The sequence below is a fragment of the Vipera berus genome (genome assembly GCF_964194415.1).
Source record: "Vipera berus genome assembly, chromosome: 2".
NCBI classification, from domain to species: domain Eukaryota; kingdom Metazoa; phylum Chordata; class Lepidosauria; order Squamata; family Viperidae; genus Vipera; species Vipera berus.
The window spans coordinates 228,951,829-229,096,007 of NC_138203.1; the positions used below are offsets into that span (position 1 = coordinate 228,951,829).

At 39.4% G+C, this 144,179-nt stretch overlaps 2 protein-coding genes across 4 annotated transcripts; one reads left to right on the forward strand and one right to left on the reverse strand.

The window, feature by feature from the left end:
• Positions 1 to 26,361: 26,361 nt before the first annotated feature.
• Positions 26,362 to 85,971, reverse strand: WNT7A (Wnt family member 7A; the record flags this gene model as incomplete). The annotated part of the gene is made up of 4 exons (XM_081321270.1): positions 26,362 to 26,841; positions 50,085 to 50,356; positions 83,712 to 83,938; positions 85,901 to 85,971. The coding sequence occupies 4 exons, from the start codon at positions 85,969 to 85,971 to the stop codon at positions 26,362 to 26,364; spliced, it is 1,050 nt and encodes a 349-aa protein (XP_081177396.1).
• A 35,065-nt stretch (positions 85,972 to 121,036) lies between these two features.
• Positions 121,037 to 133,958, forward strand: FBXW12 (F-box and WD repeat domain containing 12). Of its 3 annotated transcripts, none has more exons than XM_081317725.1 (10): positions 121,037 to 121,486; positions 122,718 to 122,755; positions 123,918 to 124,078; positions 124,920 to 125,041; positions 128,016 to 128,225; positions 128,970 to 129,131; positions 130,417 to 130,621; positions 132,246 to 132,418; positions 132,552 to 132,676; positions 133,486 to 133,958. In XM_081317725.1, the coding sequence occupies exons 1-10, from the start codon at positions 121,394 to 121,396 to the stop codon at positions 133,583 to 133,585; spliced, it is 1,389 nt and encodes a 462-aa protein (XP_081173851.1). In that variant the 5' UTR covers positions 121,037 to 121,393; the 3' UTR covers positions 133,586 to 133,958. The 3 variants fall into 3 exon arrangements, with proteins under 3 accessions (XP_081173851.1, XP_081173850.1, XP_081173852.1); XM_081317724.1 differs by having other exon boundaries at positions 121,045 to 121,486; positions 132,246 to 132,421; XM_081317726.1 differs by lacking the exons at positions 128,016 to 128,225; positions 128,970 to 129,131 and having other exon boundaries at positions 121,048 to 121,486; positions 132,246 to 132,421.
• Positions 133,959 to 144,179: the final 10,221 nt, after the last annotated feature.

Here is a 144,179-nt window from a genome sequence, read left to right on the forward strand (position 1 = left end):
ATCATTTCCTTAACTTTTTTCTTGTTTTTTATATGTTGAAAGAAGCTTTTTTTTTTTTGCTATTCTTGACTTTGGTCGCAAGCCTTAGTTCATTTTGAGCCTTAGCTTCCCTCACTTCATCTTTGCAGGCACGGGCTATTTGCTGATATTCTGCCTTAGTTATGTGCCCCTCTTTCCACTTCTTATACTTGTCCTTTTTATCTTTCAATTTATCAGAGAGTTCTTTATGCAGCCATGCTGGTTTATTTTGAGAGCTATTATTTTTCTTCTTTGTTGGTATTGTGCTAGACTGGGCCTTTATTATGTCACTTTTCAAAATTTCCCAAGCTTCTTGACTTGTTTTCCCCTTTAGGATTCTCATCCATGGAATTCTTCCCAAGGTCTCTCTAAGTTTATTGAAATTAGCTCTTTTAAAGTCCAAGACTCTAGTTTAGCTGTGTTCTATTGCTTGTTCTTCCAGAATGTTGAATTCCAATATTGTATGATCACTTCCCCCCAAGGTTCCCGTGGCTTCGACACTTTCTATCATTTCATCTCTGTTAGTGAGAATTAAATCCAATATGGCTAATTCCCTAGTTCCCTTCTCTACTTTTTGGGAGAGAAAGTTGTCTGCTAGGTTTGTCAGGAATCTGTTTGATCTTCCACTTGGTGCAGAGTTTATCTCCCAGTTGATATCAGGGTAATTAAAGTCCCCCATTACTATTGTGATGTGCTTCCTACATACCTTAGTTAGCTGACTAGCAAAAAGTTCATCTATTTCCTCTGCTTGGTTGGGCGGCCTATAGTATACCTATGGCAATGTCATTTTTCCCCCTTTTATATTGACCCAAATGCATTCAGGTTTACAGTTTTCATCATTGTTGTGCTCTATTTCTGTAGAGATAAAGTTATTTCTTATATATAGAGCAACTCCACCTCCTCTTTTGTTTAGTCTGTTTCTTTTAAATAATTTAAATCCCTCTAGCTGTGTGTTCCATTTGTGGGTTTCATCCCACCATGGCAACAATATCATATCTGCCCTCACTTACCTGAATTTCTAGTTCACCCTGTTTACTGTTCATACTCTGTATGATGGGACACAATATGACAAAATGTACATATAACATCTGTAAATTTTCTGGTAAACCATCTTTCGTTCATCTACATTGTACTTAAATATCTTTCAATTGTATCCTGATATAGGTGCTAGTAAGAAGTCTTTATGTTATCAACTAATCAATTGATAGTCATCTCAGCGTTCCTCCTTATCTCTAACCAATTGTACAATTTTTTCCAAATTTCATAATTTGGATAACCAAGGAGAGATTCTTAAGGAGAGAATGCACTGTTGCCTCTTTCAAGGAATGATAGAAATGTTCCCTCTCCCAAAGAGGCATTGACCGTAATCCCTGTGCCACCTTGAAGAAGCCAAGAGGAACATAGATCAAGCCAACATGTGGCAGAAAGTATACTAGAAAGCAACCTTCCCAAATTTGGTTAAAAACTCCCAGTTAATATTACAAGGCACTGTTTTAAATTGTACATCAAATTCTGCTCATGTAGAGTTAAAATTACAGGAAGGCTGAGTAACTTCATCTGCTAAAAGTTCTGCTACTTGCTCCCAGCAGCTAGGTGTAGTTCTTTTTGCTAAACATTTCTTAACAGAGAATAGAAAATTAAACAAGGTCACTGGAAAGCAACATGCTGATGAAAAAGAGTGCAAAAGTAAGCACGTTTTAATAATACCATTCTTGCACATTGATGTATTTACTATTTGAACATTTCCAGCATTCACTTTTGAAGAAGAAACAAGAACATTGGAATTGGGTATAGAATATAATGTTGGTTCAAGGAATAATTACTGTAGATTTGGGTGGGAAATGTAACTTTAAGTGCTAAGCATAACACTTAAGTGGTTCACTTGAGATGACTGACCAGGTATAGTAACAGACATTTCATTTGAGATTCAGTATTAACAAAACCAGACATACTCTGCATGCAACATAAATTGTTGTCTACCATCTATTTCCAGTCTCAACAGGTAAAGGAAAAAAAAACCATTAAAATAACGTTATTGTTTATTTTATTGAAAAATAAATAAAAATATATATATTTGCTTATAAATGTAGCTATCAGTCTTGTTCCTGGCAGATTAAGATTTTCCCCACAGCTGGTTATACTGACAAATATTGTACTACTTGCTTTAAAATAGAAAATACATTTTAATATTCATTGCAGATGACATCTGCCATTCATACAAACCACAGAAAATACTTCCTATGTCATTTATTTATTCAACAATTTGGAAAAAACCTCGATCATATAAGTAACTCTAGACAGCTTACACAATAGGGTTAAAATGAGTAAAAATAACAAGAGAAATACAATCAACACAGTAGCTCTATTGCTTCTCTGCAGATTCACTGCTCTTAAATATGTCTATTTTGGTCCCTTATGTGCTGACACTGGCACATTATTGTTTAAAGTCTTCATTGGGAATAACAGTGGAGCAAATGCTGTGCCTACTTGTTTAGCATTTTCCTTTCTACAATGAGTGTCATTCATACATTTTTGTCTCTGTATTTTATATCAAACTAGGCAACCTGTGATCTCTCAGATCATCATTTCAGAGATATTTCCTTATCCGATTCCTCAACGTCTTCAGCAATGACAGAGCTTGTAATGTACTGCCTTCACTGGAAAAATTCTTAAAACTTCAGAGATGCATCTGCCTTAAAAGCAACCCACACTGACCACTATAACACAGTCAAAGATCATCAGTTGATCACAGGAAATGTTTTGTGACATTTTGTATTGTGGTATAGAAATGCTTTATGATAATGTTTATGTTATAAAATGTTTTATAAAATTTTCCAATTTCCAATTCCATGAAAAGTCATGGATCGTAAATTTTAATGTGTATGAGGATGGGCTCCAACACAAGCCTGAAAGCTCAGAAGACTAAAATACACACACACACACACACACACACACACACACACACACACACACACACACACATATATATATATATATATATATATATATATATATATATATATATATATATATATATATATATATATATATATATATATATATATGTATGTATGTATGTATGTTAAGTATTTGTCAAGGCATATATATATATGACAAATGCTTGTTAACTATTTTTTAGATTACCTTGCTAGGCCCCAAACATGGGACAAATCTTTATTTCCTGTGTCAGCCTATCCTGAAGGCCATCAACAGGCAGTAGTCACACCGGTGACAGCTCATATTTGTGTAATTTTTGGCTTGCTAACAAAGAATAAAGGGAGACAGATATGATCATTTCAAAATACTTAACAAACATTACACACACACACACACACACACACACACACACACACACACACACACACACATATATATATATATATATATATATATATATATATATATATATATAGTCACAAACAAGCAATATTCAGTGTAAATAGGTCAACTTCATTAGTCTCTTTCTGCATCCGTTTCTACTGGATACCTGTAATGGCACCACTCTAGCCTAGCCATTTTATACCATTCTGAGTGGCAAGTGTACAGAATCCGTAGATTGTTTTCTCAAATTGCAGGCAACTTCTGTTTTGGTGATAGCAATATACTGCCATGTCCTGTCTTATGACAAAACACAGTATTTGCCTTTCTGTGTCCCTTTGGCAGATTTGTGGATGAAGCTTTCAAAATTAGCCATAATTAGGAATTTTCAAGCAAGCTGGTTTGGTGTGTTGGTTAAAAACAGCAGGCTAGAAACTAGGAGACCCTGAGTTTTAATCCCACAATGGGTACAAAGCCAACTAATGGACCTTGAGTCAGTCACTATCTCTCAGACCTATGGAGAAGGCAGTGGCATACTATTTCTGAAAAACCTTATCAAGAAAACTGCAGGGATTAGTCCAAGCAACAGGAGTCAACACAACACAGGCAACAAAATAAATAAATAGGAACCTGTAGAACTTGTGGGAGAAAAAGGTACTGCATTCAAGTGAGAATACTATAAATTAAGTCAGGAAGCATGTCTGAATAGATTCACAGACCAGTTGGCTTTTTAAAATAATTTGTAATCTCTCTCCAAACTTCACAAGCATTTTTAACTGTATTTCTGGAATCTAGAATAGAATAGAGCTGGAAGGGACCATGGAGTCTTCTAGACCAGCCCCCTGCTGAAGCAGGAGAACCATTTCAGATAAGCGACTGTCTAGTGACTCTAGTCTCTTCTTAAAAACCTCCAGTGATTGAGCGCCCATAATTTCTGAAGGCAATGTGTTCTACTGGTTAATTGTCCTCACTGTTAGGATTGCTTCTCTCTTTGATTAGTTTCCAACCATTGTTTCTTGTCCTGCCTTGGAGAATAACGTGACCCCCTCTTCTTTGTAGCAGCCCCTCAAATACTGGAATACTGCTATCATGCAACCCTTATTTCTTCTTTTCTTTAGACTAGCCAACCCAAATCCTGAAGCTGTTCTCAATACATTTTAGTCTCCAGGCCTTTGATCATCTTAACTGCTCTTGTCTGAACTTTTTCCAAGGTCTCAACATCTTTTTTGTAGTATGGTGACCAAAATTGGCTGCAGTATTCCAGGTATGGTCTTACTAAGGTTTTATTAAAGCAGCATTAATATTCCACGTAATCTTGATTCTATGCCTTTGTTTATACAACCCAGGATTGTATTAGCTCTTCTGGCTGCTGCTGCACACTAGTGGTTCATAGGTCCCTCTCACAGTTACTCTTTTTGAGCCAGGTCTTGCCTAATTTGCACTTGTACCTTTGATTTTTCCTGCCTAAATGTAAAACTTTGCTCTTCTCCACATTAAATTTCATTTTGTTGGATAGGACCCATTGTTCAAGTTTGTAAAGATCTTTTTGGATCCTGAGCTTGTCTTCTGAGATGTTGGCTATTCCTGCCAGTTTAGTTCATATGTAAATTTGATGAATTCCCCTTCTATTCACTCATCTAAGTCATTTATGAAGATATTGAAGAGGATGGACCTAGGATGGACCTAGGATGGAGCCTCATGGTACCCCACTGCTTGCTTCTCTCCATGTGGATACAGTACCATTAATAGTTGAGTGTGGTTTGTCAAATCCATCTGGTGGTGATGTTGTCTATTCCACATTTTTCTAGCTTACCAAGAAGTAGACTGTGGTCTACTTTGTCAAATGTCTTACTGAAATGTAAGTATACTATGTCTACAGCATTTCGCTGGTCTACTAATTTAGTCACTTTATCAAAGAATCTAAACTTCTTCATTTTAGATGTTAAGTGCAACTCAACCTGTAACAATACCAATTTCAGAATACAACTTGTATATGTTAAACTAGGCTACTTAAGCTTCTTTTTCTTGTCAAACTGCAAAAGAAGCAGTACACTTGTTTCACACACACACCCCCAAAAAGCACAACAAATAACGTTCTTCCTGTGTCAACTCAGAAAGCTCAGACTGCCCAAGGAGCTGCTGATACAGTTTTACAAAAGGATTGTTGAGTCTGTCATATGCACCTCTATAACTGTCTGGTTTGGATCTGCAACCAAGCAAGACACACGTAGACTTCAACGAATAGTTAGAACTGCAGAAAAAACAATTGCTACCAGCCTGCCTTCCATTGAGGACCTGTATATTGCACAAATAAAAAAGAGGGCTGTGAAAATATATATAGACCCCTCAAGACAACACTATAGGACATCGCACACCAGAACAACTAGACATAAGGACAGTTTTTCCCCTGTACCATCACTTTGCTTAACAACATTGTCAAACTACTTAGTAAAGTTGTATTACTATGATTCTACACATCTTTCCTATTACCTATCCTTATCTTCTTATGGCTATAACTTTGTTGCTTGTATCTTACAAATTATATTGTTTTTAGTTCCTAGTATGATTTATGTTGTTTGCTTAGCTAGTATTCTATGACTATCACTAAGTGTTGCATCTTATGATTTATGATGAATTGTTGTATTTTATGAGTTATGATTAATGTATTTTATGTTATTTATTATCATAATTTATCACTATTACTTGTTTGTACACTGAGAGCTTATGCACCAGAGACAAATTCCTTGTGTGTCCAATCACACTTGGCCAATAAAGAATTCTATAAAATGCTGCTATTCTCCAGCTACCTCAGCAGTGCATCTTTCATTGGTTTGCCTTAGTGGAGGGCTAGACTGGTTTGAATTGGATATTTAGCTGGATCAGCCATAATTCCTTTCAGACACCTCCAAAGGCCACTGGCTTTAAGGGGATGGAATGGCCTATTTTCTTGGTTACCACAGATTAAATCTATAATGGTCATATGGACCCCTTTCATTCAGGATTCAAGTTTAGGCATGGGATGGAAACAGCATTCATTTTTGGATGATCTCTGATTGAAGTGGGATGGGTACTGTAGTGCATTCATCTTGGCTCTATTTGACCTCCTGATGGGTTTCAGTACCATCAACAATTTTATTCTTGTAGGTCAGGGATTAAAAATGGGTGGCAGAGTACTGTGCTGGTTGTCTTCCTTTTTCAGGGACCAATATCAGTTAGTGTAGCTGGGAGTAAGAGATTCTCCCTTTGGCCTCTATTATGTGGAGTACTTCAGTATGTGGTGCTCTCCCCACTCCTGTTTAACATCTACATGAAACTGCTGGGGAGATCATCCTTCATCATGAGGTGAGACATCATCAGTATGTGGATGATACTCAGTTATATCTTTCTACCCCAGGTGAATTAAGCACCTCTGTGAATATTGTGACACCTGGAAGAGTCTGGATGGAGAACAATAGGCTCTAACTTAACTCTGGCAGGACTGAGTGACTTGGGTTTTAGGACCTTCTGGATTTGGGACTTTACTGTCTTTGATACAGACAGAGCTGGGTCATAATCTGGAGGTCCTTCTGGCTGCATAATCCTGCTTGAGGAGTATTTGGCAGTCACAGCCAGGAGAGCCTTTGTGCAACTTTGTGTTATGCGCCACTTGCATATGTTCCTGGATCCTGAGGCTCTGCTCATAGTTACTCATGTCCCAGTCATCTCGTATGGACTATTTAATGCTCTCTGCCCTCGAGGGTTATCTGAAAATGAAACTGGTGCAAAATGCAGCAGCACAAAAGTTAAGGGTGCCCCTAAAAGGACACACATTATACCCTGATTCGTGAGATGCATTGGTTGCCAGTTTGACTCTCTCCCATTCAAGATACAAAATTTAATCTTATAGCACTATATGGGATGGAGCCAGGTTGTCTGAGGAACCACTCTCCCAGGTTACAGGTCTATCTGTAAATGCACGATGTAGGTCCTTTCTGCAAAAGAGATCTATCTGACGAGGAAAGCCTTTTCTGCCATAGCACAGTTTCTTTGGAACATCATCCCTCCCATGGAGAAGTTAGCAGCAACCCTCATTGCCTCCCAGAAAACCATTAAATGTATTTTTTTTTTGGCAAGCCTGCTGATCCTCTGCTAATAAGAAAACCACATATTGGCTGCATTACATGTAATGTTTTTACCTCTCATTGTCTTGTTTGCATTGATGCTTACTGTTTTAATTGATTTTAATTTTCTAGTAATTTTTAATAATAGGTTCAAATTCTACACCAAGATGGGTGGCCATATAAATTTGGCAAATAAATAAATAAATAAATAAATAAATTTACTTTTCACATGACAATTATTTAGAACACAAATCACTGTCATGGGTCTTCAATGCATTTAGGCTTGTCAGTTACAACATTATTCAAAGAATGCATGAACTTTCTCTGAAAGTTAACATTTAATCTTTCTAAAATGCTATAATTTTAATTCTCTGTCTCTCATCCTCTGCTCTGTCTCTGTCTCTGTCTCTCACACACACACGCACAAACACACAAATGCATATTTGAGATCTACGTTTAGGACTAGTCTTTCTGGAAGGCTTTTAGGTATACTATCACATAACCAGCTCAGTTACTACTGTGGATTTACCAGTTCCTTTATTGATAATTAAATAATACAGCAACAACTGTACTAGTTATTCCACCTTCTCTGCCATGTCCCATTAATAAATCCTGGAAACAATTCTGTAGGGAATGTTTTATAGAGCTAATGCTGCTTGCTTGATAGCTTCCTGGCTGACGCATACAGAAGAAACCTTCTCATGAAACATGCAGAATAAGTCGGCTATGGAACTGCAACTCTAAGTATAAAATAGCTGTAGAACACGCTAATGAAAGCCATTGTATGGTCTTTGGTTGTGAAAGGGATTTCAGTGTGGTGAGAATCTGAAGAGTTTATATTGGATCATTAGTGAAAGAAGCAAACATAAGCACAAACCTATGCAATGTTGCTCATAAGGCCCACATTTTTCATAGCGTTTGGAGAAGTGCAACCTTGGTAACAGACTCCCTCATCCACTGAGAACAATGAGTCATGAAAACAAACTATTCACAAAGATATTTCAACTTTGGTTCCTGAGGGCAGTTCTGAATGAGGACCTCAGAAGGGAATATGCAAAAATATTTGCACTATAAATGGCACTTTATAATGCATAAAAACGACTCCCAAGTTCATTAAGCTCAGATTCTTTGGGGGGGGGCTTTCCTTTGTTTAATAAGGTAACAACCTAGAGATATAAAAAAAAATCTGCAGTATCAAATCAACTAAAAATGACAGCAAGTTCAACATTTCTAGTCCTTGAAAACAGAGCAGAAAAACAGAGTCTAAAATACTTTATGCTGACTGACAAAAGAAAATAGGGACAAATAAAACGATACTACAATTTGATTTGGCAGGACTATTTTTCTAAATGATTTTTTTTCTGAGAGCTTTTCATACTCACATTCTACAGCTATCGTATCTTAGCTAACCTTTGGATATTATACCAAGGCCACTCAGATCCCAAGGAGGTAGCCCTATACATTTCTCCATATCCCTTCAGGCCTTATTTAGAGAACTCTAAAACTTTTTCCAAGAATTCTTAGGAATAGGGGAAAGCCAATGTGAGCCATGTTTTTTCTCTATTACTACACCCATGATGCTTGAAAGTTATCAGCTAGGATTAAAGGGATTAACCCTTGTTGGAAGACGCTGAACTTAAGACAGTAATAGATTATTCTTAACCAGGCTCTGGATTCAGGACATGTGACTACTTGATTTTTCTTAAGAACTTAGATGGTAAGGTCTCTATTGCTACTGTTTTGTTCTCTAAATCAAATTCTATGCCATAAAGGCAGGTATGCAGTTAACAGTTTAACTGCAGCTGCTATATACTGAGTTCCAGCTACATGAAAAATAGGGTAAGATGGCCACATGCTTCCTTGTACTTTCAGGGGAAGAAGGAAACTACCTAAAATTGAAAGTTTTCATAGGTTCAAAAAAAAAAATCATCCCCAAGGAATTGAAACATGCCATCTATGCAAAAAAATTTCCATTAATCATCCAAGTCTGAATTCTTTTGCAAAACTTATATTAATCTTGTCATAATTCATCGTAAATGTTGCTCCTTGTAGAAAGGTATTCAAGATCATAGAGCCCACTATAGCCCTTGTTATGTACTGGGCTTTTGGAATATCACCACATGCACCGCTGGAGAACCAACGGTTCTCCAGCATCTCAGACAGGACGGCACCAGTCCTGCTATTGGTCAGCTTTGGGTGGCAAGTATAGCTTCAATCCGATTGGTTAATACCATAGGGCCTGGCTATATATATTGAGGCAGGGTGACTCAAATCTCTCAGTACACTTTCTGCTTAAATAAAGTATGTGTTCATCTGTACTCCTCTGCATGTTCTTGTTCCTGCTAATCCGAGCCCACGACATAATAGTGGTGATGAGGATGGGATCCTGCTTCTCCGCCTAAGGGCTGAAGTCACGAGGGGATGGCATTACTCGCTGGAGAGAAGAGGCATCTTCCCCCCACCTCTAGCCGGCTAGTAAACTACACTAGCGGCCGCGTGCTCAGAGGAAGCGTTCCCTGAGACTTGAAGCAGGATCCAACAGCAGAGCAGGAATTGAGGAAAAATGCCAAAAGTTGGCAAACTCAGAGAATTCGACATCAAACATCCAGAAGATTGGCCGTCTTACCTCTCACAGGTACCAAATTACCTATGAGCTAACCAGATAGCAGAGGAAGGCCTAAAAGCTGCGACATTGCTGTGTGTATGTGGGCCAGCAACTTTCGATTTAGGTGAGAACCTCTTCGCGCCAATGCCCATCAAAGCAGTATCTTTTGCTGACCAGAAGAAGAAGCTGACTGGGCATTTCCAGCCAAAAATGTCGGAGATGGCCTGGTGGTTTAAATTTGACCAATGAGTGCAGCTTCCCGGTGAGACAGCATCCGAGTTTATCTCAGGCCTAAGACAGGCCGCACGTCTCTGCAAATTTTCGAATTTGGAGGAGCTTTTGAGAGACCGACTCGTCTGCGGACTAAGAGACAGAACTTTGCAGCAGAGACTATTTGCCAGACCAAACCTCACGTTCGCTGAAGCACAAGACGAGATCATGGCTGACGAAGCAAACTGTACAGCCCACCAAAACCCCAAAGACAGAAGTTTCCATCCACCATGAGGTCGCCATTGGCACCGGAGAATCGTCAGAAGAAGAGGAACCGAAATCAACAAACTCCAGAGACAGCCAAGCAAGCAAAACCACCGAAATCAACAAAGAAAGAACAATTACAAGGAAGTTCTCTTACTGAGATGTAAAGGGTGTGGAGGCAACCACTCCCACGCAGACTGCAGATTCCGTTCGGCCACGTGCAGGGCTTGCGGTAGGACTGGGCACATCACGGTGGTATGCAGGGCTCGCCAGAGAGACAGGCCACCCAAGCACCAGTCGGAGGAAGTGACTAGGAAAGGTACTGGGGCCTTGGGTCCAGTCAGTGTGGGGTTCTTCAGGAGTCAGAGAAGCGTTTGTTGCACTGGGGCTCATCGTCCCCTTAAGCCTAAACTTAAGCTCTCAGTAGGCTACAAGGAATGCCATGCAAAATGGAATTGGACTCCAGCTCGGCGGTCTCAATTATTTCACAGGACACATTCAACCTTGTTTGCAGACACAGCAACCAGTGGGCTACATTAAGACCGTCAGACAGATTTTCAGAATGCTCAGGTTAAAGTTAAGGGTGAAGCCACTGTATTGGTGAAATTTAAAGGGTTTTTAGGGCACCTGGATGTCATAGTAGTAGAGGGCCATAGAACAAGTCTTATAGGACTTGATTGGTTTGAGGCTTTGGGCATTCAAATAATGGGCATTAACCAGACACAGACAGCAGATCTCAAGGCTGTTTGTGAGGAATTTGCGGATGTGTTCGAGTCAAAACTAGGAACTTATACTGGGCCACCCATATCTTTTAAGTTAGATCCTAATGTTGTTTCAATAAGAGTCAAACCTCGCAGAGTTCCTTTTGCCTTAAAACATAAAATCGATACTGAAATCGATAAGTTAGTAGAGCAAGGTGTATTGCAGCCTGTTGATGGGGGGGAGTGGAAAACTCCTATTGTCACCCCACTAAAGCCCAACAGAGAGATTTGCATTTGCGCAGACTACAAATGCACGATAAATAAAGCTTTAAAGCAACATGCATACCCGGTCCCAATAGTCAGCCATATTCTAGCCTCTTTGCAAGGGGGCACCATTTTTGCTAAACTCGATTTAGCACAGGCATATCAGCAGCTGCCGGTAGACGAGGCCACAGCCGTGGCTCAAACTATAGTGACTCATAGAGGAGCATTCAAAGTCAAACGCTTGCAGTTTGGGGTTAGCGTTGCACTGGGCATCTTCCAAGGAATTATGGAGCGCACACTTAAAGGAATTCAGGGTGTCTGTCCTTATTTTGATGATGTTCTCATTGCCGGGGAATCCCCAGAAGTATTGGCCAACAGACTCAGGGCTGTGTTACAAAGACTACATGATGCGGGCCTCAAGTTAAAGAAAAACAAATGTAGTATTGGGGTTTCTTCAATGGAATTCTTAGGTTTCTGTATTGATGCTAGTGGGATTCACCCCACTGAGTCAAAAGTTAAGGCCATCAAAATGGCTCCTAGGCCACAATCAAAGGCAGAACTGCAAGCATTTTTGGGCCTCCTGAATTTTTATCACACATTTCTACCTCATAAGGCTGCAATAGCTGAGCCCCTCCACAGGTTACTTGATAAAAAAGCCCCTTGGAAGTGGACTGAATTACATGAAAAAAGTTTCCAGGATCTAAAGGCCCTCCTTTCAGAAAAGTCCACTGTCATTCATTACATTGAGTCCAAACCTGTTTGCCTTGCATGTGATGCATCTCCCTACAGGGTGGGGGCAGTCTTAAGCCACATTGAGAAGAATGGGGAACAAGTTCTTATTGCATTCTATTCTAGAACCTTATCTGTTGCTGAGCATAATTATGCACAGATCGATAAAGAAGCATTCATTCCAGTGCTGTAGCAATGCTTAGATACTAAAGCTTCACTAGCAAGTGTATCATTTGTGTCTGGCTTGACCTTGAACTTGGCAAAAGCTACTTAGTACAAATACAAATTTAAAGAAATGCAAACCAAGATAAAACCACTTTAAGTAGTAAATTAGATTGTTAACATGAGATTGCAGCTTCTTGTACTCTTGCATTTTTCCTTGTCTTTTCCATGGGTTCATGGACAACTTGCATTTAATGCTAGCTGATGGTTGATATAAACCTTTGGGTCTGAATGCTGGGAGACAAAGCACCTCATTATTTCAAGTCTGTGTACAAGGAGACTGGTTTGATGACCCAAAAACAAGGACATGGAAGCTGACTTGGCAAAGGAAAAAAGCCAGAATAAGACTCAAGAAAAATGGAGTTTCGTCCATCTTATTGAAATCTAAAACAGAATGTACTTAAATAAATAAGATGTGCATGTTGAACACAAGACATTGTTATGAACTGAGTAAAAGAAAAAATGGTCATTAAAATTTAGCAGTATAAATACTAATAGCTAATTTGAATATTGATTTGTGCATAAAGGTCATGTAAAGGTGAATAATGTAGATAAGCTAAAAACGTATTGTTGAAAGTAATAAATAGGTCTATATGGAACGTTAAAAATGAAAATTATTAGTTTAAGCAAGAGACAACAAATATAAAGAGGAAGAGAGAAGAAGTATTAAATACTGAAATAAAAAGAAATTTAGATTACTACTTTAAAAAAACTGAAAACTAGTAAAAAGGAAGGATATCATATTGTATCCTTAATTTGTTGACATAGAGGGTGATAGGTTAAGTAGATGGGATGTGTATTTTGAATATTAGATTTTGGGAGGAATGGTGAGTATATTAAAAATCTTGGGAATGATAAATATCAAATGTTAAATTTAAATGTTAGTGGAAATTAAAACTGAAAAATCTGTTAGGTCGTTGATTGCCTAAAAGATTGCATGTTAAAACAACTAAAATATTTGTAAACTAAAAACTATGGATATATGTAAGAAAGTTATTTTCTATGTGATTGATAAGATAAAACTTGTCTTTTAATTTACAAATAGACAGTATATATGAAGGGAAAAAGAGAGGAAATGTTTATGGTACCAATCTGAAATCTGTACTAATGATATCTGTATGTAATTGAATTACTACTACTCAGCCACCACTTTGCTTTTCAAATATGTGAATGTAATATTAGAAAATCAATAAAATATGTTAAAAAAAAGTTATATGAAGTATGAAGAAGCATTCTAAGAGAAATTAGGCATGGTTTTAAATTCTACAAAACTTTTTAAAATGGTTTCATCCTAACTTACTTGGTTCAATGTAATGTTGTTTAAAGGAGTCTAAACAAAAAGTTGAATTTACCAGCTATTTTAAATCTAAATGTATCCCATAATGTAAGTTTTTCATTATATATCATGTAGCAAAAAACTTAGAATATGGTTTTGAAGAAATTGTCATTATCATAATCAAGTGTATTAGTGTCCAAAGTAAAATATAAAAATCTACAAGTAGCAATTTTTTAAAAAAGTAGGCAGCAGCAGGCAAAAAAGTGCAAGAAAAATGCAAAGAAGGTGTGAATAACAAGAAAATTAGAGACATGAAAATGATGACAAGATGGGAGAAAGTTTAAGAACAGACTGAGCAATGAGAAAGGAAAAACTCGACCAAAAGATGAGAAAGCTTAATGAGAAAAAAAGAGTGATGTGAATGGAGAAGACAAACAAGAGAAGAACTAGAGGCTGAGTCAAAGCTAGAGGAAGAGACTTACAAGAGGATTCAACTCAGGAGGAGGTCGGTATTATACGGGTGGTGGTGGTGGTAAGAAACCACTGGAGTAATTACCCCAGATGAAAATAGTTATGCAATAGCTTCCTATTCATTTCGTTATTTCAAGAAGTTAAAGAATTCAACAGAAATTTTTTAACCATTATTTTTATCCTATTTGTTAAAGAACTTGATAGAAGCAACAATGCAATTAGACTGATTTAGCTAATTGTTTTCATAAAATAGCTAGAGTAGGATAAATAGTACACCAGTTAGGTGCACAACGAGGAGGTAGTTCTTTACCGATTTTGTTGAATTTCCCAGGGAGAGATGGAAAGAAATATATTCCTATTTTTGCTTTGTTTTTCTTTTTTGCAAAGCCTTGATTCTAGAATTGGAAAAGGACCAGCTCCTTGGAAGAAAGCAGCTCCTGAACCCAGGAAGTCCTCATATCAGCAGAAGGATTACATGTTTATGGGAAAAATGTTTGCACGTCTTTTGATGTCTTGTATGTTTTGATTAAGAGACCTCCCACTGCAGACAAGACAAGCTCCAATTTATTCTTTAAAAATACCCAGCTTTTGTGGAAATGCTACAAGACAAAAAAAAAGGTCCTGCCCTGAATATTTCTTAAAATTCTTCTTTGCCATGTATTTCATTTAGATACATTTTCTCTCGTTAATTCTACAAGGGCGATCTTAGTCAGCATCTCCTGTTTCAAAGCACTTTTACTATATAGGACAATTATACTTTGAAGTTTAAAAAGATTCTCCGGTATGATGTTTGACGTGACATCTCCCTCCCTCCAAATTATACGAGTCAGCCATATGTTGTACCAAGACTTTCAGATTTGGTCCTTCATTGTAACCGATCATTGTTTGGGAGGCTGTAGAGACTGTGGAACTCGCCTGTCCTTCCGATCCACAAAAGACAAGGCTTGTTCAGTTGCTGGCACCACATCATTTGCTCTGCATGGTCTTTGTCAAGGTGCAAATCTGAAAATTGTTAATTGTTGTGGGGAGGGAGAGAAAGGCTTATGAGTGAAAGAGTACAAAAACAAGCTTCCAGTAAAAATGGAGGGCAGCTTCCATGGCGTGCTGCAGATAACAAGCTGTTTCTTTGGAACATTTGTTTGTTCTTTCTGTTTTAATCTCTTTATTTCTTTTCTCTTCTCTTCTGACCTTACTAATGAATACGGGAGGGGGGGGATTTTTGAATCATGGTGATATCATGGGTTAACACCCCCTTTCTTCCTTTTACTTTTTGAATGTAAATTCTTTTCGGACATTCTTACTTTTTGCCCAGCATTGACTCTGTTTTTTTCACACAACACAAGCCAATGCTCTTTGGTTATGCATAGTTAACATTTTGCTAATGGGAAGCCAAGATTCTCTCAGCAGCTCAACAACATTTTCAAATGCACCCTGGCGTTGTTGTAGCAACTGGTGGCTGATCTGTGAATAAAGCAGATGTCATTGTGGCCGGTTAAAGAGAGAACAATCCATCACCCAGATACTGCCACTCCTCCTGCCCAAACAAGTCATCAAAATGACAACGTTAGTGCCGCCACTGCCATCAATTAGGGTCTGCAGATCACCTTTACTCCTCTCCTTATGAAATAAATTGGTGTTATGCTACTAATGTTAAGAATGTGTCAGTCGCTGCCAGTATCTTTCCCATGGGGAAGACCAAGAGCTCGCTGAGACACTGACTCTTTGCCAGCTTCCTTTAGTCTGTGATTGATTTTGCACTTTCTTGCAAAAGGGTCTGGCCTAAATAAACACAATATCTATTCTAAGAAGTTTCCTTCTCCAGCCTTAAATCTGAATTCAGTTCATTAAACATTCAATTAGACATGGGCAGGCATTAGAATAATCTGTCCAATGCCCATACTTTATACAAAAGCAGTGAGAGAGTTAAATAAATTGTCTTTCTAACTTTGAACAAAAATGGGGGGTAAAAAGGGGGCTCCTTCTATTTGGCCTTTCTCTTCTTCTGAGAATCTCACCAGAGCTATTCACCCGGGTTGAATCAGCCCATTTTACCATTTGCATACTGTGGCAATGCAGTAGCAGAATGTATTTAATAGTGCTGTGTAACATTATTTGCATGGACCATTTCCCAAATGGTTTAATTGTTGCTCCTACACAAAGCATTCATCACACAACCATTTGCCTCATTCATGGAATTTTATAGAGGTCCGGATGATTTAGCTGTCCTTTCATAATTATTCCATGTTTTCCCTTCTGTCAAATACATTAAGATGAATAAGATGGAATAATCACACAATACTTTTTGATTGATACTGCTAAGAGTCCTCCATATGGTAGCAACTAAAGAATAGAAAGAGTGAGGGAGAGAGAGAGATTAGTATTCCAAGAAGAAAGTAAAAAGATCCAGTGTAGAACATAAATGGTAGCTTGGAGACGTCACCCAACAAATCATTTATTTTGGCTTCCTGATTCTTTTTTTATTTATGCAATAGAAATCCTTCATTAAAATGAAACAAATTGGGCATAAATTTGAAAAGTTAAATGCATTTCTCCTCCTGTATTCATTGTCTTAACTGGTAAATTAAGTCAAGCGTTTAATTCCTATTTGATTAAAAAGAATGCATATGACTTTCTAAATTTATTTGTAACTTGTTTTAATAAATGAACGTGGCATTCATCACAAAAGTTAACACTACCTTATCACTGAAGGAAATAAATGGGTAGGTTTTGTGAGTTTGAATACAGATTGGCTTTTTTAAAAAAAATCCTAAAATCAACAAAATGGTATAAATGTTATAAGGGCTGATGAATGTAAGGTACAATATCAAGAATAAGCATTGGGCAAGGATGGGGATTTGGCTGGGAGGGGTGTTTGGTTGGCATCTGGGGCTGTCAACATTGTTTTTAATAATGTTTTATGGATTGTTGTGAGCTGCCTAGAGTCATTGTATGAAATAGGCAGCCACATAAGTCCATTAATAAATAAATAAATATGATTACTTTGATTGATCTTGAGTGCTGCTCAGTGGGCATTTTCTATAACAAAGAAGGGGGGAAATCAGGGCTCCCACACTAGCACCTTTATTACTGTACATTTTTAGTTGCCTTCCACCTATTCCTAACAGAAAATTTCAGTTTAGAGCTTCTGTTCCAAGTGAGGTTAAAGATTGCCTGCCTAGAACTACTGATGAGAAAGGAGATGACGAAGCTACCATGTTTGTACTCATTTCCTTCCTTCCTTCCAGGTGATGATTTTCAATGAAAATTGAAATATAAACTTAGTCCAGGCTACCAATTATTGGCTTTTTACTAGTCCTTAAACCTAGCATGGCAATTATTGGAAAATATTAAACTGTAACTTTATATATTGTTGCCATCATATCATTATGGTGACAAGAAATGGATTTCAAATCCTAGTTTGTATTTGTGATAAATCCTTCATAAAACGTTTTCCACTGCAGGCACAGAGAACATTTAACAATTCTGCCTATGAAAATGTAATGTTATTCAGAAGGTCTGAAATATTTAATCCAGCAATGAGGAATCTGGAGCTTTCTAAATGGGGCTTCCATCACTCTGGCCTTTAGCCAACCTGTTTGGAACTGGTAAGAATTCTATATGTGCATACTCTAACCCAGGGCTCTTCAAACTTGGCCCTTTTATGACTTGTGGACTTCAACTCCCACGCTGGCTGAGGAATTCTGGGAGTTGAAGTCCACAAGTCATAAAAGGGCCAAGTTTGAAGACCCCTGCTCTAACCCTTTATTTAGTCAATTAATAAATTATGTTTAAGTCTAAGATTGGATACAAAGGAGTTTTAATTAATTAGACAAAATTGCTAAGAATGAACATTTCCTCTTCCAAAATATAAGTTTAGGAAGATAGGAATAAATTATTATGTATTACTTACAGTTAATGGGCACAATAAGATAAAGCAATCTGTTTCTACAAAATCTAATTTTAATGATAAATGTAAGCTGTGATGCCATTTTGATAAGAAATTGTTACTATACAGATCTTGTGTAGGTAATAGTTACGGTTTATATACATGTAGGTTCTTTATATCATACAATTACTGGTATACATAGGGTTTGTTTAATTGTATAATGTTCCATTAATTTTGTTACCGTTAAAAGGAAAAAAAAGACACCAGACTGGGGAACAATTTCAGGCCCATGAGCTAAATCCAGTTCCAGCTCCCCTAACATAAGCAAGGTCTCATCAAACTCCCAGATTCCTAAAGATGCTTGGAATTAGCATTTCCCACAGAATCCCTCTTCCTCTTTTCCTAGCTTTTGTTGTGGGGAGAAGGTAGGAAAGCCATGACAGAGCCAGGTTTGGAGGATTCCAAATAGCTTGGTCTCTTCTTCCTTTGGGTTGCACCCTCTGAGTGGGTCAGCCAGGCAGCTTCCTAATTTATGGGTTGTATAACATTGTGTCAGATTGCAATCAGAAGGACAGCAGCATTTTCTCAAGTCTTTGAGCCAAAAGGATTGGGAGTTACTCCCTAATACAAAAGGGAGGGTACTTGTGATGCTGAGGGGAAAATCCTATCGCATTCATTGATAAAAATCCATTCCGACAACATAGGAGGGATTTTACATCCATTATAATGCTAGACATCCTAGGGAGAAGACAGTCTGGCCGGCTTCAGCTCTCACTTTATTCTCTGTAAAGCTCGATTTGTAGAACAGCATTTCACCACTTGGGCTGATCTCAAAAATCTAAAGCAATTGGGACTTGCTAAGTCCTTGGATGCAAGATCACCAGGAGATTCCAGGCTGTAGGCTTGACTGGCAAGTTGAAAACCATTGCTGAGATGGGCGGTGGCCCATCTGCACTCTTGCTGCGAAAGCTACACTGCTCCATCTAAATAGCCAGCAGGAGTCAAGCTCTGCCTCTGAGAGAATACTTGCCTCTGTGCATATATATATATATATATATTAGCACTCATTTTATTTCCCAAACTGTAATTTGTGCTGAATTCTGCTGTACGCTGCCCAGAGATGGGCGGTTTAGAAATATGACATATACATATATAAATTTACCTGGCAATAGTTTTCCCAATAGAGTCTTGGGCTCTAAAAAGTAAAGAAGAGGCTAACTTCCTTTTCGGTGTCTCTTCCAGGAGCACACAGCGTACAGAAATTCCTGTGGTGTTGTTGTTGTTTTTTTCTCTCTCTCTTCAAGTGAAACGTTTTTCAGCACCAGGCATAAACTTTTTAGGATAAGAGCAGTGTGAGAAAATTGGCTGTGCATGGCTTTGGCACGTTTTCTAGAGCACACAAGACCCCCTCCCCACCCCCAACTCTCTTTGAGATAAACAAACTATGCCTTATTTACACTGGCACTAATTTTCTACATAATTGTTAATGTTTGTTCTAGGATGTTCTGATTCTTTTTACTTTGATACTATTTTCATTTAATACAAAGAACTTCCAGATTACTCCCTTAGTAACCAATTGGGGATTTCTTTGTGTCAAAAATTGAGAACAGGAGATTGGGAGAGAGAAAGAGATCAAATCCTTCAGACTGGCTCTGAGCTAAGTGGGTCGTGACATTTGATACAACCCAAGTAGTATGTTAAATACTGTGAGCTACCTATTGGCATGTGCTGCATATCAATGCTTGTTGGCAAAACTGTGACCAGCAAGAAGAGGAGTGGGTTGAGTCTGCCTAAACTTCATGTTTTTATATATTTTTTCTAATTAGCTTGCTTCTAAGAGCAACCAATTTAGAATACTGTTCAATGAAAATTCATTGCTGCATTTGAGAGTTCACACATTCTTTAGATGCACTTTCTTGCAAAATCACAATGTCACATTAAATCATGTAAAAAGTCTTTACATTAAAGTAATTAAATTATTTGTTTCAGATCTGAAATGTATAGTCTTGAGAGACATATTAATTAAAGATTATATAGCTACTGCTAATAAACATTGGGATAAATAATTTTAACTTATCAAAAATAGGGTTTCTGATTATTTTGATTTCAGATAATGGTATTTGTGTTGAGAAGATATTCTGATATCCTTTCTTTCTTCCTTCCTTCCTTCCTTCCTTCCTTCCTTTCTTTCTTTCTCTCTGTTTGTTTCTTTCTTTCACCCATTACACAAGAAGGGACTCTGTGGTTTACAATAATATTGTAATATGATTGTTGCTAATTATGTTTATTTTAAGCTGCTACTTCCCTTGTAGGACATAAAATAAGCTGGGCAGATCCTCCTCAAGCATCAGTAGTTCATTTTATGCTGAGGCTGTTTTTCCCAGGTATAGTGAAATTTGCAATAGCAGTAAGAAAATTGTGGAAATAAAATAGTTTGTGTGTTGAGCTTCTTCTATTTTGTGTTGGTTTTATCAATGGACTGAAACAAGACATGACATTATTCTTATGTTTATGAAAAGGTTTACATTGATCTTTCCTGGAAAGAGTGGCATTGCCATTCCATTTTTTAAAAAATAGCTAAATCTATATGGCATCACAGCTAGATTTGGGACATTAAAGAGGTACCATCAGAGGCTCCATCAGTGCAATTCTTTGGGAAGGAAAGCACAAGGCTCACAAATACTTCCAGAAACATTATATCGGACAGGCACTTTTAGATGTATGGGTTAGAATAAAAAAAATGCAATTATATGGAAATCCCTAATTGGTTATCCAGATTGGAGATGTTCATACACCCAAATTTCATGAAATTAGGAAAGGTGACCATATACAAAAACATCTTAGACGAAGGAGAATTAAAATTGAGGAGAAAGTTATTAGAAGAAGGGATAGAACTTGAATGGTGGGCATACCTCCAAATACAATTGTGATATATGAAGGATAAAAAAGAATGGGGAATAAAACTAGAACATACAGAATTAGATAAAATTTTATTAGGAATGGAGGAAAAAGAGATAAAAAGGATATATCAATATTTATTGGAACATGGTATGTTGGAAGAGCAAGTAAAAGATACAATGTTAATTTGGAATAAAAATTTTGCTTATGATATTGATTTAGATAACTGGCAAGAATTATGGGAAAGGAATAGGAAGCTCACATTAGCTACTGTGTACAAAGAAAATTTATATAAGATGTTCTAGAGGTGGCACCTCCCCCCTGTGAGATTAGCTAAAATGGATAAAAAGACCTCGCCAAAATGTTGGAAATGCAAAGAATCGCTAGCTAGGGACCTACTACCATATGTGGTGGGAATGCTCAAAAGCACAAAAATTTTGACATTTGATAAAACAGCGGTTAGAAGAGATACTAATGCAGAACATCGAGTTAAAGCCAGAACTTTTTCTGCTGGGTATTACCAAGGATAAATACAATAAAGGATCCCTATATCTATTACTACACATGCTAACAGCAGCAAGATTAATCTTTGCACAGAGATGGAAAGATAATGAGACACCCTCAGAAGAAGAGGTAATAAATAAGATTTATCCTGTGCTGAAATGGACAGGTTGACTCAAGGATAAGAGTGAAACAGATTATTCTGAAATCTGGAACAAATTGTATAATTGGTTGGGGGAAAATAGATGGAAAAACTCTCTGATTCAGCAAAACACAGTGATCAAGAAAGATACTGGTCAAAGGAATAATATTAAAGTGAAAATTAAGAATATAGATGATGGGATCTACCAGAGTGAACATTTTAAAAAGAAACATTTGTTTGAATATGTGGATTATGGATTATAGAAACCAATTGTTAATGATTTCTCTTTACAAATGTAAACCCAGCAAACACACTGTTAACGAACTATTATGTGATTTATGTTTTTAAAAAATCAATAAAACTTTATTGAAAAAAACCATCCCTAACATCCTTTTGGTGTGAATTAGCAATTGGGTTATAGTATTCCAGGTACTCTACACCTATTGGGATGCCTGTTCAAATATACATAAAAATGATGGTGTGGAACAAACATTTCTATGGTACTTTTTAAGATTGTCTCGATTATGTCATTTTAACATTAAATCCATATGACATCAGTGAGTGAAATATACATCACAAATGTGGAACAGGGCACCATCAATGTATTTTATCAGATTCCTATGAAACTCTGGAAAAATTAATCTAGAGCCTGTGATAAATAATAGACAGAATGAAGACAAATACATTGAGATTAAATTGAGATCTGAGATTAAATTCAGATCAGAATACCATTGCAGACACATCACTCTCCTATGGGATTAAGTTGTAAGTGGCCTTTTTGGATGGAATTTCACTTCCTCTTAAAGGTCAGAATTCAGACATTCAAATCAAAATCAAATTATTATAGCCATAGTCCCAGTATAGGACTTCAGACACTAGATTTGGGTGTTTAGTGATCACACTTATATTTTAATTTTAGCCTTTTTCTGGGTAGGAAAGGTTGGCTACAAAAGTAGGCGTCTTGCTAATGATCCATTTACATGTGTAGTATTTTGTATATGCCTGAGGTACTCTTTTGTAAATTACAGTTAATTCAAAATGTGGCAGCTTAAAATGGATCAAGCTAGTGCAGAATAACTCATCTTTTTAAAACAGTGCACTGCCTACAATGGTCAGTTGACAAGTTCCAATTAAAGTCTTGGAGCTTCATTTAAAGTCTTAAGAATATTTGAAACACTAAGGATCCTCCTTCTTCCAAAGTGCAACTATTAGAATTCTTAATGAAGACCTTTCTTAGTGCTCCAGCCTCTCCCCTAAAATTGTCTAGCATAGCTTCAAAGAATTTTACATTTTTAATGCTGATTATCTGCAGCAGACAGAGTAGCAGACAGACTACAGGAAGATGAAGATGAAGATGAAGGAGGAGGAGGAGGAGTGGGGGAGGAGGAGGAGGAGGAGGAGGAGGAGGAGGAGGAGGAGGAGGAAGAAGAGGAGAAGAAGAAGAAGAAGAAGAAGAAGAAGAAGAAGAAGAAGAAGAAGAAGAAGAAGAAGAAGAAGAAGAAGAAGAAGAAGAAGAAGAAGAAGGAATTTCCATTTCTCATTTCTTTATGATGGCTCCATGCTTTATTTTTCCTCAATGATAATATTCTGAAAAGAATAGGCCTTCTGTCTCTGAGGGACTCTTTTCTTTGCTCTCTAACACCTTAATAAGAGTAGCTGCTTTTGGAAAATTTTATGTTCCATGGAGTTTTAGGTGGTCAATGACCCTGTTCCTTTGAGAGTAAAAGTCAAAATTTAACATGACCAGTAGGCTTACATCCCCCCCAAAATGAAATTGTATGATTTCTGCCCTGATTTATATAATATATTATTTGTATCATATAAAATGCAACTTCTGCAGTTTAGAAAATTTAAAAATGTCAAGGAAACAATTTCTAGAAATGGCCTATGTCACAATGGCCTGTAAATGATTTGCTTTTTGCCATTGTGCTGATTTTCAGTTAGGGTTTGAAATTCTTTGTAATTCATTATTTTATTTAGTGTCTCTAGATAAACTATTAGATTCATATTTTGTTAGCAGTTTATGGAACAGACTGACATCCCAACTTGGTAAGTAGGCCATTTCTGTCCTGGACCATTATTTAGAAGTTTATTTAAACTAAACGTACCTTTGTAATTGGAATAATGGGTTTAGGTATTTGCCTTGTTTTAAATGCAGAAAACTCTGATACAACTATCTGTATGCAATTTCTTTTAAAACTTGACCTCAGTTCTAAAATCCCGTCAATTCAATATATCAATATATATCAAAATCAGTCTGGGATGTAAAGAGCCTTACCTGGGACCTTTTGGGAAAACAGCATTCAGGAAAATGAGAGAGTTTAGCAGAATGGCTTTTACATGGTTTAAGGGGTTACCTCCAGAAAAGGGAAAGCACAGTCAATACAGGTACAAACAAAGAGGTCATCTCAGGCACTCAATTCCCTAAAATCAGAAGGATGCCCCCCCACCACAATGTTCTTGCTTTTCACTCTATGATTGCACAAAACTACATTAGCAGAAGACTTCATGTCACTATGCAAAACACACTGCAGATATATGGAACAGATTCTCTATTTTTTTATTTCATTTGTTATGTTTCTTGTGTATCCCGCTGTTAAATACCCAAAAGAAAAAGTCCAAAACATTTAGTTTGTCTCCTAAGTGGTGATAACCTGGAAGTTGGTTCTATTACTTTTATTTTGGCATCAGTTTGCCAGAGAGACAAAAATACTAATAAATTATAAAGTTGGGGATCAAATGCTAATGGGTCCTGGCAGAATGATCACAATGATGCCACAAAAGCAAACTATTTAATTGAGCATAATTGCGCTAGAAAATCTTAGGGATAAGAAAGGAAATGCCAAAGTGTAAAAGCCAAACAGTACAAAAGAAGCAAGTGGGTGGGAGAAATGGATGGGTAATTGAAAGCTTTTCTAAATATGACTTGAGAATATTTGTGAGGCAGGGGGAGGGAAGAGGAAGGGAAATGCCAAAAACCAGTTGGACAAAACCTGTAAGCTTTTTGCCTTATCTATGAGAATCAGATAATGTGTGTGTCATGCTAGTTTTTATAGTCATCGCCCACAGTCTCACCCTGATAAAATCAAATTTGACAGTAGCACAATATAGAGGTTTAACTGACAGCACACACAGCACATTTGCTAGTCATAATGCCACAGTTTAATGACTGACGCATCTGGGAAGCTAATTCAGATTTTTCTCTCTCTCTCTCTCTTTTTGAATAGGATAAAGGAGCATCCAGTTAATTCCAACCATGAATTCAAGCCTTGTGACAAAACTGATGCTACATACTCTTGTTCTTGTTCTGCATATTCTGCAAATTGAAGTACAGGAAAAGAGCCACTTTGTACATACATCCGGAGAGAAAATTCATTTTGTATTTTGTATATACAACCAGCTTGTTACTTTTTATGTCAACAAAGTAACTGGCCTTAATTGTTAAATAGGCTATGAATTACAAATAGTGTGCCTGTTTTGAGAAAAATTACAGGTTACAGAATTTTACAAGCAGATATAGTATAAATAAAATATTCATATAAAAATAGTCTCTTACAAAATATATTCTTTTATCCTATGGTTCATTTTCCAAAGGTGGAAACTTGCCTGGCGTTTTGCATTTATATGTCATTTGTTATTTCCAACTGGATTTTGAAATGATCCTTTTAAACAAAAAATTGGGAAAATTGTGTACTGTGATATATAGAGAAGATGAATAGCAATTTGAGATTCCAGACAACTAGCAGCATACAGCTCAAAATTATAAAAGATGCCTGCTTTTGTACTTAATACCTGCAGAAACTATCCTGCATTTGCAACTAGTAGAAATACCTAAGTAAACAATAATATATACACCTCAAGGGTTTCCCCTCTACTGAATCTACAAAAATGATTCCACAAAAAAGCAGGCTATCTACTTTAATTGCAGAATGCTCCCAAAAAAAATTGGTGGTAGAGGGTTTTTAATTAAATAAATTAATATTAGTTTTATCTGCAAAAGTGACTAAATATTGCTATAATTATTATGCCAAGTTTTCCCAACACGCTGTGCTAAAATCAGCAGCAGAGCAGAAAAGCAGCTAAACCAGTGTTTATATGGGAAGCACCCATTGGTCTACTTGCATTAGCACAGGCAGAACAATGGGAATACAAGGAACAGCCAACAAGGAACAATCAACAGAAGTTTTTTTTTTCTTTTCACAAATGTAGAAATCCCTACAACTGCATAATCCACACTCTTTCAATGGAAACTCACACAGGCGCATTGTCACCCAATTGTGGACAAAGCCCCTCTTAAAATATGACTTTTTTTTCCTCAGCTCACACTTTAGGCACGTTGCATGGTCTTTTGATCACTTTCATCTGGCCTCATAAGTGCCTCCTCCAAGGAAATTCAACTTTTCCCACAATTTTAAAGGCAGTCCGTAATGTTTGGATGGCCCAGATTATTTGGGTATTTCTCCAATTTATTTTATTTATGTAGTTTAGGTTATCTGAAGTTTTGCATTCGGCAAAATAGTTTGTTTCTGGGTTCCTTTTAAAAAGTCTGGGTGTAGTTTTTGGGCTATTCCCAAAAGTCTTTGACCATTATCCACTATAAACACTGTTAAAAGGGGAGGAAAACGGGATTATTTTGCTGGATTTTCTTTTGGAAACCATTTGGGCCTTTGCTACAGTATTTTTTAGATACACTGAACTTATGTGCAAAAAAGGTGTGTACTCCAAGGCTTTAGGTTCCCCTGCCAAAGCCATGCTTTCATTTACAGGTGTAGACTTCTGTTCGTTCACTGCATGTGTTACATTTGACATAACAGCACCAGTGAAATTTGCAGTTGCACTGCCAGACTCTGGAATATTGATGAGTGTTATAACCTCGTCCACAACACATCAGGTCACAGCCATTGGTCTGCTGGGCTGTTTTGTTGCACATTCTGCCCTGTGTACCCACACTGCCAGTCACAGGATCCTCTTCACAGTAGTTGGGCGATTTCTCTATGTAGACTAAGTCTGTATCCATCGGTTTACGATACGAGAGTGGTTTCTTTATCTTCAGAAAAGTGGGGCGCTTATTACGACTTGCCCGCACAGGTTCAACCTGAACAGCTTCATTGTATTTCTCCTTAAGGATGTAGCCCAGCTCCCTGAATTTAGGAAGAGTTGTCCAGCATGTTTTAGTAGTGCATGATCCTGACACTCCATGGCACTTGCACTCCAACTTCATGTTCTCTTCAAGGATCTGGAGTGAAAAGAAAAGAAGACATGATGTTCCATTCAAATGGCTAAATGCCAGGAAATATTCTTTATTTTTGCAAACAAACAAAAAAAATAATATTAAAAACAGAACAAATAGGATGGTGAAAACCCCTACAATTTAGAAATCAAATGTTCTGCAGAACTTTCAGAATATTCCATTTGCTCCCTCCCTCCAGACCATCCCAACTTTTTCTAGGTCGAGCCATTTTGAAAACGACTCAGCAATTTTAGAAGTAAATCCCCCAAACAGAAAGTAAGTTGAGGTGTTACTTTATCCCAGAACACTATCTTCAAGATATCTCAAAATGCTTCTAATGCGGACGATGCTTTCCCAGAAGCCACCAAAGCACTTTGAAAAAGTGTGGATTAGAAGAGTTTCAATATGTTCCTGAGATGGAATAGAATGTTTCAGAATTTTTTTAGAATATTCCAAGCCCAGATTAATCAGTTTTCCTCTTTCCTAACAACAATCAATACTGTACTGTATATGTTCCAATTTTGTCTTCCAATTAATGGTTCATGGAAACAAAGTTGGAATATTATATCTTTAACTGCTGCCTGATCAATCTCATTTTATATCCAGAAATGCTATTATCCTGTTTTTACATTTATTTTCAGAGCAAGAGAAATTCAAAGTTCTAAGGCCCTTCCAAATCATTTCTGAAATATGTACAGCATGAAAAAACAGCATTATAGCAAGGCAAAAGTAGGGTCTATCAGAAGAAAGTCCAGTGCATAGAATCTAATCTAGTACTAGTAACTATAGGCAATCTAAATAATGATTCTTAAATAAGTTTTCCAGTTTACCCTCCACTGAATAAATTGCATGATCAGAAGCACCAAACATACCTTGAGGTGTACAAAGGATTTTATATTGGGATAGCAACCATTCAATGGTGCTGTTTTATGAGTTATGTTTTTTTCTTTATGTAGACCCTAGTGCATAGAGTCTAATCAAACTCTAATTTTATAAATTATGCTTCGAGCTTTGCTACAACCTTCACGTTTCCATTTGCACATACCGAAAAGGTGACAAGGGCAATAACCTAATCTGCATTCATTTTAAAATCCCATAGTTCTGTACTGTGATTAAGCTGGCAGCTTTGATGAAAGTAGACTACACTTTTTTACAGTGTCCAAGTTCCACTTCAGTCCATAGATAGACAGAGACATGACTACAGAGGGAATCAACGGCTCCATTTGAAAGAGCTGAGTAAGCTGCTGCAGAGGATCAACTGCTAAAAAGTCTCATGACATATGTTGAGCTTGCTGTTCTCCGGATTGCATCTTGATGCCAGCTGGAAATATTTCCTCCCAATTTCACTAGCTCCCAACCTCCACTTAGAAGAAAACATTCATTTCCTTTTTTGGAGAATTTTGACACTTTAGACACAGATAAATGTATACCACTGGTAGGGATTTGCACTGACAATAAGTTTTGGGTCAGGCACAAATTTGTTTTCTTGTGAAATAACAAAGTTTAACTTAGGAAAAGTCAGAGACTACCTGATTTGATCCAGGATCCAAATCTAATGTGAGTTGCCCCTTTTCCATTGACTCTGATGAATAGGCAAAGTGTTTTTTACTGCTTTTGTGAGGTGCTCTACTTCAACTAGCCTCTCAGTCTCAATGTGTTATGGTGTTCTGTGTTCCCAAAACATTGTGGCAGAATTGAGCTATATTGATTGCAGGTAGTCTTTGACTTACCACCACAACTGGTACCAGAATTTTCATTGCTAAGCAATAAGTGAGTTGCACCTGGTTTTACAACCTATTTTGCCACAGTTGTTAACCAAGTTACTGCAGTTATTAAGTGAATCATACAATCATTAAGATAATCTGCTTCCCCCATTGACTTTGCTTGTTGGAAGCCAGTTGGGAAGATGGCAATCACATGACTCTGGGATATTGCAATTGTTGTAAACACATGCCAATTGCCAAGTGCCTGAATTTTGATCGTGTGAGTGTGGTGATGCTGCAAGGATAGAATAGAATAGAATAGAATAGAATAGAATAGAATAGAATAGAATAGAATAGAATAGAATAGAATAGAATAGAATAGAACAGAACAGAACAGAACAGAACAGAACAGAATAGAATAGAATAGAATAGAATAGAATAGAATAGAATAGAATAGAATAGGAGTTGGAAGGGAGGTCCTTAGAGTTCTTCTAGTCCAACCCCCTACTTAGGCAGGAAACCCTATACCCAGGGCTTTTTTTCTCATAGAATGCTCAGAACGGAATTCCGGCACCTTTTTTGGATGGAACCTTGTAGGGTAGGCAAGGTGGGTTGTATGACATGTGTGAGTTCCGGCACCTTTTTCTTTTACAAAAAAAGCACTGCCTGTACCATTTCAGACAAATGGTTGTTCAATGTCTTCTTTAAAACTTCCAGTGTTGGAAGTTGCTCCACTGATTAATTGTTCTGTCAGGAAATTTTTTCTTATTTCTAGGATGCTTCTCTCCTTGATTAGTTTTCATCCATGGTTTCTTGTCCTGCCTTCAGGTGCTTTGGAGAATAGCTTGACTCCCTCTTCTTTGTGGCAACCCCTGAGATATTGGAACACTGATATCATGTCACTCCAGTCATTCTTTTCATACCCAATTCCAGCAACCATTCTTTACATGTTTTAGCCTCCAGTCCCCTGATCATCTTTGTTGCTCTTCTTTGCACTCTTTCTAGAGTCTCAACATCTTTTTTACATTGTAGTGGCCAAAACTGGATGCAGTATTCCAAGTGTGGCCTTACCAAAGTGTTTTAAAGTGGTATCAACCACATGATTCTATCACTCTGTTAATACAGCCTAGCACCGTGTTCACTTTTTTTGGCAGCTGCAGCACACTGTTGGCTCATATTTAAGTGATTGTCCATTAGGACTCCAAGATCCCTCTCACAGTTACTACTATTGAGCAAGATACCTCCTATACTGTACCTGTGCATTTGGTTTTTCTTGCCTAAATGTAGGGCCTTACTATTTTCACCACTGAATTTCATTTTGTTTGATGTTCCCAATGTTCAAGTCTGTCAAGATCCTTCTGTATCTTAAGCCTATCATCTGGAATGTTGGTTATTGTAAATGTGAGGACTGATTGTAAGTCAATTTTTATAGTGCCAGTGTAATTTAAGCTGGTCACTAAATGAATGGTTGTAAGTCAAGGACTACCTATATGTGTACATTGCCTCAGTGTTATAGGATAGCTGAAAATAAGCAGCTTCCTTGAAGCATTTCAAAAAAGATACTTGGCACAAAGTTTCATGAAAGCAATGCATACTTTTAAAATTCCACATGTCACTATAACCTTTTAACTTTTTTATAGAATGGAATTAAATGTTCAGATATTTTAAATGCTCCTGAGTGGAATCTTTTGCCCGGTTTCTGAAGAATAGTAGCAGTGGTTTTGGAGCTAAGCTCCATGTAATTAAACCAGAAAGTTCCTGTAACTGTTGGTTCTGAAATGTGTTTAAACACGATAAATTAGTCTCTGTTTCTTAGTGAAAAATTTCTATGAAAATTGAAGTTATTGTAGAGGGCCCCTGTTGTCAGAGACCTCCTTAATTTAAGATAGATTAAGAGATTTCAGTGTTTAAATTGTGATTTTTTCTAAAAGGAATATAAGTGCTTTTAACTTCATTGAAACTTGGCCAAAATTATATAATATTTGCTATATGGGAACTCCTTAATAGTGTGAGATTCTGTTAGGTTCAAAAAAGTGAATTCCTACTTCTCACTGTGTATACAAGATCATTCCTAAATCAACTAATGTTCCCTAGACAACCTCCGAATTTCACAAATGGTTCGTAGCTTTACTCCTTGTTCTATCTGCTTTCCCTCTGCACATTCTGTAGATGTATTTGCCTTCCACACTGCTCAGACAGCAGAACTTCCAACAGTCCCAATTCTGTTCATTCAAAGCCAGGTCAAAGCTACTTCTATGAGCTAAGACTGTTCCCCTACAGACAAGAGGCTATGCAACATCTTATGACCTCTTACAACTTTCCTGTCTGTGAGGATCTTAAGACAGGCCTTATCACTCCTGACCCAGGAAAATTCTGATGTTTTTTATATTTATGTGTTGTTATCAGATCAGTATGATTCAGTCTCCCCGGAGGTAGTCAAATATTGTTATACTGTTATATTGTTATATTGTTGTAAAATTAGAAAGACATTGAATGAGGATTAAAAGGGAAATATAAATTATGAGTGTTTGCTGATGAGTTGCTGATAGTTACAGAAAGATTAAAGAATTTTGGTGAATTAGCTGGATTTAAAATTAATAATGAGAAGATGAAGATGTTCACAAAAAACGAAGATGGAGGAGCAAAAATAGTGGTTTTAAGATCGAGGAAAAAATGAAATACTTGAGTATTTCTATGACAATTATGAATTGTATGTTATTTCAGAACAATTATGTTGAGACAGAATGAAGAAGGCTGAGAGGAATTACAAGCGTCATTGGTACGTGGAATATCTGTGATAAAAATGAATGTATGATGTATAATCACTGTTTTGCTTTGAACAATACCTATTTTGAACAATACTTATTTTGATAACTGCTACATCATTTAATGGCAGAAAAATATATCTAGGTTTGTACAGCAAGCGAAGAAGCAAAAGGTTAAATATAAAATCCTTCACTATGGGAAAAAATGGGGAGGACTGGGACTGCCTGACTTGAAATTGTATTTTGTAGCCTGCTACTTGATTTGGATGAAGGTGCGGATGCTGCTGACAAATAAAAAAAATGGAAGAACTAGACAAGCACAGCCTGAGGTTTGGATGACTTTCTATGGTACAATAAAGTTAAGGTTAATATAGTTTTTAAAAATCATGACACTAGACATACCATATTGAGAATATGAAATAGATATAAACCCAGATTATATCTGAAAAAGCCTGCATGGGTCTCAGCACAAGAAGCATTTTATAAAAAAGAAACAGAAGGCAAAGAGAGGTAGTTAATCGACTGAGAATTGTTAAACAAGAGAATGGAGAATATAAAATGAAATTAAGAGATCAATTGACTGCAGAAGGACTTAGTTTCCATAGCTTTCGTATGCAAAGATTTAAGGTAGATAACAGGACATTTGGAATTGAACAGCACAAGACAGAATTTGAAATTGAATTATGTAGAACAACATGTAATTGCTAAAATGTATAAGTTTTTGCTGAAATTTCATACAGAACAAGTAAAACAATATGATAAAATGGGAAAATATCTGACTGCAAGAACTGAATTGTACATTATAATACAAAAGAGAATGTTTATAAAATGATGAATGTTTATAAAAGGACTAGACCTCCAAGGTTCCTTTCAACTCGATGATGATGATGATGATGATGATGATGATGATGATGATGGTGATGATGGTGATGGTGATGTACCTTTGGTACCTGATTCCAGAAAAAATATCTAGAATGTATAAAAATACTTCAAATATATACTGGAAATGTGAAAAACATAGAGGGTCATTTTATTATGGCTGGTGAACTTGTAAAAATGTCAGAACATTTTGTATTCAAATACATAAATGGATACAAAGAATTTAAAAAGTCTTCTTGAATATTCAGTTGAAACCAGAACTCTTCTTGTTGGGACTACAGTAATGGATAAATAATTAGAAAAGAATTATGGAATATTGTTTTTTATAAATGATGACTGCTGCAAATTATTGTTGTTGTTGTTAGTTGCGAAGTCGTGTCCGACCCATCGCGACCCTATGGACAATGTTCCTCCAGGCCTTCCTGTCCTCTACCATCTTCTGGAGTCCATTTAAGCTCACGCCTACTGCTTCAGTGACTCCATCCAGCCACCTCATTCTCTGTCGTCCCCTTCTTCTATTGCCCTCAATCTTTCCCAGCATTAGGCTCTTCTCCAGTGAGTCCTTCCTCCTCATTAGGTGGCCAAAGTATTTGAGTTTTAGCTTCAGGATCTGGCCTTCTAAAGAGCAGTCAGGGTTGATCTCCTCTAGGACTGACCGGTTTGATCGCCTTGCAGTCCAAGGGACTCGCAGGAGTCTTCTCCAGCACCAGAGTTCAAAGGCCTCAATTCTTTTGCGCTCAGCCTTTCTTATGGTCCAACTTTCACTGCCATACATTGCAAGCAAATTATTATATGCATAAAAATGGAAAAACTGAAATAACCATAAAGAGGAACAAATGGTAAAGATGGCAAAATTAACAAAGATGACAAAATTGACTTGCTGGATTAGAGAAAGGGCAATAGCTACATTTATTACTGACTGGACACTCCTTATGAACTTTTTGCTGAAAAAGCTGAATTGGGTGTTTAAAAGATTGGACTGGAAGAACTGGAGAAGACTGGAAGAAAATTTTGAACTAACTGATTGAACTAAAAATCTGAAAGTACTTTTATTTCAGATGAACATATATTTGGGGTATTGATCAAATACAAGATATCTAGGAAGTGACCTTATTCAGAAAATGACCAAATTTAAATCCTCCTTTCCTCCCAATTTTATTTGGGGCCAAATTCAAAACAACTTTCCAACTTTGGAAAGACATATGCTTTCCTCTTTTTTTAAAAAAAAATCTGATTTTTCACTAAAACATGATTGTGGCCTGGGTTTTGTAAATAATAGGTCCTTAAAAGATGTCACTTGTAAGAAAGCTGCAGAATTACAGAAGAATATATCTATGGGTTTTTACATTTGAGCATCACCAACATGATCTGTTTCAGAATGGAAGAAAGCAATAATGAATCCTTTTTCCCACCCAGTGGTGTGGGAGGTACCAGGTCCTGCAGAAATAAATGTATGATGTTAGGTTATTTGGGGATATGAGTTCCATAAGATACCTATGTGCAAAAATTCTCATCCATTTAATTTGTGATTTGTGTTAGTATCTTGTAGTCCAATATTTGCTCTGCTTCATGTCTTTGATCACCATCTGCTTCAAGAAGAAGAAGAGAAAAGAGCCTGAGAAGGATATCAGTACACCCTTTGTCCTGCTATGCCAGTCTGTTTTAATCCGAGTCACTTGACATTTGCAACTTTAAAGGATGGACTGGTTGTGGTTCACTCAGTGAAAAAGCAGACATTTGTGTCCATTATTCTAACTTTTTTCTCCTGCTTTTTTTTGTAGTATAGGCAAAGAATCCCTGGGATCTCTTGCCAGCTCAAGGTAGTCCCATCACAACTTCTGTCTTTTCTGTGCTGATCCAGAAATTCTGCCTTAATTCTAGGAATTCACCATCCTTACTGAAGGGAGGAGAGCATTAAATGAGGCATCTGGACCATTAGTGGATATATATATATAAAATGCTTGTTAACTATTTAGATTACCTTGCTAGGCCCCAAACAAGGGGCAAATCTTTATTTCCTGTTTCAGCCTAACCGAAGGCCATCGACAGGCAGTAGTCACAACAGTGACAGCTCATATTTGTGCAAATTTTTTATAAAAAAATTTGCACACACACACACACACACACACACACACACACACACACACACACATATATATATATATATATATATATATATATATATATATATATATATATATATATATATATATATATATATATATATATATATATATATATATATATATATATCCTTGTGTTAATCCTTTACACACAATTACACACCATCCAAAAGAAACAATAGAAAAGCTAAGAAGGAAACAAAAAAGACCAGAATACATCCTCTCCAGCAGCCTATACCCAGATAAGTACCAGATAAACATCCAAATTAAACAAATAAACACTCAGATTAACACCTTTCTTTTTCCATTTTTCCCCTTCTCTGTCATATCTTTCTTACACATGTTTATCATGCTCCAAGCTTTCTGGGTTACAGCTTTCAACAAGGTGCAAAGAAGAACAACAAAGATGAGAAGAGATTTGAAATGTAAATTGTATGGTGAACAGCTAAGCGAACCAGTTATGTTTATCCTAACAAAAGGAAAGTTTAGGGGAGACAAGATAGGAATCTTAAAATACTTGAAGGGCTGTCATAGGGAAGAGGGCATCAATTTATCTTCCAAAGCATCTGAGGGCAGGTCAAGATGTAATGAGTAGAAGCTTGTCAGAGAGAGAGAGAGAGAGAGAGAGAGAGAGAGAGAGAGAGAGAGAGAGAGAGAGAGAGAGAGAGAGAGAGAGAGAGAGATCCAATCTCAGAATAAGGAAGAATTTCCCGAGAGTGAGAATAATTAATCAGTGGAACAGCTTTCCTCCTAAAGTTGTGGGTAGTCTATTGTAGGAGGCTTTCAAGAAATTATTTGTTCTGGATGGTATATAATGACTCTGGCCTTGAGCAGTGGGTTGGACTAGAAGACTTCCAAGGTCCATTCTAACTCTATGATTCTATGATTCAAGGACCCACAATGCCCCAATCAAGGAACTACCAACTCAGACAAATAAACAGTAAATAGCCTCATCGAGGAACTAACAAGAACACTGTCACCAACGCTTGTCTATAAACAGAGAGCAAACCCCACTTCCTTCTAGAACTGATGATGTTATGTAGTTGGGCAATGAACTGTCTGCAAGAAAGCAACCAAGTTCAGAGAGCACCAAGGATCCCAATCTATAATCACCATCTTCAATCTCCATTCCAAAGAGAGGGAGGCAAAGGTCACTGGGAATAAGTTGACAATTTTATTGTGAGAATTTTTGCTGTTCTTCTGAGTAGTTACTCTGCATCAGTTTGACAAAATCAAATCAAATAGAACAAATTAAAATTATATGTTATTATTTTTACTTATAGGTTGGAAAGTGGAAGTTAAATATTTTAAGGAGGAGTTTGGTCTCATTTCATTCCGAAATAAGCATTCAGATTCTGGGAATGTATGTATGATTGTGTCTATGAATATATAGACGTTTTATGCAACATTTATATTACAACTTTTCTAGGAAGCTTTCAAAGGTAGCTCTATTTTATTAACTACTTTTTAAACTTGATTTGCCTTTAATGTGCTTTCTACAATTAAAATTATGTTTTCCCAATCTTATCGTTGAACACCACCAATGCTAATCTGTCTTGCTGTCTTTGACTTCTCACTTATTATTAACCCTTTTGATGATGGCAACTGCTAAACAAGAATAATGCTTGACATGAAGAATTGTTGTCTGCCATTTAACCATTATTATCAGAAGGAAAAACAAAAATCAATCGGTGATTCAAATTCATTTTTTTATCAAAATAGACAAGCTAGTGAAACAAAATTCTAATGGAAGTTAATTAGAAACATAGGATGTAGTAAAAGTCAGGGGGAAAAATGGCAAACTTTTTTGCCTAAGGTACACAACAATGGGAGAAGTTGTGATATAAAAAAAATGAAAAACTAATTTAAAAGTTAATATAACCCCTTGCCCTCAAAATGAACAGCCAAGAAAAACTATTACAGCTCTCAGATATATACTTGATCCAATTCTGGCAGCGAACTAGGCCATCAAGCCTCAGTAGCACAATGACAGAGGCTTCAGGTATTTTATAAGAGCATCATAGGATCCACAGTTATATTTTTTTAAGAAGAGATTGAACAATCATTTGTCTGAAATGGTACAGAGTTTCCTTCCTGAGCAGGGGATTGGACTAGAAGACCCCCCTTTCTACTCTGTCATTCTGTTATGGACCCTGTATTGCCACCTCTACATCATAAAGATGCCTTCTCAATCCTATACACACTTAGAAACAAATTCTACTGTAATCAATGGGATTAACTTTTAAATAAAATTGATTGAAAGCAAGGATACATATAATATTTAGATTGTTTAATAAAAACATAACATTAGAATTCCTTCTTTGTGTAGCATCTTTTAAAATCACAAAGGTCAGAAAGCTATATGTGTACAGTAGTAGAGTAATAACTATACTACATCCAAGAGCATCTTCAACCTTAGGCTTGTGTCTTCAGTAATACAAGAGGCTGCATGGAAGATTTCATATCAACATCTAGCTGCACAAACAGTTCTCCCACACATACACAGACACCTCACTCTGTTGGATAGTGGCCAAAAACATGAAGGCTTTAAAGCAAAGATCAGCAATGTTAAACAACAGCAAAGTCAGAAAATGGCTTTTAAATGGCATGATTAACACCTGAGCTTCAAGGCCTAGGTGGCTTTGTGGCTGATACCATAATATCACTTGATTCCAGAGGTATCTGAGCAACCTCCATCATTTTTTTAATTATTCAATAGGAGGATGTTCTTCTAGACTTCCTGGAGTCTATGGCAATTTTCAAACGTTCCAAACACATGAGGGCATTTAAAGCTTTTTCTGCTGGCATGACTTGAGATAGCTGACTGCTACAGCACATATTTTTGGTTTCCATACTAGTACAGCAGATTTTCTGTCTTCAAAGATATCTGACTTAAGGGCCAGACTAAGACTGGCATGTACATTTAATAAAATTTTGTAATTAAAAAAAAGAGTGGGGGAGGGGGTTTTTTCCTTTGTGATGTTATCTCCATGAACCTATTTTAGTATGGAGACCAAGCTTTGTTAGCATGTATTCTTTGTTCAACCACTCCTTGTTTACAATTTTTTCCCCTATGGTTAAAATGGTAGCTTATGGCCCTCTCGAGCAATTTGTATTAGTAATTGGAAGCATGACAAGAGAAGAGTAGGAAGACAATTAAAAATGGTCATCATCAGTTCTATACAGGGAATCCATGGAGGAAGACAATTATATTAAAATGCAGCTGTTAACTGGGTGATCAAAGTCCAGCCCCTTTTTAACATGTATGATACATCCATTAAAAGACCAGAGCCTTCAATTGTCCAGGTGCATCTGGCATTTTGACGTTGTTCACATATAGAGACACACGTAGACAGCCCTGGTTCTATTGGAAATGTTGCAATGACAGGAAAGAAAAGGCTTACTGGTATTTTTTTTTAAAAAAAAAAGCTAAGCTAGGTATCTGTGAAACCAACAACATTATTCAGATTTAGGAATGCAATATGTAAATGCGGGAAGTTATTGCTCATTTGAACAAACTTTCAGTAGATTCCTTGAATGTTTTATCTTTAAATTTTAGATTTAACTTCAGGTTTCTTTTTCTTTCCTCATTCATTCATTCTTCTGCTATTAAAGTTTATGTGGTCAAAATGATAAGAGCCTTGGTCCCTTCTTTTAGAGTCTAGATTGACATAACCTATTTTACAAAACACTCTCAGATTGTAATTCAAGATAATAGTCAGTTGGCAGGTATTTGGGCTAAATTTGTTGAAAGAAGAAACATTGCTCAAAGTAAGAGTTGTCAGGGATTATATATATATTAGCAATTTGAATAATTTACACAAAATAATGAGCTGTCATAAATTGACTATAAGTTGGATAAGCCTTGAGTCAGGGCAAAGCAGGAAAGAAAGAGTTAATTAGCAAGGTGCATTCAAAAAGCCTTGACAAATTCTTAACACATATTCCCCTTGCCTTCTAGCTAATAAAAGAGAGAAAAGAACCTGTGGCTCAGGAAGTTAAAACAACTGCCTAATATATAATCAGCCCAGGTTCGAATCTCAGATAAAGGGTATTACTGACTGATGAGAACATAATAAGTTCGAAATGATCATCTCAGCCTCCCAAATTCTTTATTAACAATTTGAATAATTTACACAAAATAATGAGCTGTCATAAGTTGACTATATCCTGTGGATAAACCTTGAGTCAGGCCAAAGCAGGAAAGAAAGAGTTAATTAGCAAGGTGCATTCAAAAAGCCTTGACAAATTCTTTATATATATATATATATATATATATATATATATATATATATATATATATATGTATGTATGTATGTATGTATGTATGTATGTATGTATGTATGTATGTATGTGTATGTGTATGTGTATATGTGTATATGTGTATATGTGTATATATATGTTAAATGCTTGTTAACTATTTAGATTACCTTGCTAGGCCCCAAACATGGGACAAATCTTTATTTCCTGTTTCAGCCTAACCGATGTGTGTGTGTGTGTGTGTGTGTGTGTGTGTGTGTGTGTGTGTGTGTGAAAATATTTGTCAAGTCATTTGAATATGCCTTGCTAATTAACTCTTTCTTTCCTGTTTTGGCCTAACTCAAGGCTATCCACAGGGTATAGTCACAACTTATGAAAGCTCATTATTTGTGTAAATTATTCAAATTGCTAATAAAGAATTTTAGGGAGGCTGAAATGATCATTTCGAACTTCTTATGTTCTCATCAGTCAGTCATACCCTTTTTATCTGAGATTCGAACCTGGGCTGATTATATATTAGGCAGTTGCTTTAACTTCCTGAGCCATATATACGTTAAATGTTTGTTAAGCATTCAGAATACACTTGCTTAGTCCCAGACACGGGACAAATCTTATTTCCTGTTTCAGCCTAGCTCAAGGCCATCTACAGGCAGTAGCCACAGCAGTGGCAGCTCATATTTGTGTGGATTTTTTTGGCTTGCTAACATTCTTTGTCATATATATGACTTCAAATGACTTGACAAATATTTAACACATATATCTCCCTTGCTTCCTAGCTAATAGAGGAAGAACCTGTGGCTCAGGAAGTTAAAGCAACTGCCTAATATATAATCAGCCCAGGTTTGAATCTCAGATAAAAAGGGTATGACTGACTGATGAGAACATAAGAAGTTTGAAATGATCATTTCAGCCTCCCTAAAATTCTTTATTAGCAATTTGAATAATTTACACAAATAATGAGCTGTCATAAATTGTGACTATATCCTGTGGATAGCCTTGAGTTAGGCCAAAAAAACAGGAAAGAAAGAGTTAATTAGCAAGGCATATTCAAATGACTTGACAAATATTTAACACAGAGAGACACACATACATACATACATACATACATACATACATACATACATACATACATACATATATATATATATAATTTCATTTCTTAGATTTTATGCTTTACTGGAGAAAAAAACTGGCATAAAATGTAGGGGAAAGACTGTGGCTTTGGGGCAGAGCACGTGCACAGAAGGAATATCTTGTTCAATCCCTCAGGCTTTTAGGCATGGCTGTAAAGAATCCAAATTCAGTCCTAGAAAGCCATTAATAGTAAGAATGCTCCTGAGCTACATGGAGAAACAAACCACCTCATTATAACTCAGTTTGTTGTTGTTGTTAGTTGCGAAGTCGTGTCCGACCCATCGCGACCCTATGGACAATGTTCCTCCAGGCCTTCCTGTCCTCTACCATCTTCTGGAGTCCATCTAGGCTCACACATACTGCTTCAGTGACTCCATCCAGCCACCTCATTCTCTGTCGTCCCCTTCTTCTATTGCCCTCAATCTTTCCCAGCATTAGGCTCTTCTCCAGTGAGTCCTTCCTTCTCATTAAGTGGCCAAAGTATTTGAGTTTTAGCTTCAGGATCTGGCCTTCTAAAGAGCAGTCAGGGTTGATCTCCTCTAGGACTGACCGGTTTGATCGCCTTGCAGTCCAAGGGACTCGCAGGAGTCTTCTCCAGCACCATAGTTCAAAGGCCTCAATTCTTTGGCGCTCAGCCTTTCTGATGGTCCAACTTTCACTGCCATACATTGCAACTGGGAAGACCATAGCCTTGACTATACGCACTTTTGTTGGCAGGGTGATGTCTCTGCTTTTTAGTGTGCTGTCTAGATTTGCCATGGCTTTCCTCCCCAGGAGCAAGCGTCTTTTAATTTCTTGGCTACAGTCCCCATCTGCAGTGATCTTGGAGCCCAGGAAAATAAAATCTGTCACTACCTCCATTTCTTCCCCATCTATTTGCCAGGAGTTGAGAGGGCCGGATGCCATGATCTTGGTTTTCTTAATGTTTAGTTTCAACCCAAGTTTTGCACTCTCCTTCTTCACCTGCAACAAGAGGCTCTTTAGTTCTTCTTCACTTTCTGCCATTAGAGTGGTATGATGTGCTCTGCATATAAGTTAAATAGGCAAGGCGACAGTATACAGCCTTGCCGGACTCCTTTCCCAATTTTGAACCAATCAGTGGTTCCGTGTCCAGTTCTCACTGATGCTTCTTGACCCGCATATAGATTTCTCAAGAGACAAATAAGATGGTCTGGTATGCCCATCTCTTTAAGGACTTGCCAGAGTTTGTTATGATCCACACAATCAAAGGCTTTAGCATAGTCAATGAAGCAGAAGTAGATGTTTTTCTGGAACTCTCTAGCTTTCTCCATGATCCAGCGTATGTTAGCAATTTGATCTCTAGTTCCTCTGCCTCTTCGAAATCCTGCCTGTACTTCTGGTAGTTCTCGATCCACATACTGCTGGAGTCTAGCTTGTAGAATTTTAAGCATAACTTTACTAGCATGAGAAATGAGTGCAATGGTGCGATAGTTTGAACATTCTTTGGCACTGCCTTTCTTTGGAATTGGAATGTAAACTGATCTTTTCCAATCCTGTGGCCACTGTTGAGTTTTCCAAATTTGCTGGCAAATTGAGTGTAGCACTTTTACTGCATCGTCTTTTAAGATTTTGAATAGCTCAGCTGGAATACTGTCACCCCCACTAGCTTTGTTGTTGCTCAGCTTTTCTAAGGCCCACTTCACTTCACATTCTAGGATGTCTGGCTCGAGGTCAGTGACCACCTCATTGTGATTATCAGGGACGTTAAGCTCATTCTTGTATAGTTCTTCTGTGTAATTTTGCCACCTCTTCTTAATCTCTTCTGCCTCTGTTAGGTCCCTGCCATTTTGGTCCTTTATCATGCCCATTTTTGCATGAAACGTTCCTTTCATCTCTCCAATTTTCTTGAAAAGATCTCTGGTCCTCCCTATTCTATTGTTTTCTTCTATTTCTTTGCATTGTTCATTTAAGAAGGCATTCTTATCTCTTCTAGCTATTCTTTGGAATTCTGCATTTAATTGGGCGTATCTTTCTTTTTCTCCCTTGCCTTTCGCTTCCCTCCTTTCCTCAGCTATTTGCAAAGCTTCCTCAGACAGCCATTTTGCTTTCTTGCATTTCTTTTTCTTTGGGATGGTTTTGGTTGCTACCTGTTGTACAATGTCGCGAACCTCTGTCCATAGTTCTTCAGGCACTCTGTCTATCAGATCTAATTCCTTAAATCTATTTGTCACCTCTACTGTATATTCAACAGGGATATGATTTAATTCATACCTGACTGGCCTAGCGCTTTTCCCTACTTTCTTTAATTTAAGCCTAAACTTTGCAACAAGAAGCTCATGGTCTGAGCCACAGTCAGCTCCTGGTCTTGTTTTTACTGACTGTATAGAGCTTCTCCATCTTTGGCTGCAGAGCATATAGTCAATCTGATTTCTGTGTTGACCGTCTGGTGATGTCCATGTGTAAAGCCGTCTCTTGGGTTGTTGGAAAAGAGTGTTTGCTATCACCATCGTATTCTCTTGACAAAATTCTATCAGCCTGTGCCCTGCTTCATTTTGTACTCCAAGGCCAAACTTGCCTGTTATTCCCGTTATCTTTTGGCTTCCTACTTTAGCATTCCAATCCCCCATGATGATAAGGACATCATTTTTGGGTGTTAGTTCTATAAGGTGCTGTAGGGCTTCATAGAACCGGTCAATTTCATCCTCTTCAGCACTGGTGGTTGGGGCATAGACTTGGACTACTGTGATATTGAATGGTTTGCCTTGGATTCGAACTGAGATCATTCTGTCATTTTGAGGATTGTATCCCAGTACTGCTTTTCCTATTTTTTTATTGACTATGAAGGCTACTCCATTTCTTCTGAGGGATTCTTGCCCGCAGTAGTATACCTGATGGTCATCTGAATTAAATTCACCCATTCCTGTCCATTTTAGTTCGCTGATACCTAAGATGTCAATGTTTAGTCTTGTCATCTCTTGTTTGACCACGTCCAGCTTTCCTTGATTCGTGGATCTTACATTCCAGGTTCCTATGGAGAAAAAATCTTTACAGCATCGGACTTTCCTTTCACCACCAGACATATCCACAGCTGAGCGTCCTTTCGGCTTTGGCCCAGTCGCTTCATTCTTTCTGGCGCTACTAGTACTAGTCCTCTGCTCTTCCCCAGTAGCATATTGGACGCCTTCCGACCTGAGGGGCTCATCTTCCAGCATCATATCGTTTTGCCTTTTAGTACTGTCCATAGGGTTTTCATGGCAAAGATACTGGAGTGGTTTGCCATTTCCTTCTCCAGTGGATCACGTTTTGTCAGAACTCTCTGCTATGACCTTTCCGTCTTGGGTGGCCCTGCACGGCATAGCTCATAGCTTCATTGAATTACGCAAGCCCCTTCGCCACGACAAGGCAGTAATCCATGAAGGGGATAACTCAGTTACCAATATCCAAAATTGTTCATCGCTACATAACACTTGAAAAACTCTGGGTAGTTAAATTGCTCTTAACTTTTCCATCTCCTTTAGAATAAACTGGTATTTCTGTGTAAGTTATGACCTCATCTTTGATAACTGCACGTTGCATTGTTCTTTGTTGCATTTGCTTTCAACTGTTTGATGCCTCAAATTTCAATTCGAGCGCTGAAGGAAATACAAAGTGCTCCAAGCACACGACATGATAGGATTACTAACTCAGCTCACCTACTGTAAGTCCTGCAATGAAGAGGCACATCAAATAAAAAGCCACCTTGATAAGTCCTTGGTTACAGGAGTCTTCTAATGCAGCCTGGGTCGTAATTTATCACAATGACTCATAATGTGGCGTTCTATGTAATATGATGTAATGCTGATGCAAAATTCCATTCATTGAATTTCAAGGTCACAAAAGAGAAAACAAGAGAAAGAAAGAGTGCAGTTTCTTTTTAGTTGCAACAAAATGTTTTCTCTTGAAAAGGCTTTGACTCTTTCTTACACACCCTCTTATTGTGCAAAATTCCTGCTTGAAAATGCTCTTCTGTTTTCTCTAGTATATCCATTAAATAACAGGCTTCTTCTGCTATTCTCACAAGACCTTGATTAAAAAGGAAGTTAACTTTGATAAAAGTCAAGGCTTGAGCATTTCTTAACCACAAAGTGATTTTCAAGCAGCCACCTTGTGGCAGACATCTGCACTGGAACTGATTTAGCTCACAACTTGCTGCTTTATTGCCACAGTAACTACTGTTAAGTTCCAGTGGCCAAAATGAGGTAACATGCAGAACTATTCAAAGATCTCTTTCTGAGAGCTAGAAAAATATTTAAAACAACAACCGTTATGTTGGTGAATGCCTCCATTTTAACACTTTAAACAGATTATACCGCAAAAGTATAAAAGCCGCAAGAACATGGGAAGTATCTACTGAATTGCATAAAAGCGTACTTAAAAATGATGGAGGCGTCCTGTGGTCCCAATTTAAGATTCACAGTTTATGGGGTGACCCCATAACAACAAATAGAACACAGAGGATGGGAACATCAATAAAACCCAAAGCTACCATGGCCAAGCTAATCAATAGCAGCTCATGTTGGTCCAACCAAGAATATGGCTACAGATGGTTTAATTTTTTAACTTTAAAAAGATATTATTTTTTTCTACAAAAAGATGGGACTTATTGCAAGGTAAATATGTTTACCAAATCCCATTGTATTTTTAAAATTACGGTATCACCATATTCCTGAGATTTATCAATACTGATGAGATTTATCAATACTGACAATTGAGTTGTATGTGGATTATACACCACATTATGTACTAGATGCAGGATCATGATACACAGAGAAAAAAAAGTTAATTGTGTATCTTAGTGTTGTGATAATGATCATAGTTCTTTAAAAGGGTCCTATCCATAATACTTTTTTGTACAGGATCAATATTAGCTGGCTAAACCATTGACCTCTTGCTTTTAGGTGATTAGTTAATTCTGCTGAGATTCAAATTGTTGAAACCAAGAGACTAGTGTATATCATCCTTCAATGAAGCTGAATGTTGGTAGATTCATGATCAACAAGTTGGTGCCCATAGTTCTTCATTATACTACAATAATCAGTAGATTGAATAGCTCTGAATAATTGGCAAAGAACAAGAAGATATTACCTTCATATCCTTTTTGAGGTTTTCAATGACAGCTATTGGGCACTAAACTAGGATAAAGAACAATAACTTTCTTGAGCTGATCTGATAAAGTTCCCCTTAGATTATTTTACTATACACAATAAAGTAATAGATGGCATAATTAACTCAGAAAATGTTGTTATTGTTGATGTAACTCTTACTGGAATGTAGCAAGAAAAGAACTCTGAAATAAAGGATATTCCCAAAAAATCCATTGACCACAATACAGAGAATATTCCTCACACATTCCCTTCCATGACCTTGTAATCAAATAATCAGATGAACCTCACATCAACTGATGATATTTCATCAAAAATATTCAAAGTAGATTATCTATCCAATTGAAATAAGGTGGGTTGAGAAGTAGAGGGAGAGAGGGAGGGAGAGAGGGAGAGAGGAGAGAGAGAGAGAGAGAGAGAGAGAGAGAGAGAGAGAGAGAGAGAGAGAGAGAGAGAGAGAGAGAGAGAGAGAGAGAGAGAGAGAGAGAGAGTTTTCAAAACATCACTAATTAAAACACAGCCTGAAAAAGAAGACAGCCTAATGACTTGGACATTGTGTCACATGATGACCTTTATATGTTTACGTTTACGTTTTATTTAATTTATATACCGCCCTTCTCCCTGGGGACTCAGGGCGGTTCACAGGGCATATAAATAAAAATACAGTACTATACAAAAGTTAAAACAAAGATTAAATCAGTGCCCAATTAAAAACAATAATGCAATCTAAAATGACAATTTAAAACCCAACTCCCCCATCAGGCCAGACCGGCCAATTCAAACAAATGGGTCTTCAGGCCACGACGGAAAGTTCGGAGGTCCGATGTCGTCCGGAGCTCCACCGGCAGTTGGTTCCACAAAGCCGGGGCACCCACAGAGAAGGCTCTCCCCCTGGGGGCCGCCAGTCGGCATTCCCTGACCGGAGGCACCCTGAGGAGGCCCTCTCTGTGGGAACGCACAGGGCGGAGGGGAGTTGAAGCCGGCAGCAGGTGGTCCCCGAGGTACCCCGGACCCATGCCATGTAGGGACTTAAAGATCATAACCAAAACCTTGAACCTCACCTGGAAGACAACTGGTAACCAATGCAGCTCGCGGAGCAGAGGTGTAACATGGGAGTACCGGGAAACTCCCAAGACAACTCTCGCGGCCGCATTCTGTACCAGTTGGAGCCTCCGATAATTGCTTGATCTTTCTCTGCTCATCAAATACTTTTTTCTCCTCACTATCATGACCAGTTCTTTCTTAATGGAAAGAGTTGGTTAAGATACCATTATCCCCAAATGAGTAAAGATATCCCAGTATCTTTAAATGAGCAAACTATGCATTGTACTGAAATGGAAATCACTAATTAACTATCATCACTAAATAATGATTAATGTAATTATATTAAAACTGCACTAATGGAATTTGATTGTAGAGTATTCTAATAAGCAATTCTCCAAATCTCAGTGATAACTATGGTATGCCTTAACAACAACAAAAGAACTCTTTGGCACATAACCATATTCCAAATCAAATACTCTGAGAAAAGTCAAATGGTATAGCAATACTAAATACTAAATATTTTATTACCATAAAGTAAATTCTACATTTAAAAATGCCATTTCACCAAACTTTATATTTTGTGAACCTTTATTTAAATGGCAGAAATGAGCATCAAAGTTACTAAGTTTCATAGATGAACTTATCTGGATTTTTTAAATAATGTTAACCAGTCTTGTGCTGGATTATAGAAGCAAGAAATTTCCAATAACTCCAAAATCAATTCAATAGCTCCAACATTGGGAAAATATAATAGCTTTAAATTTGTGGGGAAAATATTAGAAGGCCAAAGTCAGCGCAGATGCAATTTTCCCTATTATGCCTTCTACAAAGTGAAAGTTGTGATGCTCATATTATTAGTATTAAATGCAATTTAAGTATCTACCAGCCAGTTTTGCATTACAGTCCGTATATCTGAATGCTAGTATGAATCTTTTATATATATATATATATATATATATATATATATATGGGTTGGCCATGCAATACTGTGAGCGTACTTTATCAATGATCTGATCCCCCCATTAGAAGGCATTGGAATTTTTCGACTTATCAATGATCTGATCCCCCCATTAGAAGGCATTGGAATTTTTCGACCAACAATCTGGGACTGCAATGCTCTATGGAAACTTGCATGAATACATCAAAGAATACATGACATTCAACAAATGTCATGTGTTCACATGACATTCAACAAATGTTTAACATGTGAAGATTCACTATACACATTAGGACTATGCAATGCTTTGAATTCAGTTTCAAACACATGCTTCACAGCATGAACAGATCTGTCAATGAGTGAAGTTGTTTCCTCTATTATTCAGTCAGAATCTGCTTTCCTGTCTCTTTCTCCACATGACATAGCTTGAGATTCTTGAGATATAGTATGCTATCATATCTTCACTTAGTCTTCTAACTATTTCTTCTCATAGACATAAATAGGTTTAGCTATGACACAGTATTTTCTTTCCTTTCTAATAATATGTATTATTACGACTGTGTGTGTGTGTGTATGTGTGTTTATACACACACACAATTCCTGCAGCTCACAGAAAAGCACATAGAACACGCTGTATGTGCAGTTCACACATACACAATTGTGCCACTCTAAAAGCTGTCTGCAAGGGAAGTAAGGTGGCAAACATTGTGACACAAATTCCTTACATACTGTATTTACTGGCTAAGTTGACTCAGCCTTCCATCCTTCGAGGTTGGTAAAATGAGGACCCAGATTGTTGGGGGCAAGATGCTGACTCTAAACTGCTTAGAGAGGGCTGTAAAGCACTGTGAAGTGGTATATATGTCTAAATGCTATTGCTATTGCTAACAGGTCATGTGACAGAAATCAATGACTTCTGGAGAACCATTCTGACCAAACATCAAATTATGGAATTATTCTGGGGGTTCTTAATTTGTAAAGCTAAACTATTTTGGATATAGCACACTAAAAAATGTGTGCACACTAAAACATTCAAAATGTTCCATCTCTTTCTATGGGGGATGAGTTTTTACCCCCCGTGGATAGGGCTTGCAACTTGGGAGTCCTCCTAGATTCACGGCTTACTTTGGAAGATCACATAGTAGCCGTGACTAGGGGGGCTTTCGCTCAGGTTTGCCTGGTGCGTCAGTTGCGGCCCTATCTGGACCGGGATGCCCTGTGTACGGTCACTCATGCGCTTGTGACCTCTCGTCTGGACTACTGCAATGCTCTTTACATGGGGCTTCCCTTGAAGACCACTCGGAGGCTCCAACTGGTACAGAATGCGGCCACGAGAGTTGTCTTGGGAGTTTCCCGGTACTCCCATGTTACACCTTTGCTCCGCGAGCTGCATTGGTTACCAGTTGTCTTCCAGGTGAGGTTCAAGGTCTTGGTGATGGTCTTTAAGTCCTTACATGGCATGGGTCCGGAATACCTCGGGGACCACCTGCTGCCGGCGTCGACTTCCCTCCGCCCTGTGCGTTCCCACAGAGAGGGCCTCCTCAGGGTGCCTCCGGTCAGAGAATGCCGGCTGGTGGCCCCCAGGGGGAGGGCCTTCTCTGTGGGCGCCCCGGCTTTATGGAACCAACTGCTGGTTGAGCTCCGGACGGCACCGGATCTTCGCTCCTTCCGGCGTGGGCTAAAGACCCATTTATTTGAACAAGCTGGCCTGGCCTGATGGGGGAACGTTAGGGTTTTAATGGGTTTTATATTGTGATTGTTTTAATTGGGCAATTATTTAATCCTTTTTTAACTTTTGTATTTCTATTTATATGCCCTGTTCACCGCCCTGAGTCCTCTGGGAGAAGGGCGGTATATAAATTTAATAAATAAAATAAATAAATAAATAAATAAAATAAAAAGCAAAGACATCACCCTGTCAACAAAAGTGCATATAGTCAAGGCTATGGTCTTCCCAGTTGCAATGTATGGCAGTGAAAGCTGGACCATAAGAAAGGCTGAGCGCCAAAGAATTGAGGCCTTTGAACTATGGTGCTGGAGAAGACTCCTGCGAGTCCCTTGGACTGCAAGGCGATCAAACCGGTCAGTCCTAGAGGAGATCAACCCTGACTGCTCTTTAGAAGGCCAGATCCTGAAGCTAAAACTCAAATACTTTGGCCACCTAATGAGAAGGAAGGACTCACTGGAGAAGAGCCTAATGCTGGGAAAGGTTGAGGGCAATAGAAGAAGGGGACGACAGAGAATGAGGTGGCTGGATGGAGTCACTGAAGCAGTAGGCGTGAGCTTAAATGGACTCCAGTAGATGGTAGAGGACAGGAAGGCCTGGAGGAATGTTGTCCATAGGGTCGCGATGGGTCGGACACGACTTCGCAGCTAACAACAACAACAAAATTTTGGATATATAACAAACAAGTTTTCATTCCCATCTTGCCAATTTCCCAGTTATATATACAGAATTAGAAAAGTTGCAATTCAGGTCTCATTCATTATCTATATTCACAACTGTCTTGTAGTGGCAGAGCTTTCTCACCTGTCCCTACTCCCTAGGAAGGCAACCAATAATGGGACAGAATAGCAATAGCACTTAAACATATATACCAGTTCAGAGTGCTTCACAGCACTCTCTAAGGGGTTTTACAGAGTCAGCATATTGCCCCCAACAATCTGGTTCCTCAGGATGGAAGAGTGAGTCAACCTTGAACTCATTAGGCTCGAACTCCAGACTGTGGGAAGAGTTAGCCTGCAATACTGCATTCAAACCATTGCTCCACCAGGGCTCTTATTCATGTATGGTATTCTTTAGCTACCAATGCTAAATCAAGCCAATATCAACCTGTACAAACTGTAATGTAATGATCAGAGGAAAAGTTTTGTAAAGTGCATTCTAACCACGAGATCTGTTCCCTGCCTTGAGTTGTTCCAAACAAAATTATTATTTAAAACCAAGAGGTTGGTACTACCTTTTTAATCTTACCATCTTACACATATATGACCCACTCATTACTTCACCAGTAATAAATAAGTCATAAGTAAGACAGAAGAAAAAGATCTGATCACTGAGCTACATGCATGATTAATGTCAAAACATTATTTCATTATGAATATGTTTTTCTTCTGGTTGCTTCCTGCTTCATTATTATAACATGTCAACCTTGGTGCGAATAATTTCCTGAGTCAGTTCCATTGATATGCAAATTCACATCCTAGTTAAATGGGAAGTGACATTACCTTCATAGCACATGCACATACATAATACAAAATAATTTGCTTGGCCACATTAGGAGCTTAGCAAAGGTGCCTACCTTTCGCCCAGCCTCATTGTTGTGCAAATTCATGAGAGTCCTTGCATTTTGCTTAATCTCCCTGGCATCCACAAACACTTTGGAGAATCCTATTCCATATCGGATGTCTGCAGAGCAGCCTCCCCATTTCCATCCTTCATCTTTGTGGTACTGTCCTTGCTTTTCCTTGTCACAACCACAATTGCTCAAGTTCCCTTGGGTGCAGGCAGCAGTAATGGCGTGGGCTACTCCGGCAGCAATGATGGCATAGGTGAATGCTGCTTCTCTACTACCTGAAATTAGGATGCAAGTTTCAGGAAAAGATAGAATATTTGGAAGAAAAACAGCAACGGTAATAACAATAAAAACACACAGTATGCAAGTCTATGCAGTGAAAAGGCTGCAAGGCTATTATTAGACATGCTGTAAATTTGCAGGCATAAGCATTTCTTGTCATATCCGAGTACTCTTCTTTTGTTGATGCTCAGACACACCCCAAAGAATCATGCTTTAGTAGAGACAGCATATTTTTAGCACTTCCCAAAAATGTCAAATTAGAAAATACTTAATAATACAAGCAAGGTTGCTTTTTCAGATTGCAACCTGTAATTCAATGGGCTTTTTAAATACTCAGCTGAAGCACTTTAGATCAGAGAAATGTTTCACCATGTGACTTAACAATGTACAGTGTGTTTTAGACTCAGCATAATAATAGGAATATCATCCCATAGAAACGCAGAAGGCATCCCACACAAAGGCAGAAGGAATACACAAACTTTATTACACTTACTAGTTACTTGCTGTAACTGACACAAACATAGCGATTGGAAAATGACATCTTCAAAGTACATGGCACGCTTGCTGTATTTATAGTCAAAGCACTTTTTTCTGAATAGTTGTTGAGCTATGCAAGCTCTGGTATCTATAATATGTCATAAAATAATTTGTAGCATTGCTAAGTATAATTAGCTGATGCCCTTCCTGGATCAATATGAAACACAAAGAACTGTGGCATATGTAGCTTTGTCCACAAAACAATGATTTTAGACTACATCAAATGCCACGTGGGTTTTAGAATTTAGGGAGAGAGAGAGAGAGAGAGAGAGAGAGAGAGAGAGAGAGAGAGAGAGAGAGAGAGAGAGAGAGAGAGAGAGAGAGAGAGAGAGAGAGAGAGAGAGAGAGAGAGAGAGAGAGAGAGAGAGAGAGAGAGAGAGAGAGGTTTACTTTCCAGTTGCATGGCCACACAAAAAGAGTCTATGTATGTGTGTCACGTACCTGTCACCCTGTTTGGATTTAGCACTGCCCATTATCCCAAGGCAGGAAGATTGGGGTGGCTGTTTTGATTTGGGAAGATCACAACATCGTTGTTATCCCCCATTCAGTCATGTTCAACCCTTACCCATTCTATGGATCAGCAGTCTCCATGCCCCTCTGTCTCGCTCTTCAGATCTGCCATGGTCATCCAGAGTCATTCTTTATAGTATCCAGCCAGCAGATACTAGGGCAGCCCCTTCTTTTTCCACTGATCACTCCCAGTTCTTTGAGGCAGTTCCAGAGCTTTTCACGGTCAACACAGTCAAAAGCTTTTGTGTAGCCAATGAAGCACACGTAGAGGACTTTTTGGTATTCCTTTGCTTTATCCATTATCCAACATAGATTGGCAATATGCTAACACGTTCCTCTTCCTTTCTGAAATCCTGCTTGTATATCAGGCTGTTCTCTGTCAGTGTTTGGACAGAGAACTGCCTGATTAAATGGCTGATTAAATGACTAAGCAACCACAGGCACAGATAACCCAGTATGAGACCATATTTCTGAAGCTAGATTTTAGATGCAAGTTGAAATCGTTGCTGTTGTACACTCTCTCTGCTGTACAGTTGGGAGTGGGAGGAGAGAAATCCTGATTCTTAAATCAAATCCCAAAGTTCCTGGAAAAGCCAGGCCTTAGTGGCTTTCCTAAATGCCAACAGACTTTATCTGGCCAACAAGCATGATTCCATCTCCAGTAGTGTTGGAGGAGCATAGAGTAATGTTTCCGGTTAATTTTAACTTGTCTTATTGAGGGAGGAATAGAGGCCATTCAGGAATTTGTGACCACTATGACAACCATGTGCTTGTCCCCAGTTCATCAGAGACTTGATTCATGACACTGACCCCATTCAATCTGGGTTTTGTCTCTGAGAAATGTAATCTGAGTTGGAGGACATTAAGATTTGTTATGGGGAGAACTCAGTGGTAAGGTTCAGCCAGTTTGTACCAGTTCGGCAGTACAAGTAGCTAATTTTTTGTTGCCCTAGCCCAGAATGGACTTCCAGAAGCAGTATCCACACAGAGAACTGGTTGTTCACATAGTTGAATCCCATCACTGGGAGAACTGCATATGATAGGTCCTCATGTCCATCAATTCAAGGAAGTTCTTTATTGAGCAGCTCAAGGAGATGCTGAAGCAAAGAAGATCCTACAGCATAACAGGTAAAAGAGTGAGCCTATCCAAACGTGAGAAAGAGGTTCATATTTATACTGTGGAACTAAAGAATAGTGAAACAGAAGTATTTCTGTACCCATATTATCATTCAATGGCCCTTTTAAAAGTGACTGAGATCCTTCTGAATAAGGATAGGACAAAAGAGCAGTTATATGAGCACATTCAGTAGAGGTGGTAGAAGCCTCATCTTATGAGCTTATCTGAATGGAATTTGAGCCTGTTGCTCTTAAGGAAGTGAACAAGATTCTTCGTGACATTGGCTCTGCTACCTGGGATTGGATACCTGCCATTTCTGGTTGATGAAAGCCTCAAAAGCTGCTATGGGAAGCTTGAATAGGGCAGTGATGAATGCTTCTTTGAGGGAGGAGTGTGGTTTTTCTGGCCTTTAAGAGGTGGTGGAGCACCTAATCCTCAAGAAATCATAGTTGAGCTCTCTTAAAAAGTACAAACCAATTTCCATGCTTCTCTTTTGGTGGAATATTGTGAAGAAGACAATTGTGGAAAATTGCACATTTGGAGGTTCTGAGATAAAATGTATTGTCTGGATCCTTTTTAGTCTGGTCTCAGAATGCAATATGCAAATTTCTTGGATAATATGCTAGTGCAGGAGCTGCATCGATTGCCAGTGGGCTTCTGGTGATTGGTGCAGATGAAGATGCTTTAAATCCACACATAACTCTAGACCAGGATATCTTGGAGACTGCCTGCTTTCAGTGGCACCTGTCCATCCAACAACTTCTTAAAGGAACAACTCCCTTCAGCCCCCACTCAAAAAGACTCATCAGGAGATTTCATCAATTGCCATGAAAGCAGGTCTTTCCAAAAACCACCTTCCCTTTGTAGAACATTGTTCCCTCTCACCCACAGAGTAAAATCTGTTGGCATTTACAAAAGCCACGGAGGCCTGGCTTTTCCAGGAAGTGGAATTGATTTGATTTAAGAATAGGGATTTCTCAGCCCCACCCCCACCCCCAATAAGCGATAGTTAATTATTTTGGAATGGAATAATTCAATTATGTATTGTTTTGTTGTGCAATATTGGGCATGTGTTTAAACCTTTTTATTGGTTCTGAGTAGACACTGCAAATTTGTGACTGAAGTGGCATGTAAGAGGGAGGAGAAAGATGGACAGACAGAAATGTTTCCTAATATTGAAGGAACCAAACATAATAAAAATAATAGTCAAAAGCCACTCAAAGAAAAATGTCAACGTTTGAAATTAAACCTGTTTTTAAAGCTCTCACTTTGGCTATGATTGTATTTGCCTCTTTTGCTGTGCATCATAGCCACTTCTTGAATGGCTCTGTTTATAATATATATAAAAAACAGAAAACACACAAGTCAGTGCAAAATGATATTTGTCTATTCAAAACTAAGCCTCACAGAGTTCATTTGGTCTTCTGTAGGGGCTGGGAATGTTGGGTCTTTCAGTCCCCATACCTCTGGAAGGTATCATATTGGAAGGGCAATCTCACATTCTTTATTCTCGGCAGAATTGTTCTCCATGGGTGATCTATATATTAATTCTGGCCTCTAAAAGGTCAGAAAATATTTATTTCCTTGTTATTTGCCACAGATAACTGGCAGTATAATGGATTCAAGCTTTAACATCAATAAAAGCTGTTAAGAGAAACTTTGTGGGTTTATCCATATTCCTTTTTATGTTTAGTTTTTATTGCATGTGTAGATGGAAGAATGTTGTGCTTTTAGACTTCTTAAATTCCTAAGAAATGTAAAACTATCCAAGGAGTATCTCTGACATAAGCATAATTTAAGTATGATTTAGATTAGACTAAGAGAACAAGCTATATATGTATGCTTTTTTATTGGCATATTTCATCTCAGGAGGATGTTTCACAGACTTTGCAAATGATTTAGGAGAAGGTGAACATCTTACCATTTACATGGGTTTTGATGTTAACTCATTCGCAACAACATAAATAAATATCAATATTGTTCTATTTGGGAAAACATAATGCTCAGAAGGTGATTGAAATGTATACTTTAAAAATAAAACTAGGAATCCTTCATTTTTCTTGTCTGTCTATACAGTTTGAAGAAGGTCAACACAACTTGGCAGCACTTAATAAAAATCAGGAATCCTCCCATCAATGTCCTGAACTTCACCCCTGAAAGGCCAGATGTGTCCAGTTCTCTTCCCTGTTCAGTATTTATATTCTTGTTATCTATTTTCTAACATTATTTTGTGTGTATGTGTAGACAGACAGAGAGAGAGTGTATGTGTGTAGTGGTTAAGGCATCGGGCTAGAAACCAGAAGACTGTGACTTCTAATCTCAAGGTCGCCAGCTTGGTGACATTGGGCCAGTCACTTTCTTTCACCCCTAGGAAGGAGGCAATGGCAAACCACTTCTGACAAACTTTGCCAAGAAAATGGTAGGGATTATTCAGGCAGTCTCCAAGAATCAGACACAATTGTACTGTGTGTGTGTGTGTGTGTGTGTGTGTGTGTGTGTGTGTTTTCTGAGGTTTTCGCGGGTGTTTGTATGTAGATCTTTGGTCATTCGGGTTTTTCCCCACGAAGAATTGGAGGTATCAGGGCAACGTTTTGATGAAATCTCATCCGTCATCCTCAGGCTGGTGACTTCAGCTTCGTTCTTCTGGGAGAAGTGTGTGATAGTGGCTGTTTTTTCTTCTTTTTTAAACTGCCAGAGGGGGTGTGTTATGTGGGTGGAGGCTTGGCTGTGTTCTGATGGGGTGGAGGCGTGCTCTGATTGGGTGGGGGCTTAGCTGTGTGTTCTGATTGGGTGGGAGTGTGTTTTGAATGGGGGCTGTGTTCTGATTGGGTGGGGATGTGTTTTGAGTCGATGGGCTGGTCTCAGCTGCCAGCCTTAGACCTGAACTGGTGAGTTGTGCTGCTTTTGTTCGGCTCCGTGTTTGTGGTGGTGCCATGTTTTTATAGTGGGTGTCAGTTTGCTTATTGTGTGGTTTGAAGGGTTTTAAAGTGGCTAATGTTGCAGCTGTAGTTAGGTTTCTGTTTTGTGGTTGTGTGTCGTTATCGTTGTGGGTTCGGCTTTGCTTTTTGAATGGTTGTGTGGTGGTGATGTCATGTGATGTTATCATGAGTTTGGGTCTGGTATCATTCATATGACCAAATGACCAAAGATCAATAGCATTTTGTTATGCTATTGGATTGAGGAATTAATATAATGTCAATTTTACCAGTACTTCTGCAAAATTGAGTATGTTGTTATCACTCACAATCTTTTTTAACGTATCATGTGATGCAAATATAACTATAACTTGATGGTTTCTCAGGTAGGACAAATTGTAGCCAACTTAGGTAGACAGATGGACAGATACATCAGTAGACAAATTTCAACGGAAAGAATAAGTTCAAACATATTTTCTCCCAAATATTTTTATACAGTATTTCTTGCTGTCTGACTGAAATCCCCTTCAATGGATAAGGGCTATTTTCAGATGGATTTTAACAATATTTCTGCTATTTTAAAAAGTACATTTGATTCCATGATACATTCAATTATCTTTGAAGGTACTTGACTGAACACAATAGAATTTGCCTCTGAGCATATAGCATATCCCCTTCATGGATTACTGCCTTGTTGTGGCGAAGGGGCTTGCATAATTCAATGAAGCTATGAGTTATGCCATGCAGGGCCACCCAAGACGGACAGGTCATAGCAGAGAGTTCTGACAAAATGTGATCCACTGGAGAAGGAAATGGCAACCCACTCCAGTATCTTTGCCATGAAAACCCTATGGACAGTACCAAAAGGCAAAACGATATGACGCTGGAAGATGAGGCCCTCAGGTCGGAAGGCGTCCAATATGCTACTGGGGAAGAGCAGAGGGCTAGTACTAGTGGCGCCAGAAAGAATGAAGTGACTGGGCCAAAGCTGAAAGGTCGCTCAGCTGTGGATGTGTCTGGTGGTGAAAGGAAAGTCCGATGCTGTAAAGATTTTTTCTCCATAGGAACCTGGAATGTCAGATCCATGAATCAAGGAAAGCTGGACGTGGTCAAACAAGAGATGACAAGACTGAACATTGACATCTTAGGAATCAGTGAACTAAAATGGACAGGAATGGGTAAGTTTAATTCAGATGACCATCAGGTATACTACTGCAGGCAAGAATCCCTCAGAAGAAATGAAGTAGCCTTCATAGTCAATAAAAGAGTAGGAAAAGCAATACTGGGATACAATCCTCAAAATGACAGAATGATCTCAGTTTGAATCCAAGGCAAACCATTCAATATCACAGTAGTCCAAGTCTATGCCCCAACCACCAGTGCTGAAGAGGATGAAATTGACTGGTTCTATGAAGCCCTACAGCATCTTATAGAACTAACACCAAAAAATGATGTCCTTATCATCATGGGGGATTGGAATGCTAAAGTAGGAAGCCAAAAGATAACCGGAATAACAGGCAAGTTTGGCCTTGGAGTAAAAAATGAAGCAGGGCACAGGCTGATAGAATTTTGTCAAGAGAATATGATGGTCATAGCAAACACTCTTTTCCAACAACCCAAGAGACGGCTCTACACATGGACATCACCAGACGGTCAACAAAGAAATCAGATTGACTCTTTGACTCTGCAGCCAAAGATGGAGAAGCTCTATACAGTCAGTAAAAACAAGACCAGGAGCTCACTGTGGCTCAGACCATGAGCTTCTCATTGCAAAGTTTAGGCTTAAACTGAAGAAAGTAGGGGAAAGCACTAGGCCTCTCAGGTATGAATTAAATCATATCCCTGACGAATATACAATAGAGGTGACAAATAGATTTAAGGAATTGGATCTGATAGAGTGCCTGAAGAACTATGGACGGAGGTTCACAACATTGTACAAGAGGTAGCAACTAAAACCATCCCAAAGAAAAAGAAATGCAAGAAAGCAAAATGGCTGTCTGAGGAAGCTTTGCAAATAGCTGAGGAAAGGACGGAAGCAAAAGGCAAGGGAGAAAAAGAAAGATACGCCCAATTGAATGCAAAATTCCAGAGAAAAGCTAGAAGAGAGAAGAATGCCTTCTTAAATGAACAGTGCAAAGAAATAGAAGAAAACAATAGAATAGGGAGGACCAGAGATCTTTTCAAGAAAATTGGAGAGATGAAAGGAATGTTTCATGCAAAAATGGGCCTGATAAAGGACCAAAATGGCAGGGACCTAACAGAGGCAGAAGAGATTAAGAAATAGAAGAAAACAATAGAATAGAGAGGACCAGAGATGTCCTCAAGAAAATTGGAGAGATGAAGGGAACGTTTCATGCAAAAATGGGCATGATAGAGAACCTAACAGAGGCAGAAGAGATTAAGAAGAGGTGGAAAAATTACACAGAAAAACTATACAAGAATGAGCTTAACATCCCTGATAACCACGATGAGGTGGTCACTGACCTCGGGCCAGACATCCTAGAATGTGAAGTGAAGTGGGCCTTAGGAAAGCTGACCAACAACAAAGCTAGTGGAGGTGACAGTATTCCAGCTGAGCTATTCAAAATCTTAAAAGACAATGCAGTAAAAATGCTACACTCAATTTGCCAGCAAATTTGGAAAACTCAACAGTGGCCACAGGACTGGAAAAGATCAGTTTATATTCCAATTCCAAAGAAAGGCAGTGCCAAAGAATGTTCAAACTACCGCACCATTGCACTCATTTCACATGCTAGTAAAGTTATGCTTAAAATCCTACAAGGTAGACTCCATCAGTATGTGGATCAAAACACAGGAGCTAGAGATCAAATTGTCAACATACGCTGGATCATGGAGAAAGCTAGGGAGTTCCAGAAAAACATCTACTTCTGCTTCATTGACTATGCTAAAGCATTTGATTGTGTGGATCACAATATACTGTGGCAAGTTCTTAAAGAGATGGGAGTACCAGACCATCTTATTTGTCTCTTAAGAAACCTATATGTGGGTCAAGAAGCAACAGTGAGAACTGGACACGGAACCACTGATTGGTTCAAAATTGGGAAAGGAGTCCGGCAAGGCTGTATACTGTCGCCCTGCCTATTTAACTTATATGCAGAGCACATCATGAGAAAGGGAGGGCTAGATGAATCAAAAGTTAGAATTAAGATTGCCAGGAGAAATATCAACAACCTAAGATATGCAGATAATACCACTCTAATGGCAGAAAGTGAAAAAGAACTAAAGAGCCTCTTGTTGCAGGTGAAGAAGGAGAGTGCAAAAGTTGGGTTGAGACTTAACATTAAGAAAATGAAGATCATGGCAATTCCTGGCAAATAGATGGGGAAGAAATGGAGGTAGTGACAGATTTTATTTTCCTGGGCTCCAAGATGGGGACTGTAACCAAGAAATTAAAAGACGCTTGCTCCTGGGGAGGAAAGCCATGGCAAATCTAGACAGCACACTAAAAAGCAGAGACATCACCCTGTCAACAAAAGTGCATATAGTCAAGGCTATGGTCTTCCCAATTGCAATGTATGGCTGTGAAAGTTGGACCATAAGAAAAGCTGAGCACCAAAGAATTGAGGCCTTTGAACTATGGTGCTGGAGAAGACTCCTGCAAGTCCCTTGGACTGCAAGGCGATCAAACTGGTCAATCCTAGAGGAGATCAACCCTGACTGCTCTTTAGAAGGCCAGATCCTGAAGTTGAAACTCAAATACTTTGGCCACCTAATGAGAAGGAAGGACTCACTGGAGAAGAGCCTAATGCTGGGAAAGGTTGAGGGCAAGAGAAGAAAGGGACGACAGAGAATGAGGTGGCTGGATGGAGTCACTGAAGCAGTAGGCGTAAGCTTAAATGGACTCCAGAAGATGGTAGAGGACAGGAAGGCCTGGAGGAACGTTGTCCATGGGGTTGCGATGGGTCGGACACGACTTCGCAACTAACAACAACAATATAGCATATAGGGTTAAGAATTAAATCTTCTACCCAATTATCTATTGATGATATGAATGCTCTATTAAGCTCATCTGACCTTTCCAAATATTCTGTTTATTGTTTTTCATCCCAGATCATGACTTCAGTTCTTCTGTTGCCTCATAATAGTCCAATTTGGTTACCAAAAATGTTATCTGAAAAGCTGTGTTTTATGTCTGCAGTAAGAAAGAAAAATACCTTTGTGATTAGATATTTCTGGCTACCTCATATCAAATAGAGCAAGAAGTGAGACCTGAAGTTAAGAACAGTGTTAATTAAAGAATAATAATGAACTATTATGTATGTCAGCACATAAGGAATGGTGGTTTTGTTGTTATTTTCACAAATCTCTATAATACAAGGCTAGAGCTTTATTTGTGAGGCTTTCCATCAACACGTGACAGACTTCAGTGTTACCATTCACTCCTTTGAAATTATGACCTATGATCCATGCCCCACTTGCTCTAGAGTTGTTTCATCCAGCGTATCAATGAATGTATCTTGCTTTAAGATACTTATCTCTCTAATTGCACAATATGAGGGCTGAGAAAAAAGATTCCTTTCAGAGATTCTCTTTGAAGACAAGTCAAATCAAATCTTCTTGGATGAGGAACTCAAATCTAATCACACAGTTCCCAGTTGATCTGGATGATTCAGACACATCTGCCCATGCGTAGAAATGGCTTTTAGTAAACTGACTTACTGAATAGATTTGAGAATCCAGTTCAGACAGTTTTCAACACTAATCTGAATAAACAAATCAAATCAATTTTCTAAGCTGAAAAAGCTTGTTTTTTCCTTTACCTGGGATATTTTTGTATTTAGATTTAATTTGTCTTAATACTGGCTACCTTATGTGAAATTATTTTCAAGGTTGCTTTCTAGTCATAACATTGCAGTATAAGAAGGGGGTCCCCAACCCCCAGGTCGTGGCCCACTACTGGACCGTGGCCTATTTGGAATTGGGCCATGCACACCAGCCTGCCATTTGTGCAAGTTGAGCTGAGCATTTGCGCCAGCCTGTCACTCACACAGTCCAATTCCGCCCCCCCCCCCAGCTGGGCCACCAAGCAGCAAAGGTTGGGGACCACTGGAATAAGATACCAAGGCCTGGGCAAAGAAAGAAAACAAAGTATTCTCTAATGGAATCAGTTTTGGTGTAAAATCATATGAGAAAGGAAAGCTGTGTGCCCGTATTTGTTTGCAAATCAGTAACTGCCACATATGAAATAGACATCATCTGGAACAAGTTTCCATTTAGAGCTTTCAGATTCATGAATCCACTAGTAGAGTATAATGGGATGCTGGTTTTGCCCAGCTGTTTGTTTCAAATTTCCTCTTTGACATATGGTCTCTAATGGAGCCTATATAGTCTTTCAGATTCAGCCAGGAAAAGGGTACTTCAGAGGAGAGAAGACCAATATATAACATACTGTAAGCCTGAAATTCTTTACTGCACTTTTTCCTGAGGCCATGCAACTGTCCTTCAAAGAAAGCTACTCTCAAGGCAGTTTTCTGAAGTTGCCTCTTAGTTCTAGGAGGAGACATGGCTGCTTTAAAGAATTACTGATTGGGGCAATGCTCTAAAACAGCTTTTTGGAATTGACTCTCAGGGGCTACATTGCTTTACTATTTACAATATTATAAAATTCATACAATTCTTACAAATGTGTAATTGGCCTCAATATTAATTAAATTGCCTATAAACCAGACATGTCAAACACAAGGCCCAGGGGCCAGATCCGGCCCGCGAAGTGGTTTCATGTGGCCCGCAAAGCCATCCTGGAAACAGTGAGGGAACAGCCCCTGCTGCCTTGGCCCTGGCCCAGAGACCTTCCTTCTGCCAGAGACCCTCAGATCTGTCCCACTCCTGCCCAGGCCCCCATAGGACCCTTGATGCGAACGATGTAGAGCTGGCCATGTCCACCCAGTAGGCCATACGCACTCTAGCCACGCCCACCCAGTAGGCCACGCCCACCCAGACCATACCCACCTGGCCCCCTGAGGGCAACTGCAATGCTGATGCGGCCCTCAATGAAATTGAGTTTGACACCCCTACTTTAAACCAATGTAATGGTGGTGCAGAGGTTAGAATGCAGTATTGCAGGCTAATTCTGCTGACTGTCAGGCATTCGATCCTCACCAGCTCAAGGTTAACTCAGCCTTCCATCCTTCCGAGGTTGGTAAAATGAGGACCCAGATTGTTCAGGACAATAGGCTGACTCTGTAAACTGCTTAGAGAGGGCTGTAAAGCACTGTGAAGCAGTGTATAAGTCGAAGTCTAAGACAGCCTGGTCCTTTTTAAAAGCTTTGAATGTCAACACCTTCCGCCATGGGCAACATAGTCAATGACAAGCGCTTGCTGAACCCTAGTCCAAAACATACAGAAAGTGTAAGTTGCCTACCCCTTAGTGTGTTAAACAGCTGTCTCTCTCTTCTTTCTTAGCTTCCTGTTTAAATTTAGATTTGCTTGTGAAAACTCTCCAGTTTTAAAGGACAGAAACAAGGACATATTGGGTAAGGATCCAAAGCTATTTGCTATCCCAGAGTTATAAAAAGCTTGGTACCTTATTGATTAGAAATCACACCCATGCTTCATTAAATTTGAAAACTCTTGCGGTTTTTACTGATGATGCATGAGCTATAACATCAAAGCATTTCTTCCTTAGAATGTAAAACAAGTAGAAAATAGGCTAAAGGTAAAAGGTAAAGGTTCCCCCGCACATGCGTGCTAGTCGTTTCCGACTCTAGGGGCCGGTGCTCATCTCCGTTTCAAAAGCCGAAGAGCCAGCGCTTGTCCGAGGACATCTCCGTGGTCATGTGGCCGGCATGACTAGACGCCAAAGGCGCACGGAACGCTGTTACCTTCCCACCGGAGTGGTCCCTATTTTTCTACTTGCATTTTTACGTGCTTTCGAACTGCTAGGTTGGCAGATTTGCTTGTGAAAACTCTCCAGTTTTAAAGGACAGAAACAAGGACATATTGGGTAAGGATCCAAAGCTATTTGCTATCCCAGAGTTATAAAAAGCTTGGTACCTTATTGATTAGAAATCACACCCATGCTTCATTAAATTTGAAAACTCTTGCGGTTTTTACTGATGATGCATGAGCTATAACATCAAAGCATTTCTTCCTTAGAATGTAAAACAAGTAGAAAATAGGCTAGCTTTCTTTAAACCTGGGTTTCTAATTTTAAGTTGCTGTTGCATCCAAAAGTGTATGGTTACTGTTTTTAGAAAGTTTTTTTTTTACTCTGAAAATAAGAAAGATCCATCTTTGCAGGTAAAGGAGAGAGTAAGAAGGAAGAGGTTCCAGTGGGAGAAATTCTGCTGAAGAAAACATTGGTCATACCATTCACTTAGCAAAAATAAACAAAAACCACCACCCTTAAAAAGCTATATCCAGTTAACAATTGAACTCAAAATGATAAATATACCAAAGAAAATTATGTATAAGAAATTCCCACCCTAAGCTATTTTAGACAGTATGAAGCATAAATCAAATAATACTGTTTTCAGAGGGGGGGGGCGGGGAATCTTGTTCAAGAAACAGCTCCAAGAATAATTACAAGTCTTGCTGATGACTAGGGATGCTCCTAGCCAAGGTTTTTATCATGCCTCCTTCTCAACATTTTATGGGGAGTCTACATAGCCTAATACCATCTTTCTTTGGTACCCTCCTCTGCTTTCCCACCATTCTGTCGTTTTTCTTTCCACAAAAATATCTATCACAGAGGTGGAATAGCTGGAAAATGCTTTTCCAATTTTTAATATTAGTTGCTTCTTCTAGGAAACATGCCAAACATACTGGGTAGCAATACATTCAGAATTGTCAAAACAAAACAATTCTTTGTTACGTACAATATAACGTATACTGCAAAGGGCAAAGGTAGACATTTCTTGTCACAGGAAATTGAGATTACAGGCCACTGTAATATGGTTGCTAATTATTGCTTTTAGGTTCTGCTAGTGAGTTTATTCAAGATGGCCACTGGGAAAACAAAATATTCAGGGGTAAGCAATCAGATGCCTTCCCCATTGGATTTCTAGTTTGGCTCTCTGGACTGAAAATTCTCAGCCAGCAAGGACAATTGCTATTGATTATCGGAGTTGCAGTTCAAAATATCTCAAGAGCTTCAGGTCACCAACCCACATAGGCCTTTGGTTTATTTGTGATATTTACAGTTGTAATCATGTTTCCTATTTTCTCCAGATGTGCGAACTAATTGTGAGGGTATAATCCATAAAAATTATACTGAAAAAGAGAGGGTTTCACCACTGAGAAGAATTATGCATCATTCAAAACCTTTGTAACATTATTTGAAACAATATTTAAATAATATTGCAATACATTTTATTTCCATTTGCAGATATATAGCTCTAGGCATTTTTATTCAGAAGACTGTTCAAACCAGCATGGATATAATTGCAGTCACAATTACCTGAATTTATCATATTTATTCAAATTTGTGTGATTTGAAGAATGGTTTTTAAAAAGTGGATAATGTGATGGCACATAATCAACCAAAGTAATGTTCAGAATGATCGCAGGGGAATGATTTGCGGCATTTGCTGCATTCTGCTGAAATTCAAACAAATACCATTTTTAAGGAATTTCTTCTGTTAACTTCCTTTTCTTAGAGAAATTATCAGTTTCACCCTAGCTGCTTCACCTGTTATTAAAAAGTTTATATCCCATTTTATCTGAATGCTGTGCAAGGCAGTTCACAGATAAAATATTTAAACATTGTGTTTATGTTGAAGAGAAACAACATAATTCATATAGTGGGAGTTCCAAAGCTGCAATCTAAAAGACGCTTTTGGGAAATATCAGAAATGGCAGCAGGGCAACTAATTACCAATTTATTAAATTTCTATAATCAGCTGCTCTTCAGATACAAATCCCTTCAGCACTGAACTCTGCATCAGGCTTTACAAAATGGTAAATATGAAACTATTAGTATTGAAAGACAATACAGTTAGTCCCTGACTTACGACCAGTCCATAAACTCCAATGGATCTACCTGGGGGAATATTTACAATCCGGATTTGAAGTTCTAGCAGCTTTCCCCCCCTCCCTCCCCAGAAACCAAGCTTAGAAACCAGACTACATTTATGGCATTTTGCTGTGTCCCGTGGTCACATGAACATGTTTTATTATGGCTTTGCTGCAAACCAGGTTGACTTCCAGTTTTCAGCAAAACCAGCCCATAGTGAACCCTGGGTACGTGTAACAACTAATAGCATTTGTTTAACAACCATTAACTGTGCCATTTGCTTAACAACCACTGCAAAGAAGGTTGCAAAATCAGGTTGCTCACAAAACCATCACAACTTACCGCCCTAATGGGCAGGCTGCATTACGGTCACAACATATACATCTCCCTTGGAATATATGTTGTGATTGTGAATCAACACAATCAAAGAAGGGGGAAGGAGGAGGAGGGAGAGAGAGAAAGAGAAGAAATTAATTTAGCACACAGAAGAAGAAATGAAGAAGCTTCTTGGATGAGAAGCTAAATGTCTTCAAGGAAAAAACAAAGTCCAGTTGCTTTTTGGAAAAGCACCTTTGGGTCACTCATGACCTGGGTGACTGAGAATCTCCATGGATATTTAATTTAGCACAAAAAGCTAAATTACAATAATAAGCTTTAATAAATTATTAACATTTAAAGAAGAGGTTGCACCTGCTGAGGTATCAATCAGAGAATGTAATTTAAGTCACTGGAAACTTAAATCAGGTTGATAAACAGTTCACTAATTCTAGAGGCCAGGGAACCAGTAGAAATACATGGCAAGTTCATATCATATTCAAAATGTAAAGCAGAAAGACCCCCTCATTTGATGGGCTATACATTTTGGTAGAATTGTAGATCACCATCAAGGACTCATACACGTATATTAAAGTATGTCAAAGCACAAAGACTGGATCCCTCTACTGATACCTTTTTCAATGAGTAGATTGTTGGAAAAGTGGGAAGTTCCTACAAGCATATCCTGAATTAATGTCTTGAAACCAGACTGCAAAGGCCTAACAAACCCTTTGAGATGGATAGATGGTGATTTAGAGCTGCTGCAACTCCTGACATAATTCCGAATATTATTCCTGAATAATTTTTTTCAAACCACTGGATAATTTTTCAGACTCTCTTTTTGCAACTCTGATTAATTTGTTGAATGGGAGATTATTCGAACAGTTGACCCATGCATTCCCAAACAGCTTTTATCATCAAATAAAAGGTATGTTTTCTGTCTTCAAATAAAATCCAGGATTTCAATTTTCTGAGAAATGCTGCCTTTCCTTTAATAGGAAACATGACTAATCTCAGTTTATTTGCCTAGTGCACTTCTAGTCTGTTTGCCTTGAGACTAAATTCAATAGTCCATATCCAATATTACTTTCTTGCTAAATCAGCTTACTGAGATAATATAAAGGACTCTAGAGGATTTGGAGGTGTGAAGCAAGCATCCAAAATAGGAGTACAGGTGACTTGTGGTACCATAGACTAAATGTCTCTGAAGATAGGCAAAATTTTGATGATGATGATCATGACTGTTTCAAATCAGTTAAGAAGAGTTAAAATATAGAAGCAAAAGGGACAGTGACAATGTCTTCATTTTTCAATGAATCACCATATGTTCAACAAGTTGCAGAAAGTAACAGAAGATCAAACTATTTAAGAAAATAAAATGAGAAGAGTGCCATGTAACACAATTGAATAGTTTATTTACCCAAGTGTGATTAGACACACAAGGAATTTGTCTCCAGTGCAGAAGCTGGAGGAGGAGGAGGAGGAAGAGGAGGAGGAGGAGGAGGATAAATAATAATATTACAGCCATATTACATGGGTAAAATATGCATAGAGTCTTGTAGACTTGAAAATATTTTATGCTATCAAGGCAGCTGTGTCATAAATTAGGTATTCTGGAAAATAAAAAAAGACAAATTTCTATTTGTCTCACTGTAAAACATATGTTACATTTTCTGCTATTTAAAGTCAAGGGTCAGGGAGGGAGTTATCTGAAGAGACATGTGCTGAATTATACAACGATTGTGAAAATATAAAGATGGAAAGTACAGCAGAGCTTGCCAATTATGTGCCATGAACTACATTATTTCACATCTCTATAGAAGTCATAATTCACAAACAGCAAATTGGAGATGAGAAACCATCTTTTCCCTGACTATCTAAATCTACCTCCTTCAATTCCATTACCGGGCATAGATATGACCATTAAACAAAACCTGTGGCGGCCGCAAAGGCAATATCAAATGCCCACTTCTCCGATAAACAGTCAAATCTTGCAAGGTGCAGAACAGCTCCCACATTTCCTGGATCTCCCTGGACTGCAGGAGGGTGGGGAGCCTGTCCTGAGTCTCAAGGTATCAAGTTGAAAAATAGCTCCAAAAGAAAGACCGCTGCCTTTTAAATATGCTAGCAATGCAGCAGTTGCTAGCTATATACACTGGAATGCATGAATGAGATTTTTGCCCATTTCATAATGATGCAGACAGAAGAACAAAGTGTAAATGTCTGGCAGAACCTAGCACAGTGTTATATATGCTTACAGTAAATCCATTCATTTCATTCAACTTTAAAAGGGAATTGATCCAACTCAAGTCAGCGGAGCTGCTGAGTACAGACAGGTACAGCAGTCCTCGATTTACAACAGTTCATTTAGTGACCATTCCAAGTTACAACCACACTGAAAAAAGTGACTTATGACCATTTTTCACACTTATGATGGTTGCAGTATCCCCAGGGTCACATGATCAAAATTTGGATGCTTGGCAACTGGTTCGTGTTTATGATGGTCGCAGCATCCCAGGGTCACGTGATCCCCTTTTGCGACCTTCTGACATGCAAAGTCAATGGGGGAGCCAGATTCACTTAACAACCGTGTTGCTAACTTAACAGCTGCAGTGGTTCACTTAACAAATGTGTCAAGAAAGGTCACAAAATGGGACAAAATTCACTTAACAAATGTTAAGCAGCAGAAATTTTGGGCTCAGTTGTGGTCATAAGTCGAGGACTACTTGTACTTTGCACAGTTTTCTCCATGTGCTGGACCAACTACGGGTCTCATAATACCCACCCAGCATCATCATTTCAAACTAACTGGCAGGAAGAAGAACAATACAGGCAAAGATTGTAGAGCAAACGTACTATATTACTGCCCACTGACTTCATTTTAAAGTCTTCTTGTAGGTATTTTCACAGAAAAGTCACTATTTAATTACAAAATCATCCTGACTTGATATATAGCTTCTCAAGGATACTATTCAACTTATCTACGCCATTCGGGCATCAGAATGCATTTTGTGCAATTGTGTTTTCTTTTGGATAAAACTCTTAGCAGAACTTTAATCAGCCTTAGAGAACCTAACTCTTCTAACACACAGTAATGCAATCTTTTGTTTCTCTAAAACATGTACTCACAAGATACATCTGAAGGCAGGTATGAAATTAAAATTCCTGTAAAAGTGACCTTGGGGCAATGTTTTTATCTGCCTATGACAGTCACTGCCTAGAAGATTGACTCTTTGGCAAAAAGTATCGTGTTAATTTTTAGATACTCCATGCCAAATTTCCAACTTGGCTTCTGTTTTTTTGGTTGTTGTTTTTTTTTGAGAAAACCTTTTTGGATGCCAAAACAAAACAAAAAAGCCCACAAACATACCAACATCATCTTATGCCTCTCCCCACCCCCATGTCATATATACACAAACATACAAACACCATCTTATGCCTCTCAGCTCCCCCGTCATATATACACATTATTTACATGCCTATCTTGTTCTTGCTGAAATCAAAGTAAAGTTATTTTTATTTCCTGACAGTCATTACTTCATTATTCTCTGTGCAGGTGTTGCAAGTCAGAAGGAAAATCATTCAGGTAAAAATGTATATTAAATGTTTTAATTTTCAGTTTTGCAAATGTGTAAAATATGGTTTTTTCTGTGTTTCTTGTTTTTGTAAAATCTATCTTGTTCACTGAAATTTATTTTTTTTAAGAAAAAAAAAACACAAGAAATTCCACTAAGATGTGTCTTTGCAATTTTCCTTAGTCTATTTAGGATTTACGAGCAATTTTGCTAAAATAATATTTTTTTTACAAATATTTCCCCATTGGGTTCTTCATATTCTCTGAGCTTCATTGTTTTCCTGCAGACATTTCATTACCAGCTTACATAACGGCATCGGTGCACTGAACAGTCTGTAGTAAAACCAATAAGGGAGCACTAATAACCCAAGAAAGGGACGTGGTGGCTCAGTGGGTTAGGACACTGAGCTTGTCGATCAGAAGGTCGGCAGTTTGGTGGGTCGAATCCTGAGTGCCGCATAACAGAGTGAGCGCCTGTTACTCATCCCAGCTTCTGCCAACCTAGCAGTTCGACAGCACATAAAAATGCAAGTAGAAAAATAGGGACCACTATGGTGGGAAGGTAACAGCGTTCCATGAGCCTTTGGCATCTCGTCATGCCGGCCACATGACCACAGAGACATCCTCGGACAAGTGCTGGCTCTTCGGCTTTGAAACGGAGATGAGCACCGGCCCCTAGAGTTGGAAATGACTAGCACGCATGTGAGGGGGAACCTTTACCTTTACCTTAATAACCCAAGGCAGTAGTCCTAGAAATGTGTTCATTTGTTTAGTGACCATTTGAAGTTACAACAGAGCCGGAAAAAAGTGACTCACCACTGGCTCCCAGTCTTACAACCATCGCAGCATCCCTACGGTCACATGATCAAACTTTGAGCGTTTGGCAACTGGCATCTACTTATGATTGATTGAAGGGTCACATGATCACCATTTCTGACTTTCTTAGCCAGCTACTGACAAGCAAAGTCAATGGAGGGAGCCAGATTTGCTTAACAAACATATGGCTCACATAATGACCACTGTGATTTACTTAACAACTGCAGCAAAAGAGGTTGTAAATTTGGGCGCAACTCCCTTTTACAAGTACCTTATTTAGCAGTGGAAGTTCCAATCACAATTGTGGTCATAAGTTGAGGACTACCTGCAGCTCAACAATATATTCTCTACTATTAGAATTATTTAATTATCTTGAGTGCTTTGGGATGGGAAGATGGGGAATGAACTGAAAATGGTGATATATTTACCCTCCAATTTTTATTATATTAATAAAAAAACTTCCTGATAGATAACCTCAGTGCATATAAATATTTTAAACTCTTGTATTTCTCCTTAATGGTACAAGTCTATTTCTGTACATTTCCAAACAAGTGTCCTAGAATGTTTCATGTTCTTTATTATCCCACCTGACTTCTTATAATGAGTTCTGTGGTCAGCTTCAAACTAAATGTTTTTTAAGACAGCACTGCTGCCTCAGCTTTTTTTACATTTATCAGTCTTCTCCTTTATCTTCAGATTAGACACCAACAACTTATGCCTTTGATTAATTACACCTTAGTTTTGTAATTAAAAGTGTTAATATAAAATGCAGTCAAATTGCACTAAGACAACCGAATGATTATAGGTTAAGAGCTTTTGCGGATGACTAGGTTGTGACATTATCTCAACCGACTCAATCGGTTATAGACTTGATGGAAATTATAACTCAATATGGGAAAGTTTCTGGTTTTAAGGTAAATAATATAAGACTAAAATATTATCTAAAAATATGACTATGAATGAAAAGGAAACGTTAGTAAAATTGACAGGTTATGAAATAGTGAAAAGGTTAAATATTTGAGAGTATATATTACAGCCTCTAATGTGAAATTATATAAGAATAATTATGAGACATTATGGCTAAAAGTACAAAAGGACTTAAATAATAGGAAAAAACTACAATTATCTTTGCTGGGGAAAATTGCAGCTGTTAAAATGAATGTTTTACCAAAGTTTCTCTTTTTGTTTCAAATGATACCTATATTGAAAAAGGATGCTAATCTGGATGAATGGCAGAAGGGTATTAATAAATTTATCTGGGCAGGAAAAAAACCAACAGTTAAACTTAAGATTTTACAAGATGCACAGGAAAGAGGAGGACTAAAGGTGCTTAATTTGAAATTATACTATGATGTGGTGGTTTTAACACTGGTTAGTGATTGGCTTAATTTAACAAATAAAAGAATACTTTATCTTGAGGGATGGGACTTATTATATGGGTGGCATGCATATTTAATTTATGATTAAAAATTTGACAAGGCTTTTAAATCTCATATTTTAAGAAGTGCTTTATTGCGTGTCTGGAAAAAGTATTATTATAAGTTAAATTATGAAATACCAATTTGGGGGATTCCTGGACACGCGATAAAGGGTGTATCTATGGGTGTGAGTTTGGATATGATTTCTTATAAGGAATTACTTAGATTGGTAGGGAATGATTGGCAATTAAAGTCGTTAGGTGAGTTAAAACAAGAAAATATTGTACAGTCCTGGTTCCAGTATACTCAATTGCAAGCTAGGTGGAAGTTTGATCAGAAGGTTGGCATTACATTAACGGATGAAAATTTGATAAAACAGATTAAAGATCAAAATTGAGCAAATATAAAGAGAATTTACAATGCTTTAATAGAATTGGATTCAGAAATGGAATTAGTTAAAGATTGTATGGTAAAGTGGGCTCAAAATATTCAAGAACCGATCCCATTGGATATATGGGAGGTAATTTGGGTTAGAAATGTAAAATTTACCCAGGCCCAAAATTTAAGAGAAAATTTTTATAAAATGTTTTATAGATGGCATTTGGATCCTAAAAAGTTGTCTTGTATGTATCCTAATTTACAGCCCAAATGTTGGAGATGTGGCAGTTTGGATGCTACTTATTTTCATATGTGGTGGACTTGTAGAAATAGAAAAGCTTTTTGGATTAATATTTGGTGGAATATTCAAAAGATTTTTAAGAAAAAGATAAAGTTTACTCCACAACTATTTTTATTGGATGTTATTACAGATTGTGATACTAAGGAAATTAACTTGATGTTGAACTTGATAACAGCTGCAAGGTTATTGGTAGGGCAATATTGGAAGAAGGCTAGTTTGCCTACTATAGAAGAATGAACGTTTAAAGTGTCAAATTTAGCAGAAATGGCTAAGATTTCTGCTTATCTGAAGGATCATTCACAAGAAAGATACATTTCGGTCTGGAGAAGATGGATAGATTATATTCAGAATAAATATGGGACTAAAAAGTTCCATCTAGCCTATGAATACACTTTAGATTGTTATTATTACTAGTAGTTTATTATAGTGGAATTTTTATTAATTTTAATTATATGGTATTATTATTTTAGTATTAGTATTGTTTAATAACTTGAATATTAATTTGTTTATGTTTTTATTATTATTATGTCTACTTTTATTTTGTTTGTATTTATGTTAAAGGGGAGTTAAAGTGCATTATGAACTTGGTTATCTATATAGTTGGTTAATGTTAGTTAGATTATGATTATTATATTTGTAACCCTGTACTCAGCTCTGGGAAGTGGGGGAGGGAGAGGGGGTGGTTTTGGGTGGGTTGGTTTTGGGAATTATATTGTAACTTTTATAAAACTTTTTAATAAAAAAACTGCACTAAGACAAGAGGTTAACAAGAAGACAAAGATCATCTAAAACAGGGATTGATAATAATCATTTAAAAATACCTCTACTTTAAAAAGTGTATTATTATTATATCAAAGAAAAGGGACATGGCCTAATGTAGTTGGGAATGCGGATATTCAGTATAGTGTAATCGTACTGTAAATATAGAAGACTTTTATACATATTGTTGTGGTTCCCATAATCCTGGGAAATGTAGCTTGGTAAAATTCTAATTCAAAATTGTTGCAAGTATATTTCTCAATCTTGTCCCAGAGAAAAAAATAATAATAGTGCAGAGATGCCCAAATTACTGAGTTCGGTTTTCCAGAATTGTTTCCTGTAATTGTAAAGATAATCACCACTGATTTTCTTAAATGAATAAGGTTTAATACAGCGATGACTGAAAATAAACATTGGGGATAGGAACACTCAATGTCCATCCACCTCAGTGGACTGGTGAAGATTGTTCTAGGGTGATTTTATGCTTTCTCTTATGGCAAGCATCACATTGATATGTCAGGTGCTGTTACAATACATTCATCATATGTACATGTCTTATTAAGAATAAAATAATTGATGAAACCAGAGCAATTTAAATTGTTGTATCCCAAGAGCCTATCTCTTTACATTCATTCATGCAGATGTATGAATATCTAAATTTTGAGAGTGTCCTTGGCCATGCTATTGCAATATACCAAACAGGATATTGGGATATTATGTGTATCCATTTGATTTAATATAACTGGTGCTACAATCATGAAGTGTTTCTTTTACTGTTATATTGTTATTTATTTTAAGACAGAGATTGGCTGTCATACTGCAAAGAGTTCCCAGGGCGAATTATGTTTTAAAAATATGCTATATGATATAGACGTTTTAAAAATACACTATATGATATAGACGTTTTAAAAATACGTTATATGATATAGATGTTTTAAAAACAAGCACTATGATATAGATGTTTTAAAAATATGATAAAAAACACAAGTGTGATCATAAATTACAAAATAAGACGCAGATTTAATAGTCAATCCACTGCAGCACAACTGGGCTCCAACATTTGATTGGTTTTTACCAGATTTCAAAAGCTTGGTAAAGTTAAAAGTGACATCAAAGAAAATAAAATTATGTGAATGGAATTGCCAGATATGCTACCCAAGAAAAAAACCGTGAAAAACCATTATACTGGATGACTGAAAAGGCTGTTGCTTGTAATTACAGAGCATCTTCCCTGGTGAAGCAATCAGGGAACAGACTCTGATAGTTAAGGTCTAATCCAGGGGTGTTAAACTGCCGGCCAGTGGGCCGGATGTGTCATGGTGAAACCGCATCCACCCCATGGAAAAAAAGTCACGAAATGTAGCCACACATCACGTGACATTGTGAGTTTGACACCCCTGGTCTAATCTATTTTATATATCTCTTAGCAGGGCCCAATAGGGGAGAATATGAGGTTCAATTTGTTCTGTAATTCTGTTTCCTAGTTTAGACCCTTGTTGGCTCAGGTCTTGTGTACTCGTCCGCATGGGGAAGAATCATGATGGCTTCAAAGGATACATAGACTGTTGAAGTGAAGGATCTCAACGTATCTAGAATCATAGCCCATTCTTAACACAGGTCATCAGCCTCCTGATTCACAAAGGAAAGCTTTCCAAGAGGTTTTGGATAAAGAGAAATATCTGTTCAGCTGTTGAACTGCGCAAGGCTAGAGACAGCTGCAATTTTTACTGATCTGTCCCACCAGGGCCTTGCTCCAGATTTGGATTTCCAGCTTACTCACCCGCTATAATTTGTGCCTGGGAACATGGGATATTTTTAGTTTTGGGCTGAATGTATGATTTGCATAATTTTCACTAGTGATAGTGAAAGTTATACATTTGCTGGTCATCTTTCACCTACTGAATGAACTAAGGGAGACTGTGATGTGGGACAGATTCTCTGTCACCTATAGGTGTTAATATTTGATAAACTGCTGAAAAGAAATATAATGAGGTCACCGTCTTGGAGGTGAAGGGTCCCGTTAGCTAGAGGGCGAGGTGAATGTTTGTCATTCCAACAAAGTTTGCTCTCATCTGGAGATGCGGTGGCTTAATGATGCTGGAACTGCCAACCAGAAATGTTCTGCACTCCAGCAGTTTGAGTCTTTTTCTCTGAGATGGGGTGAGCTCCCACTGCTTGCTTCCTGGCTCCTGCCCACCCAGCAGTTTGACAGCAAGTACATAAATGGGTACCACTTTGGTGAGAAAAACCTAGCTGCATTCATGTGTGCAGAGAGCAAAAGCTGGCCCTAGACCTGGCTGGACACAAGGCGAGGCAAACAAGGCGAGGCAAGACGAGACCGGTGAAGGAGCCCAGGACTGCCAGCAACATGAACACCTCTAGTCAGCTGGTATAAGCTAGTTTGCCTCCTGAGGTGCACCAAGGATAGGCATGCAAGTGCTGAACAGAATGGACTAGTAATTTAAGCAGTCGGACTGCATTGTGTCTAGCGTTTGTAGATTTCCCTGACATTGTATGCCATGCATAAATAAATGCTCTCATCTGCTGCAATAGGGAGAAGATAAAATTTATTCTGTAGGTTATTATCGGTACTGGGCCACAGTATAATCCATGTTACTCATTCATGACACTCAGTGAGTCAGTGTTGACGGGGTCTAGATATGAGGTCGTGATTTTCCTATCAATCAGGAATTACAATCCAATTTTGTAAATTAACCCTAAATAGTGAACAGTAAGAAATTAAAAGAGGCTTGCTCCTCGGGAGGAAAGCCATGGCAAATCTAGACAGCACACTAAAAAGCAGAGACATCACCCTGTCAACAAAAGTGCGTATAGTCAAGGCTATGGTCTTCCCAGTTGCAATGTATGGCAGTGAAAGTTGGACCATAAAAAAGGCTGAGCGCCAAAGAATTGAAGCCTTTGAACTATGGTGCTGGAGAAGACTCCTGCAAGTCCCTTGGACTGCAAGGCGATCAAACCGGTCAGTCCTAGAGGAGATCAACCCTGACTGCTCTTTAGAAGGCCAGATCCTGAAGCTAAAACTCAAATACTTTGGCCACCTAATGAGAAGGAAGGACTCACTGGAGAAGAGCCTAATGCTGGGAAAGATTGAGGGCAATAGAAGAAGGGGACGACAGAGAATGAGGTGGCTGGATGGAGTCACTGAAGCAGTAGGCGTGAGCTTAAATGGACTCCAGAAGATGGCAGAGGACAGGAAGGCCTGGAGGAATGTTGTCCATAGGGTCACGATGGGTCGGACACGACTTCACAGCTAACAACAACAGTGAACAGTATGGTGAATGATAATGAAAGTTTCCTTAAAATTACTGTAGTTATATCACCCACATCCTAGGTCAATTATTCTAATAACATTGGTTAACATATCCATTCAAATGCTAGTAGCTTATCATACAATATTCTTCTGAAAGCATTTCATTATAAAATAAATTAATTTAGAATTTCATCAGTGTAATTTATAATTAATTGGAACAGACTTTTATATTACATTTCTTTCTTTAAAGAAATATCTTCCTTTTTCTTTAAAGAGATCTTTAAAAGCATCAGAGGCATCCAAAGCGATGGTCGCTGGCTTCAAAATTGTGAGGAAAGCAGGCAATTGACATATGCCATACACACTACTTGCCACGCACACTACGGTACATGCATGTAAAAGGAGGCAGGGTTTTAATCCTCCTGCTACACTTTCCATTGGGAAGCCAGTGGCCATTGTTTTGGATGCCCTGAAAACCACGAAATCATTTATAAATCTAACTCAGTCATCCGCAATGAGTGGAGGCAAAATTCCCAGACACTTTCTTTTACTTTGGATCCTCTGATTTGTACCTCAATGATCAATCCTCAATCCTCAAGCTTAAAGCAAGCTGGATTAGCCTGGTTCTTTTTATTTATTAAACAGGCTTTTGGATCAGTCTAATATTAAGTTAGAGGGACGCGGTGGCTCAGTGGGTTAGGACGCTGAGCTTGTCGATCAGAAGGTCGGCAGTTTGGCGGGTCAAATCCCGAGTGCCGCGTAACAGAGTGAGCACCTGTTACTCGTCCCAGCTTCTGCCAACCTAGCAGTTCGAAAGCACGTAAAAATGCAAGTAGAAAAATAGGGACCGCTACGGTGGGAAGGTAACAGCGTTCCGTGTGCCTTTGGCATCTAGTCATGCCGGCCACATGACCACGGAGACGTCCTCGGACGAGCGCTGGCTCTTCGGCTTTGAAACGGAGATGAGCACCGGCCCCTAGAGTCGGAAACGACTAGCACGCATGTGCGGGGGAACCTTTACCTTTACAATATTAAGTTATGAACATCCACAGCTATTTTTCAGTGATGGGCAAATCCACAATGCACTATACAGTATATGCAGACAGTTAAGTACATGATTTGTTAGGAAAAGAATAGAAACTTGAAAAGTACTTCACTGAATCAAAAAGCACTTGTCTATTAAGATCAGTACTGTCTGTGTCTGCTGTGCATAGAATTATAGACTAGAGTTCTTTCCGACCTCAACCAGTTAGGATAGAAATTAAACCTGGGGATTTTTACAACAAACACAGCAGAATACTGCAACTGATCTGCAATCTTTCAAGGATTTTGAAAACTTTGGGAGCCTTTGGAGAGATCATACTAGACCAGGGGTAGGCAACCTTGGCTCTTTTATGACTCGTGGACTTCAACTCCCAGAATTCCTGAGCCAGCATGGCTCAGCTTGGAAACCTCTCCTTTCCCCTCAGCATGGCTGGCTCAGGAATTCTGGGAGTTGAAGTCCACGAGTCATAAAAGAGCCAAGGTTGCCTACCCCTGTACTAGACTCTACAGAGACCATCTTTTGCATGTGGATGGAGAAAAATTGACATATCTGGCCATAGTTTAAAACTCATTTTATTTCCATAGTTTTGACTAGCTACTTTCTTCATCAGCTAACACAAAATATTTTCTATAATATTTAAATTTTAAACTTAAAAAATTCTCTTGAATTCAGATGTGTTCATGGAATAGCAGATTACATACTGAATTGCACATTTAATAATAAAATATCTGGCCATAAAGTCAGTTCTTGAGTTTTGATTGTCAATGGTTGATTTCCAAGAAGCTGACCAAGTTACACAAGAATGTCTGACATTATTCATGAGCTGGATAAACACAAATTGAAGTACTTCTGATCAGTCAAAAGGTAAATCAAGGAATGAGAACATCATCCATATTGAATGGTTAGGAACTTAATTTGTTTTGAAAGTATAGAACTGTCCATCACTCCCATCCATGTTTCAACTGTACTCTCTAGATTTCAGACTTATTTACAGAGAAGTAAATGGTAGATTTGGAAAAGAGTTTACAAAGGCCACATTTATATATCGTACTAGATTTGAGTGCCCTCGCTGCTTAGTCAATCAAACATCTCAGCAGTTGTATGCCAAAATGCCTAGCCTGAGAAGGTGAGACTCTTATTTAAGGTAAGGTAAGGTAAGGTAAGGTAAGGTAAGATGATAAGATAAGATAAGATAAGATAAGATAAGATAAGATAAGATAAGATAAGATAAGATAAGATAAGATAAGATAAGATAAGATAAGATAAGATAAGATGAGATGAGATGAGACGAGACGAGACGAGACGAGACGAGATGAGATAAGATAAGATAAGATGATAAGATAAGATAAGATAAGATGATAAGATAAGATAAGATAAGATAAGATAAGATAAGATAAGATAAGATAAGATAAGATAAGATAAGATAAGATAAGATAAGATAAGATAAGATAAGATAAGATGATAAGATAAGATGAGATGAGATGAGATGAGATGAGATGAGATGAGATGAGATGAGATGAGATGAGATGAGATGAGATGAGATGAGATGAGATAACCTTTATTGCATTTTTTACTGTGGGCACAACGGCACACATCAAAAATGAAATTTAGTTGCCCACTCTCAAAGTGAAAGACATACATGACACACACTGAACCATTCTATATACAGCATATGTATAGACCCACAGGTGAAACATACCTTGTAGCCTTATAGGTAGATCACATAGACATACTATAGGTATATCACAAAGTTCTTCACCCAATAATTAGACTGCTCCTACAATTACCTTCAGCTCTTTGCCCCACCCCATTGCTCAGTCTCAGCCCAATAAAGGATTGACTAACAGCACTGGGCTGTTACACATTGTCTTTGGAATATTCAGAAAATGTATTTGAAGATTCTCTACTGTGATTATTTAAATCACAAACATAGGCCAACATTCAAATACAGGTAGTCCTCAACTTACAATTATTTATTTAGTGAGCATTTAAAGTTACAATGGCACTGAAAAAAGTAACCTACACCCAGTCTTGCCATTTCTGACTGTCATAACATCCACTTGGTCACATGATCAAAATTCAGGCATTTAGCAACCGGCATGGATTTATGAAAGTTACAGCATCCTGGTGTCACGTGATCATTTACAACCATTTACAACCTCCACAGCTGATTTCCTAGAAGCAATGTGGAAAACTGGATTCATTTAATGGCCATTTGATTCACTCAACTGCAGTGATTTGCTTTAAAACCATGGCCAAAAAAAAGGTGCGACTTATGTAACAACAACCTTGCTTAGCAACTGAGGTTTCGATCTCAATTGTGGTTGTACATCTTGAACTACCTATAGCTGTTTTTACTCAACAGTACAATATAGTGCAGGTGAACAGATTTTTTTTTTCCCAAAAGATGCTGCATTAGGAATAAACAACCCATCCTTCAACAACCCTTCACGTTTTAGGCACTCTCCACTGATATGAGTGGAAGCTCTTTTAAAATTTGCTGACAACAAAAGTTTATTTTATCATTAATTAACTGCTAATTAGAGTTTATACTTTTTGGGCCTCAGGGGCTAGGACCCAGATGGATCCCTAATAACCATTTTTTAAATTGTGATTTTAATTTTTTGGGGCTAGACTTAATTTAATCTTAATTTTATATTGTATTGTTTTTAAATTTTGCCTTGTAAACCGCCCTGAGTCCTTTGGGAGTAGGGCAGTATATAAACCGAAATAATTATTATTATTATTATTATTATTATTATTATTATTATTATTATTATTATTATTATTATTATTATTATTATTATTATTATTATTATTATTATTATTATTATTATTTTATGCTCCCTAAGCAGAAGGTATCTCAAATTTAGTGAAAACAGAGCAAGTCTGGCAGCTAAAGAGAAGAATCCATTATGCTAGGAATGAGGTTAGGATGAATGTACTGTACATCCATAAAATCCTGTGACAATCTCACAACAAAGCAGCAGAGATGGTAAATTTTGTCATCAGAATCACAGCGATCTTAGAGTAATTTTCAGCTGTATAAATGCTTAAGAAAGATGTAAAAGGGGTAAAAACGTGGAACTGAACTGACAGGGATGAAAGATTGGTCCCAATAAAGAACACAAGTCTGCTTATTTGTCCTGAGGTGGTGTTGCTTCAGAATTGGATTATGTTTTCTCCAAATCTTCAGACCGTTATAGCATCCACATGGGGTTATGCTATGCCTTGATAACTTAGAAAGTATTTGCATAATTCTGTATTTCCAAGTTCTTCAAAGGGCGACAAGGAACTCTCTTTCACTCCTAGCAGAGAGTTCATGGCGGGCAAGTAGGTGATAATTTTCACACTATCCCCAATAGCTCCTAGTTCCTAACAAACTCCAAACTTTTCACTTTTCACTCTAGCAGTATTTTCTAGAATCCAAATAGATATGTTTAACCACAAAAATTAAAACTGTAACATCTACATATAAGAAGGCAGTCCATCTGAGCTCCTTAATTACAAGACAGATTCACGGGGATATTTTTAAAATATTTTAATGAATGTAACCATTTTGAAGAGTTTTCTCTACAAAAACCAGGAATGCTACATTTACTGAACCTAGAACTATCTACTTGAAAGATAAAGCATGACTTCAGAAGTCAGGAAGATCTCAGACTTCTGTTGCAATTTTGAGTACTGAATGAATGAATGAACCTTTAAGTACAACATGTATACATTGAGATTGGTTGAGCCTCCCTTCGTGCCCCCCCACACACACACAACTCACAGTGACAGCATACCCACCATCTATTGATACATCTATTTAAACTTGCCAAAGTATTCTCATTTTTTAAGGCTGTCCTTAATACAATAGTTTCAGCCTATAAAGAACATTGACCATTCACAGTACTGTACTGACTCTGATGCACATGTAAGTATTGGTGAATTAAGATTAAATGGATCTGGATCAGTTCTCCCAACAAATCAAAACATCATGCTCAGATGCACTTTAGGCACCATCTTTCTCTTAGTGTTGCCTTTATATTGTGCCCCTTAGGCTACTATAGGACTCTGTCAATGCTCTTTCTCCCAAATCCTTTTTGAACTTTGACTGGCTTCTTTCCAAGACTACTTAAATCTGAGGGCACAGATGCAAGCATTTCATCTCTATTAGAAATAACAGCTGTGAATAAAAGATAAAAAGCATCCTATCATTACATGTTTGGAACCGTGCCCTTAGCATGTCTTGTGGTCAGTTGAAAATAACATATAAGAAATCTTTTGGTATTACAAACCATGGAATGATTAAATTATGGCTTCATCACATTTAAAATGAAGTCATTGCATAATTACATTTCTCATATGCTAAACCGATGGGAGGAGGCTAAATTATCAAATAAAGAAAGTCAATGCATCCACATGATTATTCATGAGAGGGAAAGTGGCTGAAATCATGGACAGCAAACTAATACACCACACATCTAAAAGAGAAAAAAATGCAGATGCTCTCAAGGAATTCCTTCCCTCAGATGTACTCACCAGGAAGCTTTCTTACACAAAAAAAATCATCATTAGCAATAATTGTCATTAATTGCAATGGAAGTACTAAGGAAAATCTGTAATGTTTCTTCAGCTATGATTTTTAACCTACGTTCTTCCCTCCAAAGTGGCACTAACACAAGTAACATCTACATTATCTACTCAGAAGCATAATATTATAGAATTATTTCTGGGGGGGGCGTGTCTTACTATATATAGGACTATAGCCCAACATAATGCTGTCACTAAATCACTAAATTAGTAAATGAAATACATGTAGACCTCGACTTACAATCCTTCATTTAGCGACTGTTTGAAGTTACAACGGTATTGAAAGAAGTTCATGTATTTATGAAGGCTGCAGCATTCCAGGGTCATGTGATCACCTTTGCAACTTTCCCAGCCAGTTTCCAACAAGCAAAATCAACAGGGAAAGCTTGATGGATTTAAAGACTATGTGATTCACTTAACAGCCACAGTTATTCACTGAAAGTCATAAAATTGGGTGCAACTCCCTGAACAACCACTTTGCTTAGCAACAAAAAAAAATCTGGTCCCATTTGTGGTCACCATCAACATCATTATCATCATCATCAAGTTGTAAGGGACCTAGGAGGTCATCTAGTCCAGCCCCCTTCTCAGGCACGAAACCCTATACCAGGGGTAGGCAACCTCTGCTCTTTTATGACTCGTGGACATCAACTCCCAGAATTCCTGAGCCAGCACAGCTGGGAGTTGAAGTCCACGAGTCATAAAAGAGCTGAGGTTGCCTGCCCCTGCCCTATACCATTTCAGACAAATGGCTGTCCAGTCTCTTCTGAAAAACTTCCAGTGTTGGAGCATTCACAACTTCTGGAGGCAGGTTGTTCCACTGATTAATTGTTCTAACTGTCAGGAAATTTCTCTTTAGTTCTAGGTTGCTTCTCTCTTTGGTTAGTTTCCATCTGTTGCTTCTTGTCCTGCCTTCAGGCGCTTTGGAGAATAGCTTGATTCTCTTTTCCTTGTGGCAACCCCTGAGATATTAGAACACTACTATCATGTCACTCCTCGTTCTTCTCTTCATTAAACTAGACATACCCAAGTCAAGGACAACCTGTAGCTGCATTTCAGTGTAACTCAAGACTCATCTGCTGTAAGCCAATACATAGAGTAACACTTCTACAAAGATAGCCAAACTAGCATATCCATTTTTCTTTCTATAGTTAAACTTTTCACTGTGCAATAATGGGGGGAAAAAACAAATAAATCATAACTACTGGTACAAGCACTATATAGGTTTATTTAAGCTCACCTTCCCTAACATGGTAGCTGTCAAATACCTTCCCATTATGCATGGCCCCTATATTTCATCCACTTGTTAGCTGGAAATCATGGGAATTACAGCCTAATAGTCAAATATATTCAAAGAACATCCATTTAAGATAATCTGTTATGTGTCCCAAACTAGTTCACGTTTGAATACAAAAAAGTGCATTTAGTTTTGGAAAGAGCTTGACTATTTCATATAGAAGTCTATACAGTATAACCATTGGTATTTATTGATGACAGATCACATACTGGTCCTCAAACTTCAATTTTCACCTATATTTTGGACCTTCCTGTTTATTCAAATTAAACTAATTTGGAAACTTCCAGAATATCTTTTGCTGAATTGGATTTCAAATAAATTTTTGACATTTGCAAACATAATCATTCCTCATTCAGCATGGAACACAACTAGCTCTCATTAGTTCCTACTGATGGACCCAGGCTGCTGACATGGTTCAAGAATCAGCATCATTGAATGAAAAGTTTCTTGGACACAACTGGCAGATACCAACTTCAAAGACTTCCAAGTCAAAGAGCAAGAAGAATATACAATCTTTTAGAAAAGAAAAAAAAAGTAAAGTGATATTTTCAGATGTACAGGACTGTTCTTAAAAGATGTACCAGCAATTAAACCACTGTATAACAGACAAGTTAATTAAATAACAATACTGTCATCTACCATTTCATTATAATCTGATTCTACTAATTAAAGAGTACTTAAAAAAAACTAATTTAGCTGACCAAGAGTTTCAGATTATTTTCACACATGATGTTTACAACTTTCCCCCCCACCACCACATTTTACGATTCTGAAATGAAAATTTGAAGTGTCCATTAGCTGGAAGGATGCTTGTATGTCTCACACAAAGACTATGAAAAATTCTGTTAAGTTTAATGTGCAAAGTTTACATGGCATTTTCACAGAGAGAACTTCTGTTTCTTTCAGCATTATTAGAAATTGCTTGGTGTTGTGACTGTAAAAGCATGCACTGCTTGAATTTTGCCTATAATAGTTTAATGGCTTTCTATCTAAGAGCACCATGGCTACACTGACCAAAAAAAGTGCATACCTGAGCCAAAGACATGTTAATAGCATCATTTCAGTCCTAATCATATTTATTCAGGGATACCAAGGGTCAGGGAGATCTATTCCCTTGTCTTTAGAGTGGGGAACCTATAGTCCTCCCGATGTTGCTCTATCATTTGTGACATTCCCATGAGAATTGGTTAAGTGAAAGATTCTAGGAGTTAGTATCAGCAGCATCTGGAGAGCCACACGTTTAGAGTTCCCTACTTCAGGCTTACAGTTGGGACACAAGTTATGTTGATTCCAATGAGGCATTGCTGTGGGATGGACTCTTAAGAACTTTTTAAAAAAGTTTTCAAGTTGGGAAAACTTTTTTTAAAGCTAAGCTTGGTATACGTTTGCAAAGAAAAGCAAGCTTTAAGCAAGGCTTTAGAACCACCGCTGAAAGTAACTTCCCTGAACAGTTGGACCCACTCCATTATTTCCCTAGCTAATGAATCTCCTTTGGCTGGATTTCAGGCTCACCCCTGCAACGGTTTATGAGAAGGAGGTAACATACCCACTTTCAGCTCTTTTCCAAAGACGGTCCTCTCTCCCAAAGCGGAGCAGTTCCACCGTCCATTGCGAAATTGAAATTGACACTCGTTGATTCCCATTTGGGAGCCTTCCCCGATCACGATGATGGCATCGGGTCTGCTCTGACAGATAGCCCTCTGTCTTGGAGCCAACCCCGGGATTTTGTTACAGATGATACTGGCTCCCAAAGCCACGACCGAAGAAAGACCCCTAAGAAGAGAAGGAGGGGGGAGGGAGAGGGGAGGGAGGGAGGGAAGGAGGGAGAAGAGCGATAATGAATCATCTCATCCGAGTCGGGATCAATCGATTCTCTAAAAGGCTCTTCTTTGAGGCGCCCCTCGGTACGAACTGGCAGGTTTCTCAACATCAAAGCCCGCCCAGATGCCGCTTAAGCCCTCCGAGCGCCTCACCTGCCCGTCAAGGCTCGACAGCCGCTTATTCCACCGATTGTCTAGACAGCGAGCATTCAGCAAGCCCACGGGTGGGGAAAGGGCGCGGGGGGGATTTCTAACCACCCCCACTCCCACCCTCGCAGAAATAGGTAAGGGGCATTGAACCGGGCAGCCTACCCTTCCCCCCTCTGTTCTCCGGCCTCTTCAGTAACAAGTGCTGCTAAAGTCACCCGGCAAATCGCGCCACATACTCGAGCAGGGCCAGAAGCATCATTTTGCCCCGCGGCCAAGAACGCCCGCCCGGTGCGGCTCGGCTGCTCGGCTGCTGGCGTCCGCTGTCCCTCCGGACTACGGCGCGGAAAAAAGAAGCTGGGTCAATTTAACAGCGAGGAGAGCCTCGCCTCCCTTCTCTCTCCCAATCTCCTCGTGCGGTGTGTGTGTGTGGGGGGGGGGGGCTCTCTTATTCCAGACTTCTCCAACCGGGGGCCCTCCAGATGCAACGAATCACGACTGGGAATTGGAGGGGATGGTAGCTCAGAGCATTTGCAAGACGCCCGTGGGAAGAAGGAGGCTTACGGGATTGGGTCGGTGAGAAAAGGGAGAGGGAGAGCGAGGTGCCAATGGGTAGCCACCCTCCGGGTCTCTCTTTCTATTTAAGACAACTAGCAACCCGTCCAAGCATAGATTGGCGGGGGGGGGGGCAGTTTGGGGAGAGCTCAGGGTCCTGCTTTTAACCCACTTCCAAACACGGCAATTCCACAGCCTTCTTCCTCGAAAGTACCAGCCCCGCGAGCAGTAGGCCTCCTCCCACGCACCTGGCAGTCCCACCTCGCGAAGTCGGCGCTAGGGATGATCCCAAGCCCGGCCAGGCGGGGCGAGCGGGCGCCCCTTCGCTTTCCAAACAGGACTTGTGCCGACGGTCCCAAAGGAGGGAGAGGCTCTACCCTAACCCTGGCCGTGAGCTCCTTCGGCGGGGTGCTTCTTTTTCACGGCACTTCGTAGGCGGGTTCTATGAACGGGAAGAATGCAAGTAACCTGAGCCCGGCGAACTTAGAAAAGAGACTCTCTGAAACGACTGGGAGCTGGTTACAGGTAACCAGGTTACTTTTATTGCGCGCAGTTGGAACCGCGGCGAGGTGGAACTGCACAGCCCGCCGCCGCCGCCGCCGCCGGCCAAAAGAATCAAAGTCGGGCCGAGATCCCGCACAAGTCAGCTCGCCGGAGAACTGCTGAATAAGCCCACGGAATCTGCGCAGGTTTCAGCCGAGCGCTCTTCGCAACAGAGCGAGTTCGGCTCCGGGATGCGGTTCTGAAACTTAGCCGCGGCACGTGAGACAACCTGGAGTCCCTGGCCAGGCGCAGAGCGCTGCCCGGTTCTTTTTCTGGGTACCAAAACGGGCCTCGGCCCAGGCCCCCGTTTGGCCGGGCGGTGTCACCGAGAAAGGGTGGAAAGGACCAGGGTCTGCGGATCCTTCCCTAAATCGCCTGTTTTCCTCGCCTGGCGCTCATTGCCATTCTGGTCATGCCTCTCGTCTTGGCCAGGCGAGGACTTTTGCCTTTCCCTAGAGCTGACGCAAATTTAGAATTTCGCTGGGGAGCGAGCGAAAAGGAGAGAGAACCCTTTTAGACTTCCCCCGGAGTTAAATGCTAGCACAGGTCTGGACAGGTTGAGCCACCGCAGCGTGTTTGCCTTTAAAAAATGGGGGGGTGGGGTGGAGAGAGAAAGGAGAGAGAGAGGGAGAGAGAGGGAGGGAGGGGAGAGAGAGAGAGAGAGACTTACCCTATTTTGATATAGACAATCCCTAGGCTCAGAAAGATGTGGAATATCCAGCGCCTGGTTTTCCTGTTCATATTCCTCGATCGTCGTTGGCTTTCAGATCAACATGCGAAAGTTATGTCTTTTTTTTAAAAAAAAGGTGTATTTAAAACAACAACGGTAATGATGATGATAATGCCTGCCCCCTGCACGCTCTCTTCGCCCTGGTGGATTTCTCGGTCCCTCAGACAGTGCAACGCCAGGTCAAAGTAGCTCAGACAAAACAGTCCAGCCCTCCTAGCGCTCGGAGCCACCCGGAGCGAGCGGTGTGTGTTTGTAAATCCCAAGAGGCAATCACCATCGCCCTCCACTGGGTCTCCCTTCGCTCCCTCTCGATTCCGGATTTGTATGCCTGTCACACGTAGCCCTGGAAAGCTCGCTCGCTCGCTCGCGCGGGGGGGGGGAGATGTAAAGGACTCCCGTCTCCTCTGCCTTTCGCGGCGGCGGCGGCGGCGGCGGCAACTCGAGAGAATTTCCCCGCAGGTTCAGCGTTAGTGTCTCGAAAGCTTTTCTCTCTCCTTCAGCATACTGGGGCGTGTTCTCCAAAGGAGGGAGTAGTCCAGCCCGGGTGGGGTCGGGGTGGGAAGGGAAAGAAGTTAATGGCTTGGCGTGGGGGGCGAGGGTGGAAATCGGATAAAGAATCGCGCACCGATCACCTTTTCGCCTTCTCCTCCCGCCTTGCCCCCAAAGCCATAATAATATTAATAATAATAATAAACGATCCCGGAGCTGTTGAAAGTGGCTTCGTTCTCTCTTTCTCTCGGCGGAAAAGAAAGGCTTTCGCGAGACAATTCTCCCTAGGTCCTAAACACGGGGTCAGGTTCTTATCAGTTCTCGCTTCCTCGCCCCGCAACGGGAGCCGGTCTTGACCTCCGGCTGCCTCCTTTAAGCGAAACCCAGTTCTGCCTGGCTTCTGAGTCGGACGGCGATCTTCCCTTTATCCAGTTCCACTCTCTTCTGCCAGTTCAGGTTGGCCTCCCACCCGATTCCCTCCATCCCTCTCTCCTGTTTCTGAACTATCCCAAAAGCCGACCGATTTTCTCACGCCTGCCGGAGGGGGGGGGAGGGAGAGGAGCGCGCCTCTCCCTGGCGGTGGGACGTGCGGCTTCTACCTGCCTAGGAGCGCGCGCGCCCTGCAAGGGGAAATAAAAAAAACTTTGCGCGCGAAACACCTGGAAGCAGGTTTGCAGGTTTGCAGGGGTTCCTCTGGGACGGCTGAAGCCTGTGCCTGACTTGGCAGCACGTACAGTAGCTCGCTTTGCTTCGGCTTCACCCCGTGCACACCCGCAATATACAGCATCTCCTAACTAAAGGGCGGGGAGTGGTGGGGAGGGAGGTGGCACCAGCCGACGGCGCCGCGAAATGCAACCCAGCAAGTTGAAGTCAGTTTTGTTCAGCGCTGCTAGCGAAAGCCTGACTCTCGGGACGCTTTAGATCCCATCAGCCGCTGCCGCCAGACTCTCGGACAGCAGCTCCCAGAGAAAAAGAGTGTTTTCGCCTATGTAACTCACGGCCGGCTTCCGCCCCTTTTCCTTTGACTGGTGGATTTCTCCCCCTCCCCACCCGCGCCCACCACTGCAGACAGTCAGGTACCCCGCGCGGAGTTCTTTGTGGCCCAACCCAAAGAGCTTCAGGTGGGCCGGTTGTCACGCAGGTGCGGGTCGCGGCGCTTCTGCCGGAGCGTGTCGAATTCCCTCCGGCATCTCCCCTTCCCAGTCGGGAGAAGCGCCGGGGAAGGGAACAAGACCTAGGATGCCTCCGGACCCACCTTTAAGCTTGGCGCCCTCCTGAGGCCGCAGGACCCTGGCTACGCTTAACTTTGGTGGGGGGGGGGCTTCCCTCTCGGCCGGGGCGCGGGGGGGGGCGATCGCTTTTTTGACTACCTGCCTTCTTGTCTTAAGCGCCGGAACCGCCTCCCCCTTTGCTTCGCTTTCCCGCCCTGAGCTCCGGGCAGACCGCGCGGCCACCGGCGTCGTTCCGACGGGCTTTTGTAGATGCTTAACTGCGGGACGTGGGCGCGCTCCCCTGGGGATGATTCCATTCGGAGGCCGATCCCTTATCACACACAGAGAAGGGAGGATTTGCCACATGAGAACAACCGGGCGGGGCTCGGTGGGGTTGGAAATGGTTTTGAAAGGAGGCGGGGGGGGGGGACAGAAATAGCCTCGGTCCACGAGGGCTGCTCTCGCCTCGGGTGACGCAAAGAAGCGATCCAGAATGAAACTTTCAACGCCTTTGACAGAGTCAGGACAAAAGCCATATTTGGCGAATACTTATAATTCCATTCTTCTTTCAAAGATGAACAACCGAAGAAGTCCGGATCCCAAAACACGCGTGTGTGAGCGGCAGGTCCTCCGCACCCGTCTTCTCCGCCCAGTGGGGTTGGGAAAGCGAGGCTCTTTTCCTTGCCTTTCACAGAAAGCTCATCCTGGCTGCTGAAACTTCGCCGGCGACTGATTGATGCTTTAAGACTCTGTAAATCTCTCGTGCACTGTGGAAACTGCTCGCCAAGTACTTATTCTCTCCTTGCCTGCATGTTGCCACGTTTATTTTAGACGACACCTCTTATAAAAGCTAAGATATCACATTTTGGTACTGTGCAGGGGGAAAAAAATCTTTTGTCTACAAACCAGTGATCAAACTTTTTGTTTAACATCACACATGAAATTAAAATAAACGAAAGAAACCTTTCAAAGAGTATAAGATGCGCTGTAAACTTTGTTCAGACGATTCGGAGAAGTGATTTCTTTGTTTTGTTTTTTGTAAATACGCCATCTAGTGGAATTAAAGATGAATCAGTGAGATGACCTTTGATAAAGGTGCATTAAATGCAAATTTGACGTGGCCCCTTTATTCAGATTGAACAGTTGAAACATGAATTCTGTGCAACGTTGTCCATTAATTCATATAATTTAATTAACAAAACCCCAATTGTTTCTTTGGTTCGTGTTGATTTGGTTTGTATTTCCCCCCAAAGAGGAGACTACACTAAAATTTGTTAGGAAGTGATCTCCATCACCCACCCCGAAGTAACATTTGGAATAAGAAGAGAAATATTCATAATGCAAGGGCAAAGTTTGTAAATATGAGTGGGTGGGGAAAAAAATTGGAATGAACATGATGTTGCAAACCTATTAATACAATATTTTAAAATTGTCTGAACTGTTGTTTCCAAACCTGGGAAATTATACTGATAGTCCGAATGTAAGAGGATCAGGTGAACACTGTTGGGAAGTGACTCCTGACCCATGTAGTTCAGCAGTCTGTTTTCACAGTGGCTAACCAACTGCACAAGTAAGCCCACTAGTCTCACTCTCATCAAGGCTAATACTATAGTCACTAAAATGGTATCAACACTTCAGAAATTATTCAAGGAACAGTTTGGGAGAGACCAGATATGTTCCTCATTATGCAGAGACTAAGATGAGATGAGATGAGATGAGATGAGATGAGATGAGATGAGATGAGATGAGATGAGATGAGATGAGATGGCAAGACAACCTTTATTGTCATTTTTTTACTGTGACCACAATGGCACACATCAAAAATGAAATTTAGTTGCCCGCTCTCAAAGTGTACATGTCACACACCTAAACAATACTATATACACATACGTATAGACCCACACCCCTATATATACATAACAAATAAATATTAAATACTGCACATCTTGAATATAAAATGGAAGGAGGAAGCTTGAGAGTTCACAAGGTTAATGCTGTATGGAATGAAACTATGGCTGAATCTGGATGTTCTGCTACGGATATCACAAAGCCTTCTCCCAGAGGGTAACAAGGAAAACAGGTGGTGAAGAGGATGAGTAGTGTCCCAGATAATCGTATGGACCCTGCTCAAGCAACGCTTCTGTGCTATGTCCTGGATGGAGGGGAGGGAACTGCCAATGATCTTTTCGGCCATCCTCACCACTCTCTGCACTGCCTTCCTGTCTGAAGCAGTGATGCTTCCAAACCAAACTGTGATGCTGTATGACAGGATGCTCTTAACTGTTCCCCTGTAGAAAGTGGTCAGGACAGGGGAAGCTCTTGGGAAAAAAAATTCTCATGTTGGGAAAGGTGGAAGGAAATAGAAGACCATGAGAACTAACAGCAGGATAGATTCAGTTACAGTAGGGACAATAGCATCATTGGAAAACCTGCAATTTAGGCGCAAAAGAAAATCTATGTGACTGTTAAGAATCAATGTCACTTGATAGCACATAATCATTCATTCAATCAATCAATCAAATATGATTGTATCCTAAGCAAAGATGAGCACAGGGGCTCCTCCAATCCTTTTATGCTGGAAGCTGCTTGAGAAAGCAACAGACCTGCTGTTGCCTCTAAGCCAGTGTTGTCTCGAATAACTACAAAAAGGCATGCAAAGTTTCAGAGAAGACTGTTTCCAAGGATATAAAAAAGGGCTGTTCAGATGCTTTTGTATAGCCGTGGCCATGATATTGAACTGCAATCCTTCAGTACAATACAAGCTAATGTCAAGGGGACTTTTACCAGATACATGGCCTGTCAATTGTGTCCAAAGATTTAATATTAAAATGTTGAACACAGAGTTGGGTGTGTCTGAAATCATTATCTAGAACAGGAGTCTTCAAACTTGGCCCTTTTATGACTTGTGGACTTCAACTCCCAGAATTCCTCAGCCAGCAACTCTGGCTGATGAATTCTGGGAGTTGAAGTCCACAAGTCATAAAAGGGCCAAGTTTGAAGACCCCTGATGTAGAACTCACAAACCCACACACACACACACACACACACACAAACCAGCCTCCACCAGTAACCATCAGTAACCAAATTAGGCAAAACCCATTGGGTGTGGGCAAAGCTAAGTAACACCAAGACCACTCATAGAAGCCTGCGTTACTATTAGACTCATTGGGATTTATTAGAAGTCCACTCTGGCTGCAATGTACTTACTTACCGCAGTGCAACATCTGCAGGCAAAAGTATTTTAAAATCTAGTTAATAATGAGAAGCTCTTTCTCCAAGAACTCTGAAAGGAATAATGTGTACTATCAGCAGTATTAGCAGCAAACTTTACTTGCTTATTTTGTAAAGTTGTGGGGGGTTTTTTGTTTGTTTTTTTAAAGATATATGTTGCAAGCACAGGGACATTTCTTGCATATAGGCATGGTCACCAGATGCGTCTCCAAGACTGACTTTCCATCTCTTTATTTAGCAGCAATAATCTTCTCCAGAACAAAGATAGCCAGCCAAAGCTACACCCAAAAGTCATTTATCATTTGTTTCCACATTTGTATCCCTATTGTTAATTCTCTATCAGGGTTGCCTCTGAGGTGAGGCGATGTAACCGTTTCATGCGCTGCAAGGTCAGGCTGAAATGCTTAGATTGAGTTGGGAGACACTTCAGCCTTAATAAATTGCCACTCAAAAATCCTGAAAAGTAGCTGCTCCCCTGTTGTAGCAGAGATTCTTTGCTGCTTTTAGTGTAAAGATACAAAAATCCATTGGTAGTACCAAACAAGGAAATTAGCACAATGACTTCCCAGACAATGGTTGGCTCTGGGCAGGGTTATTAATGTCTTATTTTTCATATGTATAAAGAGTGATTCAAGCAATAGCAACAACGTGAACCAACTCACCCACCCCCAAAACAGAAAAAAAAGCCTTCAGAAGCACGGGCCTCTTGCAGTTTGAATTCAAGAGAGAATGTTTTTAAAACCCCATTCTGTAACTAGATCCTAGGCATACCTCCCATCAATGGCCCTCCCTTTTATCAAGCTAATCATAGCCGTTCTGTTTTGTTGTCAAAACACCTCCTTCATATTGAAAGCCTTTTTTTTTCCCCCAATGGCAGGATTTGGGAGGCTATCACAAATGGTTGCTGGGTGTTTGAACTATCTCCTCTCCCTCTTTTTAACCCATCTGAAAGAGAAAAGTCAACACAATTACTGGATTACATGCCCGTACAATTCTAGAACCCAAACTCAGACAATTTAGATCATGGGCCGTTATATAGCAAACAAGCATTCCAAAGAATTGCTGACATTGTACAAATGGTATCAGAAATGGTATCAGAAGCTCCATTTGTTCTTATTCTGAGACTGGAAGCAAACATCTTTAATTGGGGAGCATCCTGAAATTCAGATATTATTTCTAACCAGAGTCTGAAGTCATCTCAGGTAGGTAATTCCAGCTCCAAGCTAATTATGCATTGCTCTCAGTCTCTGGATAGACTTTGAGCTTTGGAGAAGCCTAGGGCAGAGGTCCCCAACATTTTGGGCACCAGGGACCGGTTACATGGAGAGAGGTTTTTCCACGGACTGGAGGATGCATGGTTTTGTGTGCTGGCTGCATCTCTCAGATGGGGCTTTGCTTCTTTGTGTGGACCGGTTGCTGGTATGCTGCGGCCTGGTGCCAGTCCACGAACCGGGGGTTGGGGACCCCTGGACTAGGGGAGAGAGAGAGGCAGGCACTTCTGCTGACCAAGTGCCAAGAGAAGAAATCTCAATAGAAGACTTGGCTTTCATATTTAATTTTAATTTAATTTAATTTTAATTTAATAATATTTCTATACCGCCCTTCTCCCGAAGTATGAATTTGTATGGATTTCTTCATGGACTTGGCTTGAATGAACACATCCTAAGACATGAAATCCAGTCCTACATAGGAATACATAGAAGGAGAATACACAGGAATGCAATAGAAGTAGATACTGTCTAAACCTAGAAGTTGTGAATTACGCACACCTGATTATCCAGCACAGATATCATGGTTCTGACAGATGAAAATCCTCAAAAGAACTTTGAGGCATTGCTTACCTTAAAGAATCTTTTATTCGAAAAGCAAAGTATCGGTACTACATAGTTAAAGCCAAAAACTGAATTCCCCTCCCCTCCTCCAATTAACAGTCATAAATCACATTCCCCAATTCACCTGAAGCACGGGCTTTCTCCCCGGCTCTCCAGGCCACCAAATCTTTATCAACTCTGGGCGCAATAACCTTGATTCCCATGGCTGAGTTATTATTGTTATGATTAACTGGACTCTCATCCACATCCCCCCTCCCAGCATCATCTAACTCTAAAAGTGAAAAGATGGCTACATTTCCATCTGTTGTCAAAGCAAGAACATCTCATGTTAGCAGCATTGACATCTGGCCCCCCTTACAAAAAGGACAAACCCTGAAATGCAATCAAAAGCACAGGTTAGGGATTGCCTCTTGGTTTATTAGGGTGTTTCTTATAGAACCTATTAACGAGTCTGTCAGCTTTTACATCACTAGATTTCACCCAGGTGGCCTCAGACAATGGATATCCCTTCCATTGTACTAAGTACTGCAATTTCCCCTTAAAAATTCTAGAATCAAGAATATTACTTCATAATGAGTCTGTCCTGCCACCACGAGGGGTCCGGGTGCCTTCTTAGGGGGAGGTCTTAAGGTGGAACCCCAAAAGGTTTCAACAGGCTACAATGGAAAATAGGGTGAACTTTTCCTAAGAGCTTAGGAAGTTTTAATTCCACCACGACCAGGTTAATGACCTTTACAATGGGTAAGGGTCCTAAAAACTTTGGTCCTAACTTCTTACTAGGCAACTTAAGCTGTAAATATTTAGTTGACAGATAAACCTTTTCCCCAACTTGGAATGTTCTTTGAGGAGCCCTTTTTTATCTGCCTGTTTTTTGTATGTCTCAGAAGACTTTTTCAAAGCAGTTTTCATGGTTTTCCAAACTTCTTCCCACCCTCTCACCCATTGATCAAGAGTCTGGGAAGTGGAGGGTGCTTGGGGGTATTCGGGTATTGGGCTGAACTGTTTTCCTGTGGCCACTTTAAAAGCCATGAAGCCGGTGCTGTTGTGAACAGAGTTATTGTAAGCCACCTCTGCAAAAGGGAGGAGGTCAGTCCAGTTTGTTTGTTGGTAGTTAACATAGCATAGAAGATACTGCTCCACCACTGAGTTCACGGATTCAGCCGCCCCATTAATAGACGGGTGAAAAGTAGATGAGAGTCCTTAAGATGAGCCAATTAATTTAAGAAAACTCCTCCAAAACCTAGCTGTGAACTGCACTCCCCTGTCAGAGATTATTCATTTAGGTGCACCATGCAGTCTGTAGATGTGTTTCAGGAACATTTTGGTTAGTCGTTGGGCAGACGGGAGCCCTTTGAAGACAATGAAGTGAGCCTGCTTTCAGAACAGATCTATCACAGTCCAGATGACTGTATTTCCCCTACTTTCAGGTAGATCTTCTATAAAATCCATAGCAATTTCTTCCCATAGTTGAGAAGGGTTTGCCACTGGTTGCAATAACCCAGGAGGTTTCCCCAGAATTCTTTTCATGGTGGCACACACAACACAACTCTGGACATAGTTTTCCATGTCCCATTTCAATTCCGGCCACCAGAATTTACGGCGAATGAAGTGTAGTATTTTTAAATATCCAAAGTGCCCAGCCTGTTTTACATCATGGCTGTGTCGCAGTGCGTTAAGGCAGAGGGTCTCTGGCAAATATAGTTTTCCACCTTTGTAAGCCAAACCATCCCTGCATGTTAGAGAGGCTTGACTATCCTTAAACCATTGATCAGTGAGGAGCTCTTGTTTTATTTTCTTTGCCCAGGGTCATTGGGATTAGGGGCTCTTGGAGATGGGACTCTGCACAGCATAAGTTGAGAAGCAGTTTGTGGGTTGGAGATAATTGCCTCATTAACCTCTTCACGCTGGCTTTTGTACTGAGGCAGTTTGGATAGAGCATCAGCTAAGACGTTTTTTCCCCTGGTATGTACTTTAGGGTGAAGTTAAAATGGTTAAAGTACTGTGCCCATCATACTTGTTTCAGGGACAATTTGAGGGGAATCTTTAGTGCTTCTAGGTTTTTGTGATCAGTCCATACCTCAGATGGCACCTTACTCCCCTCTAGATAGTGTTGCCAGTTTAATAGAGCCCAGCAGATTGCGAAAGCTTCCGTTTCCCACACAGCCCACCTCCTCTCGCAGTCAGTGAATTTTTTTGAGGTGTAGGCGCAGTGTTGTAGGATGCCACTCTGGTTCTTTTGCAGTAGCACAGGTTGGACGGCCATGTCACTGGCATTGGCTTGAATCACAAAAGGCTCCCCTGGGCAAGGATGTTTTAAGACCAGTTCGAGCACAAATAGTCTTTTTAAATTTTCAAAAGTGGTTTGACAGTTCACAGTCCATGCTAGTGGACATGGCTTTCCTCCCCCTTTGCCTGTTTTTAGTAACTCCGTAAGGGGCAGGGCAATTTCAGCAAATGAGAGGATAAATTGATGGTTGTTGTTGTTGTTGTTAGCTGCGAAGTCGTGTCCGACCCATCGCGACCCTATGGACAACATTCCTCCAGGCCTTCCTGTCCTCTACCATCTTCTGGAGTCCATTTAAGCTCACGCCTACTGCTTCAGTGACTCCATCCAGCCACCTCATTCTCTGTCGTCCCCTTCTTCTATTGCCCTCGATCTTTCCCAGCATTAGGCTCTTCTCCAGTGAGTCCTTCCTTCTCATTAGGTGGCCAAAGTACTTGATGGTACTTTGGCAAATTGATGGTAGAAGTTGGCAAATCTCAGAAAGCTCTGTTTGCAAGTCTTTGGGGGCTGCCATTCGATTACGGTTTTCACTTTGGTTGGGTCCATTTCAATGCCCTCGCTGGAACTTCTGTAGCCAAGTTTATCCAGTCGGGTCTAGTGAAACTCACACTTTGATAGTTTAAACATAAAGTTTGGCATTCAACAGTTTCTTTAACACTTCTCTCACTAGTTTTACATGGTCAGTCATATTTGTCCTGTATATCAGGATGTCATCAAGATACACCAAAACCCCTTTGTATAAATGGTCATGTAGTACCTGATTAATCAGCTGCATGAAGACAGCTGGAGCCCCTTGCAGTCCAAAAGGCATGACTTTAAATTGATAGCTCCCCATGGGGCAGTTAAAAGCAGTCTTCCACTCATCTCCCTCCTTTATCCTCACGCAGTAATAAGCCTCTCCCAAGTCCAACTTAGTGAAGACCCTCCCCTTTGCCAGGTGGGTCAGAAAGTCCTTCAGGAGGGGGAGGGGTTATTTGTTTTCCATGCTAACTGCATTCAGACCTTTATAATCTACACAGAGATAAAGTGACCTTTTTTTCTTTAAATAACACCAGAGCTCCCACAGTAGACTTGGCTCGTTCGATAAATCCCCTCACTAAGTTTTTGTCCACATACCACTGCATCTCCTCCATTTCAAAGAGAGACTTAGCATACATTCTTGGTCATGGGAATTTGGCTCCCGGTAACAGTTCGACAGAGCAATCATTGGGTCAGTGGGGAAGCAGGGTGTCGCATTCCTTCTCACTAAACACCACTGCTAGGTCACAGTATTCAGTGGGGATGAGTGGCTCGCCTGGTTGAGACAAGGTGGCCATGTGCACTAGCTCATTGGGTGAGCTAAAGTCTCCTGTAATGTCTGTCGAGTTAAGGGGGGGCTTGGGTTCTATAGGTAACCTCACAGTCCTCATTCCCTTCTCTCACCAGATAAATGGCTTCCATTTGTCCAACCAGCCTCATTTTCGGAGCCACCATGAAGCGAGTGAACTCCCAGTGCTCACCTATTTCTAAGCATAGGGGTTCAGTCAATGAGTTCCTCCCATTAGGCTTGCTCAAACTTCATGGGTTTGGAGAGCAGCCTTGCTCGTATGCTCATTTTCAGGGCAAGTGACAAGCTAATAATGCACTGGAAGCATCCGGAGCCGACTAGTACTTTTAAATCTACCTGTGTCCCCGTCTTAGGGATTATGAGTTTGGCAGGTAGTGAGAAAGGTGGGATGTGTCGACTCACCATCGGGTCGTTCTCTCCTTCGTTGTCATTGTCGTAGGAAGGTAGAGCGGCAGCAGGTCCAGCTTGGATCTCAGCACTCTCCTGCATGGGGGACGTGACTTGGGCAACAGGTTCCTGCGCGATCCAGTTGTATTTCTCTTTTGTTAGCTGATGGGCTGGTTTCTTTCTCACTGGTGGTCCCAGTCTATTCTGCTGCTGAGGGTAAGTGACTGGGCAATTCGCTGCTCGATGTCCCTGTTGTCCACATCTGAAACGCTTGATCAGTGGGCCAGCAAGTGGTCTGGGATTTTCAGTAGCCACAGCAGTTGGAGGCTTTCGGGGATGGTGGCTGTCATTTGGGTTTATTTGGCCTTGACTCGACTTCTTGTGGGGGTGGCTTCTTATAGCGGGCAAGCTGAACATCTAGTCTTACATCTTGCAGCTGATCAGGGATTGCTCGATAGATACAAGCCTGGGAGAGATGGTCATCTAGTCCCTCCTTGAAGTGATGGACTAGGGATTGCTTTGGTCACCTCTCTATTCAGCCAGCTATCTTGCAAAACTCCCATACGTATTCCAGTGCAGGCCTGCCAGCTCGTTTTATTTTGTGGACTTGCTCCTCTGCTTTGAGGGCAATGGATGGGTCCTTGAATCTTGCTCTCTGTCCTAGGAGGAAGAGATGGAGGTCCTCTAACTCGGGTGCTTGCTTGTTATATAAATTGTTCAGCCACTCGGATACGTCCCCTTCCAAGCTGGATGCAATCACGTCAACCATAGCAGCTGGGTTCAGATAGAAATAGGCACAGCGGTTCAAGTGACAGCGCACCTGATTGAGGAAAAAGTTCAGCTTCTTCGGGTCCCCATCGAAGGTGGCTCTAAGAGGTGGTGCCATCAGTGGTTGCTGGCCTCCCCACTGTGGATGTTGCATCCCCAACTGTTGATGGCCCCCTCATGGCAGCTGACACATCTCCAGTTGCTACAAGCCTCCCAGCGGCTGTTGCATGCCCGGGGGCTGTTGCCACCACGATGTTGCTGCATTGCTGGCACCTGTGGCACCCCCAATTGCTGTATGACCCCCCCACTGGTCTCAGCGGCTGCTGCATGGGCAGGGGCTGCTGCCATCCCCAGTGCTGCTGGCCTGTGAGGGGTTGTGGTGCCCCAGTTGCTGCAGGCCCCCCTGTGGCCCCAGAGGCAGTTGTTGTTGGATCCCCATCAGTTGCGAGCCCCTCAGTGGTTGCTGCATGCTTGGAGGCAGCTGCCATCCCCGCTGCTGCTGCAACAATCCCAGCGGTTGCTGAACCCCCGGCAGCTGCATCACCCCCAGTTGTTGCAAGGTCCTCATCTGCTGCTGCACATTCAGGGGCTGTGGCTGTACTGCCAGTGACTACTGGCTTCCCACCTGGGGAGGCTGCAACATTTCCCATTGCTGTATGGGCCCCGGGCTGGGTGGCTGGTAAGCACGTCGACCCAGGGTTTGTCTGTCCCAGCTCAGGTTCTTATCCCATCAGTGGCAATCTGGGCTTTTGGAGGGGCGACGACTGGAGCTGTCTCTCCCTGCAGGGCTGGAGGCCATGGTTGGTGGCTTCGAGGACAGGGAGGCTGCCTGATCTGCACAGGGGGGACTGGGGGTTCCCCTTGATAGGAGTTGGTAGCTGCCCTGTCAATCATCATGATCACTCGCATATGGGGAATGGGAAGGTTGTTCTCCACTCTTCATCTCTAGCTCCTCAAATCTTTCCACCAAGTTCTCCACTGATTGACTACAGGCTGCAGACAGGTACTTCCACTCACCTGAGTCCTCAGCAGTAGACGATTTTGTGGTTCTCCACCGGTCTGGGGAACACGATGTGTGGGAATCCCCTCTTTGCAGCTCAACCATGTCCGGCTTCAAAGCACTTAATGGTGGCAAGGCTGTCTCAAGGTGTCTGGAGTTTTTACTGGGTAGGGTCCATTCCGATGACCAGATCAGCAGTCCTCGTGGCTTGGGCTTTGCCCCCAACTGGGAGGCCTGAAAAAGTTTCTTCTCCACTGGCCTGCTGGCTTTCACTCCCCTCTCTGGGGTAGCAGCCGCCACCAGGGTGCTGGTTTCAGGCACTCTTTCTCCTTGCTGGGATCTTCCCCGAATCTTTGTCAGTCTATCCTTCAATTCTAGGGACAGCAACTGGGGATCAGGACCCCTAGATAGTTAGGTAAAATTGGAGTTTTTGGCTTAATGTCATGGTTCTGACAGATGAAACTCTTCAAAAGAACTTCGAGGTATTGTTTACCTTAAAGAATCTTTTATTTGAGAAGCAAAGTATTGGCACTACATAGTTAAAGCCAAAAACTGAATTCCCCTCCCCTCCTCCAATTAACAGTCATAAATCACATTCCCCAATTATCTTAAAGCGTGGGCTTTCTCCCCAGCTCTCCAGCCCACCAAATCTTTATCAGCTCTGGGTGCAATAACCTTAATTCCCACAGCTGAGTTATTATTGTTATGACTAACTGGACTGTCATCCACATCCCCCCTCCCAGCATCATCTAACTCTAAAAGCAAAAGAGAAAAGATGGCTACATTTCCATCTGTTGTCAAAGCAAGAACATCCGATGTTAGCAATGTTGACAACAATCTCTGTTCAAGTCCAGTCTCGCCATCTTGATTTTTATTGTTGGTTGACTTTTCCTACAAATGTGTTTTCAATTCAGAACTTCACATCACAATTTTTCTTTATCTCAGTTCATAACAATGTCTTGTGTTCAGCATGCACATCTTATCTATTTAAGTACATTCTGTTTTAGATTTCAATAAGATGGTCGAAACTCCATTCTTCTTGAGTCTTATTCTGGCTTTTTTCCTTTGCCAAATCATCTACCATGTCCTTGTTTTTGGGTCATCAAACCAGTCTCCTTGTAATATCATGTATGTTAGGCATATGGTGTTAGCCTACAATGTTGGGTTGAAAATATATTAACCATAATGCTATGTCTTTAAGAAGTTAATTGGCCAATGGGTGTGTAAGTGTTCTCATGGCCATAAGAGGAAGCTAGGAACGTGGCTTCTCTCTCTCTCTCTGAATTCACTGATCTCTACTATTACTGTTTTTGCTCTGCTGTTGGTTTACTACTGTTGCAAACCTGAACTGTGTATTGACCTCTGGACCGGTAAGAAGACTGTGTAGTTTGGATTACTCCTTGGACTGTTGCTATTGTGTATGACTTGGACTGTTTATTTTTGACTGTGCATTTTTGTTTTTACACCACCTCAAAGTAAAATACTTTTTGCTTTTAGAACTCAGTGTATTTCTGTGTGTGATTTTTACTGCTCTCAGTGCCCTTCCTTGTCTGTGCAACTCTTTGGTAGCACAAGGAGACCTCTGCACAACAAATTCCTTAACACTGGTTATGGGCCCAGGCCTGTACTGAGAGTTAGTACACACAGTATTCCTAGCTGAGTTTGTATTTGGTGTAAAATGGCACAGGAACTGTTGTCAGGCATCTCCTGGATAACCCGGTTGGATGGGACAAACTATGTTTCCTGGTCCACAAAATGCTGCTTGTTTTTGCGCAAGGAAGGACTATGGACTGTTGTAAATAACCCACCAGATACTACTGCTTGGGATCCAGATGATGAAGAGGATGCAAAGAAGTTAGACAACTTTAAACGAAGCAATGAGAAAGCTCTTTGCATTATTGGACTAACACTGAATGACCAGCAGCTTGTCCATATTCGTGGTGAGGAGTCTGCTGCTAGGTGTTGGGATGTTTTGCGAAGGCTTTATGTTCGTGACAGTGTGGGTGCACATATACACCTTACACGTAAGCTGTTTAGGACTCGTCTGCAGAAGAATGGAGATATGCTGACCCATTTAAATTATATGAAGGCAACTTTTCAAGAGCTTCATGAAAAGGAGCTGATTTTTTCAGAGTTGCATCAGGTCTACATTATTCTGTCATCTTTGGATGAGAGTTATGATGGATATGTTTCTTCTTTGGAAGTCCTGACCAGAGAGGAACTGACATTGACTAACATTACTGGGAGACTGCTGGAAGAGTCCAGAAGGAGGCGTGACAGAGACCAGCTGAGAGAAACACAGCCACGAGAGAAGCAGCCATTTACCACTGCTTACAATGTCAAGAAATGTTATTCTTGTGGGGCTACAGGGCATATAGCCAAATTCTGTAGAAAGGGTAGAAAACAGAATGTGAATAGCAGTGGAAAGGCTAAGAAGGGCATTGGTTTGGCTATTTCTGGTGAACCAACATCCAGAAATAATGAATTGTGGGTTGTTGATAGTGGGGCTTCACAATGCATTACTAAAGTGAAAAAGAGGTTTGTTAATATGAAAAACAGCAACCAATATGTTTCACTGGCCAATGGTTGGAGGATGAAGGCCTCTGGTGAAGGTAATTCCTATTGTCCATGCATTAATGAACAGTTACCTATGTTATATATACCTAAACTAAGATTCAACTTGTTATCTGTAAGGGAATTGGTTAAGGTTGGGTTTGTGGTAACATTCAGAGGGGAGCAATGCACTATTGAGAGGAATGGAACCTGTGTAACTGCTAATTTGAAAAATGGTTTATTCGTTCTCACAAGTAACCAGGTTAGTACAGTTAAAGCTAACTCAATATGTGAGAACAAGAAGCCACATGATGAATGTATACATTTATTGCATAGGCGGTTAGGGCATGTAAACTTTAACTCACTACGTAAAACAGTGGAATTAGTAGAGGGAGTTAAACTGAAGCCATGTAGTAAGTATTTGAATTGCAATGCCTGTAATCAGGAAAAGAGCAAGGCAACTCCTGCAAACAGGATAAACAGCTTCAAAACAACTGTACCTTTGGAAGTTGTGTTTGCTGATTTAATTGGACCCATGAAACAAAGTTTAGGAGGGTCATGTTATATTTTAAGTATATTGGACCACTACTCTCGATATGGATTTTGTTATCTGCTTAAGTCAAAGGCAGACACTTTCGAACAATTTGCAAACTGGCTGAAGTTCGTGGAGAGAAAAACAAAGAGAAAGGTTCAGTGCATAATTACTGATAATGGTACTGAATTTACAAATAAGCGTTTTGTTGATATGCTACAATCAGCTGGCATTGAGCATAAACGTTCAGCCCCTTATAGGCCACAACATAATGCATTTGTTGAGAGACGTGGGCAAACGTTACAAGCCATGATGAGAACGATGTTAAGAGATTCTGGCTTAACAGATAGACTGTGGGGGGAGGCAGCAAAATGTGCAAACCATGTTCTGAATTTAGTTGTTAATACTTCTACTGGTAAAATACCATATACAATATGGCATGGTAGAAGGCCAAACCTTGATTACCTGCACACGTTTGGCACCCCAGCTTGGGTCCACATTCCTGCACAACTCAGGAGTAAAGGCCAACATAGGGCTAGGCAATTATACTTTGTAGGTTATGAAGCTAACCATAGATCATATCGTTTCTGGGAACGAGGCACAACTAATGTATATAACAGTGCGAGTGCAAAATTCCTTGAGCACGTTGGTTGGGATAGGTTAGAGCAAGAAACTGTTAATACTGATCCTCTAGTGTATGAGGACTCCTCTGATAACGTAACTAGTAATGATAATGCATCTCCTGTAAATATGAAAGATGAAGAGGAGATAGGGGAGATAATAGATGAATCAGAGGAAGGAAAGGAGTCAGAAACTCAAAACCCTGTAATTCCTTGGCGTTCAACGCGCATCAGACATCCACCTGATCGCTATGAAGCCAGTATAGTATGTCAAGTTAGTGTAGAGCCATCTAACTATGATGAGATCAGGATGTATCCTGAAAAGGAACAAGCATCATGGAAAGCTGCAATGAACAGGGAGTTGAAGTCTTTGCAGAATCTTAAGGTTTATCAGAAAGCAAAACTGCCACCTGGTGAGCAAGCTATAGGTTGTAAATGGATATATAAGATAAAGAAGGGTGTAGATGGGACTGTTACCCATAAGGCACGTTTGGTTGCACAAGGTTTTGCCCAAACTACTGAGGATTATGACGAAGTGTTTTCACCCAGTCTAAGGGCAACTACTTTAAGAGCAGCTTTAGTATGGGCGGCTAAAAACCAATATATGGTTAATCATGTAGATGTTGAAACTGCATATCTACATGCTCCATTGCAACATACTATTTATTTAAGAATACCACCAGGATTGACCAGTGATAGAGACCATGATTGTTGGGAATTAAAGAAAAGCCTCTATGGATTGAAACAATCAGGCTATGAGTGGAACAAATGTATAGTTAATGAGTTAAGTGCATTAGGTTTTGTAGCCAGTAATGCTGATCCTTGTTTGTTTAGAAGAGAACACAACGGAGCATTATCTTTTCTCTTATTATTCACAGATGATATTGCAATAATAACAAAAACTGAGTTAGAAGCACAAACTATCATTTCAAGATTGCAAAATAAATTCACAATTAGAAATCTTGGGAAAATAAGCCACTATTTGGGGTTAGATATTGTGAAAACGAATAGGGGTTTTAAGGTGTCACAAGCCAGTAAAATATCTCAGTTATTAAAGAGATACAATATGGAAATGTGTAAACCAGCAAAAACTCCGATGGCTATGGATTTTAAGGACACTAATGTTGAGAGTCCTGTATTTGATAAGACTATGTACCAATCTTTGATAGGAAGTCTTATGTATCTGAGTAATTGGACTAGACCTGATATTTCTTACTGTGTAAATCAATTAGCTAGGTACAACAATAATCCAACTTTTAGACACTGGCAATCAGCTAAACGAGTATTAAGGTATTTGAAGCAAACTATTCACTACTCGTTATATCTAGAGCCAAATCGTGAGTTAATCCTTACTGCATATGCAGATGCGAGTTTTGCCTCTGATTCAAACAGTCGTAAATCTACCTCAGGGTTGGCTATAATGTTGGGTGATTCTTTGATTGGATGGAAGTCTATTAGGCAAAAACACATAAGCTTGTCTACAATGGAGGCTGAATTTTCATGTCTATCAGTGTTATGTACAGAACTGCTAGTGTACAAACAACTATTGTTAGATATGGGTTTAAATGTAAATGATCCATTTATTGTATATGAGGACAATCAAGCTGCAATAAAGATGGCTAATAATGCTGCAGTAAGAACAAGATCTAAACATACTGATCTTCGTTATTTAAATGTCAGACAATGTGTCAAAGATAAATTAATACAGTTAGAGTATTGTCCATCTGATGTAAATATTGCAGACCATTTTACGAAGGTACAAAGTGCTGTGAAACACAATGCTAATTGTGAAAGAATGTGCATAAGATTGTAAGAGTTATATATTATTCTACCCAAAGGGGAGAATGTTAGGCATATGGTGTTAGCCTACAATGTTGGGTTGAAAATATATTAACCATAATGCTATGTCTTTAAGAAGTTAATTGGCCAATGGGTGTGTAAGTGTTCTCATGGCCATAAGAGGAAGCTAGGAACGTGGCTTCTCTCTCTCTCTCTGAATTCACTGATCTCTACTATTACTGTTTTTGCTCTGCTGTTGGTTTACTACTGTTGCAAACCTGAACTGTGTATTGACCTCTGGACCGGTAAGAAGACTGTGTAGTTTGGATTACTCCTTGGACTGTTGCTATTGTGTATGACTTGGACTGTTTATTTTTGACTGTGCATTTTTGTTTTTACACCACCTCAAAGTAAAATACTTTTTGCTTTTAGAACTCAGTGTATTTCTGTGTGTGATTTTTACTGCTCTCAGTGCCCTTCCTTGTCTGTGCAACTCTTTGGTAGCACAAGGAGACCTCTGCACAACAAATTCCTTAACAATGTATATTAATTGATATTGGCAAAACCATCCAGTCACCATTTTTTTGAAAGGACTTGTATATCTAGTGGGTCGTCTCTTTATTCACTCCATACTGACGTGGTTGTTCTGAATTTTTTATCTTCTCATCCAACTGTTCTTTTTCTAGATCCTCTAGTTCCTTCTGAGTAGTATAAGAAACGTTTTCCTTTTTCCAAGATGTCGATGTCTTTTCTGGATTTTCAAATGTCAATATTTGTTGAATAGTAGATTCTTCTGTCATAGTATTTGAATGTTTCATTTTTTTCTGTTGTATTTTGTATAGATGGTTCTTTAGTTGTAGTAAAAGTGTGGGTTTTCATATCTGGGCTGTCTTCTTGATCCTTCCCATAGCCTCTTAGTATTTCATTAGTTGTGGTAAGAGTTTGCATTAATATTTTCAACGTAGAGAGAATTTGTTGATCTCCCTCCATGAGGAGATTTTGTTCCTGGTCTTCTTCCATATTGGTATTTTAGACTAAAGGCTTTACACTTAGAAATTCCAAAAGGGAGAAAAAGTTTTTTTTTTCTAGGTAGGGAACACAGAGCCTTTCACAGCTGTTGTTTAAAAATTCTCAAGGTTATGTATCTTATCTATTTCCCTGGACAGTCAGCCAGGCCCCTTTTAAAGTTTGCCTTTGATTCCCAAAGTTATTTTAATCTTTTCAGGGTTTTTTTTATAAGAAAAAACCCAGACTTCCAACAGAAGTAAATAATGAAAAATAAAAAGTAAAAGATCTTTCAGTCCACATGGTTTGAGAAGTAAAGTTCCAATTGGGATTCAGTTACTTTTTCAATGTTTAAAACGCCCCTGGGTATTTAGTCGCCGCTCTTTCTGGAGGGAGGGCTAAAGTCCCCCTTCTCTCACTGCAGGGGGGATAATGTTTAGCAGCTTAAGGAGGTACAGAAAATAATTAGGGTGTAAAAGAGGTAGATCTCACCCAGTCTCTTCCACACTGCTTTAAGAGTTGCCTGGTGGAAAATGTGACTTCGGCTGTTCACAGCCTAGGGACGAGCCATAATGGCCGGTCCTTCATCCACCAATTTGGAGGGATCGCCAGGTCTAATGGGAGAGTTGCCTTTCTCCCGCGATCCACCAAGCACCCCTCCTTGCTGGTTGCCTCTTTCGGGTGACTTTCAGCCCTTTTCAGGGCCCCCCAGCAATACGAAACTGGACTGGGGAGAGAGAGCAAATCTCCCAGCCATCCATAGCGGCTGCATGGCAAACCGGAAGCCCTCACATCACAATTTTGAACCAACAGACCTGTTGAACTTGCTGAAGCAAGCAAAATAATACATCAATTCAAATGCCAACAAATTAATGATTTTCTCCCATCATCCTTTGTTTAATAATATTGACTCTTTTCATTTTTTGGAAATGGTAACAGGTTGAAATACACATAACTATCTTTTTTATTGAACCTTGATAGTTATTTGAGCTGATTTGTGTTTTGCAACAGTAAACACACATCACAGGTGAATAAACAAGAATCAAACAAGGAGAAGATATATGACCATAATAGGATGGTTGAAAAGATACTGATAAGTTATACAAAAGACCAGAGCTTTTAGAACTGTACATGGAGATAATTATAGACGGAATATGGCAAGAATGAAGTACAAAGAACTATGTAGAAGATCTGGAAGATACAGAAAATTCTGTGTGACCCAAATATTTTGAATAACCATTCCCAGCTTCTTGTTTCTAAATTAGTCAACACCAACCCCCCTTCTCCCTCCCTCTGTTCTGCCACACATTGATGGGCTCATTGAATTCCTAGATTCCATGTAGGAGGGAATATCCAGGTTTTCCAGGATTTATGAAATGCCTTCTGGGTTGAGGTCAAGTAAATCTCAGGGGCAATAGTGTTCCAAAGGTCAGGCGATGCAACAGAGAAGACATGCTTCCTGGCTCCCACCAGGTAGCGCCATTTAATGGAACCCAAATATCTCGTGCAATGGGCAAAGAAAATAGAGATGGTCTCAAAAATAACCTGGCTCTCTGCCTTGACCAATTTTGCTCTATAACCCAAACTTTGAATTCCACCCAGAAGTGAATTGGGAGCCAGTGCAGTTCATGGAGTAGTGGCATACTGAGGTGTTCCTGTAACTATCAATGTTACAGCTTCCAAGTAGTCTTCAAGTACAGTGAAGTAATCCATGTGGCAGGTGACCAAGACATAATCATAATCACGAACAATGTCTCCCAATCCAGGAAAGGGTAGAATTAGTGTTCAGGACAAATTTCTGCAAAGGCCTTCCTTGTCATGGCTGCATCTGTGCCTTAATCAGGAGACATGAGTCAAGGAAGATTTCCAGATTGTACACTAGCTCAATCTGGGCCACTGTGACACCATGGACAACTAAGGACTCTAATGGCTTACAGCAGGGGTGTCAAACTCAATTTCATTGAGGGCTGCATCAGCATTGCGGTTGCCCTCAGGGGGGCGGGTGGGTATGGCCAGGGTGGGTGTGGCCTACTGGGTGGGCGTGGCTAGAGTGTGTATGGCCTACTGGGTGGGCGTGGCCAGCTCTACATCGTTCGCATCAAGGGTGCCTATGGGGGCATGGGCAGGAGTGGGACAGATCTGAGGGTCTCTGGCAGGAGGAGGGTCTCTGGGCCAGGGCCAAGGCAGTGGGGGCCGTTCCCTCACTGTTTCCAAAATGGCTTCACGGGCCACATGAAACCACTTCGCAGGCCACATCCGGCCCCCCGCCTTGTGTTTGACATGTCTGGCTTACAGCATCTTCTAATATCACCCAGCCAATATTGAAGCAACATAACCTCTGTTCTCATTACTGTTATATTAGGACAATGGCAATTGGATGAATCTAGAAAGCATACCATTTATTAATAGAGATCCTACTTGCTACTCTTATAATTTCCATTACTTTGTTAAACAACAGGCACAAAAGTCCAATCTGAAAAATCCATATATTTTGAAAGCATCAGTGAAAGATGCCACCTAATACAACAATATGACTCAGAAGAGAGTTGATCAGAATAATAACTTTTCCCATGAGCAGGGGAAATAATAGTTAACGGAAAAAATGGCAATGAGTAGTAATCAAAGGGCAAGATGAAGTCAAGGGGTGTATAGCTGAGTCATAACATTAAGGGAGATGAACATTCAGGTGTCAAGTTCAGCCAAGATATTTTTCCATCTGTCAAATTATAGGTACTGCCTATCTCTGGGTGTGTATTTTATTGGTATCTTACTTATTTGTTGAATGTGGGATAATATATGCTACAGTAACATCTATCTTTTATGGCAATAAGTTTTAAATTTACTAATGACAATATTAATTTGACATAAAAATAGAATGAACTCGTGGAAACTGTCAGTGAGATGATCCTGAGGCTAGTAGCTTCTGGCTTCTGTAATTCCTTGATTTTCAGGAAATGTTTTGCCCTAACTGAATTAAGAATGGCAATATGCAAACCACCAATGGCATGAATACTTTCTTAACTTTCCAAGCCACCTCCTTAGCTTCAAAAGACTAATTTCAAACTGGTTTCTCTATAGACTTGATAGGGAAATATGCACACAGGCCCACCTCAAGATAAATCACCACGTCAAAGAGGTATCTCAGAATTCCTCTTATGACATCTAATCTATTCTACCTAGCTCAATTTATCTGTCTGAGACAATTTTTTTATAATGGCTAGCAGCCTTGTTTAACTCAATCTGGGGACAGAGAATTTGAAAGAGGTTTCTATTCATGCAAAAATTGGATGTTTCTTTTCTTTGTTAAACTTCAGTCCAAGAGCAATCCTAAATCTTTAATTCCAAATTTTCTCTTGTCTTGGACAAGGTTTCTACAGATTTTTAGATATGAATTTCTCTGGACTCTTATCCTAGTGCAATCTCTTTTGCTTGATAAAGTGGGATCAATGATGCTATTCCTTTTTATAACTTATTATAACTTCTTGTACTGTACAACTGGAGAAAAATTTTACTTGGTGCAATCCATCCCTTCTGCCTTCCATTTCAACAAAAGATGATCTGAATGAAACCACAATTGTAATTACAAAACAATATATCTGCTTCATGTACATACCTACTTATCATGATCTATTCCAGACATGTCAAACACAAGGCCCGGGGGCCAGATCCGGCCCACGAAGTGGTTTCATGCGGCCCGCAAAGCCATCCTGGAAACAGTGAGGGAACGGCCCCCATTGCCTTGGCCCTGGCCCAGAGACTCTCCTCCTGCCAGAGACCCTCAGATCTGTCCTACTCCTGCCCAGGCCCCCATAGGCACCCTTGATGCCAACGATGTAGAGCTGGCCATGCCCACCCAGTATGCCATACGCAGTCTAGCCACGCCCACACAGTAGGCCACGCCCACCCAAGCCACACCCACCCGGCCCCTTGAGGGCAACTGCAATGCTGATGCGGCCCTCAATGAAATTGAGTTTGACACCCCTGATCTATTCTGTTCCATCTATAGATCCAGAACTGGTATATGTGGGCTGCAAAAATTTGGACAAATACCAGATGGAAGTGAACTTGGTCACTTCTAATAGTTGATTTTGATGGACATGATATTATGCCATAACACATGATTGCCTTACAATTGTGAAAGTAGCAATGGCAGGTGTTATGTATTGCTGTAAATTACTTGGAAATCGTTATTGATAGTTAACTGCTATGTCTGTTTAAACTCCAGACTGCTTGTCTCCAGAATTGTTACTTGTGTTTTGAGCGGGAAATACTGCTTTAATTCCATTGGCTTCTGCCTAGCGGTGGTCCATATAAATAGAAGTTAAGTGGCAGTTCGTGCTGCTTCTGTGATAACTTAATAAACGTGTTGTTGCTTTTTCACCACCGCCTTGTCAATGCCTCACCGATCCCAATACTTAACAGCAAGGTTACAGGATTTTTTAAACTTTATTTCTGGTTTTGTTAAAGCTAAAATGATAATACAGTTAATAGTGCTTAGAAGAGTCATAACCCAAGTAACTTCGGAGCTACATTTTGTTTAGCTAAATATTTTAATTCTTCCTTATTTCTATGGTTAGCGTTGTCAATGGTATAGTCAATTCCAAGGAAAGGCCTCATAAATTTAGGCTTTCTACCTTTTTTCAGGTTTTAAAAGTTGCAAAAAATCTTTATATATCAAGATTTCTCAGACACACATCCCCGGAAACATTATTCATCTTAAAAGAATACCAGATTTTAGCATTTTTTTTCTAATGTGGTACAGCAACAAAAAGCAACTATGGTAGCTTCAAGACCAGGAAATAAGTATATAGGGCTATAAAAAGATGAAATGCTATTTAAAGTAATACAGTATATAATTTATTTTTTAAAAGATGAAATTCAGTTTATGAGAGGAAAAAAATCCTTCTCTTACAGACATAATATTTTTGCAGGAGGTTTTTTTACTCCATAGGACTGTTTTTTATATGCTGATATCATCCACACAGAAAACAAATTAAAATGGGTGAAAGGCTCACCTTTGATCTCATTTCCTTTTCAAGTTATTTCTGTCTTATTGTACAAGGACAGCAGCATGTTCCTGCAGAATCAGACCATCACTCCCCAATACAATCAACGTGGATATACGTACGGTGGTTATAGAAAGTCTACACACCCCTGTGAGATATAAAAAAATGAGATCAAGCTAAATCACTTCAGATTTTTTTTCCACCTTTAACATAACATAAAAGCTGTGCAATTCTTTTCAAAAACAAACTAAAATCTTTTTTGGGGGGGAGTACAATAACATGATTGCATAAGTGTACACACCCTTAAACTAATACACTGCTGAAGTATGTTTTGATTTTATAACCGCATCCAGTCCTTTGGGTTAGGAACCTATCAGCACTGCACATCGACGAATAATAATAATAACAATAATAATAACAACAACAAAAAAAACATTGGTTGGAAGGGATGCAGTATTCCAACTGTGGCCTTACCAAGGCATTGTAAAGTGGTATTAACACTTCACGTGATCTCCTCTGTACACCTCCTATGCACATCCCTCTTCAGGTCATCCCACAGACTTTCAAATAGATTTAGATCTGGGTTCTGGCTGGGCCATTCCAAAACTTTGATCTTCTGGTGAAGCCATTCTTTTGTTGATTTGAAGGTATGTTTTGGGTCATTGTCTTATTGAAAACTGAAATTCCTCTTCATCTTCAGCAGTTTAGCAGAGACCTGAAGGGTTTCTGCCAAAATTTAGTGATATTAGGAACTGTTCATAATTTTTTCCACCTTGACTAGAGCCCCAGTTCTAGCTGAAGAAAAGCAGCCCCAAAGCATAATGCTGCCACCATTATGCTTCACTGTGGGTATAGTGTACATCTGGTGATGCACAGTGTTACATTAGGACCAAATATACTTTTTGGAATTATGCCCCAAAAGTTCAACTTGGTCTCATCAGACCATAGCACATTTTCCCATATGCTTCTGTTAGGCTTGATGTAGGATTTTGCAAAATGTAGCTGTGTGTGTGTGTGTGTGTGTGTGTGTGTGTGTGTGTGTGTGTGTGTGTGTGTGTAAAAGAAAAGGGTTGCCTTGCAGCCTTACCCTACAGCCCAGACATGAAGAATATGGAAGATTGTTGTCATATGTCACAATCAATACTTGCCAGAAATTCCTGTAGTTTCTTTAATGTTGCTGTAGGCCTCTTGGTAGCCTCTCAAACTAGTTTTCATCTTGTTTTTTTCGTCAGTTTTGGAGGGACATCCAGTTCTTGATAATATTGTTATGCCATTAGTTCTCCACTTGTTGATTACTGTCTTCACTGTATTCCATGGTATATTTAATGCCTTGGAATTTTTTTTGTACCCTTCTCCTCATTGATACCTTCTAATAATGAGATCGCTTTGATGTTTTGTACGCAATTTCCAGACGACAGCTTTTGCTATATAAGGCAAGGGACTAAATGTCAGACAAATCCTACTAGAATAGCTGAACTTTACATGGGCTTGATTAGAATCACTATAATTTGATGGCAGGTGAGTACTGACTATTTAACAATTAGAATATGATTGGTTAATTCTGTGCACAGCCACATGCCTGGTTACAAGAGAGAGTGCACACTTATGCAATCATGTTATTGTACATTTTTATTATTTTTCCCTTAAAATATTTCAGTTTGTTTTTCAATTGAATCGTAGAGCTTATATGTTATACTTTGATACCCACTGTAAGTTAGCATCAGATTGTCTGTTCTATAAAGAGTACTGTGGGGTGGTTGGTGGTTTTTTTTTTGTATAATTAAACATGGGCCATGATGTAAGATAATTGAGAATCTTGCTTTAATAGATGGCAACTTTGCTGATTCATCAAAGTATGTCTTTTGAAATTCTGGACAAAACTGTAAAATTAATGTTTGTTTATGCCAAGGGTTACTTGTTTGGAGATTTAGTTTGCTTCTGTTTTTTCAAAAGGCCTATATCCAAACAATAATTTAGAAGAAAATAAAAGGCAAGCATCACACCTATCATTGTGAACACTGTCAACCTAAGGCCATATTTTTTTTAAAAAGCCAAGTACTGACACGTCCTTTTGTGGTTCAGAAAATGTTCACAGTTCAAGACAGCAAGGAAGATTCACCGGTTATCAGTATCCCAAGATGTCATATTTGGACACCTTATGTCAGGTCTGTATCAGATATATATATATCTGATGATCACTCATGTAAGATCTTCTTCCATAGTAGTCATTTTCAAGACAATACCTTTTAAACATTGTGGATGCAATTGACATTGCTGGCTGTTCTTATTATTCTGGGTCAATTTTCAGGAAGAAGTTTCTTAAAATGAATTCTCTAAATAATTAATTTTGAAGCATTATTAAACCATAAAGAAGGGTTTAAAACAAGTGGCTTTCTAGATGCTGCTGACTAAACTCCTAGTACCTCAGGCAGCATGACTAATTGTGAAGGATTCTGTGAGGGATAATTCAGTAACATGTATAAGATCACAAGTGTTCCACCTTGTTCAGTATCACAAATAATATATATAGTTTTGATTTGTAAAGGAATCAGAGCTGATTGTTCCACATACCATACTGTGAGACACCATGAGGCAATATCTAGAGCAGTGTTTTGCAACATTGCAAAACTTTGAGCTGTATGGACTTCAATTCCCACAATTCATATTGGCTGGGGAATTCTGGGAGTTGAAATCCATACAGCTTAAAAGTATCAAAGCTGAGAAGCACCGATCCCAGACGTCATGGTAGCAGCCAGCCTAAACTAGAATTACCCTAAGGCCTAACCTGTATTCCCTGACTAGAGGTCAGGGGAGGTTGCTGTGGGAGCACCATTTCTGAAGCATGATTCAACTCTCAAGCCAATTCACTTAAGATTAAGAGAGGGAGAAGACATACTCAGTCTTCCCTTCAAGCAGCAAAATGTCTTCTGCCAGCTTCCATCCTGATTTGCATATATATTTGTATGTGTATAGACATACTGTACATGCATGTATACCATTACATGGAGTCAAGGAACGGAAGTACTAAAAGAATGAAAACAGAATATTGGGGAAAATAATGTTTTTTAAAAAGGTTTTCATGCCTAAGACATTCAAAACTAAACCTGTCTTTTGTAATAAAAAAAATGGGCAACATTTTAACAGCAAGGGCTGCAAGGTTGTTGTTTATTTTAATTACTTTCTAGTCAATGTTCAATGCTGGGATGAGGACAGAACAGAACTTTAAGGACTATAATAAGCCAAAGATCATGATATCAATCAAACATTTCCCAGCATTAACTTCTGAAACCTTCTCTTGAAGAAGTATAAGAGTATGTCTTAAATCTAGATTGTTCCAGAAGGATACCTTCATGGATGACATCTAAAGCTCCTGGAAGACCCTGCAGACTAAACAAGCTATAGTATCATCTTTCCCCCCCCCCTTACCATTCAGTTGTGTTTCATTCTCTTTGATTACCTGTACAAGTCTCTGCATTTTTACTTGCAAGGTTTTCAGAAATAATTTGCCATTAACTCCTTTCTAAGACTTGGGATATGCCTGGCCCAAGGTGACCTAGCTGGTTTTATTCCTAAAATGGGACTAGAACTCATAGACTCCCAGTTTGTAACCTGATGCCTTAACCACAACACCAAACTGTCTCTCGTCTTCCTCTCTCATTCCCAGCATAAATAAAATAATTAATAACAGGCTTGAAACTGGATGGAAACAAATAATATGCCTTCTATTCCATGTAGAATATTGAAGATGAGCCAGAAAATATTATGTATAACATGCTGTTTTTTTTAAAAAACAGGATAGAATCATGTTGCCAATAGGCATTTACTATACAGTATTTCTATTTTATTCTATTTTTTATTATTATTCTATTTTTTAAAAAAATCCCCTTCTCCCAAAAGAAGCCAAATATTTTAAATTTTCCTTGGGCTCCATGTCATTTGTTTACAAACTTGCCTCCTGGTTTTCAAAAGTTTCAACCTAAGTCACATTTGGATTCAGAAAACTGAAATGCATTCCAAATGGTCCATACTAGATTTCCCCTGCAAATATTCTCAGTGGGCACTGAAAGGAGAGAGGCCATCCTTAGGATTTTTACCTTATCTAAAACTATGCACATTCAGGAAGTTCAACTGCCTTGCTTTGCCAAAAAAATAAATTATTATAAAATCTTATTTCCTGCCACTGTAACAAGTGTTTCTCTTTTCATTTATGTTCTGTATAAGTTCCTAAAATTATTTTCACTTATTTCCTGGTCGCTCCTAAAAGATTTGCTCTACAAGTCTGGTTTTAAATGCTCTTTCATCAATATCTAAGGGAGCACTTTTATTTTGGTTGTCTAATAGTGCTGGGTAGTTAACAGAGCATGCTTTTGCCTTGGAAGGGCAGTTATCATTGTACATCCACCCACAAAGGTTTTTCCTTAGGATAATGGATGTTTTAGTGATTCATCTTGTGGACCCTGCCCTTCCTTATTTGCACAAAATATCCTACACCCTGTAATAACTTCTGGGTCAGACTCAAGTCATATATGAAAATCTTTTTTGGACACAGAGACAAGAAAAGATTAAGTTAAAGGTTAGCTCTCCTCTAGGTCACCAACCCCTCTTTAGTGTCTAGGTCATATCAAGAGCTGCTAATAGGATGTTATTAGATCATTGGGTATTTTCAGGAACTAAGCCAGTGGTCAGCATGAGGTAGAATTTATTGTTGGTCCACAGAGGAAGGCGAGGGGAAAATAGTACTGCTGTTGTGCTGGAAAATTTCACTGTTTCTGTTTCTAGTGGAAAACAGTTATCACTAACAGATCCTGACATGTAATATGCCACATTTATTATTGTCTAGCACTGACTTAGAAACACACAATAAGCACTAAAGTAGGTACAGGGGATTGTAGTTCTTTAAGGAAACATTACATAACCAAGAATTTCTCCTCACACAAACTGAGCTATATCAAACTGAGCTAAGACTAGATAAAATATAATTCAGATTTTCTCTGAGCAGCACAGAGAATGACTAAATACAATAGTGACCATGATAAAAACATATAGACTTGCATTCTGTACCAGTTTCCATAACAGATCACGGCAGAAAGAGAAAAATAACACAGATTGAAATGTTGTGACACTCTGAGTAGACCTGCAAGATTTGCAAGGAAAGCCTTTATATTTTTATTTTTAAAAAACCTCACTCAATTTGATAGAATTTATTCTCTAGAGAAGTGGGTTAGTATTACCACCTCAGCCAACTGGGTAGTTAATTAAACATTTAGTAACATTAAAATCCACGATCTTTGTTGAAGGTGGGCATTGGGGCAATTTCCTCATGTGTGACATGAAGAAGTTACATCAGTGTTTATAGGAGGAACATGGACACATTATTTTCTATGCTTGAGAGCCAGTTTGGTATAGTGGTTAAGGCACTATATAGTACTAACTGGGAGACTGTGGCTTTTAGTCCTACCTCAGGCACAAAGCCAACTTGAGCCAGTCACTCCTTCTTAACCCTAGGTAGAAAGCAATGGCAAATCACTTCTGAAAAGGCTGTTGAGAAAACTGTGGTGACTTGTCCAGTCACCAGCTATCAATGCTGATCTGAAGGAACAAATATATATTTCCATCCTTCTTTCCCTCCAAAATCCCATTAATCTGAATTTTATCTTATCTAGAAGAAACAAAAAGTTACACCACTACTGATAGTAATGTCTTTGTTATAAATTATGAGCTATTAAAGTTAATAGCCACTGCTATTAACTAACCAGACACTAAGAAATGCACTTCTTAGAAGTAAGATAAGTAAAAGCAGCCTTTTATCCTATTTTCTCCTTTTTCTGCATTTGTGGGAAGTATTGGCTGACTGAACTAGGGAAACTATCTGAGAAAGTTCATTGCAATCAATTCTAATACAATTATTTTTGACTGTGATCTTGCTTAGGTGATCTTGGTAGCAGCTGTTGATTCATACAGAATTTTGAGAGGTGCCTTCAAACAAGAGCCAAGGTCTTTCAGATAATTTACTACTTTTGCAATACATAATTCAATATGTTTTGTAACATGCCATCTTTCTCACCTCCCTTTTCCAAACTGAATCCGCCTTTACCTTTCAGCCTGTGAAAATAAAACTCCACATTTACCTCACTAACATCTATTGTAAATTCAATAAACATGCAAGATGAGATTGTCATCTTCATATTTAACATTAACCCATATTTTCCAATTTTTATTTTATAGTAATGCCTTTTAATTCTCTTTAGCTTTTCACTAACAGAGTAGTGCGGTTTCCATATCTCACACTGTTAATGTTTAAAGATCCAATACTGATTCTAGGTAACAATTCTTTCCATGCTCTGTTCCATATTTGCTGTATAAGGTGAACAGATATGCCAATACCCATTTTCTGAATTGCTGTTTCTCCAAATTTAGATCTCAGTTGGATTCTGCACACCCACTTTACATTGCTTCGTATTCTGTCAACAACAACAACAACAACAACAATAATAATAATAATAATAATAATAATAATAATAATAATAATAATAAATAATAAAGTTGGAAGGGACCTTGGAGGTCTTCTAGTCCAACCCTCTCCTCAGGCAGGAAACCCTATGCCATTTCAGACAAATGGCTGTCCAGTCTCTTCTGAAAAACTTCCAGTGTTGGAGCATTCACAACTTCTGGAGGCAGGGTGTTCTACTGATTAATTGTTCTGACTGCCAGGAAATTTGTCCTTAGTTCTAGGTTGCTTCTCTCCTTGACTAGTTTCCATCCGTTGCTTCTTGTCCTGCTTTCAGGTGCTTTGGAGAATAGTTTGACTCCCTCTTCTTTGTGGCAGCCCCTGAGATATTGGAACACTGCTATCATGTCACCCCTCACCCTTCTCTTCATTAGTTTAGACATACCCAATTCCAGCAACCGTTCTGTATATGTTTTAGCCTCCAGTCCTCTGATCATCAATGAAGGAGAAATACTATTCCAAAGGCTTTAATTTAATGTTTTATTTAATTGTTAAAGAAAAATGAGTTATCAATCCAGGTGCAGGACAGAGCAACTGAAAACCACAACAAAAGAACCATCCAAATGCTAAGAATTCAACCAGTTTTCTCTCTCAAAATGGCTTTTATATAAGAAGGGTGTTCCAACTTTTGCTTCCACCTTTGCCTTTGTTCCCATGTGACTCTTTCTTTATGGGTGGCTGAAAGCTAGGAAAGAAAAGAAGCTTCATTCCACAGAAATTGTGATTGGAGATCAGAAAAATCTGTGATAAGGCATATGAGATTTCTGTTTCGTCTGAGAAGCCCTGGCTGGAATAGCAGTGGACTGAGATTGCAATCATTGTCCACTTCTTTTCTTTTTCACCTCTTGTGTCTTTCACTTGCTTTTAGCCTTTTCACTTTGACATAAAAGTAATAATAATAAAGTGTCTGGCAGCAGCTACCAATGTGATCCTTCCTAGAGGTTTGGAGAAGATGTACTAGGGTTACAGGAGAAGGATTTAGAAATGCCTCCATGCAGGATCTAATCCAGTGCATTCCATGCCTGCATACACACTCTGTTACACTGACAGTCAATGCCTTTCCTGTAGCCAAAACCAAGTTATAATCTTATAATTTCTTTCTATAATTTTGCTTCTTCCATTCCACATTTTCTGTGAACTATCTGATCTTGTACAGTAGGTTTCTCTCTGTGTGTGAGTGTGTGAGTGTGTGTGTGTATGTGTGTGTGTGAGAGAGAGAGAGAACTTTTGTAGAGTTTCAGACAACTCACATTTGTTCCATAGTGTTCACATAAATCTATTAGCAGTTAAAGTGTTTCTTGTCCTGCAACAGATCCATTTCATCTGGATGTGGTACATTCCTATTGCACAGATGGTATATTTCCTATCACATTTAACTTTCTAGTGGAGCTGTTTCTGAATATATTGTATTGTCTATCATGCTATTTGTTAAAAGGTTTCAAGGGGTCTGGGAGCTAAAACCGCCCTGAGTCCTTCGGGAAAAGGGAGGTATATAAATTGAATTGAATTAAATAAATAAATAAATATAAATAAATAAATAAATAAATAAATAAATAAATAAATAAATAAATAAATAAATAAATAAATAAATAAAACAAAACATACAATGAACGGTTGCAGGAACTGGGTATCCCTAGGGATAGCAGTCTTTTAATGTTTGAGGGGCTGTCACAAAGAAGAGTGGGTCAAGAGTGGGTCAACTTATTCTCCAAAGCACTTAAGAGCAACAGATGGAAACTTATCAAAGATCCAACCTAGAATTAAGAAGAAATTTCCTGACAGTGAGTACAATTAATCAGTGGAACAGCTTGCTTTCAGAAATTGTGGGTGTTTCAACACTGGAGGTTTTTAAGAAGAGATCGGCAGCCATTTTTCAGGAAAGGTATAGAATCTTCTGCTTGGGCAAGGGGATTGGACTAAATGATCTCCAAGGTTTCTTCCAACTCTGTATTCATTATAGTCTTTCTACCTTTTTAACCTCATTTGGCCAGGACTCAAAATTTAGTCCATTTGGGGAAACAGAGGTCTACATCTGAATGGAACCAGGCTCTCCATGCATGTGATGTGAGTTTCTCCCTGTTATGTTTAGTTTTATTTTTTTAGGTTTATTTTTTGTTTGTTTTTAGGTTTTTCACTGATTTTTAATTGTATGACATCTATTGTCTACAATGAATTATGTGGCCTTACAAATCTACATTAGAAATAAATAAATGTACCACTTAGAAAATGGTAATGGAGTGGTTCAGGTCTTGGATAAGAAGTGGAAAGGTCCAGGGAAAAGTGCACTTACTGCCATGGAAACCCACAGGGTGACTTAGTGTGCTTTCTCCACTCAACATATCCCAAAGTGTTCTTGTAAATTAAAAATTCTCTTCCTAGGCTGTGTTCACTCATTAGTTTTGTAGACTCTTACAAGCCTGCAGAATGCCCTGAACTGCACACTAACTATTCCTGAGAATACCACGGACAGCCAAGAAAACAAACCAATGCATTACTGAACCAATCAATCCAGATTTCTCATTTGAGGCACATATGACCAGGCTCAAATTATCCTGAATTTGGACAACTTATGTAAAGCCCTGGTTCTCTGGAGAAGGCTCCAGTGCTGGGAACCGTGGAAGGAAAGAAAAAAGGACCATTAGCAGCAAAGAGGATGGACTCAAGTTAGTTACAGTGATGATGAATGCACCAGGAAGACCTGAAAGACCAGCTTAGGGACATATCATCATGGAGAAAATCTCTCTTTGTGCTTGTCGTGGTTCAGAGCGTCCTGCAAACACAAGCCAATATGGTCCTCCCCGTACTACTCACCAACAGTAAAAGAAAAAAAAGAATAGAAAATCGTAGTAAGTTACTAAGAAAGTAACTAATGGAACTATTGTAAATCAACAAGCAATCTCTCAGCAGATTCCTCTTTTGTGCCCACGCCTTGTTGCTAAGGATGAAGGCGTGGTTTCCTGTGCAGGTTACGCCCGTTACTTTCTAAACATAGATCAGAACAGAAATCTAGCAGAGCGCAGCCGCTCTCCAACTTAATGCAAACTACATTTCCCAGAGTGCCTGCAAGTTTTACCACTGAGCCACGAGGAGTCACGAAGAAGGGAACCGGAAACATCAGGGTCGCCTACGAGGAAGCCCGACGGAAGTCGAGGCACGGTGAGACTTGGGAGAGGCTCTGTAAAAAATACTTCCGCTTCCCACCTGCGCCCCGTTTCCGTTTGTGAGAAGGCACTTGGAATGCATGCACCTCGAAATCTGCAGCAATATGGAGAATACCTTCGATTCTCTAACAGTATTCAGGACCCTTGAGCTTCATTCTTTAGGGTTGATGCTTCCACTTCTCCCCTGCAGCAATTCAACAGATGAGATCAGGATTGTGAACGGCGGTGAAGCCGATCTCTGAAAAACACCAACTTCCGCTCAAAATATTTACATAGTGGCTGGTGGGGGTGGAGGACACCGGATGCGTCCTCCTGCAGACTGCAAAGGGTGCAGCACGTTCAGCAAGAAGGCAGATATAGCTTCATTGCACGATAGCCCACCTGAGCGAAAGGCCTGGGTATGAACGTTTGCAAGAATTTATAAGCGTCCGTCTAAAGAGCTTGGATAGGGCAGGGATTTGCTCTCGCCAGAGAAGCGTGAGTGCCTCAAAAGTAAGGTCCATTCCCTACGGCCTGTCCCCGCTGTTAGGATAGAGCAGTGTTTCTCAATCTAAGCGGCTTTAAGATCTATGGACTTCAACTGCCAGAATTCCCCAGCCAGCATGGCCATTGCTAAGAATTCTGGAAACTGAAGTTGCACTTCAAAGTTGCCCAGGTTAGAAAACGCTGCAAAGTGTGACTCAACCTTTATTATATCAATATATTTTATTTTATTTTATTTGTAGGGTTTATGCTTGTTTTTATATTGATATGTACTATCTTAATTTTTGGAGCTGCCCTACCACCTAGCAAAATACATTGCCTTCATTGGTAGTGACTGGGAGAATATATTAAGAACATGCAGACTGACTGATGAATAGCAATAGTATAATGTATACAGTATAGTGTATTAATTTTTTTCTTGAAAATACCACCATCTCCTCTGCGTGGCAATCTCATCCATCCACATATGATACAAAATACAATAAAGCTTACATTCTATGGTTCTCCATTGGTTAAACTGGAAACAAACGAAAGTTAGACTTTCAGAACTTGTATATATTGTTTTATTATGCCTAGCATTTTGCTTGATTCCAGCAAATTCTAATAAAATCATAATTAAACTCTCGGTTAGCCCACTGTGTGAACCGCCTCATTCTTGTGTTCAAAAGTATAGCTAAAGTCTCTTTTCCTCTTCTCTCAGCCAGTTTGCTGTGGGATTGACTTTCAGTTAAAAAAAACTTGATAAACTATATATTGCCTATAAAGAAGTAAGAGCCATCATTTTTTCTATAAAAATTATTAGGAAAGACGGTACTGTAGCATTCTTCAACCTGGATACCTTCCAGGTGCATTGCAGTTGCTTTTCCCAGGCCATGTTATCTGAAATTGTGGGAGCAATAGTCTCCAAATGTTTGGAGAGTTCCAGGATAACTTTGGGTTTATTTTTACAATAAACGCTGTTTATGTTTATTTGGTATTAGAAATGTGTACCTGTAAAAGTGATCAATTTCCTGAAAAGAACTATTAAGTAATGATATATAGTAACTGAGCAGATCAGTTCCGCTCCACGTCCCCTAGGTGCAAACAATATTTTAAGTCTGCCGCTCTGATTCTTGACGGGCAGCTCAAAGGCAAGTCACGGGGGAATCCAAAACTTTAATCCCGCCTCGACGAAGTGCTCCATCGTTGCATTCGGCTGGGGCGTGGAGGAAAAAGAAACGTCTCCGTAGGTCGGTTGTGAGGACGCCTGAAAGCACGATGAGCGCCGAGTCGCTGACACTGGATTGCATTATTCATCTCTTCTCGTACTTGGAAGTGCCGGATCTACTCAGAGCAGCTCAAGTGAACAAGGTACACCCGCTCCCCAATGTAGACCCCGAAGCAGACCTGGGATGGTGCGTACTTGACTGATACGCGGCGGTGATTCAACCACGCTCAATTCAGTACCAGTTTTCCCCCAACCTGCTCCCGTTATGGCTGTTGGGCATGTGATTTGCAATCCACGGATCGGGTTGCGGAAGGCTAGTATAGATCATGCTAACTTCGATCCTTTCCTTCATATATAGTCCGTTCATTTGCCAACAAGAGTGCTCTTCTTGCCTTTTTAAGGCGGGAGGGAAAACGTCCCAAACGGACCTTAAAATTCTCGAAGGAAAATGAAAGGGAGTTCCGAATAGTTATTTTCGAAACAAGTCTTCAACTAGTTTAATAGAGGGGAGAAGACAGCGCGATCTTTTCTCCACCGCAAGAGCCTTTGACGGCACCGTCACAACCCGGGCCAACGCGTCGCTGCAGAAGAGAGGGAGAAGGGAGCCGGAAGTCTCGCCCTTTATAGGAACTCAGCTGGCCGTGACGACATATCCGATTTTTGTTGGTTTACATGCTGGGTCCAGTTTGGGCACTTCAGGATTGCGTGCTGCGGGGCGGGGGTAGCTCTACTTCTCACTTTGGGAACCTGCTTGTCCTCCATTTTATTGTCTTGACGGCTTCGGAGCGTTCCATTAGGCAGTAAAGCATTTGGCCCCACTTGACCTGATGCCAGGAATAGCTTTACCAGCTGAGTTGATGCTACTTGCAGGACTCTTTAAGGGTGAAATTCAATGAGGCTTTCTTATATCTCCCTAAAGTAGCGCCTTCCAGGGAATTAGGTGTAAATTGAATAAAATGGGCTTGGATCCTTGAGTAAACACAGTATGGGGCTATCTTGCAGTTTGTCAAGCACTGGTTGAGTTCCTTAAATCTTACTAAGCCATAGCTAATGTTGCATGACATACTAAACCACAATTGATTCGATCTCATTTGGGTTTATAGGACACACAGAACTATAAACCAGAGGGGCCGGGTTGGCACAATATATTAGGCATGTTTGGGGTTCAGTGTGCGGCATGAACCCAAGCATTGTGGTTAGTTCAGCTATTGTACTTAGGTATACAATGAATTGCAGTTGAGTATTAAACATGAGCCATGTCATTATGGTTTATTCTATCATGGTTGAATCAAATCATAGTTGGTGCAAGCTGTGAATTCTATCTTTTGGTTCAGCTGCTTCTGAAAACTGCCATTCCTTTCCTTCCCATTTTAGGCATGGAATGAAGCAGCAGAGACCACCTTTCTCTGGAGGTGAGAGCAGCAAGAAATGGTGGAAAGGTCTGGATTTCACCTGAGAATGGATATTAGTGGATACATTTCTTTCCAACAATTTAGTCCTGGTTGTTAGGTTGAGAGGGTGAATTGTTATTTTTGCCACATCCTGCTTATGGTTTTCCCAGAGGTAGTGTTACTGGATCTCAGTTGCAAAAGTTCAAACCAGCAAAAGGCCATCTTATACTTGCCTGGATTTTTGTAGCCCAGATCCGTAGTCTCAGTGACAAATGCCCAGTTGGTTTCTATATCAACAGAATGCTAGACTAGAGAGACCTCCAGTCTGAGAAAACTTCTGTGCAGTCTTAAGTCAGTTAATAGATGTACCTGGTACATCTTTTACTAAGCAAAAATCGTATCTTTTTGCTTAGTAAGTCTTAAAAGTTCTCTTTAAAGGTTAGCCAGGTGCTGCCACCTACTGAGACTAAGTAGGCCTGATTGGTCTTTCACTGCCTGGGAACTCCATGGTTAATGTCTAGATGGGGAAACTGAACCAGATGTATCAAGGGCATAATTATATTTCATATAAATACAAATATAGGACCATCATTTGAGGACCCTTCCATTTAATAGATTCAGATGATGCAAAAAAGAAAATGGCCTTCTTGGTCTTCTATTTAACAGCATTTCAGCATTTGATAAAGACTTGTCTTGTTCAAAGAAATTCTCATTTTATCAGAAATGTAAATTTCATTTTAGCTCCAGAATCAGTTTATATTTTCTATTTTTATTTCCTTAAATATGTAATTACATTTTATTGTTGTGAATCAACTTTATGATTTTAAAGCTCCAGAAGAATATAAATGTTTAAATAATTAATGTGCCTATTGTAAATACTTGCATATTTCTATATTCCACTGACTGTTAAGAAATATAGGTGATTGTTCTATAATTGTTAGTAACTATTGAGTTCATGATATCTCTCAGTATTTAAAGTACTTTAATTTTCTTATTACAAATTGAGATTTGTAGAATTCAGAAATGACATTAAAATAAACCTTCAAACATTCTTTTTAATCTAATAAATCACCACATTTTCAGAAGACGATTGCTAAAAAAGTTAGAATTACTATTTTGTAAAGCAGATTTGAAGAAAGCAATTTACATTTCTCAGTAATAGTGCAATTGTTTATATTTATAGAAATATGTGTCTAAAAAGCTGGGCTTTCTGCAATATCTCTGTGATCCCAGGAATGCACTCTTGGAAAAAGTACTACCTTCATCGCTCAAATCTTGAATCTAAGATGACATCAGGACAGCCTTCTGTTGATTATACATGTAAAGCTATGAGAGGACACAATGGTATGAGAAATGTGATGAACCACTAAAATAATCTTTTCTAAAAGAAAAAATATATTGCAATCATTTCTAATTCTCAACTTGCATTATAACATAGTTATGTGTATGGTTTGTATTCAGAAAAATAACTTCCAGTTCTGCAGTAATGGAAGTGCACAGGGTCCTATAAAACTCTGTGCGGGTTTTTAGAAAGCAAGAGTTCATAATCTGAGAAAACATACCTGGTATATGTACCATAGTTATCAAATATTTTCCCAATCGGTAGCTTGCCAGTCCCTAGGTTTGAGGCCTCCAGGAAATTTTAAACCAGTTTTCTATCTATCTGTTCATCCTCATACATTCATATAAGTGTAGAAACAATCTAAACCTATATAATTTCTCAAGATGGGTCTAATTCACCTCCTCCATTACTGTCATGGTCTCTGAATCTGAATGCAAACATTTGTTTGCTCAAAAAGCCTAATGAAATCATCCACTTCTATCCTGGCTGGAATGGCCTAGCAGTGCTTGGAATCAATTTTCTATTTAGGAAGTTGAGTGAGGGAAGAAAAATCAATTGCATTGCAATTGCACCATTGCAGACCATTCCAACAAATACATTGCAAAGGTTCTCTTAAGTTTGTATTTTATGTACTTCTACTCATTTGTGATCCAATATTTTAAAACTGATCCAACTGCTAATATTTATAGTTGATTGTAAACGTACAGTGTATTATGCAAAGTGAAAATGCCATGCGATTGATAGTTTAGTTTTCAGAAAGAATGTTCTTCTGGAGCCATTGAACTAGATATTCAAGCCCCCAAATATTTTGCTTTTAAACAAAGATCTGTTGTGTTGCTGCAGGAGTGATATATGAAATGGCTTATCTATCAGAGAATGAGCATACGTTTGCAACAGGAAAAGTAAATTCCACTATATGTACTGTATCTTCTGATGGCACAGTCAGGGCATGGAATGTCCAAGAGGTAAGAAAAAGGAGCATGTCAAACTCACGACGTCACGTGACATCGCACAACATATCAGAATGGTGTTGCCATTATCAGCAATGGGGTGGGCATGGCTTCCAGATGATGCGTCCAGCCCACGGGCCGGCAGTTTGACACCCCTGGATTTGAAGTAAATAACTTCAAAGATTTGCAGAGAAGAGCCATAAAGACCTGGCTCTTTCCCAGGCTTTGGGTTTGCGTAGCTAATGCCCCCTTTGTGGGATGTTAGTTGATGCTGAGATGTTTTTTGTCTTTTTCTTTGTAACTGATTATGTTTGATTATCTCATTATCTCATTGTGTTTGATTATCTCATTATCTTTATTCAGTATTGTTTTTGTGTTTTGTGAGCTGACAAAAGTCATTTGGAGTTGGTATCAAATTGGATAAATATATAAAAGCTTTAAAAAATGTACATAAAAACTTTTTAAAAAAAAAACCCAATGCATATTATTGAGCCCTTTGTTGGAAAGTTGGAGGCCTGAAACCTCCTTTACCAGAAGATCTCTGCATCATGACACTCTTGTCCCACTTCCTGTTTTGGGACAGTGGCTTGATAATTTCCTGTTGCTACCACCTATCTTTCAGGAGTGGCACATCTGGCGTCTACCCCTGACCTCTAATGTGCTTCCTTTCTGATGATTGAAAGGTCAAAAAGCAAATGCAGAAATAATTTTTATAATTCCACCTCCTGGCCATGTAGCCTAAAATAATGTGAATAGAGAATTCAACCCATTTTTCCCCATCCCTGCTTTAGAAGTAAACCAGCTTCTGAAAATAAACGATACAAAAGATTTTAAAAAACAGGAAAAAAATGTAAAATACTCTATTCAGTTTTATATAATGAAATGCAAATGATCAGTGCTGTGAAAGAAGAGGTGCAGTTACATCAATCATAGTCAACAGTCTTAAATTCTAAAAGAAAATATATTGCCCTGTGTAGACCAGATGATTCTTGTTGAAATGAGTGCTCTTGAGCAGAATCGCAGAGATCTCAGAAGAGAGGCTGTTTACAATTGTTTTATAGATCACACGACTATTCTAGAACAAAAGGAAACATTTTTGGATGTATCTGTAGTATGCATACATACTATTCAGTTCCTTAACTTCTATAGACAAAAAGAACATGTGATCACCATCTACGGTGTTCTCAGCTAACTTCTGACAAGCAAAGTTAATGGAGAAAATCCAGATTTACTTAATGGCTGCAGTTTTATTTAACTGTGATTTGCTTAATGTCCATGACAAAAAATGATTGTGAAATTGGGTGTGACTCAGTTAACAACTGTGCTGCTTAGCGGTGAAAGTTAGGATCCCAATTGTGGTCATAAAGTGAGAACTGTTTATATATTTATTCTGTTACTTCAATGGCAGGAAGTTACTGTGATTAAAAGTTGTCTTATTATTGTTCATGAAACAGAATTCTACAGTGAGTATTCCAAAGGAACTCCTTTAATTGAATTTCACCACTGAATATAGGTAGTTTATGGGGATAATGGTGGTAAAATGAGCATTGTGCATTGCTTGGTCAAAAATCTAAAGATAGTGAATCAGGCAAAACTGAATTTTGTTATCAAGAAGAAGATGATCTATGACAACTGATGAGTTTCAGATAAGAAAGGCTGATAAGAGAGGTTGATGAACAATCAGCAGATCAAAGGGAAATTTGTCATATTGTTGCTACTCTTCCATATTGCAATGTTTGTGCAAGATGCATCCTTTGTATGATAATGGAAGAGGTGGAAATGTCAAGAGTTGAAATTTGCCAGCAAGTCATGCTATGAGAATAACGATGACTTTCTTTACTAAATTTAACTTGCTTTAAAAACAAATTAAAACCCTGGCTTTGGCAGGAAAACTCATGGTTACAGTTTTTTGGGACTTGGATAGTGCTATTCACATGGGTTTCCTGGAACCTGGCACCACTATCAACTCAGTGCTAAACTGTAACATTCAAAACTTTGAAACAGTTAAGCAGAATCCGGAAGCAAGAAACAAATTTTGCTGGAAGGCAGTAACTTTAAACCTGACATCAGCCACCCAAAAGGCAATTGCAAAGTTGGAGCTCACTATCTTACCCCATCCATCATACAGTCCAGTTCTGGCACCATGTGACTACTTTTTCCCTAAATTGAAAATTTACTCTCAAGGGAATCGTTTGATCCAAATGATGACGTAGAAAGGACTCACAAAGTCTGGGTAAAAGGATAAGCTAAATGAAGTTCTTTCATAACAGCTTTAAGATGCAAGTTGGAGAAAGCTGACCCACTCTATTTAACAGTTCAAGAAATAGCATTAAATAACATTCCAATAATGTTCTGAAAGTGGAATGTTATTTTGAAGATGTAGTGCGAGCTATATAAACAATCTGCTGTTTCTTTGAAGAATGTAGCACATGAAAAATAGCTGATGAAGACATACCTGATGCAGATAATGAAAAAATCATGTAAAAGGAAATAAAGTATTACAAATCTAAATATTTAGACACTTTTTTCTCCCAAGACTGTTTTCACAATAATGCAGTTTTTAAATTCTCTGATTTAATGGTCTTTGAGGGCATAGACATCACAACTGAGATCCAAAGGAAGTTCTTATTTTATGTGAAATGAACTAAACTCTTTTAGGTATTTTTGACCATAGCTCAGGACTTCGAAATACAATGGAAAAGTCTGGCTCATTATCATGATCTAATAGAGAAATAAATTAAGTGAACAAGTTTCAACAAGATAAAAATTTTGTGGGTGTTGTTTTTTTTTGCTAACACCAATAGAAATACAGTTTTTCACCAAACAAGTGTATTGGAACAGAAACTAGATATCTTTTCATGGAAAAGTATTTGAGATGGGAAAGAATGCATGGTACATAAACTTGCAATAATGATTGCACTAACAGGAAGATGTGTGTGTTTTTTTTAAAAAAAATGTTAATCAAATAGAATGAATTTTCTTTTATCAGGGTAAACAGATTTGGTCTAGTCCCCAACAGGAATTTCCACTAGTAAATATTATCACATTTCCTGCATTTAACCTGGTGGCTACAGCAGATACTCAGGGGACAGTCACACTCTGGCATGGGACTACAGGGGAAAAGATTTCTACTTTTTCAGTGTTATCCACATCATGCTGTATGGTAGCCTACACAATAAAGAATAATCCATTCTTAATGGTAAGTAGCACACTGAATGAGTTGATCGCCATCCTCAAGGAAGCTTTCTTCCGATTGTGACATATTTATGAAATAGGACATTTTAAAGTTATAGAAATAAAAGTAGCCTGTTTACCTGTGGCAGCTGTGTCAGTCAGAAATCAGCACCATCCCTTTTGTTTGGCCATAACGTCTTGGGGCATCCATGGCGTTTGGGAAGTTGAGCCTTTTTCTTACTTCACAGTTTAGCAGCATTTCCTCTGGACATGAAGCATGGGGAGTTTCCCATTGCTTGGAACTCCCACATTTCTCTTCTTAAACCCTGGAATTTCCCCCTCTCCCTAAATGGCAAAAGTGATCATCCTACATTCTCCATAGTTGCTTGGAGGATTAGGATTGTGTCTTTCTCAATGCAGGAAGTTTTGAAGATGCCTGATTCCTCTTGACCTGAAAAGAAACTTTAGCAAGGATGCTGAAAGGAGGCCAGGCACCAGTTAGCTGCCACAATGTTGCCCCGTTGGTCAGCTGTAAGAAAAATATTATTTGTAGTTCAGGGGTTGACATTCAAGGCTTTATAGAGTTGATGGAATTAGCTTGTGGTCCAATTAGCTTAGCAATTTTTGTAGATACTAACTTGCCAGAAATTGGCTGTAGTAGAGTAGAGCTTTTGCTTGTCCCCAGTCTGTTATTTTGAATTTTTATGAGGTAATTAGCATCTCTGAAATTCATTGTATTTTGCATATTTTTTCCTCTTCTTTGATTTAGGTGGGCACTGAAGAAGGCTCACTTTATACCTTGGCAGCAACTGATCTAAGCCAAATTTTATACAAAAAATTGTTTCAGAACTGTGGTATACAGTTGTCTTTGTGTTCACCAGATGGACAATGGATACTTGTTTGTCCTAGTGATACTGCTTTTTCACCAAAGGTATGGTTTCTGTTATGATGAAATGTGTCTGTTGAGATCTAGTGGCACTGCAGCAAAGCAGACAAAACCGTTTGTAATTATTTCAGAAGGGTTAGGCAAAAAGCAAGAGTGATAAGAATGGCAAGGAAGTAGAATTCAAGAGGTCAGAAAGGAAAACGTCTTAACAGTTAAGAGATTCAACTCACAGCAAGGGAGTCTTTCCTTCACTGGAGGTGTGAATACAAAACATGGATGCCCTTTTTTCAAGGTTACTACATAATGGATTCCTGCAGTGGTTTGGGCTTGATGACTTATAACAAACTAATTTGCAACTGTTATGTTCTTTGACATAGGGCAGTCTTGGTGGATTTTAGAATGGCTGTAATATTTAAACTCTTATGTTTCCTTCACATGATTAACATTCTGAATCTGATTGTTACTGCTTCTACCCAGTTGTTCTTTCTGGGAGAACATTTGTGAAATGCAGCCACAAAATTAATCTCAGCTAATACAGACTGAGGACAGTTACAGTAGCAAAATTGTGGTTTTACTGTTTTGTGCTACATTGTAGGTCATCCTGAGAGTTTTGGCTCTGACTTATTAAATGAGTAAATAAAATAAGAATTTGTGTTTGCTCCATTTTTATTCTTTGCCTTTCTTCAACAAGTTGCTAAAGAAAACTAAGAACTTGAAATTTGTCTAATTAGTTTTTGGGTTCTAATAGACATTATTATGTTCGGATTTTTCTAACAAATTGGTAATCTGCCTGTAGCAGATCTTGTATATCAAGGTTTCACCTGCAGATAGTAGCCTAGGTTCAAAGAATGGTATTTCTAACTTTATGGTAAGGTTTGCATTTTTCAAATGGGAACAAGTTTCAAAAGTCATGTATGATGCAGAATGGAGCTTTGCAATTCAAATAAGATGGGTCAGGTATTAGAAGCTGTCGGTTATAAGCAGATCAAAGGCTCAACTCCCAGCATTTTAAAAAGGTTTAGAAAGGATTTCTTGGAAAATTGCTGCCAAGCAATATAAACCAGATGCTGGTAACCAGGTGTTTTCTCAAGCATTTGAACCATAATTCCCATCGGACATGCTGGCTAGAGCTGAATGTAGATATACCAATTCTTTTATCTCATGGATAGACAGTCCTGAGATAAATCAGTGTCCCTAGTTGGGGTAAAACGTTTAATATATTGACATACATTTTTAATAAAGTTCAAAAGTTGCACTAATATTTCTAAAAAGTATAAAATAAATTTTTGGATCCCAACTTATTGGTATGATTTTCTTTTTTGCGTATCAGGTATTTAACACACATTATGCAACTCAGCCAGAAGATGATGATTTGATGCTATCTAGTCCTTTACCTATTGTAAATCATTGTGGTGTGATGTGCTGGTTACCAGCAGAATCAGCAAGAATTGCCATTTTGCACAAAAATGAGATGTTTCACATTGATAGCTTTGATATAGTAATTGAGAAGTCTAAATACAAAAAGAATGTTACAGGTAGGTTTCATCAAGTTGTTGAGTAATTTTAGAAGTGCCACTGGATATTTAAAATGTGCTGGACCATAATGGAAAAAAAATATAAAAAGTTTTGTCAGACAGCACCATTATTAAGACTAAATATATCCAAATAGTAGCTTTTTACTATTTTTGACAATATATCCAAAGCTTTTCTATACAAACATGCAGGTGTCATTTCTAATCCCTGAATAATACTCTGGGGAAAATCCTTTTTGACAGCTTTTGGAGTTTCTTAGATTACATAATCTTCTAAAATGACTTACTCTATTTGAAGTTCTGTAGAAATCTAGAGCCTTTAATTCCTTTTGAGTATTCATTGTTTGTTATTTGAAATACTCATACCCTACTTTGCTACCACAAAGTCTCCTGGAATGTTTACAAAAAGGAAATATATGATAGAGTGGACAAAAAGGTAAAAGAAATATAAATTATATTGGTTGGTTGAATTGCCTAGAAGATTGGTAATATACAGATTCTAAATTAATAGTTGGCAATCTAGAGCATATGATAGTTGGAATGGAGAGAAAGGTAAAAGAACTATGGCTGATAATTGGTTGGTTGAATTGCCTAGATGATTGGTAATATACAGATTCTAATGACTTGCAATTTGTTGTAAACTGCCCAGCGTTACCTTGCAGTGAAATGGGCAGCAAACAAATTTAATAAATAAAATAAATAAAAATTTATTTATTTATTACCAGGCTGTCCTGTTCCTGGTTAAGCTTTTCCTTTTCCTTTTATTTCTTTCAATTTTTGCTTTTATTACTTTCAGTTAAGATAAGCTTAGATTTGCTCGCTAATGGTTGCCTAAATGCCTATGATACTGACCCAGCTGGTGGTATGGACTCTCTTGGGGCAGCCCTATGTCCCAAGCGTAGAGGCTCTGGTGAGTGGTAGCCACCAAGATGTCTCTGGAGGAATGAATCCCATTGCTCATGCTATGCCAGAAGACTGGATGACTTTGGGCCTGTCCCTCTCAGCCCAATTCACCTCAGAGTTTTTGTCGTGGGGAAAATAGCACTATTGGATACGTTTATTGCCTTGAGTTATTTATAAAAATAATAAAGACAGGATATAAATAAAATTAATAATAAAATGGTATCAAGTGAAACTGTCTTCCCATCTTTGATGTTATTTCGCAGTGTCAGGATTGCAATTCTCAGAACTCCTAATATAACAAAGAACATTTGGGTGAAATAGAATACAGATTTTGATTGTTTATAGCAGGGGTGTCAAACTCAATTTCATTGAGGGCCGCATCAGCATTGCAGTTGCCCTCAGGGGGCTGGGTGGGTGTGGCCTGGGTGGGCGTGGCCTACTGGGTTGGCATGGCTAAAGTGTGTATGGCCTACTGGGTGGGCCTGGCCAGCTCTACATCGTTTGCATTTAGGGTGCCTATGGGGGCCTGGGCAGGAGTGGGACAGATCTGAGGGTCTCTGGGCCAGGGCCAAGGCAGTGGGGGCCGTTCCCTCCCTGTTTCCAGGATGGCTTCGTGGGCCACATGAAACCACTTCGCGGGCAGGATCTGGCCCCCGGGCCTTGTGTTTGACATGTCTGGTTTATAGGATACAAGAATGAGTGTTATATTCTTTTTATGCAAAAGCTCAACAGGTTGCAAGCTTCACACTGCCAGCCCAACAGCAGATGACAAATATGAAAGGATTTGGCAAACAAACCCTTCTTATAGCAGCTGGACCAGAACTGACAGTATACTCTCTGACTGGGACTGTACTGATGACTTTCAAGGATCATCATAAAATTATTACATCTATTTGGGTGGTATAGTGACTCTTCCTCATTTACATTTTCGTCTATTATTTTGCTAAAAAAAAACCCTGAGTAGTTGTTACTTTCTGCTCTGCATAGGTATTAGGCATATTTAACTAAACAACTTTCCATCCTACCCCAGGATCCTTTTCATGTCGTGACATCTTCCATGGACCTTTCACTCCGTGTGTACTCCTGGAAAAATAACAAATCCTCTTTGTTGACAAGTTGCTATCATTTATTGGGAGGATCTCACAGATGGTCAAGGTAAGTCTCATCTTTTAAAAACTGTTATGGTTAGTTGGCATTTTAACAGCCTACTGACAGTGTCAACATTTCATTTAGTATTTTTCAAATGTGATTATAGTATTGAGCACCCGCTGGCAATTTATCTTGTTCGGGACTCCCAGATAACTAGTTGACAGTTTATCCTGCCTGAACTTGTCTATTTAAGATGTAGCAGAGAAGTCTTTTGTGTATTCATGCAGGCTTTCTGCACAGAGAAATTCCTCCATTCGTCCCCAAGTTGTTACATGCAGGTTGAAAATTTCCTTTTCTTATTCAGCTTTCAAACCTCATCTGACCCTTTCAGGCTGATATTTTAACCTGATTTGCTGATTATTAACCATGGTGTTCTCTTTAAAAGACAGATTAAAAATGTTTAATTTCTTATTGTATATCAAACAGGGTGTGGGAGATCCGCTTTTCCTTTCTTTATGGTAATACCTACTCACCAATTTATCCAAACATTAGCAGGTTAAGAATAGCCTTGATATGTCTATATTTTTAAATTCTTTTAATGTATTTTGTTATAATCACAAATATTTGTATCTGGAGACCACACTGAAATATATTACTCAAAGATACCAACTTTCCAATTGCAAATTACAGAATCAAGTGTAGTGTATCATGCAATGAGCCAACTGATGTAGGCTTTGCAGTATATCTCAGCCTGCAATGAAATATTGTTCCATGTAAAACCTGGGTCCATAGTTTTAAGTTTTGTACTTTACATATTGAATTATTTCAATCTGACTTGTTTAACCAAGTACAACACAAATATTTCATTCATATAGTGGCTTCAGATCTGTGACATGCGATGATGTCAGTATTGTTGGAATAGTGGCTGGAATTGATGGCAAAGACATTTTAAGAGCATATTCCTTTCATCTGTAAGAGTTCGGTGCACTTGTTTCACTCTTATCCACCAAGTTGTCCAACTCAAACGATAATACAAGCATGATTGAAACCACTACAACTAATTGACTGAAATGATCAATTACCTTTTCAATAACCAATCTGACTAAATTCCACTTGACTTGAAAAAGACTTACAAGTTGTTTAGCTTTATTAAATGTACCTCATAACTTAAATGTGTGTGTACAATTTTACATTGTGTTTACATGATTGTTTTGCTTTTTCTATTTTTCCATTAATAAATGCTACTTTCTAAAAAATATGTCTAAATATGCAGTATAAATTATACCCTCCAAGGCTTTTGTACATTGTGGAAAAATACTTCATAGGCTGAATGTCATTATAAATAAGCAGATAACCTGTTTGCTGCATGAACAATGTGTATTTCAAAAATCATTTCATAGGGATCACTAAAGGTACTAGAGGTAGATATATTTTGTGGCGACCTTTAAGAAATTCTAATTTAATAATTGCATATATTGAACAGGATCAACCAGAACACATTTGAATTCTTTCCAAATCTTTAACACCTGTGACCTTAGGAGACTTTTTTTTTAATCTAGCAAAGTAACACGCTGCGCTTACATGCAGACATATTACTTGTTATGAGTAAGAATCTAGTCAAATATGAGAAATTGTATGAACAATAATTTAGTAGGTACAAGAGGCAGGGCAGCCAAGGGGGGGCAGGGGCGGGGAGGAGATTGCGGGAGGAAAAAAATTCAAGATTCTATCTTAAGTGGCTTGTTGTGGATGTTACTTTTAGTTTTTTGTGGTTTTTTTTAAACTGGGAACTTATTTTTATAGTTCAAGATTATGCTTTATCCTTAATAGTATTTTCAGTCACTTTCTGAAATTTGCTTGGCTCTTGTTCCTTGAGTTTACCAGCTATGTGAGCTTGAAAAGAGGTGCTTGTTTCCTGTGTTTGTTCTCCTCTTGTATTCTGTTTGCATGTTTATATTCTGCACTGAAAATCATGAGTCGGGCTGAATGAACCAGAAGGGGAGCAGTTGACAACATTTCAAGACACTGTCCAATTGTCTTTCCCAGACGAATACATGGGGAGAAACAAAATTTGGGACTTTTTTCTCCCTGGCTTGATTCAGCCCATTTTTACTGTTTTTTGTTTGTTTTTGCAGGATGGGGTAGGAGGAATCTGGTTCTTTTCCAACACCTTCTACAGTCCTGTTCTGTACAATTTTAGGAAAGTTATTCTTCTGATATGAAGACCTCAATCTCCTTTACCTAGGACACAGTTGCTTAGGCATACCAACAAAAATATAGTTTTTATTAAAATATAAAGACATTTGTAGAAGATAAAGCCAGAAAATATTAGAAGTGAATACATAAGAAACACAATAAGCTATCTCAAAATAATTTCTTCTTGGACTGAATTTATATTTTATTACGAACATTACAAACATACAACAGCAGTTCTAGTCTTAAAATGAGTTTGAAATCACAACACTTCTCCCTTGTATGCAGGTACATTTTTCTTTTTTGGTTCCTACATTCTTCTGGCAAAGGGAAAAGAATGTTTCATCAAGGCAGTTTAAAGAACCTCTGCATTATTGGTTTGATTCAAGGGACAAAAATGTAATGGTAAATATTGCAAACCTATACAATAACTTAGATTAGGAACATGTAATTCGACCAACTATGATCCTGTTGTGATATTAAAGCCCTAAGAAAGGCAGCAGGTTGTATAGTTAACTCCTTATAGGCAAAACCACTGCCCTAAAACTATGCAACCTACTACCTCTTCCTAGGAACCCCACCATTTCTTCTGTAATTCTTCTAAAAGAAAAGAAGTTATTGTGAAAAGTTATGCACATCTTTAAAGATTATGCAGTATAAAATACATGCAGGTTCACTACTATTGTTCATTTGTGGTAAACAGGAAACATCCTTAAGTGTTAAATATTTTGATATATGAACTCAATATATACACAAGTATATCCCCAGTCCATTTAAAACAAAACAATGGTTACTTCGTTAAAGTACAATTCAGCTTCCATAGAATGTAGTTTGGAAATAGCATTCTGTAAGACCGTGAACTAATATACAAACATAACAGATATACGCTGTCCCTCATGAAGTATCTTTCAGTAGATAAAAGCAAATAATTCTTACAATCTCATGTACATAATTTGCCAGTAAAAACAAAGACACTTGTAATTTATTTTAAGCCAAACTACAAATAAATCCATTAAGAATACTGTAGAATTTTTACTCCTCAGGGAAGGCAATAGATTGTATAGTTATCTCCTGAAGAGGGCAAAATAACTACCCTACAACTATACAATCTACTACCTCAACCTGATAAGAGAAATATATTTAGAAAGTAAATTTGTTCAGAGAATATTCCTTTGAATTTGATTCTAAAATGCACCAGGAAACTTTTGTTTCACCTATCCCCCGCATCAAGGCTATATAATCTGTATACCTACCTTACTCTGTACACCGCCCCGAGTCCCTCGGGAGAAGGGCGGTATATAAGAACAAACAAACAAATAAATAAATAAATAAAATAAAAAGGAGCAGGCCTTTTGAATTATGGAAAACAGGTACTAGGAACAGAAAACTACTGCCACAACTGGTCAAAAGTAACTTGAACACAAGCATTTTTTTAAAATTACCTTTGCATGAGTCATTTGTATTAAATATGACACTGGTGCAAGTTCCCTGTTGTTCACTTTGCTTCCTTGAAATAATGTTCAATTATGTACATTGTCTACCACTGCAAGTACAGTTTCAGTAATAAAACCAGACTGATATTGATGATTATCTGCTTCCTTAGGAAAGACAGTAGACTGTATAGTTATCTCCCAGTGGTGGGTATGACCCTAAAACTATACAACCTACTACCTCATCCCACAGAGCAGTATTTTCATTTAAAAGATGGCAGTGTCTTTTTTTAAAAGGATGCTGAAACAAAAATCTCTCCAGTTGTTTAATCATCTGTTTCAAAGCCATTCTTTCTAGTTCAATATCCAAATGATTCAGTCTGGGATAACTTCTTTGGATGAAGAAATTGAGCGCAAACACTGATGCAAGGCAACTATTATATATCGTTTGTCATTCTATTCCACTTTCAAACCTAAAAGGAGGAAGGAAAGTTAATGAAAACCATCCTAAATAAATAAAAGCAAGCAACTGCAATTTCAGCAGTAAGAAATGCCAGATGTTATGACAATATATAAATGGGGCACAAAAACAATCCTGTTCTTTATATTGAAATAAAATGCAGATTGTAAACAATGTTTTGGTACATTTGCTATAGTGAAAGTTGCTCCTGTAGATACTAATATTCAAGTGTTAGAAATTTTGAATGAACTATAGAAATGTTACAGATAATTATGCAAAAGTGAGTAAGAAATAGACAGGTTGGGTGAGAATGAATAACCACGACAGTAAAGATACTGAAGTTTGAAATCCAAATATGTCCAGAGAAAGCTATGAGAAATCCAGTCTAAAACCATAGGGCCACATAATAAATCTAAACTTTATTATATTTGAGTGGGATAATCTAACCAGTTGAATAAAGTTTATACTCCTATCAGTAGGTATCAAACTCCATGTGACAAACTGCAATATTCTGGTAAACCTACCTAAATGATTAATAAATTTACTGTGTTAAAGGTATGGCTTGAGTTTTAGTACATTGGGAATGAATTGAGAATATTACATTTGCTTCTTTGCTCAATGAACTCTGTGATGCATATAATTTTTAAAAATACACATAATTATTTTTCAGATGTAACAGCTCCTGAAAAGCTTATAAAATATTTGATCTAAGGTAATCGTATTCAATTACTTCTTCTAAGGACGAATATAAAAGTGAGGAAGGAATGTGATAGCTTATTCCTACAAGATAACTTTATTAGTATTCAATAATTTGATTTAGTAAATTTGTCAGATTTCATGTCATTTGAATTAATCCATCAAATTACTTGAAATTCATAAATTTCATTGAAGCACTAACCCAGATGTGTCAAACTCGCAATGTCATGTGATGTAACTTTTTTGCCATTGCCGGCAATGGGGTGGGCGTGGTTTTGCTATGATGCATCCGGCCTACGGGCCAGCAGTTTGACACCCCTGCACTAACCCATCACTGTGCTAGCTTCACTTTCAAGACAAAATGTTGTCAATATTCCCCACCAACACCTGTATATATTCATAAACACTTGAGGTTTATTGGCAGCAGCAATCACTCAGCATTTTTCGCAAGCAATCAAAAGGCATTCACATTTGTTTATTTCAAAAGTGCTTTTATAAGTGCTTTTAATCTTTTATAAGTTTAGGAAAAGATCAAATACACTGAAAGCAGCACCCGTATTTGATAGTTGCCTGAACTAAGCTTCACATATATACTAATTTACTCCAATTAAATTGAAACAAAATCCCTTTCAAACTGTTTAGTAAATCCTTACTCAGAAATGCACAAATATTTTACATTTTAAAAAGCCAGGTTTGCTGTGATAATTGCTATGTAAATTGAATGATTCTATATTCCGTGAATTTCAGACTAATATTAACATATTCCCCAGATACTGGAAGTTTTGACCTTGGTTCTTAGAAATAAAGTTGTCAACAGTCTATCCTCCTGTACACAAATAAGGAATCTTTTTGGAAATTTGACTGGCTTAGTTTAAGGTAAAAGCAAACTGGTCAATTCCATGGCTTGTTACTTTTATCTTAAGTGGTACAGAATTTTATTGCTATAAAATTTTATATGAAACTTATCTATGTTACCAATATATTTCTATTTTAATATCTGTTATAACAGTTTCCAAAGAATGTTAAGAGTTGCTTTTTGAACAAATTACTAATTTAATTACTTTCAAGACACTACATATACAGGAAGTTTTCTGAAAGACTTCATCTTAGGTTTATGTCTGGAAAAGAGAAAAAACGTTCTACATTCCTTCATCATTTCAAATTAAGACACTGTACTGTCAGTTTGAGAAGTAACGTTTAACTTAACAGGACCAAAACTTGCAGTGGCAAAAGAAAAGGCTTAAACACAGTGTTTTAAAGGATTTTCTTTCATCCCCTTTCAAAGACAAATAGTCATCCCATCCTATAGGGCAATGCTTCTCCTTTCCCAGCTGTGCATAAACAGATACACCTTGTCAGCTTTCAAGTAGGTAATGCCAAGTAATGAAATTTCACTAGAGAAGAAAATTTTTGCAACTTTACTTCCAACCCAAAAGATACAGGAAAGGGCAGCTGAAAAAAAGTAAGATACCAGCATCCGTTAAGAAAATTCTATTCCCAGATTATAATTGAATTGGAAGTTTGAATTGGAAGTAAAGCTGCATCAAAAAGAATAATTAGCAAACCTGCCAGCAAGAAAAGAAACACCGACACTCAAAATCCACCGAAGCCTTCGCACCTCCAACGAGTCCCAACACGATCTTGCTGATTAAAGTAGCGGATGGCTTAAATAAGGAGCGCCACAAAATGGAACAACTCCCCCGTCTCTGACGAAAGTTCCACCGCTTCAAATTCAAACTACTTTTAGTTTTCCAACCCGAGACCGGCTGTTCAAATCGGCTAAAGAGGCGCCAAACATTTTGACTGCCAGATCTCCTCCAGCTGCTTCCCCAAAAGCAAGCCTCCTCTCCAAATGAAAAGGAGCAGGCTCGCCAAGCCCAGCGTGGACAGCATTATTCCTCCCTCCGATCAGAAGAGAAAAGACCGCGCGGGAAGAAGAGGCGGCGCGCCTCGTGGTAGCAAAGCCGCTTGCCAAGAAACAGCCCACCTCCTTTTTTTTTTTTTTTTTGACCCGCTCCGGCCCAAGAGGCTTCGGGCCATCGGGAGCCCCCCACCCCCCCGCCGCCCAGCAGCAGGCCTTCCCTCATCTCTCGCGCTCCTCGCTCGTTCGCTCCCTTGCCCGGGCTCTCGTGGTCCGGTGCTCGAGCCGGTGGGGGAAGGGAAGGCGCGCGCGAGGAGGAGGAGGAGGAGGAGGAGGAAGCTGCGACAGGGCTCGGCCGGCAATAGGCGGGAAGCGGGGCGTCTCGAGAGACGGGGCGGGGCTTGCCCATCGTGCTCGGGAGTCCCCGCCGCAGCATCATCTCGCGCCCCACCCCCTTCTCATTCCCTCCCTGGCAGCCAAGGTCTCCCTTGCTGCCCATCTCGAACTTGCTACGGGAAGTGACGCGCCAGCTAGGAGAGGCGCCTCCGGCCAATGGCGAGAAGGGCCGCAGCCCAGAGGCCAATCAGTCGCCGCCGAGTGGGCGGCGCTTCTCGGACATTCAGGTTTGTCAGGGAAGGCGCGGCAAGGCGAGGGAGGGGGCCGAAGGGGAAGAAAGGATGCGGGGCTAAAGTGGGCAGAAAGAAAGGGCGGGAGGGAGCGGGAAACTTTCGCCCTTTTCTCCCTCCCATCCATCGCCTCAGAAATAGCAGAAAGATCGCCTGGAGGCCGATAGCCGTCCTCCCGCGCAGGCGAAACCATCCCGCTCTTGTGTGAACAGGCCAACGTCTTTCGCTGATCCCGTTTCTCCCCTCCCTTGGTCGCGCTCGCACGACCGTTACCTGCAGCGCGGTGATTCACGTCTCTACGGCGCTACCGGGAACCGGATGAAGTCGTCCTTGGTAGCGGCGACGGCGCCGCTACTGCAGCAGTGCTACCGCCTTTCGCTGCGTTGGATCACGGGAAAAAAAACGGATGACGTCCCCACCCCCTCCCCAAAGCGCCTAAGAAAGCCCCGCCTTCCAACCGTGAGGCGAGTTAGGAGAGCGGACAACCTACCCGTCCGTTACCGCGTTTGGTTTCAACCATTGGCGAAGAGTCGGGACAGCTCCGCCCCTTTGGTAGATGGAGAACTCTGATTGGACAAGATGAGCGCTCCTGTGGCAGCAGCTGGCTTCCTTACCTGGTTGGTGCTTGAATGCTGCGGACCTCGATTCATCTCTTTCTTTTTTGTCTTTTGCCAAGGCGGGAGAGTGTCTTCCCATTGACAGGGGCGGGGGAGGCTGAGCATCAAATCTCTCCGCAACATACCACACTGTCCTTCCTTGAAGACGAGTCAGAAGTGAATCCCGCGAGGTTCGATGCCAGCATCACGGAAATACAATTGTGCTCTTTTCTTGCACCCAGCACCCCCTAAAAAAAAACTAAATTAGGATCCGCCCCTCGCGATCCTACTTGCAAATCACATTGAGATCCCCTGTAAAAGCTTTTCGGATCGTCTTCCCGATCTGAAAGCCACTACGGCAGGAGACTTAATTCGACAATCAGGTAACATACAGAATTAACACCACCATCCCCGAGTTCAGTTAAGGCTTACTGTCAGGTAAATGTGTATAGGACTGCAGCTTCCATGACTTTTGCTGCAACGTAATAACACGGCATGGCAACCACTCGGGCATGCGGAAAATGGAATCCTGGAAAATGGAACCTTCCAAGAAATCCGAGTCCTGTGGAATTTGATGGAAGCACGTTTGGAATTGGATCAGACGCTTCTTCAAGCAAACTGCAGTTATAAAAAGAGCCAAGTAATAAAAGGCCAAGGTGGTACTGGTGATGTACTTGGACCGGCAATCTGAGAAAAATGCTTTTATTTATTTATTTATTTATTTATTAGTTTTTATAAACCGCCCTTCTCCCGAGGGACTCGGGGCGGTGTACAGAGGAAGGAAGGTATACAGACCGAACAATAAAATAAAAGAAACACTAATGAACACAAACTGGGACCCCAATTAACGTTATCATGCCAGGCCAGCCTGCTGGAACAGGAAAGTTTTTAAGTCGCGACGGAAGGTACGGAGGTCAGGGGCCATCCGGATTTCGGTTCGTAAGGTGTTCCAGAGGGCTGGCGCACCCACTGAGAATGCCCTCCCCCTGGGGGCCACCAGCCGACATTCCTTGAGCGGTGGCACCCTGAGGAGGCCCTCTCTGTGGGAGCGCACAGGACGGTGGGGTGCTGACATCGGCAGAAGGTGCTCCCGTAGGTAGTCCGGACCCATGCCATGTAGGGCTTTGAATGTCATTGTTAGCACCTTGAACTTCACACGGAAGGCAACCGGAAGCCAGTGCAGCGCACGGAGGAGAGGTGTGATATGGGAGTATCGGGAGGCTCCCAAGAGTGTCCGTGCCGCCGCACTTTGCACCAGTTGAAGTTTCCGAGTGGATCTCAAGGGCAGCCCCATGTAGAGAGCGTTACAATAGTCTAGGCGAGATGTCACAAGGGCATGGGTGACTGTACGTAAGGAATCCAGGTCCAGATAAGGCCGTAGTTGGCGAACTAGTCGAACCCGGGAGAAGGCCCCCTTGGTCACAGCTCCAATGTGGTCTTCCAGGGAGAGCTGCGAGTCTAGGAGGACACCCAGGTTGCGGGCCCTATCAACAGTGTAGATGGCTATGATTCTTTTGATGGATTATGTGCCTTCAAATGATCTATGACTACACACAAGAAAAAAAATCGTGATGCTGTTTCATCTGTGATGGCAGCTTTCTTACTGCTATAACTGCAATTTGCATATAAGTATCTTGTGGGAGCAAATTCAAAGTAGAAGGCATTTTCTCTTTACTGAAGTACTAATTTAAATTTAATCTTCAAAAATTATACTGCATAACCTACACCCACACAATAATTAATTTCTGTATAGCAGATTCAGGGAACTTTAGGCTGCACAAGGGCTGTTTCATAATAGAGACCGTATGTGCAATGGCTTATGTTCTGTATTTGTGGGCTCACTGTTGGTTGTAAAAAAAATGTTCAAAGCACATGACAGGCTTAAACAGTTCCATTGCTTTTCAACAGAGAAACACTGAAATGTTGCGTGCTTCTTTCTCTTACAAGTTGATTTATGCAAAGCATGTGATATTTTATCTGCAGCTATCTTTCACCTCTTCCTTGCATGAGATCCCAAGAAAGCAGTCATTCATCAAAAGATATTTTTTTAAAAAAGCAGAAGTTCACTTGGAATAGAAGCTGTTAGTTTTACTTCCTTACTTTTAATTCCTTTGTAAGGAATTATTATGTGTTCTTCCTCTTTTTTTGTCCTCAGCTTCTCTCTGAATTTATAATTTTTTTGGGAAAAAACAACTCTACAGTAATTGTTTATTTGGATGTCGAGATGATATTAACAGGCTTGGTTGATCATTTCTATAAGGCAATCTACGGGGGATGTTGTATTCTAAGAAACTTCCAATTCTGTTATTAATACATAGTCAGGAATAGAGAACATATATTAGGGACTGAATTTAAAAAGGTACAGGACTGGACAAAAATGACTATGTCATAAAAATATATACAAAGGTAGAGCCTATCATAGCATGCCCTATAAATATGTAGAAAATATCTGCATTTTTCAGGATAAATACATTGACCAATCTGAAAAAGGCAATATTAACATTCTATAGAAAGCAGAAGACTGAGTTCTAATTCTGCTTTAGGCATGAAAGTTGACTTGGGTGACATTGGGCCACTCTCAGCCAACCCACTTCATACTACTGTTGTGGGGAAAATAGGAAGGAAGGTACTTGTTATAAAAGTAATAAAGACAGTCAGTATATAAATAAATAAAAGCAAGGGGAAGCAATAAAGCTCTTATGAGGGCTCAGTGACCCATATCACTTACCTTCTAAGAATCGTTTTATTAAGCAAGCTAAAAGTTGAGCAACATCATGGTTGAACCTGTTAACTGAAAATAATCATGATAGCTCATGAAACAATTTAAGGTGATACCCTCTTGTTCCTGTCCCTTTTTTCACTTAGTCAATGGCTTTTCTCTAATGAATTTCCTATTTCAGTGAAAATGGAATTGCTATTGAGATTGGTACAAATGTGTAAATAATTATGTTCGCTGAGGAGATGGGATTTTATCGTTTGCTCATACACTGTTACATAGAAATAAATCAAACATTTTCTCTAAATGGTTTCTAAAAGATACTGAAATTTCAGTTCTATTTTCTATCACGAGAGGGAGCCTGTATTACACACACACAGAGAGAGAGACACAGACAGACAGACAGACAGACAGACATGTACATGCTTTGAGGCATTTAGTTATAATATGAAAACATGGCCCATTTAAGTTCTTTAATTCTTGAAATACAGATCCAGGGAAAATAAATTCCTACAAATCTCTGCAAGGAACAATATTTTACTTCTAATGTAATGTGATCATTTTTTTAAAGAGTCACAGGAAATAAGAATGAATATCACTGTAGCCTTACACTGTTTAAATACATTATATTGTAATGTGAAATACACTGCATTGTAATATCAGTTTCATAAGGTTTTCTGAGAAAATTATTTGTATGATATAACAACTTGGAACCAAGTCTTATTTTCATTGTGCTCCCAGTAAGGGTCCAAGCGGTGATTAATCCCTCTTTGTTGAAGGGGGTGGTACCACTGCCCTAAAGGAGGCATTGGTGTACCCCCTTCTTAATAAGCCATTCTTGAACTCCACACTATTAGAAAACATTCTTCCAGTCTCCAATTATCCCTTTTCAGAAAAGATGTTTGAGAAGGTGGTTAGCCCAAAGCTACAAAGGGGTAACCAGATTATCTTAACTCATTTCAGTCTGGGTTAGGGCACAGCACTGGAAAAC

Coding starts and splice junctions, on each gene's coding strand:
- FBXW12 (XM_081317724.1), top strand. CDS start 121,394: ATGAGCGCCGAGTCGCTGACACTGGATTGCATTATTCATCTCTTCTCG. Junction 125,042..128,015: donor GGGCATGGAATGTCCAAGAG/GTAAGAAAAAGG, acceptor TTCTTTTATCAG/GGTAAACAGATTTGGTCTAG. Junction 132,422..132,551: donor TTATTACATCTATTTGGGTG/GTATAGTGACTC, acceptor ATCCTACCCCAG/GATCCTTTTCATGTCGTGAC.